The following is a 144179-nucleotide window of genomic DNA, read 5'->3' on the forward strand; positions in this document are numbered from 1 at the left end:
AGGCGAAACCCAATCCTGGGCTGGACCAGAGAGGAGAGAGACAATGTTGGATGACAGTTGGGAAGTTGGATGATTGGAGAGTCAAAAACTCGTGACATCCCTTAGGAGACCCATCATATTTGCTGGGAGTTGGCAGATGCAAATGAGGAGGAATAATAGACCCGGCTGGCAGCGTGGCAGGGGAACCTCCTGAAGGTGCTTGTGATGTTGCTGCAGCAGCTGCTGGTGGAGGTGTCAGCATTTGTAGGAATTGCGCCACTTGCCGCTGTGAGGATTCCAACTGTTCCAGACGAGCCATGATGCCTTGCAATACACCTGCCAAGGATCCCTGATTTTCACCCGACTCCATCGGGTCAGTGCAAACTGTCATGGTTAAAGGTTCTGATGGGGTCGTGTGGTGTTCAGGGACTCGAGAAGAGGCAGCAGCAGTAGGGTTAAAACGAGCGGATTTAATAAATGATGTCATACAGGGACTCAAATACTTCTTTGAGAAAAAGACAGGCAAAATATTAAGAAATAGCAAGGATGAATGTCCAGATAACAATGATGAGGAATATCCAGATAACAATGAGGAGGAATGTCCAGATTACAATGATGAGGAATGTCCTGAAAAAGAAGTGGAACGATGGTAACAATAGTGGATCCGGTGACTGAAAGAATTATGTGGAATGGCTGAGACCTGAGGATGCTGGAGACGGATTCTTGGAAGTTCCAGGAGTGGGATCAGAGTTTAGGAATCCAGGAGGTAGCACCCAAGAGTACCAGAGAGAAGCTGGCGACCAGCATGACTGGAAGGAAGTGATGGGGTCTATGGCCAATAGCAAGCTGACGGACACAGCGGGAAATAGCAAGGGCACAATGAGTCACGAGCCTTCCAGGAAGTGCACGGCACAGAATACTTTTTGCACTGACACTGAGCTACCTAGACAGATCCCCTATATGCATAAAGGGCGGCTGCCATTGGCTGTCACAGTGAAACAGGTGAGAATACCTGACCTGGCCCAATCCCGTTTGCCCTCAAGCAAGATGGCGGCGCTGGTCTCCCGGCATCTATAGCCTTAGAGCGGGACCACGCTGCAGATTCCCATGCTGCCCTCCAACACTGCCGGACCTCTGACTGCCGCCTCACCTGACATGGAAGCCGACACATGCCAGCAGGCGGCGGACACGGACGGGTGAGTACAGTACCCGCCGTGTACCACCGCGGCGACGTGTGACAGAGTATGGTCCGTGACCAACAAAAATCAGGAGCTTGCAAGACAGGCTCTTTACATAAAGCTAGTCTTATATCTTGCCAAGCGGTTTTCACTGGTCCAGACCATGTTGTTTTGTCTGGAGACAGTTTAAAACATTCTGTTTTGCTCTAGTGGCAAAATCACAGATGAATTTGCGGTAATATCCCACCAGACTGAGAAAAGTCCTAAGTTGCAACCTTCATTTGGGTTTAGACTAAGGGCCTTATTCTAGTTTACTCTTTCTGACAAAATCCTTCTTAGATGGACAAAACCATGTGCACTGCAGGTGGGGCAGATGTTACTTGTGCAGAGAGAATTAGATTTGGGTGGGGTTTTACTTCAAAGTGAGATCTATATTGCAGTGTAAAAATAAATCAGTCAGTATTTACCCTGCACAGAAACAAAATAACTCACCCAAATCTAATTCTCTCTGCACAAGTTACATCTGCTCCACCTGCAGTGCACATGGTTTTGTCCATCTAAGAAGGATTTTGTCAGAAAGAGTGAACTAAAATAAGGCCCTAAGTGAGAACCGCTTACCTTACTTGGCTTCCACCATACCAATGGCACATTTCTCAGGGTTGGCGCCGCGGTAAACCCATGTGCCCATAGAAACTTTACTATGGCCTCTACCTTTGTGTGACTCCCAGTCAGAGCTGAAAATAATAATAATGTCTAATAATGCAGCTGCATATTTCCTGTAGTGCCGCAGCAACTTATTCATAGCTATCTGGAAGGTTGCCTGGGCACCATGTCAACCAAATGGCAACACTTTGTACTGGAATCAGTCCTCTGGGGTAGAGAATGCCGTTTTTGCCTTTACAGCTTCTGTTAAAGAAATCTAATTAATCAAATTAAGAGTGGTAAGATACTGACCCTTGGCTACATTTTCTACCAACTCATCAACCCGGGGCATAGGGTACAAATCAAAGCGAGAGACTTGATTTAACAGAAGAATCTTAAACATGATGTTATAGTGCTCTAGAACATCAGCGCAATATAAAGAATGGGCTAGTCCTTGCTCCGTAGGGAAACTTATTGGATTCTTAAATTAAACACTCTAACACCTCATGGTCTAAATGAAGGTTATGAAATAACCCCATTTATTACTCAATAATGTGTCCCTGTGTATAAACTGTATCCAAAAATAGTATTCACAATGTACTGTATGAATACTCATGTGCAATATTTTCTCTTTATTCATTTTTGTCTTTCTCTGTTTTTACAGTTTTTTCATGTTTTTATACATGGTTTTATGCAATATTTGTCATAAATTGTATATCCTCTCTTAATACATGCATGTGTATGTTTGAAATGTAATATTATGTAAGTCCGGCATGTTTATATATAAGTGAGATTTTTTTATGTATAAGATGTTTAATGTCTTTTTAACTGATGTAATATAACTTGTAGATTGTATATACAGTACATCAATATTTTTGTGACCAATAATGAAGGTTGATTTGGGTTTTTCTACCATATATATAGTTTATTACTGTTTAGAAATGTTTGAAAATACAGCACATTTTTGGTAGTGAATTGCTATGTAACCATTGTTAATACAGTTTTTAACCATTGCTTTAAATAAGGTGATGTCCTACACCCAATGGATCTTTCTATTGGTTGTTCTTCCTTTATATTCAAATGGGTATTCACAAAGCCACGCCCTCTGATGAAGTCTCTGATGAAACGCATTATGGTATGGCCTGTGATACCCGTTCTGCTTGTGTCCCGGCGTCTCTCCTGCTTGGCGCCCCCCATCTGCCGGTGCGGTGTTCCCTGTGGCGCAATCCAGAGACTACGATGATTCCTGATCCTGAGACGATCGTGGCCTGAGAGGAGCTGCTTGCCGTGGGTATTGTGTTACACCATGTGGTAATCAGTCCACAGTGCTTTTACATATGGTACGAGCAATTGTCTTTTTATGCCTGGAGTTTCTTTCATTGTTCACATTAAGGAGGTTATTCTGATCGGTGCGGCCAAACGTGCGTACGTTCCCTATTAACGTACACTTTCCGTACGCGGCCGTTGGGGTTAAGTCCACCCACAACTCAGCCGCATACGTACGGCCAGAAACAACGTCAAAGGGGAGTGGCGTACAATTGAGCGTACGCCAACGTACACGGACGGGCCAGCCCTTACACTCCGACAACTGGCGTACAACAGAGCGTACGCCGCCGTTTACGGACGTCTCTCGCCCGTCTTTCCACCGACTTCTTGCAGAGATCTGAGAGTACGCCAGCTTGCACGGACGGGTCCCTATTGTTTTCAATGGAAAACTCAGCTTATGTCACCGTTCGTGAGAGTGAGCGTACGTCCGTGTACGCTGGCATACCCTTCACATATATGGACCTGCAAATCTTGCCTTTCAACTAGAATTCTGACAATTAATTAATTATTCTATTTGTTATTCAATTATTGTTTTCTATTAACTCAATTGTCTACCTTAATAAAGACCCTAATAAAACAACATTTTAACCCTCATTACATGTATATTTGTTATGTTCTAATGTGGCATTTTAATCACTATCTATGTGTCCCCATATTGCTGTTACTTTTAAATCAAGTTATGTTGGTGTTTCTGTATATGTACTAAATTATGTCCATAATTAGTTTGTCCAAAATGTGTAACATGTATACCTACCCTGATGTTATGTGTGATGTTTTAATCTAACAACATTAAACATTCATGCATTTTCACTATGTGTTATTTTACTCAAAAACACACACATTCACACATCAATCATTACCCCTCACCTCAAATTACAAATATAACTTACATTACACATCTGTATGTACCTACCCTTACAAGCCCTCTAACATATTTATTATTAAAAACACAGGCAATTTCTAACAGAATATAAACTTTTATTTATAATAAACATAATAAGGGGGGGGGGGATAAAAATAAATTAAATGCGGGCCTCCAGTAGGCCAAAAAGAATTTGAAAATATAGGAGGGTCAGGAAGATCTCCCGAATAAGGGCTGCCACCTCCTCCTGCTGCTGTTCAGTGTCTGTAGTGAAGGGATAAAAAAAAAAATTAATATATAACATACACAAATGTTTGTTGTATTTGTACATAATAAAAAGTTGTGAGTTATGTGTGAAGGCCACATACATTTTTAAACTACATTGAAGATGGGTCTGCTGTAAACACAGTACTAAAAAATAATATGTTAACACACACATACTGTACATAGTAAATAACATTAATTCAATTACTCCTTCTTGGATGAATGTATGCTGTATCCCAATTGGTAGTTTGGTTTTGGGGGACTCTCCTCTAACCTCACAATTAGGCTGTGCTATTTAAGGGTTATGACATTGTTGCGGCTTAAGCACTCCTTACTATTTTAAATTTAGGACATTGCTGTACAAATTATAGGCCTACAGCTATGTTTGTAAAGCATGCATCCGCATGGCCTCACACACTATTACCAAAACAATCTCTACATTTATGTTGCACATCATGCTGGGAACTGGAGTTACCCAACACCTGGACCCACATAACTACAACACCACTAATGTCGGATATCTCATTGGATGTACTGTTATGTCAATTATTCAAGGGGTGAGGCATGGCCACACTCCAAAAAACCACCAAGGGGACCCTTGTTCCTGGAGAAGGACAGGCCACACCTCATGGTCGGCCTGCAGTGATATGTTGCAACTAATGTTGATGTTGGATACACATATGTGCTTGTTGTGATTGTTTATGTGTAGAAATGTGTAGGTAAACATTAGACACATTATTTACTTACGGCTACTTGAGCCATCCTGGTCGCCGCTGGTTGGGTGTGCGGTGGTTGGGGGGGTCAGGAGCAAGGGGGATGGGATTGGACTTTGGATGCTGGTAGTGGGTGTGAGTGGGGATTGGAGAGGTTTGGGGGTGGGTGGTGGAGAGGTGTAGGGGGGTTGGAAATGGGGTGGGGAGGGGGTGGGGGTTGAGGAGGGGGTGGGGGTTGAGGAGGGGGTGGGGGTTGGGGAGGGGGTGGGGGTTGGGGAGGGGGTGGGGGTTGGGGAAGGGGATGGGGAAATTTGGTGGGCCCCAGCTTGACCCATTGTCTCCTCTTCCTCCTCCTCCTCTTCCTCCTCCTCTTCCTCCTCCTCTTCCTCCTCCTCCTCTTCCTCCTCCTCTTCCTCCTCCTCCTCTTCCTCCTTCTCTTCCTCCTCCTCTTCCGGTTGCTCCTGTGCTGCCTGGTCCCGGGCTGCCTGCTCCCGGGCTTCTATGCGGGCTCTTGCCCGTGCTGAAATGTTCATGTTGATGGCATAGAAATCGAAGATTGGGTTTCATAAAAAAGGGGGAAAGAAAAATTCACATTAGTCATGCTCATAACCTTTCAAATTATCATTGCTGTTATATTTCAGACATTTATCATGCAAACTAATTGATATGCTACACCCAAAAACTGAGCAACTACTTAAACCCCCCCTATACACCCCCTATACACCCCCTATACACCCCCTATACACCCCCTATACACCCCATATACACCCCATATACACCCCCTATACACCCATATACACCCCCTATACACCCCATATACACCCCATATACACCCCCTATACACCCCCATACACCCCCTATACACCCCATATACACCCCCTATACACCCCCATACTCAGGAACATATTTTTAAAAAGTACAGAAAACATTGCAAAAAAACGCAGTCATACTAGTAAATAAAAACTTACATCGGGCAATATGGCGGCGAAGTGATGATAGCAACACTGGCTGCCGCCGGCGCAGGTCAGACCAGCGCCGCTCAACTTGGCCCAGGCTCCTGTGAACGCCGGTCCGGGCGAAGATTAGCCGGCAGGCAGCATTATATGCCCGCCGCTTGTCATTATTCGAGACATAAGGGCCCCTGGGCCCCAGGCGCCGGTCCATGACCTCAACCAAGGCCAATAGCTCCTGGGTAGAAAACGCCCTAGCCCTGGTTGAAGTCATAGTGGCAATGACGCAGTTATTAATTGCAGGTACATATATCACTTTTGGTGCTTGCTGATTGGTGTAAAAAATTGTTTGTTTAGTATTAACTTTATTAATCCTTCTTACATGAACAAACTGGATGCGAATAGAAACTTACGCGGACCGTTCCGATATACACACACCATAACCAACAGCATGCATTCAATGTATAGAGAGGAACTGTATATACAGTGTGCGTAAAAGAATACACGCAAGCGTCTACTAATAAATACGCTGCTAAAAGGGGCACAATACACCCATTTCCATGGAGAGACGTACTGTATATACAGTGTGCGTAAAAGAATACACGCAAGCGTCTACTAATAAATACGCTGCTAAAAGGGGCCCAATGCAACATGTTGGTGTATGACAATTTCAGACTCATTACACGTTATAATGAAAGCATTATAACGTGATGTTTTGAAATGTGACTCACAAAGCATACACGAACTCCAACAGATACCAGCTGACAACACTCATCATTGGAATGACAGGTGCACACATTTCACGATGCAGAACACAATGCTCCACAACCTGTGTATGTGCATATACAGGTGATTGATCAGGTGCGTGGAGACCTGCGTAATTTAAGCGGCAATTATCGGCGGGAAATATCGGCGTAAATTAGCAAGTACATTGCGGGGGAAAATATACGCCCCCTTGTTCATGGCGGGAGATTAACATATAAATATTCAGTCAGATGCAGGCCAGAATTGCTGCAAACATGTCTAACTCAGACGATTCCGCAGCTGAGGACGCTCTGCAGAGAGCACAAGCAGAATCCCTGCTTGAAGCATTACAGAAGAGGGAACAGGAGCGGAGAAGGAGGGCTCAAGAGAGAGGTAGCCTGCAAGACCAAGCGGGCCCCTCACTAACAGGCCCTGTTCAACCTCCACCAGCTCCACAAGGGCCAAGCAACCAGCCAGAACAAGAGGTTGCATCTCTCCAAACAGGTGTGACCCAGCAGGTGCATGTTGAGAGAACTGGGGCCACCAGAAAACGAGCTGCAACATCTAGGGTGAGGACTGAGCAGGATACCACCTCCAAAAAGAGAAACCCTGCATTTGTAGAGGCAGAATTAAGAATTTTAGTGCCCAGAGCACGTGAATGGATAGAATTGCCAATCAGGAAGCCGGGTGCCAGTGCAAGGAGAAACCTTTGGGACAAGATAACAGAGGAAGTGAACCAGGTGTCACCAGTGGTCAGAGATTGGCTATCGGTGAAGAAAAGGCAAGTGTGTTTGTCCCCCTGATAATGTCATATGTGTGTACATATGTTACATGTATGTTTTGAGAATAATAGAAAGGTGTGTTTGTAGATAGTGCTACACTTCAATGTCACATGTGAACACAACCATGTCTAATAACCCACATTGATATATGAAACATGCACCATTGGTGTGATGTGAGGTTATGGGCACAGTTCTGCTCATGTGAAGTATGTGAAGTATGTGATGGGACAAGAGAAATTGTGTTTTGGAAAGAGTTGTTGTAAAGGTGCCCATACACGTTACAATTATTGTATACAATATTGTATACAATATCGCATCTCATAGCATATCGGTTTAGCGATGAGTACAAAAAGTATGTGCAGCACATACTTTTTGTACTAGATCTCATCTAATCTGATCTCATCGCAAAACCGATATGCTATGAGATGCAATATTGTATACAATAATTGTAACGTGTATGGCCACCTTTACATGTTCCATATGATGCAACTGAAACAAGAATGAGCAAACTGTGCACATGTAGCTGGTGAGAAAATACACATCCCAGTATGCCATCCCATAGTTAAATGACTCCATAATAACCACACTGTCAAGCTATGGTGGAATGTGTAGTTTGACAACAGGTGGAGGTGCCTAATTTGGCCATGGATGATGTCATTTCTGCATAGTGATCTATGTATGTGCATTTAGTGGCCTAATGAATGAGATGAGACACTGAAATGCCTCCTAATGGAGACATTAATGTGTGTGTGGGACACATATGGCTTTAAAACATAAGATCACCCACACTAGGAAATGTCACGTAGTCATGATGTTCACTAGCACAGTGGTGCACATATCTCATGGTGATATTTGTATTTTTAAACTTGTAGGTGGACCGACTTCAAAAGTACACTGAAGAGGAAGATGACTGACCGGTACAACCACAGCATGTCCACCGGGAGAGGTCCTATGCCCGATACTTTGGAGTATACCCCCCTGGAGCAGGACGCCTTGGACGTCATTTATGTGGCCGAGGTCAGGGGGATCTCCAATATGGACAGTGAGCTCCCAGCGGAGGTCTTTGATGCTGCTTTTGATGGTAAGTCACAGTAATGCATTGTATTTTGAAAGAGATTTTTTAGTGCGTATGTGATGGTGACATTGTTTTCAATTATTATCCTAGCAGAAGCAGAAACCCAGGATGTACCGGCAGCATCTTCCTCTGCAGAGCCACAGGTGGAGCAAGTGGTCCAGCCTCCACCAAGAAGACACCCCCAGCCCCAGCCACAGGAGACATGGGATCAGAGCATGATGGTGATGCTGGAGAGGATCGAGCAGCAAGGGGTGGATGCTGCGCTCCGTCAGCAGCAGATTGGGGAATTTTTGGAGGATTGGAAGGCCACAAACAGGCAGCAGTGTGAGGCCTTCAACCGCATGAATGACACTCTGGCGGCTGGCATGCAAAGCATTGGCCAACACCTCAGCCGCCTGAATGACATTCTTGCGGAGCTGCTGCCCACCGCCAGGTCCCTAAGGGACAATCCCCCATCTGCTGGCCCACCCCAAGCTGCTCCCCAACCTTCCACCTCTGCTGACCCTCCTGTGTCCACTAGGGGAAGACGCCGCAAGCCATCTGACCCAAAGGCCCCTGTCCCCAAGGCCCCATCTAAAAGGGGGAGAAAAGGGCCCAAATAATGAGACCTGGTTCACTTCATCTGTGGTTGGACCCCAAATGTTTAAATTGCACTGGACATCCACTTCCTGAGTTGGCCATCTATCCATTTTCGTGCCATGGGCATTAAAGTTCTTATTTTGACCTCTACAAATGCAGGATAAATTTTTGGTGGTGTGTATCTTGCTTAGTATTCACCCTGGTTGTTGCAGTACGTATTCTGGTGTCCCCTTTTCTTTCACCATTGCATTTGCAGGGTAACACATGTTTGGAGATATGCAACCTCTTGTTCTGGCTGTTTTTTTTATTTTTGTGTCTATTTTATTTGTTTATTTGATTTATGACATGAAAGTGTCGACTAAGCTGTGATGCTGAACAGCAAATAAATTTATTTTACCAATTAAAACAAAAAATTGTTGTATGTGTAATTTCTTGTGTGAAACAAATACTAGATTTATGTGTACTTACTGACCAGGGTATTTTTGAACATTTGTTGAAGTGTGGTCGAAGTTTCCCATGTGTAACCCTCTCCATGGTCATTCCCATGTTCCTATCCAACTTTTCCCTGCTAATTAGTTTGTGTCAGCACATGTGCAGAGCAACTTAATAGGTGAGAAAGCAGTTTGTGTGCAGGTGAGGTAGCTCCTACAGTAGTAGGTAAAAGCAGGTCCAGAACAATGCTTTCCTCATGGAGTGGGTGAGGCAGACAAACAAGGGTCAAAAGGTACATTTGTGTAGGAATGCATATGTGTCCTCCCTAAAAAAAGATGTGTGAATCGGCCAAACATGAGAAAATTGCTTGTGAAGAAACATGTATAAGTTTTTAAATATATATGATTTTACAGTGTCATAAGCAGATGTAGGAATCCTTTGTTAGAGAGATGTGAGTGCAATAATGTGATTGGTGGCATCTTACATCCAGAGTGTAGTCAAATCCAATTCATAGCAGATCAGATAGTGGTACAGTTCTGTATTTTGGGTACTATACAAAGATTGTGTGCAAAATAGTGGGCATGGGCTTCAAACATTGCTGAAACATCCTTTGTAGGTGTTAGATGTGGTTTATGTTATTGTATCATAAATACAAAACCTAGGTTTGTATTAGAGTGAACACGTTGACACATGTCGACATGTGTAGATTGAGTGTGCTACTGTGTAAAGTCTATGAAAGCACGTAGTGAATGTGTCTAACTGTTTAGCAAATAGCTACCTTAGCATATATAAGCAGGTCTTAAAAAGATTCTTACCTTAAATTAAACAAACCTTTAAATGTCGAGAAGTATAGAAAGATAAGCTTCCAATGTGTTTGAGTGCTGTGTGTGGCTTGCAGGTAGTGAAATCATGGTTTGGACTTAATAGACTGCAGCATTGCTTATTACATTCAGGTGTATGTGTTTGAGTAGTAATCAGCGTAAATTAGCAAACCCAGGCGCACGCTGGCATGCGGTATCTGTAGGGGTGGTTTGAGATGGCGGTTGGCGGCCGCCTGTTTGGTGTCCGAAATGAACGGTGCCTTAGTCGATCGTGCGGTAGTAGCACCGCTCATTTTTGGTGCACACCCCCGTGTACGCCCATATTTACGCCCATTTTCCCTCATTATTTCGGCCGCTCCCCTCTTCACGCCCCTATGCCGCCCCCAATGCCCGTACACTCGCGTATAGGTTTTTTCGCACGTAGAGACCCGTCCGTAAGCGTTGTGGAGTGTTCGCGCCTGCGCATTAGCGAATGTACGCATGCGCAGATCATAAAAAATCCCGGGACGTACGCGTACGGCCCGGCCGCTCCAACCAGAATAAGGCCCTAAAACTCTTTTATCTGCACTATAAGGCGCACCGCTCTCTTGTTGATTTTAGATATTTGTTTCATCCTGACCATGGATGCCCACTTTCATGAGAGGTTGCTGCAGTTCATTATAGTGGACTTGGTGCTCACATCAGTGTTACCCTTCTTTTGTTAAAGTCGGGTTTGGACTTTCCAATTTTGGACTCACTAATCAGCGCTGCCCACAGCTGTATCATATATATATATATATATATATATATATATATATATATATATATATATATACACAGTATTCCGGTGCTCAGGGTACTTAAGTGGCTCAGTGTGTGAATAAGATATGCCTGCTCTCATGGTGTTTCCTTCACTGTGTGTGGTCTTGACAAAGGGCTGACATCAGCTCAAAACGTCGACATGCGAATTAGTTGACATGGTGATGTATTAAAGTTTTTTCACTGATTGGCTATAATATGAAGACTGGTGAGTGCTCTTTTCATGAAAACATTATATAGTGGCTATACCCCTGTAGGTCACCAACGCGTTTCGCTGTGAAGCTTTTTCAAGGTGACCTTGAAAAACTTCACAGCGAAACGCGTTGGTGACCTACAGAATACCCATTTCACCCACTGCCACCCTGTCCACCAAGGATAATCTGTGACCGGACCAGCTCCCGCACCATTCCAACGGCCAACTTTATTGGGACTAACTACAGCCAGCACAAATACGGCAGGAAAGCGCAGCCTCCCTACAAACAGAGCCCCAGGCTTGGAGAAAACATCTTTTGCCTCAAATCACTGAGATACAATAAGGAAGCGTAATAGGAACGGACACACGACAGGACATCTGCACTGAACAGTGGGTGACTATACAAAATTTTATAAAAACATGGTTTCAACATAATAACAGCAGTACCCTTTTATACTGACTTTTATTTTTATATATTGCCTTTTAATACCAAGTATTTTTACCAAATAAATTTGATACTTTCATAAACCATATTTTGGTTTCATCTGCTCGGTGTCTGAGTGATTGAGGAACTCGTACCCTCACATTTGGTGGCAGCAGTGGGATCATTCAGACACCAACCTTCGAGCACAGAAAGCACAGAGAACAGAGGATCAGACCATATGTAAGGAAACGGAAAATGCAATAAGGTGATGTTCAGCAAGTGAGCAGGTGTCATTCCTGTGGAAAGGGAAAATGTTTCCAAGGAAAGAAAATCGATGCCTCAAGACCCCTGTAGCAGAGGAGCTCAGGGATGGAGGTTCTTCAGTGTATCGGCAGGCTGGGAAGCCGGATCTGTTATTTATTGTCAGGAAAATGCATTATATCTGGAAGTACTGGGAAGACGCTCAGCAGATGGTCAGCGGGTGGAGAGTATCCAGCATACAGGACAAGTTGTGTTACCTGGGGGATGCATTCCTGCACTGTAAAGGTGAGGCCACCTCTTGGAATCTGTTGGGAGAGCCAGAGTTTGTAGAATTTACAGAGGAAGTGATTGCTACAGTTACCCAGATGCTACAAAGAGGACAATATTCTGAGGCTGAAGGACAAGTCCAGAATACATTGATGCCCCAGATAGAACCAGAGGAAAGGTCTAGAAGGGGGCTACTGCAATCTGGGCAGACAACCGAGGGGTCTGCCACAGAATTAATTGTTACTGCAAGAGAAGGGTCGTTGTCAGGGGGGCCCCTAACTGCCCTTGAAGAAATGAGTATGGAGGAGCTGATAGCAGAAGGTCAGCTGCGAGGTATACCCATCCGATCCTGCACTCGCGGGGAACTCCTTCAGCAGATCCTTCACGATCAGGGAGATCCTACAAATGCATTTGCTGATTATCGAGCTTGGATCCTCCATTTCGGTGCACAGTTGAGTGTGTGGGAACAATTGCAGTGTCTGGAGGAGTGCTTCGTGGTGGCAGAGGAAGAGGCGATTGATCGGGGGCTCCTGGATACCCCAGCATGGCAAGATCAGTGTCGCAGGGGGCGTGATGAAAGGCACCGTTTGCAATTGCTTCTCCCCCATCCTAGGGAGGAAGCTGCTCAGGGTTCTCTGCAGGGGGAGGTTATCCCCAACGTGAAGGAAGTGAGGCCTCTGAGCAAGGCACCCCGGGAGGAGCTGCACTACTGCTTCCCTTTTGCTGAGGTGGGAGATGCAGAGCTATTATCCTGCTGCCAGGGGATCTATGAGGACTGCGTCCAAGAAGAGATCGCCGTGGTTAGAGGAGTATCCGACAACATCCAGGCCACCAGCCCACCAGTCACAGATGACGTCGTGTTTCGGGCTGCCCAGCATACTCAGCTGGGGAAGGAGGCTATCGCGGAGAAGGAGCTGTGCGCAGAAGTAGCTGCAGGTGAGCATCTGGCTTTTAAGGGGACAGAGCTGACACAGCCTGTCCTGCAGCCACCAGCGGAATTGTTTGTGATGGAGGGTCCCTCCTCAGCCCTGGACATTGAGACCAAATGCTGGACTGAAATTTGCCATGCCCCTAGTTTGGGTTTGGGGGAGGAAGGACATGACGGGGTGGTGGAAGTGCCAGGGCCAGAGCCCCTATATTGGCCTGCTGTTTGGCCCCTGGTCCTTGGGCAAGAGGGGGAGGTGGAAAGTGGTCCCTGCCCCATTGTGCCCGAGGCAAAAGTATTAGTAGGTTACAATGTTGCAGAGGGGGGGTACCCAGAATCCGAAGAAGAGGAATCGCTACATCCCTTGTTAGTTCCAATGTATGACTTAGACTGTAATCATGCCCTTGCTGGTTCTGCAAACCAGCCGCCTTTTACAAGATGGGTTTGGTATGATGTCACCCTGTGGGACTCAGGTGGTATATCCAAACCCCAGATTCTCGGCTCTGCATCCCGCTATTCCAGGTTGTTATTGGTTCCTGAACAGCTGGGTACCGGGACTACAATAGTAGGGGAAGGAATGTGAGGTTATCAGATTCACTGTAAATCTGTAATTACTATATTTTATTAGGTGTAGTAATTAATGTACTATTTTAGTCCGTCGGTACCCTCTTGTTCTCCATATATGTCTATATACCCCCTATATGTGTGTGTAGTTCCAGATCATATATTATTAGGCTGTATAATCCCACCTCAAATGTAATGTCTGTATTTCCCAGGACTTTATTCATGTAAGCATTGTACCATTGGCAATCTCCACAGGGGGGTTTACAATTCTTTGTAAACCTCTGGGCTCTAGCAGACTTTGTGGAACCGGCCACCACAGGGGGTGATCAGCCCATAATGTAATCAGCCGATTATTGTTCCTGCTGTTTACATGAGGGGGATAGCTGAAGGACAATCACCACAGGGGGTGATCAAATTCCCCTACTATCAACAGGAAGGTTGTCCACAGGGGGTGACCACCACATAATGTAATCAGACTGTGTTTTGTATATTGTGTTGACTCTGCTATGCATATCTTGGCCACTTCCAGACTTTCTGGAACCGACCCCAGCAGGGGGCAGAAGCAGATGGGCAGCAGCAGTACCTGGGAGGGGGGATAAACCTGACTTGAATCCACCAATAGGGATTGAGTGCAAGCCCACTGATGGTATGGAGAAGCGTGGGAAATAGGAAGTTTTTAAAATGACTGGCACACAAGCCAGGAGAGGAAATTGATGGACTGTCCTGGATCGCTACATCCCTTGTTAGTTCCAATGTATGACTTAGACTGTAATCATGCCCTTGCTGGTTCTGCAAACCAGCCGCCTTTTACAAGATGGGTTTGGTATGATGTCACCCTGTGGGACTCAGGTGGTATATCCAAACCCCAGATTCTCGGCTCTGCATCCCGCTATTCCAGGTTGTTATTGGTTCCTGAACAGCTGGGTACCGGGACTACAATAGTAGGGGAAGGAATGTGAGGTTATCAGATTCACTGTAAATCTGTAATTACTATATTTTATTAGGTGTAGTAATTAATGTACTATTTTAGTCCGTCGGTACCCTCTTGTTCTCCATATATGTCTATATACCCCCTATATGTGTGTGTAGTTCCAGATCATATATTATTAGGCTGTATAATCCCACCTCAAATGTAATGTCTGTATTTCCCAGGACTTTATTCATGTAAGCATTGTACCATTGGCAATCTCCACAGGGGGGTTTACAATTCTTTGTAAACCTCTGGGCTCTAGCAGACTTTGTGCAACCGGCCACCACAGGGGGTGATCAGCCCATAATGTAATCAGCCGATTATTGTTCCTGCTGTTTACATGAGGGGGATAGCTGAAAGACAATCACCACAGGGGGTGATCAAATTCCCCTACTATCAACAGGAAGGTTGTCCACAGGGGGTGACCACCACATAATGTAATCAGACTGTGTTTTGTATATTGTGTTGACTCTGCTATGCATATCTTGGCCACTTCCAGACTTTCTGGAACCGACCCCAGCAGGGGGCAGAAGCAGATGGGCAGCAGCAGTACCTGGGAGGGGGGATAAACCTGACTTGAATCCACCAATAGGGATTGAGTGCAAGCCCACTGATGGTATGGAGAAGCGTGGGAAATAGGAAGTTTTTAAAATGACTGGCACACAAGCCAGGAGGGAGAATTTGATGGACTGTCCTGGACTAAGAGGTTATGCTCTGTCTAGGTATCGTGTGGACTTATATGCTATCACTGCGGTGTGGGATAAGTGATAGTTTGCCCTGTGGAACTGATCTGGGACTGTGACTATACAAGGACTGTCTGTTTGGGCCTGCTACCTGAATATCTTTCTACTCTGCAATTTACCTTTGCCACTGTTTATTGTCTATTTGTGCGTGCTGTGGAAAATAAACCATTCTTCTGGTTTCATCTGCTCGGTGTCTGAGTGATTGAGGAACTCGTACCCTCACACACCTGTTGCATGTTTGTCAGCTTAGCGCAGTTTGAACCCCCTTTTTTTCTTTACACGGATGCAATAGTCACCAAAACTCAGTGTATTAGGGCATAGCACAATACAGCATGCATCTAGCGCTTTCGGGGAAAACTCCCCATCTTCAGGATAACAGCCCTTGCAGGTAAGATGTGAACAGCATAGTGCTATGCCCTAATACACTGAGTTTTGGTGACTATTGCATCTGTGTAGTAGTAGTAGTACGTTTATTTATAAGGCGCCACAAAGTGTCTGCAGCGCCACACATATGGGGTGGGGCTTAATGACGTCACAGTCAAGCCCCCCCAGAGGAGCATTTGAAAGTCGGCAACCCTGGATTATGATTGGCAGCCACAAGCACTGGTTTTGCCTGGTACATTGACCATAAATAATATGAATTGATCTTGGTCCACAAAACCAAGGCACCCCTGCAAGTGTCCTGAGGCACCCCAGGGTGCCTAGGCACACAGTTTGGGAACCACTTTAATAGTGTATGTACTCTGGATTTAATGACCTGCACAATCATGATGCCTACCTACCAAATGATATGCATATAGAGAACATGGCACTAGCCAGTTTTAAAGTGAAATTTACTGAACTTTGGTGAGCAGGCAGCTCACAGGCTTCTGCTGCATAAACACACTTTGATTTATTTTCGTTTTGTTGTGCATAGCAAAGCTTATGGCAGTGCACACATGAATGCACAGAGAATGTGAAGGCGGGATGTGACCTGCCTCCCGTCCCTCCCTGTAACTGAGAGGCGCTCCCGCTAGTAGGGCGACATGGGCAGCCTTACCTGCGTGACGTCACAGGGGCGATCCGCCAGGAAGTGCTGCACGAATGGAGCCCATATCCTCTTGGAGTTCGGACACCGTAAGGACATATTTGAAAGGTGAGGATATTAGGGTGACGGTAAACTTTCTCCATGAACACCTTGAGTTGAACTATTATGTTAAAGTTAGTTAAAACAGAGAGTAATGTCGCCGTGTGTGTGGCTGAAACATCATGAGTTTGGGGAGTTACGGCAAAATGATAAAAGTTACGTGTTAACTTTATTGTAAATTATGTCACAGTGAGTGAGCAAGAAGTCAGAAACGTCAGATGTTAAGGTGATCCTAACGCAATAATGGAATTGTGCACTTTTGATTTCCTTTTCAGTAATGTTGTACTGTTGCTTTATATATATATATAGTGACACAGTTCTCTCCCCTAGGGTTGGACCCTTCAGTTCAGCACTATCCATTCCAAGAATGGGAGATCACAGGGCAGGATCTGCTGGACCTGTCCTCCCAGCATCTTAATGCCCTAGGAGTGAGAAGTATAGGACACCAGGAGATTATTTTGGAGGCAGTGGAACAGCTGTGTGCCCTGGTAAAATAAATCTTTAGGAATGACGCTAATTTACATAGAAAATATCCGGTGAGAAAAAAAGAGGTCACTGTGAGCCATAAGAACAGTGAGGCCAGTAATATTTATTATGCTGACAGACACCACAATAGTGGCTTCATGATTCACCATTCTGCCAATGCCAATTTGCTGGTTGTCAGTCTTAAATTCAGATTGATCATCATCAATGAATGACTATCCAGCAGAGAAACTGCAAAATACAGCATTTTAAACTTCCCTGACTGATCAACTTTGATTGTTTTTTGGGTTTGAAATGGCAAACAATGGATTCCCACATATTACATATCCTCAATCCCCCAACCCAGGCATTGGCAGGGCAATCGCCCTAATAGCTGCCTGATGCATACACCCCATCTGAAGTTCTGCATTGGCAGAAGGAGGAATTATGGCTTGAATAATATGGCTGGCCATAGACCAGAAGATTTATTGTCCAATTTTGCTGGTAGAACGAAAAATAAAATAATCTCATAATGTATGGGAGCAAATGGTATCCGGCTGGCCGACAGACAATGTTGAAAGTCAATAGGTCAACACCATATAGTCAACTTACACATGGTTGCAAGGTCAACACATGAAAAGGTCGACACCCAAAACAAAAACGTACATTGACCTTTTCATGTGTCACCAGTTTTCATGTCAACCTTTTACTTACTTTTTTAAAGTGTTCACCTTTTGGGCCAACCTATTGCCCTGTCAACCTAGACATGGGCTGTGAGCTATTCAACACCTGGTGCAAAGGACAACTTGACCATTTTCCACTAAACACTGAAAAACAGACAAAATGGTCAATAAGACAAATTTGTTAAATTAATTTGATTCAACCAATTTGTCTAATTGTCATTTGCTCCCATACATGTTACATTGCCACATTGTTGTTCCAATCAACCTGATTATTGCTGTCATGGCCAATAAAACAGTAAGCATGGTAGTGGAGAAACATAGGATAGTAAAGACAATAAACATATTGGTCAGGATCAGGGCCACCAATAGGCGGGTGCTGTGGGTACAGCTGTCCCGGGCCCCGGCAGCTAATTTTGCCCACCGCAACCCTCACGACTACCTCTGCTGAACAAAGCTGGTCCTGGAGCGCAGGCTTATTCAACCCAGGACACTGACGGCCAATTAAAATGCTGCATCGGCTTTTGAACTAATCAGAGCTCGCGTATCGCAGCCCAATCAGAGCGGCTGCAGGTACGCGAGCTCTGATTGGCTCACCAGCTGGTACTGCATTTTAATTGGGCGACGGCATCCTGAGTTAAAGAAGCCTGTTATCTGGGACCTCTGGCTGCAGCTCAGTGGAAGAGAAGATGGGGAGCAGGAGCCGGGTTACGGTAAGTCAAGTGAGGAGGGGGGAGGGGAATGAGTCCTGGGCCCCAAAATTCCTGATGGCGGGCCTGGCCAGGGTGATAATGCACCAGCCAATCAGCTCCAAATATGAATTAACAGTTAGGAGCTGATTGGCTGGAGCATTATTACCTTGCACATAATGTTCTTTCTGGGAATAAATACCAATCCCAAGCTTCATACATTTACCCCTCAGTTAGCTTTTTTCAGCTTTTCCAGATAGGATGTGCAAGCTCTCACAAGCAGGGCCCTCTCTCCTCATGTGCTTTTCTTAGACTATATCTGCCACCATGACATTGTGTCATGTTCCCTGCTGCAACTGTCTTTATTTACCATGTACTTGTACTAATTAAGAAAGAGTTTTTTTTACCAAAGGTAAATCAGGCTCCCACAGGGGTATTTTGTCAAGCTACTCACACAAGGGAAGGTCAGTTCCCAAAAAGGTTAGAACAAAAAATATAACGCTTTACTTATATTATCTTTATTCGGTACTTGTTTCCTATCTGGGCGCCCAGGTTTTCTACGTACGGCACCGCATCGGATTCGGTACTCAATGATGTACGATGGCATACGATGCTATCCGATCCGATCCGATTTCATTTTAAATCGCATCGCATGCGGTGACGCGATCAACCTGATTTTTACATTGCAATCAATGTTAAATGGTCCCTGAGACACAATTTTACATTGATTTCAATGTAATAACCCCGCAAACCCACGATTTGTATAGGAAACCCCCCCTGATGGTTTAAAATGCGCCTCCATTGTTAACGCCACCCCAGTATTGACGTCAACCCGAAGCGTGGCGAGCGGCGGCGGTACGCGTCCTCCGACTTTTTCATACCCCCACTATCCACGTCGGCGTGGAGTTGAGAATAGAATAGTGTGGCGAGCGCACGCGGATACCTGTGAAGCCCGCGAGGGGACACGGATACCTGTGAAGTATCCGCGTCCCCTCGCGGGGCTCGCTGCGCTCGCCACGCTTCGGGCTCGGTGGCTCGCTGCGCTCGCCACACTATTCTATTCTCAACTCCACGCCAACGTGGATAGTGGGGGTATGAAAAAGTCGGAGGACGCGTACCGCCGCCCCTCGCGGGGCTCGCTGCGCTCGCCACGCTTCGGGTTGACGTCAATACTGTGTTTCTGTGCAGATGTGACAAGGGGAGGGCTTTGAAGGGTTAATAAATACAGTAGTGTTACAGATGGCCCATCCTATGGGCCAACCATAAAAGCGGGAATGAAATCGGATCGCATCGCATCGTTCAATATCGTGTATGTGCATTTGTGGTATCCGATGCGATCCGATTTTGATACGGAGAATAGCATGGTGCGCAATTAACTTAGCGGGCGCCCAGATAGGAAACAAGTACCCTTTATTCTTATATTGCTTGTCCTAATTTGCCTTATACTATAAGTCGTTATTTTCTTGTTGTGGCGCCATACAAATAACAATAATAATATACTTTTTTATCTTCACTTTTACCTCACTTTTTTGTCTCGTGATGTGTTTATCTTTATGTAGCACTATGAAATACACAGTGAAAGTCTGTGCACCCTCACAGATAAGCTCTATGGAGTCGCTCAGTTGTTAAGCTCGCACATCCTTGCCGTTAAGAGAGTCTCTTCAGTCTCCCAAACCTCTGCTCTGTCTCCTACTCCTAAGCAATTAGCCTGCATCATAGACATTGTATCTGCAGCACGGGGCCTCTTCTCCTGGCTTAACAGGTAATTATCAGTGTGCTTGTTAATAATATTACCCCCCTCCAAACCTTTTCTTTACATAAAGTAAATTAAAGGTTACAAAATGACTATGGATGATGAAATGTATTTGTTATTTACACAATACTGCAAGAAATCCTTTATGTGACTAAACAAACATTTAATAAACGATACAGGGGCAAATTCAGACGTGATCGCAAGGCACATTTTTTTTTCTTAAAGGAAGGAAACCATGTTGCACTGCAGGTGTGGCACATAAGTGTTACATTTGGGGGCGTTACATTTACACTGCAATTTAGATTTCAGTTTGAATACACCCCACATCTAACTCTCTATGCAGATAATACATTTGCCCCACCTGCAGTGCACATAGTGTTGTCCATTTGTGAAAAAATGTGCTCTGATCAAGTCTGAATTAGGCCCACAATCAGTATAGTGACCAACCAGCATGGTTTGTGCAAATTTACAGTGTATGAATATTTGTATACACAGATATCTATTCACACGACTGAATGATTACTCTGCCTGTCGTGGTGTCATCGCTTTATGTGTAGAGTTGGCGGATACTTTGCATAAGGTGTGTATAATATATGATTTGTTTAATCATCCAATTACATTTTTGCGCTTCTTTCATAAGCATTCGGCCACAATCTGACACCCCCTTGTTATACCATCCCCTGGTTCAGTCAACAGCGCACATTTCTTAAAAAAAAAACATGCTGACGGCCAGTTGACTGTATCCCTTTGAGAGCAGTGCCCTTCAATATACTGTACTTTGTCACAGAGCACACCATGTACACTGTAAGTGCACAGTTTCTGAGTACTGTACCTTCTCCCTCCCCACAGCCCTACTCCACTTGGTTGGTGTTGATTGACTTGATATACATTTAAAATTACAAGAGCCTTCCACCTTCCATTAACAACTATATTGCATACTGTAGTTACTACATACTTAGCAAAGTATTGCTGTTGTTTTCTAAGTAACAACATTTTAATTGAATTGTCATATTACATAAACTAGTAAGCCCGCTCGAAGCAAATGCTTCGAAAGCTAGTAAGGCAGCTATTTGTACATGATTGTCTCTGTGAGAGAGAGAAAGAAATGTAGTTTAACTTGCTGCAGTGTTTCGGTGACACACAGACACTAGACATACACACACATATATATATATATATAGTGAAAAATAACAGTTGTCACTCTGGGTCTTGGTGGGAAACAACAAACTTTAGTTTTTAGACGGTCAACGTCGTTTCGGGAGTTACTCCATCGTCAGGACCAACACAAACGGTTTGTGTTGGTAACACGTGTATTTCTGGATCCAGATACACCTATTTTTTTACAAATTTCCTTTAGTAAATTTCCCCCTTTGCTTTTAAAGGTGAGCAGTTACCAACACACCTGTCACTAATCATCTAGGGAAATGGTTAACATAGGCTATGAAGTATAGGTTAAAACAGGGTGCATAAGAGAATGTGACCACAATAAGACTTATTAAAAAAATGAATCTAATAAACAATATACTCTAAACATCGGCACTCACCTTTCCTAGTTTATATATATATAGTGGGTGAGGTCCCGGCACTCACTGACAACACACAGTTACGTTCCCGGTGCCTTCCACAATATACCGCAGGTCACAGCATATCCAATGTAGAGAACAGTCAGGCGGCACTCGGTCGCAAAAAGAAACACTTAGGACGCCAACGTTTCAATGTTTATACATTTTCGTCAGGGCAGCCCTGCCCTGACGAAAATGTATAAACATTGAAACGTTGGCGTCCTAAATGGCGTTCTGAGTGTTTCTTTTTGCGACCGAGTGCTGCCTGACTGTTCTCTCTCTCTCTATATATATATATATAGTACACTTACCCCCCCACTGCGGAAGGAGTCCAAACCGGCACACGAGTTGTGAAGAAAAAAGATGTGGTTTATTCCATAAGTACAAGAGTTATAACAGCGGTCCCGACAGCTGTTTCAACTGGGTCCTACCAGTCTTCATCAGGGGTTCCCTTTATCAAGACTTGTCTTGATAAAGGGTTACCAGCCCGAAACGTTGACCCACACAGCCTTGTGTTTGTTGATTGATTTACTTTGAAGTCTGCCGCCGTGCAGCATCACAAATCTTGCGAGTGACCTCGGACGTTTCACGTATAATTATCCTCCAAGGATTGAGGGACACCCAAGTTTCTGTTGTACTCTGCCTGAGTGCCTGGACTACCTATCTCTATCTATCTATCTATCTATCTATCTATCTATCTATCTATCTATCTATCTATCTATCTATCTATATATATATATATATATATATATATATATATATATATATATATATATATATATATATATATATATATATATATTAGTCAAATGTAAGGAAAATAGAGCGCCTGGCACTCTCTTGCAATGTAATAAAGAAACCTGAAGCTGGTCTTAATGGGCAACGTTTCGGGAACTTTATTCTATTCCCTTCGTCAGGACAACCTATATATCATTATATATATGATATAGATCAATAATAATGTTCATTCTAGCACCCTGCATCTTTAAATACCCATAAAGTTTCTCTTCCCTGCCTGGATTGTCGCTGTCTCTTGTGGTTCTTCTGGCACTGGTCTGGATATCAGTGCAGAAATACAGACCACACTGTACTAGAATCACCCCAGACAGGTAAAAAGAACTGCACCAGTTTGGAAGATGCAGGATTCTAGAATAAGCAATACATACATTATTGTGGCCTATATTGTAATGCTGCATTGCATCTATGACTTTCTCTATTCTTCTTAATGAATCCTGCAATTGAGGAGCAGCAATCCATTGGTAGATCAGGGAAAGGCAGCAGTTTAAAATGTCTTGATTGGCTGATCCTGATCAATCATTAAGTTGTGAATGCCCAAAATGTTGGACTTCTTTAATCCCCTGACCCTGGCATTAGCAGAACAGGGTTTCTGCCTGATGTACGTGCCCCCATTAGCATAATATAGATGGAAGGCCAAAAATTATGTAACATGTTAATAGTCATACAAATATTTTGGATCTAGCTAAAAAACGACAGAATAGTACTGCTTTGCTTCTTATGTCTGTCTTGGAAGTGTGTATGGCATTGTGCATGTCTGTTTTGTTTGCGTGTTCTTCTGGTAATGTTATGAGAGAGCAGTTTATTTTTATCACTCTGGGTCCAATTTCTCAAAACATCATCAGCAAAAATAAACCTCAGGGCTAAATCAACACTGTTGCAACTAAAAGCAAAGGCCCTTTCCCCTGTGCTGTTCCTTCAGAAGACAACAAGTATTACAGTGGAATAAGTGCTAGATCTTCTCACAAGTATTGCAAGTTGTTCTTCCAGGTACGGTGAAATGCTGCAGTCCCCTGTCAAGGGAAACACTGCTAGATCTTCTTCCAGGTACGGTGAGAGGCAGCAGTCACTTGTCAAGGGAAGAAAGAAAGAAAGAAAGAGGATATAGAGAACTATATCAATTAAGGTGCTTTGTATGAGTGTGCTTGGCTAGGAGCAGTAATCTAAAAAAAAGGGGGAGTCACCCCCAATACAATATACAGGAAAAAGAAAAGTGGTCGATTTGCGCTAGCACTAAATAACATTCAAATTAAATTATAAATTGATCAAAAATGGTCAGGTGTGTATACAAACAACACTTTAATTATGAAATATAAAAAATTATTATTAAAAGATTATTATTAAAAGTTAGGACAAGAGATCGATAGTCACCCGTTGTAGTTGAAATAACGTGCTAGTCCTTGGGGAATTGCCCAAATAGGTTTTGTAGGGATCCGTGGATATAAACAATATTTGTAATCCAATCTTTCTTGTGTTGGAAAGGGAGGTAAACACTCCGGTGCTGGTACCACTTTTTCCACAGAGAATTCCGGGCCTTTTAGGAGGTGGCGTGCCTCCAAGATGGTCTTGTGCCACAGATTGTTGTAAATGGACCAGTCCACTTTGTCCTAAGAGACAGATGTCCCAATTGGAAGATTGGATGTAACTTTGGAGATCCACAATGTTGGAAAGGTTGAATTCATCTGGCAGGGGTTAAAGCGATCTGAGGTCCCTTTTGAAAAGCACCTACGCATTTCGCTGGCTACAGCAGCTTTTTCAAGCGAGAAGGAGTACTAGGTCTTTTTCCTGGTATGGTGCTAGTAAGAAGAGAGCATGCTACTGTAGGTGCTTTCCCAGGTACTGTGAGAGGAGAAACTACCTGTCAGTTGGACCAACAAATAATAGAAAAGCTAATTATTTCAAACTTCTATATAGAATTCAAAATTCCCTATCGTTCAGGCGATTTTAAAAACAAGGCTCCATACAATTGTGCTTACAAAACAAAGTAATGATTTACCAATGTTTAATAATGTGGCTGACCATTTCTTTCTTTCAGGACTGGGCAGATCCACAGATTGAGAATAGGATTCTAACGATTGTGAGTGCCCAGAATGCCTTGCTGCTCTGCTAATAAAAAACTTTGCCATTTTCTATTAATGACATCCAAATGTAAATATAGAAGAAAGTTAGACAAAGATGATAATATATGATACTACTTATGGTACTTGTGTATGGTACTTGTGTATTAGCCGGGCGCCCAATTAGCATATGTACGCAGGCGTAGGGTAAGCTAAGCTGTCTGCGTAGTCCAACGGCTGCCTAGCGTAGTTAGCGTAGTGACTCTGCGGCAGCCCGGTTCTGTCCCCGGCTTCCATGGTTTTGTCCCTGGAGTCCATTCCAAGCCTAGTGAGCTCCTCTCACACAGCGCCGGTAACCACCAGATCCCCTGAGCTGGCGGACGCCGGCGGAGAGGGGATTATGCGGGTGCCGGAGGAGAGGCGCTCCAGCTGTTTGAGACGCAGGTGCGTGTCAGACGCTCCTTTGTCTCAGTAATTATTAGCACGTGCGCCTCATGCATAAAGGGGGTATGCTGGCGCAAGTGCATCCTATGCACAATAAAGGAGGAATTTTCAAACCCCCGCTATGCCCGTAGCGTGGCGGCGTGGAGTTGATTTCATAAAGTGTGGCGAGCACAGCAAGCCACCGAGCCCGAAGCGTGGCGAGCGGACGCGGAACACATGTGAAGTAAGCCGTGTCCCCTCTTGGGGCTTGGTGGCTTGCTGCGCTCGCCACACTTTATAAAATCAACTCCATGCTGACGGGGATAGTGGGGGTATGAACAGGTCGGGAGGATGTGTAACGCGTCCCCTCGCTGGGGTCGCCACACTTCGGAATGGCTTGGATAGTGGGGGTGTTTCAGGAACTTCTCCTCCTCTGTCTTTGGCAAGCTGAACATTGTCACAGGTTCTGCAGCCATTACTCTGTCACTTCACCTTCAGCTATGACAGGGACACTGACTGCCTGACTACGCTCATTCTGACAGGGATGCTCGCGGGAACACTTCGCTACTTCTGACTGAGTACGCTGGCTGCGGGAACACTATGCTGATTCTGACAGCGCCACTAAGCTAACTATGTACCGGACGCCCGGCTAATACACAAGTACCCTACTTAGTGCTATATATTTTGTAATTTCATAATGTACTGTAATGAAGGTATGTTCTCAGACATTTGACATCTGATTGCATGACCTTTATCTCCATTTTCTTATACCATTTTTTTAAAGCTATATTTATAATTAGTCACGTCCATCAGTACATCCTAGTAATTCAGCCTTCATCTTCACCCTTTTCACTGAATTTTCATCCTGCTTCATTTGCTGCTTACTATACTTTATTTACCATGTATTATCTTTTCACTTACATCTTGGGGGATACGGTCAAATGGTCGATGGTCGACAGTCATTAGGTCGACTCCGTTGGGTCAACATACAGGAAGGTCGACATGGGTCAAGGTTGACAGGGGTGTAAGTGGACAAGGGACTAGGTTAGGTCGACAGTCAAAAGGTCGACATGGGTTTTTGCAGCACCATGCAAGGTATTTCATACCAATAAGACTGCCTATAAACATGCTGCACTTCTAAGGAACCTGGACTTACTGGGCATTCTTCCAGGTCAGTATAATACATATACAGCTGGCAACACAAGGAGACTCATTTATTTGAAACACGCCTCCTGCTGGTAAATATACACGTTGATGCACTGAACTGCCTTCTCCAAAATCTATGGAGCTTATTTATTTGTTCTATTGATATTTCTTAATGGTACCACATACAACAATGTTTTTTTTTTTTAATGTTTAATGTATAATTATTATTAAGTATAATTATTATGAGAATTCTCAGTAATCATGTCAATATATATGTTTAATAAATAGTTAAATTTTTTATTACTGGCAGTGTATCTCTTTCAGTCAGACTTCAGCGCTGTATATATTTATTTTTCGACATGGGTTTTTTGAGCCGACATGTGCCAACAAGCAGTATTTAATGCCCTACCATCCACTAGGGAGCAGTGGGAGAATAAAATAGTGTGCCGAGCGATGCTTAAAATTGTGTCCATGTCGACATTCGGGTAAAAAAAAGTTAAAAAAACACATGTCGACCTGACACTTGTCGACCTAGACCCCTATCAACCTTGACCCATGTCGACCTAGACCCCTATCGACCTTCCTGTATGTTGACCCAATGGTGTCGACCTAATGACTGTCGACCATCTTATGGTAGACCAAACAATCCCAACCCCATCTTGCTAACCCCTTCTATTTTCTTTATGCCCACGTCTCACTCCTACTGACTTCCTTATTCCTCCCTTATTGCACAAACTTCAAATGCTAACATTCCTTTTTTACAGTGTGAACATATTTGTGAGATATGTAGGAGTATTCTGAACTGCAGCCCGGAGAGTCTCCTTGCTCAGACAGCAACACTCGAGCCAGTGCAGATATACTCAGAACCTTCACAGAGTCTGGTGAGAGAAAGGGGTTTTGGATTTACAATGTGTAACCTGATTATTTTACTACTAGTAGTTTGGATCCAACATATGTCTCTCATATCTGTTCCCCTCAACACACTGTCTGTCTATTCTCTCTATCCTCCTACCTACCACTTTTTCTCCTCATTGTTGCCTTCTGACAGCATCTGTATTTTATGTCTGTCCTGCTCCCCCCTCCACTTTGCATTGCCTGTTTATCTTTTCCCTTCCTATGTCTCATCTCTGTCCTCTTCGCCAACGCTGTCCCCCTGTCTTTCATCTCTTTCCACCTCAATTGCATCCTTGCCTCTCATGTCCTGCTCTCTCATATGTCCCAAATGTCAGATCTCCCATCGCTGTCCCAAACCCGTTCTTCTGTTGAATGATTGTTGCCACAGAATGGGCACTTCAGTTAGGACAGGACTATAATCTCCTGTCAGCACCTGCAGTTAAAAAGGGGGGTGGAGGGAGGTGGGGGTGAGGTGCTGGCTACAGGTGGTGAGAGGTTGGAACAGTCCTGTCCTGACAGCCCTGGGGGGAGTAGTTTGACACATACTGTACAAGTTTGAATTATTTTTGTATTCTATATAAACATTTTTTTTGTTGATTACCTACTCCATAGTTCTCTTAAACCCCAAACACATTAGACAAGATAGTTAAAGTTCAGGGGTGACATTTAATAGAATGCGATTTTATCGCATTTTTACAAATCGCACCATATCACCAACAAATAGCATTTTTAGAACTCGCGTTTTTCCCTTGTAATCTGCATATTTAATGAAATGCGAATTTGCAGGGAAAAATTGCGATATGGTGCAATTCGTGGCGATTTTAAGTCATGGAAATGTGAGCATTTTCAGTCATGAAAATGTGCACATTTCAAAAGATGCGATTTTTGGTAAAAAAAAAATTGAGCAAAAAACGGCGTGGGCTTCCCCCTCCTGAGCATAACCAGCCCGGGCTCAAAGAGCCGGTCCTGGTTTCATAAAATCACGGGGCAAACCAAATAGTGGTCCCCTGGATTTTATAAGACCAACACCAGGCCGGTCCTGGTTCCCAAAATACAGGGGACAAAATGACTAGGGGTCCCTCGTATTTCAAGAACCAGCACTGGGCTCAACCAGCCAGCAGGGTAATGCCACAGCCGGGGGGAGACTTTTTATACAAGTCCCCCGGCCAAAGCATTCATCCCCCTGACCGGTCAGCATGGGCAGGGGTCCTGGGGGAGTGGGGACCCCCCCAAAGAAGGCCCCCCCCCCTCCAGAACTTACTTGCCCATGCTGAAGCCCAGGGCTGTCCTCCATTTTGTAGGTTTTCCGAGGCTAGGGTCTGCGTTTTCTGATGCAGATTTTCGGGCTCTGCTGCATGATTAGACTGGCCATACTGAGTAACCCTCGGCCAATATCACACAGACGAACCATGCTGAGTCTTTGGCTGCAGCTAGCTGGTAGGCGGCGTCTTTTTGCACATGACGTCTCTTGTTGTATTTAGAATGTTTTCACACGAGATGGACACAGGATTTTGCACTATGCATTGGAGATAGGGACCCACATGATTAGCTCTTAAGGGAAATGGTGCACATATTAAACTCTGCATTTCAATTGAATTATGCTGTATATGAACAAGTTTGTCATTTAGTAGGTCAAGCTGGGGATATTTTGTTTTCATTAGAACATACGCTTTGGATGGAAAACTTTCAAACAAAAAATACATCTAAAGGAGCCCATACACGCTCCGTTTTCGCCGGATCCGTTCTGTACTATGCGATGCGCGCTCCCGCGCATCACATAGTATGGTACAAAAAGTATCTGCTGCACATACTTTTTGTACTAGGTACACATCGTATCGGATCGCAGTGCATGCACACTGCATGCACTATGGATGCGATCCGATACGATGTGTTCTTTAAAAGTACAGAACGGAGCTTTAAAACGGAGCGTGTATGGGCTCCTTAAAGCTTAACTTTGTCATGTGTTAAGTTCCCAAAAGGGAAACTGCAGCTCTTCATATAACTTTGGTGTGGAGTGTACCATAATTTATCAACAGACCCAGACATGTCTTTATAGAATTACAACTAGCCTTCTTCAGATAGACAGTTCTAATATCTATGGGCCTTATTCTGATTTATGCACTATTGCACAGCCACTGGGAAGCAGCTATGCAATACTGTACAATACTGTACAAATAAAATAGAAATGCAGCAGGAGGTGTCATGGAATATAAATCCTCCCTGCAAGTATCTGCAATCTAAATGCTACGCCCAAAAGCACAGCTTTGGATCACCAATGCAACCATTGCATGGACTGGTCATGATGGTTGCTGCCTTTGGCCAGTCTGCATAAGCTGTTACATAACAGATCGTCAGAACCGGTCAGCTGGCTCCAGGAAGTCTGACCCTTGGCTGGACATGTTCCACATTGCCACCCCCGATTATGTTGCAGCTAAGGTGGAGGGGAGTTGCAGGCTATCACATAGGACTCATTCTGCCCATGTGCAGACTCCTAAACATAGGATTAGTATGTGAATCACTGGCTTAACATACTAACCTGAATCAGGCCTTATAGATTTTTGTCCTGTGAACTCTATTTTGCAGGCAGTGTAAGGGCTATTGAGACACCCAATTTAAGAAGCTTTCTATATTGTTGTTTTCAAGCATATCTTTTTTTTTTTTATCTCTTAGGGAATTGAAATTAAGTCCACATCTTCTGGACAGCATTTTGTCTGCCTGACTACAGCTGAGGTTAGTTTTTAACAACATTATGCAAACTACAAATTGCTAATTAAATTGGCTTACTCTCTCTCAAATATGGGTCTTCGTACAAACTGAAATGTCTTGTATTCAATTGTACAGTTAATGTCCCTTTTTAAAGGGTCCTTATAACTGATTTGTGTCACCCCCCCATCACACATATTCTGACCACACAATGAAGACTCCTCTGGCTATGTGGAGAACAATATGAATATATTAATGGGTATGGATCGCTTGGTAAACAAGTTTTAGGTCGACAGTCATTAGGTTGGCAACAATTTTTTTTGGTGTCTATGTCGACGTAGGTTGACATGGACACCGTATATATCGTGTACTGCATCCCCTCGCATTGCTCACTGCACTCTCCATGCTTTGGGCATGCTATTATATTCCCCCTCCTCGTCCACTGGAATGGTAAAGTATGAAAATTGCCTTTTTTTTTTTTTAAGTGAAAAGCTCATGCTGACCTTTTTCATGTCAACCTTTTGCTTGTGTCAGTCTTTTCACCATGTTGACCTAATGCATATTGACCTTTTTCATGTGTCAACCTACTACATTTCGACCAATAGTGGTCCTCCTAATGACGGTTGACCTAACGACTGCATAGTGTATTAATTGGAAGGTATGCACAGTGGCTCCCATAGGGCCAGATGTACTAAGCTTCAAAAGTTATCGGTCGGTTGTTTATCACTCTCCATTTTATCACTTTTGAAGCTTAGTACATCTGGCCCAGAAGATTATATTTTTGTATAATAGGGCATATGTCTTTCTCTTTGCTTATTCTATATAGTTTTCTGTTTTCTATCATTCTCTATTTTACTACCCATATTTTTATTCTGATGCCCATTCTTCTGTTATGTTCTCCAGTCTCCAGCAAGACTTTCTGGACAGATACTAGCAGGAGATGAGATAATTAAAGTGAATGATCAGGTAGTGGTAAGTACACTTACTAAGAAAGATATCACACTAAAAAATAATAGAGAAATAGTATTTACAATGTACCTTTGCTGTACATATAGAAAATTTTCAACATACTTAAAGTCATTTCACATGCTTAAAGCCAATTTTTGATTGCATATATCTGTAGTTTTACTACTACTGCATATAAATATGTAAGTAAACAGAGTTTTCATAATTGAGCTAGGTAACAGGATTTGTCACTAGCTGGTGCTGCAACATTTGAATGGAATGTTAGATGTCCATCTTGAGGTGTAACATTCTACAGCAACTTCACTGAACTGGTGCAACTTCACTGAACTGGTGGTCTGAAAACCAGCCCTTGATATAGGGCCCAAATCAGGTCTATTTGCTGTGCTGTGAAATCACAGCACAAGTGATTATCGGATGACTGCGCATAGTATGCGCAGGGCGGGGGAGCTCTGCAGGGCAGCATTCCCCTGCTCGCTGGGCTCCGAACACTGTTTCTACCAGACTTTTTCAAAATGTCTTTATTTATTAACAGTTATTTATACAGCGCACACATATTTCGCAGAGATATTTGAACATTCAAATCAATCTCTGCCCAAGTGGAGCTTACAATCTATATTCCCTACCACATATATACACACATACACGCATTAATTCTAGGGTTAATTTTTGTTGGGAGTCAATTAACCTGCCAGTATATTTTTGGATTGTGGGGGTAAACCAGAGTACCTGGAGAAAACCCACAAAAGCATGGGGGGAATATAAAAACGACCCCCATGGCCATGGGGGTATCCGAACCTATGACGTCAGTGCTATGAGGCAGTAAAGCTAACCAAAAGCAAAATTCTTCTTCAATGAACCTCAGTAATGTAGCTACATGCCGAACAAGAACATACAACATATCATTGCTTTATTTAACCCAAGCTTTGGGGTAATTCAGATCTGCTAATTTTCATGCAATCAGATAGCTACCCCATGAAATTCACTCTCTATTGAATGATTTTCCCAGTGTGTGCAGTCTGTGCGTAACCCAGGAACTACTCAGCCAGTGTGATAGAAACATGCTGTTCAAGGCTGGAGCTGACGTCAAACGCCCACCCTAAAAACACCTGAGCACACATGTGTTTTTTTTTGCCACGCTCAGTAAATGGGCGAGATATATCAAACTGAAAATGCGGTAAAACCCCGGTTTTACAGCATTTTCCTATGTATCAAAACCCGGCCGCACCGATACCGCATTGTAGGTTATCGCCCCTATGGGCTTCTTTTTGCCGCCTCCGACGCAAACCCGCCGCCTCGCCGACCCCCCCCCTCCGGCTTACCTTCCTGAAATGTCCTCCTGGACCCCAGAAGATAAACCCCTTCTCCCCCTAGTGAAGCAGCCGGACGTCCTTCCGGCTGCAGTGGGGAGGAGGAGGCGCCAGGGACAGCCTGCTTAGCTGTCCCCAGCGTGAGGGGAGCAGGAGGTGGCAGGAATGTGACGGAGACCCACCGCACACCACGGTACAGGTATCGCGGAGGGCCTCCGTCACCGCACCGCAATACCAGCCTCATATGTTAGTACATATGTGGTAGCATCGCGGCGGGTGGGCGGCGATGTATTTTAATACATCCCGCCCAATGTCCGGTTACCACCACCAAACGCCTGCTTCCTGTCAATCAACTTCTGAACTGCTTGCGATTAAAAAAGATGCTGAATTTTATCGCTGGATGGCCTCTGGCATGCACACCACGATCCATAAACATGTGCAGTAATTTGGCAAGCCTGCTAATTCGCAGCCCAGCAGTCAGGCCTGAATCATCCCTTTGTTAGGGAAGACAAAGTGGACTGCACCATGAGAAAAAAACAGATGAGGTATCTTCTCACTGCGTCTCTTATGTCTAGAGAAATCCAATAGACTAATTGTAGGTTTATAGTTGGATGAAAGATATTAATTAACTTCATAAATAGAACCCTTAACTTTCTATGTTATGGATATAACATTGTTCCATGTAAGATATTTAAAGTGATTATCAACACTTGGACAACTTTATTTAATTTGCTCAGTTTCATCAGATGGCTGAAATTCCACATCTTGTGATCTGAAGTTGAAAGCAAGCAGTGCTGCTACCGGTAGTTAGCAGTGCAGGAGGAGGAAGTCTTGACTAGTTATTTCCCTTACAGCTGAATAGACAGCTGCTGTCTTCAGATGATATACCCTTTTCCACTGCCAATAGAGGAAATTACCACGTCTACCAACCCGGAACGTTCCTGGGTCTGAACTCCAATCCCAGGCATGAGCACGGTCGTGGACCCATTTGCTTTTCCAATGACCTAAATCCTAGGTTGATGCGGGTTCACTTGTAAGAATCTATGATTTTAGAGGCAGTGGAAAAGGTTTTCTCCAAAAAGGGGATTTCTGTAACAAGGCAGAAAAATGAATTGTTATGTTTGTAAAAAAAAAGCCTTTTCTTTTGTACTTCAGTTGTATTTGTTTTTTTTTTTAGGCTGGCTGGCCACAGAAACATCTTGTGTTGAAACTACAGGAAAGATCAAATTTTGTGACTCTTGTATTAAAGAAAGTCTCAATATTCCCATGCAAAACCAATGTTACACCAGACAAAAAGAGTGTGCATGGAATAGTCACTTCAGTATCAGCACACAGTGCTCCAATCTCACCAACTGAGAATGTAATTGCTACACCTTCTGAACATAAAGCTGTCTCCTTACTGAAAGCATACAGTGCTCCCGATTTGTTGATAAAGCACGAAAAACTTCTGCTAACACAACGTGCACCCACCATTGTAACAGACAATTACTCGATTGCTTTAATGTCCGAGAGTGAAGTTTCCGTTTCACTAGAACATTCTGGAACAGCCTCTTCCTCCAGTAAAAACCTTTCTGAAGAAAATCAGTATCAGCCTAGCGACTGTTCCCCACCGCATAATACCTGGCCGTTTCCTGGTACTCTGTCACATTGCAAACCTCACACATACTCAGTTTTTCCTTCATGTTCTTCTGACCAACCAAGTCTCAACAATATGTCATCTTCAACTATATATGCCAAAACCCTTACCCCGGTTGCACCGATTTCTCCGGTGGATCTTCCACAAGATGTAAAGGTTGGTGTTATATATATATATATTTTTAAACAGCATATTTTATTTATTTTTCCTAGATGTGTGGTTGTCCAACATGTTGGGCAGCTTCTGAGACCTACTCCTCTTTTTAACCATAAGCTAAGCGTTCTATTTTTATACATATTTATTCTGCGTTTTTTTTATATATACAATTTTATATATCCTGCATATGAAATTTGATATTTTATTCTTTCCGTGCTTTTAGAGGCATATCAATATATATTTATTGTTCATTTAGTGTTTTTTTTTTTAACTGTCCTCTTAGTCATTTTTTACTCTGATCATTTATTGTGCACCTGTATCCCTCTCATTGAATAAACTGTTTGTATTTTCTGTATACAGACACCTATAGTCTTAATTCATATAACAGTAGTCGCCAAGGTCCAGAAGTATTTTTCAACTATCTATCTATCTATCTATCTATCTATCTATCTATCTATCTATCTATCTATCTATCTATCTATCTATCTATCTATCGATCTATCTATCTATCTATCTATCGATCTATCTATCTATCTATCTATACAATACTATCTATACAATACTATGTTTTAAAGAACAGTTATGTCAACACATGAGCGGTATTTTAAACACCCATTACTTTATTACTTTTCTTATATGGGTGTACAGGATTTTCTGGCAGACTGGTATTCTACCATCCCTAGTATCCAGTATTAGCAGCTTGGTGATACAGGGGTAGATTTATTAAGCTCCATTAAGTGTCTGGTTTTAATCACCGCCCAATCAGCTTCTACCTGTCCTTTTTCAAACCAAGCCTGTAACTTCACAGGTAGGAGCTGTTTGGCCGGTGATAAAAACCAGACACTTCATCACTTCATCGAGCTTAATAAATCTGCCCCACAGTATCTAATTGTTATTCGGTAGCTGTTAGTATGGACAATTTAGCAATTCTCCTTTTGGTTTTAAGAAACATACAGTCACTGAACCACAGAGGGCATGTGTATAGGTTTGTTATAGTTACCACAATGTTGGTACTGGGACCCGGGTTTGAATGTGATGTTCCTGTCTGTGCGGCAGCACACTGCAATCAACCGCCGTGTGGGGGAAAGCCGGCTCTGGATGGCATGAGCCTATGATAATGGGCGCTGCTCCCAGTGGGATCCGTGTATGTCCACAGCTTGTGGCACGGTCAGTGCCATCTCTTACCACGGTGGCGACTGTCCGTCACTCAATTTACACCCACTGCAAGAAGTCGCGGTCGGCGTTAACATTTCTGCGGTAGCTGTCTGTCGGTGCCTGGCACCCAGTCTCCGCTTACAGGCTGCTAACTCCGTCCACTCAGTCAGATGTGCCTGTAGCTCTCACAGGTTGGGGATTGAGCTGGTTTCTCCAGGACAGGACGCCACAATGTGCACCTTAATGCTCAGGTGTTGAAGTGGGTGTGGTATGTATGCTATGTAGTCAATCATTCTCGGCCTGCCACCGTGTTGTACAGGAGTTATGTTACATAGAAGCTCATTCAGCACCAGGGACTCAGTGGGGAAATGTATGCTGAGCTTAGCTCACTCTTACAGAATCCACCGAGTCCCTAGGGCTGAATGAGCGACTATGTAGCATACTGTATTTATAAAATGGTGGTGGGCTGAGACTATCGGCCATGAAGGAGCCCACCCTTATGGAGCTAAGCTCGGGATACTGTACACAGGTAAAGTGGAAGCAAAGCCAGTCAGTAAATGGCAATGGCGCATAACATATTCATCTGCGGCACTATACTGTAGTTTTCATTATTGGAGCAGTCGCCACCCAGCTGTGAAGCAGTGTAATTACATGCTCTTCACATAGAACGCCTCGGTGTGCCATAATGGGACATTTCTCATGGCCCAAAAATGAAGTCAAATTGGCAGTCCAAAAGGATAGATGAGCGTGCCTACATTTGTATGTGTCTTAGTGTTCATTCTAGCACCCGGTATCTTTGAAAACCCATGCAGTTACTCTTCCCTGCCTGGGGTGTCGCTGTCTGCTGTGGTGTTTCTAGCACAGGTATGGTTTGCATATCAGTGCTGATGTGTTAATATTTTGCTTAACGCCTACATTATTAACCTAGCACCTAGATGACAAAATATTCGTTGAGCCCTATCTTAACTAAATGTGTACTGTTCCCATTACCACAATGATGTTCTATTTCGTTGTCATGATTACTAGTGAGCTGTGGATGTAGAGACCCACTATTAAATTAACATTTAGTATGATATGTAGCATCAATATGGTAATACATACATACTATTTTCACATATCTATGGGCATGTAAGTTAACAGAATACTGACTGTCTTGTTGGCTGGGTTGGAAACTGAAACGCTGTGGATGCACACTAGCCACCTGATTGAGGCTTGTCTAGGTCGCGATTCCAATGGTGCGAGGTGGGGGCGTTTGTGCAAGTGCGATTATACGCAGAGCGCCTGTGCAAACGCTGAACACTCGCCGAGGTGTTCGCATGGCATGGGGAGGGGGTAGTCAGAAGCCAGCATCAGGGGAACACCCAGGCATTCCCCTGGGAACGCAGGTGGGTCGATGCATGCTGGGGACGGGCTGCTGATGTCACATGATGTCATCGCCCACCCCCTTTTCAGCGATCTGCAAAGGCGATAAGTCAGTTTAGACTGCCTTTTATTTCCAAAGGGGAGAAAAATCATTTGATGGTCGGTGACCATCAAATGAAATCGATCTCCTTCAGCAACATGCGAGAGGATGTGATCTCGTACACATCCCCTCGCATGCTAGCGAAGGGGATGCGGGTGGCGGGAGGTGAGGGAGATCTTTTTGTGCGGCGGCCTGTGCTGACCTGCGTCCTAGGCTGCGAGTGTACGCAGCCTAGAGAACAGGTCTGAATTAGGCCTTAGGTTCCAGCTCATTATCACAGTGTTTACTAAAGGTCATTTTGACCTTCTAAGCTGAACCTGCCATTGTTCTCTGTTGATTTCCAAAAGCAGCTCTAAAACAGTATTTTGTTAGTGCTGCACAAATATTTTGGTTTAATTTGTGTGTATTTAAAAGTAGAATTTTTTTTTATAAATGCATTTATCTAATTGTACCTTCAAATATTAAACTAGCACCAGATCTTCAGCCTAACTGGTAGCGTAAAATATAGGGGAACAGAGTGCATGGTGTCTCCTTGAAATATCAAATATCAGTATTACTATCCAGGGCTTATACCACAATAACAGGAGTTCTGTTGAAGATAATGGGTGAGATTTAATAGGATGAGAGATTCAGAAAGTGAGAGATTTGGTGAGATGCCGCTTTAAAAAACCTGGAGATTTCTTACCAAATCTCTCACTTTCTGAATCTCTCATCCTATTAAATCTCACCCGAGATGTTGCCCATAGCAACCAATCAGAATCTACTTATGTATTTAGCACCTTCTAAAAGATAATATAATCTGGTAAAGAAACCCCATTGTGTGATATCCCCTGTTTGAAGTGCATACTAGTTTTAGGCCTGTCAGTATGAGTATTGTCTAAGGGTATTAGTCCCATAAACAAAATTGGATAGGTTGGATAGGTCGACAGTCAATAGGTAGACCACTGTTGGTCAACAGGCAATAGATAAACATATGAAAAAAGGTTGATATGCAATCTGTTGACACAAGCAAAAGATCAACATGCTAATGGTCAGCACATGAAAAGTTCTTTATGATTTTTTTTTTAAGCTGTTGTTCTTACTTCACATTCCAAGTGGGCACAGAGGGAGAACAGAATAGTGGCCCTTATTCTGGTTGGTGCGGCCGGAGCCGCACACGGTGCTCCGGCCGCACAAACCAATCCCCGCCCACGAGACGGATCGCCACGGCCGTCCGTACACGGACGGCTGGCGATCCGCATAAAAATGGTGGGGCGTACGCCTCCACCATGGTGGGAGCTGCCCCCTGCATTCGATGGTCGGCGACCATCGAAGGCAGGGCCGCACGCCACAGCAGCTCCCGCAAGCTGAGACCACACGGACAATCGTCCGTGTGATAGCTTGTATGGGGGCTGAGAGCTGACATCCGGCGACGTCAGCTTTCCGCCCCCATCAGTGGCGTCATACCCTGATTAGCATGCATACGCCCCGCGTTTGCATGGGAACGCCCATGAAACGCGGGGCGTATACATAGGGAAATGAGGGTATGAAGCCCCTCACGCCCCTATACGCCCCCTTTGCGGCGGACGAAATACGTCTGCGGCGAATGGGGCTGCACATGCGCAGATTGACCTCTGCGCATGTGCAGACTAAAAACATCGGCGGTACGGCCGCACGCGGGCCGTACCGTCCGATTCAGAATAAGGGCCAGTGTGCTGAGTGCAGCGGTACACTAATATGATGTCCATGTTGACAAATGTCGATATAGACACAAAAACCTTTTGAAAAACTCACGTCGACCTGTTCCTGTGTCAGCCATTTATGTCAACCTTTTGCATGGTTCGACATTTTGTCAGTGTTGATTGGGGCTGGCTGGCAACTTTTAGCCTGGCGGCTAGTCCAGAGCACTGGCCCATAAGTAACAACGCGTCCTTAAATGGAGTTTTTTTTTATCTAGCATGGGATGGGAATTTGCAGGGCTCTGCAAATTAGAAGCCCAGCGATCAGGTCTGAATAACCCCGTGTAAGGCTATGTACACAGCTATTTTTTCCTTACGATTTTGACTAAATAGTAAAAATTGTATGGACAGTTAGCCAAAATTGCACAGTGTACTAACCTTGCACCTGCTCCCCATGCACACACTATACTACCACTAACCCTGCACCCGCTCCCCATGCACACACTATACTACCACTAACCCTGCACCTGCCCCCACACACACTACCGCTATCCCTGCACCCGGTCCCCACACACTCTTCGTGGCTAGAAAGATTGGCTACAGCTTTCACTTTAATACACAGTCCCCAGTGGCATAACTATAAATTTAGCTCCCCACTGCAAAAAAAGCTCTGCGGCTCCCTCCCCAGACACATAGCTGTAATACCTCTTACACATTGTGCCACACACCATAATGCCACTTACACTATGCGCCACACACTGTAATACACCTTACATTGTACGCCACACACGGTAATGCACCTTACACCAAACTCCATGCACCGTAATGCACCTTACACTATACGCCACGCACCGTAATGCAACTTACACTACTGTATACACCACACATCATAATACCCAGAGAGATAGACAGAGAGAGAGAGACCAGGGTCCAAGTGAGAGAGAGTTGCTGTGGCATATTCATTTTTACTTTAGTTTATTAACGGGCGGGTCCATGCAGTATATAAAATCTAGGCAGGCACTGCAGACACGTTTTTTTTTTTAATGCCCCTGATCCATTGGGCCCTTCTGAACCTTGTGACCTGGTAAGGGTGTCCACTTTGACCATTCACCCCCCACCTGACGCCGGGCCTGCTGGCAGCCTTATACTGATAGCTGGAAGGCAGGGAGAGATCCTTCCTTGCCATCATTTGTCCCTCCAGCAGTGCTCCCTGCAGGCTCCACCAGCGCTGGCTCTCCCAAGCCACTGAGGGGTCTGCGGCATCATTGTTATGTCACTGACAGTCCCTGTACTCAAAGATGAATAAGAAGCAAACCGTTATACAATTGTCAAGCAGAAGGATAGTTGCTGTGCCTGATACACAGTCTTAACAACCAGCAGGGATAAGTAAATGACAAGCAGGCGCACACGTGTAGGTAGGTAGTGTGGTTGCAGACCTTGTTACACAGCCTCTTTACAACCAGCAGGGGTAAGCAAATGGCAAGCAGGTGTGCATGTGGCAGCTAGGTAGAGTAGTTGCAGGCTTTGCTTCACAGTCTTTTAACAACCAGCAGGCTTAAGCAATGACAAGCAGGTGCACACGTGAATGCTAGAAAATGGGGTTGCAGGCCTTGTTACACAGTCTCTTTGCAACCAGCAGGGGTAAGCAAGTAACAAGCAGGTGTGCATGTGGATGGTAGGTAGCATACTGTAGTTGCAATCTCTGCTACCCAATATCTTAATGACCAGCAGGGATAAGCAAGTGACAAGCAGATGCATATGTGACAGGTAGGAAATGTGGTTGCAGGCCTTGTTACACAGGCCCTTATTCAGATCTGATCGCAGTACAAATTTGTTCTCAAAACGGGCAAAACCATAGAGCCAATAAATGATTACATAACATGCAGTATGATTCACATCACTTTCTGCATAGCATCAACTTGAATAGAGCCAACATAACATTGCGTAGGCATACAATATTATAATAAAACGTGGGTAGCTAACTTTAAAGGTTATCTCAATGTGGGAAACCCAACCCCTACAACAAGGAGCCCATCTGCAAAATATTGGCAGCAAAAGGATTAACCGGGAGCAAGGCATAACTACCAAGAGACCCATCCCACTCTTTTACCCTAAGGGTGCCAACCCCAATATGTCCCTGTGTGGCCCAGGGCAGAGTTTGGCAGCCTAGGGGTTACAGGGCAGAGTTTGGCAGTGGAGAGGTTCCAGGGCAGCGGAAGGGTTACAGATCTCTCACCCTTGATGTGGCGCATCTGCCACCTCTGAACGCCACTGGTCCTCTGCATCACCGGCCAGCAAACCACCATACCGGGGATGCGCCTGCCGTTGTAGTGGGCTGTCCGGTCCAGACTTCATCCTCCGCTCTGCTTCGAAGACCTCATCCAGGGATCCAGCAGCGATGACACAGCCACAACAAGGGGCCCTCTCTTGGGTCCTTTCGCTGGGGCTTTCCACGCTTCCTCCCGTTCCTCCGCCCTGTCCTCTTCCGTTCCACCACCAAGGTGCACTCCTTCAGGCACTTCCTGGGGCAACTTCTTCCAGGATCCCAGTTCTTCGGTCCGCAGACCTTATTCCAGAGAAACAAACCTTGTTAAGCTGTGAGTCGTCTTCCAGCCCTCCAGGGCTTATACTCGCGGCTGATTTTCCCCGCTTTCCAGCGGTTGCTTGCCAGACATGTTCTTTACAAAGATAGCTGACAGGGTCAACCAAAATTTATCCCATGTGTCTCTATACATTACAGCTATAAGGACTGAAAGGGTGTTACTCTAACCCCTTACCTTAAATGTATGGTGGGTATTACACTACCAAAGGTGGTCCAATGAAGGACAATTACTTAATTGGTGACAAGGCTTAATGATACATGTGAGGAGCCAAGACTAGCCTCTCTGGTTCTGGAAATACATTGTTTCCCTAAGTAACCATATTTAAATACTACATGATAATAGAATTCAGAGATCTTGGTTACATATATTTGTGCAAATATATTAATAAGCCCCCAAGCCATCATCAAGGCTACTGTGTGTATTGGGGGTCCCGTTTGCTATATCTTGGTATGGGGTGTCGCACCCCAAAAAATCTGCATAAGCCAGAAAACCCAGAGTAGCACACCAGTTTTTAAGGTTTTAAGCTAGTGGCTGATTGGTGTATATATTGGGCCATCTGCAACGTTACAAATACGCTCCTGCTAGTTTAGCACACCAAATTCTCACCCGGGATATGGAATTGCCATGCTACAATATCTTAGTGCCAGATGTATTAAGCTTAAAAAAAGATAAAGTTGTGAGTGATAAACAACAAGCCAATTAGCTCCTTCATGTCATTTTTTTCAAACCCAGCCTGCAACATGGCAGTTTTGAGCTGATTGGCTGGCTGTTTATCACTGTCCACTTTATCACTTTTTAAAGCTTGATTCATCTGGCCCATAATGCGTATCTATGAGCCACAGGAGTGAGTTAGAAACACATGTATGACAACGGGATTGCCCCAATCGCCATGGGAGTCACGTGTGGCATTTGGCAACAATGGCTACATCTTTATATACTGTAAGTAACTAGACCATAAAAGTGTAGACCAGAATCTCAGTCTTATATATGTAGAGTTTAATAAAGGACTGAGAAAATACAATAAGAGATGGAGAATATAGACATTTGGTGACGAGTGAATGTTGAGGGGGAGAATTCATGGGAGGATAAATAGATTTAGGTATCTACAGAATAAAGGAGGAAATGGAGACCGAAGAGCTAATGAGATCAACAAGGGTGCGGAAGAAGCTAGAGAACAGAAAAGGGACTAATAAAGAGATTTAGGGTATACCAACTGGAAGAGTAAGGGAGGGACAAGCAGAGCTATTATTATTATTATTATTATTATTATCTTTTTTATGTATATGCTTTCCAATGGGTCCAATGCGGATGGGGAAAAAAATAAAATAAAATTGCAGAACATGGACAAAGTTTTTTAAACATTGCTCCATTAGCAGTCATACTACTAAATTAAGCATTGGTGTGTTCAAACTTCAACAATGGTTTTAAATGATGAAGGAATAGAACATGAATGATGAGGACCCTGCTCGGGAGAGCTCACATACTAAATAGGAGTGACAGACAGACAGCAGTAATACAAAGAGGGAGAGACACGTTGTAGTACCTACAGTATGTGTCTTCTACCAGACTGCAGGCGTAATGCAGGTGACACACGGGTAGATTTATTAATAGACGATCAGGGGAATCTGCGCTCAGTGGTGCAAGTAGAATTTTTTTCTTGGTGGTACTAATAGCCTCCACCAAAAATGGGCGTGGCCATGTGTCATGAGGGGGCGTGGTCACACAAAGCTAGAGGAGTGACTAAATGACAATAGTGGCTTGGCATCAGGAGACAAGGAATGAGAAACAGGGAATGTCAGGGGTTGGGTTGGCTATTGCTTGGGGGAGAGCCAGGCAGCTTGTGCTTACAATTGTGGAGCCTGCTCTTCATGCTGTCGGCGCTGCTGATGTCTGTTGGTGTGACAGGCTAAATCAACAGTAGCCGATAGCTGCATATAGCACCACTCATAACGCTTGGTGGGCGGGCTGCGGATGCATTATATTTAAACTTAAAATAAAAATAGAAATGACAGTGGGTCAGGGGGTAAGTGGTACTGCGTACCTGCAACATATTTCTTACAGGTACTCCGTACCACCCCGTACCACCTTACTTGCAACACTGTCTGCGCTATCCCCGTGCGTTATAGCAGGGGATAGCGCTTCCCCTGATCTATCACACCCGCCGAGCATTTACTCTAACGCCGGCGGTGTGGGGCAGGAGGCATAGCGCAGGGGCGATGTTTTGCACTGCGCCCCTGCCTCCAGCCAGATTTATGAACGGTCAGCATCGCTGACCGTTCCGCCGCCTACAGCTGTCGACTTCGCCAGCTGCAGGCGGCGATGCCCTATACCTAACAGCAGGGACAGCGCTGTCCCTGCTGATGGAGCTGAGCTGCGCTGGGATCTCGCGAGACTAGCGAGATCCCGCGCATGCGCAGTCAGCCGGCCGGGGGGGGGAAGGAGACGGCGCATCAGTATTAACTGATGCGCTGTCTCCAGGAGGGACATCGCCGGAGGGGGGAGTTAGCGCTCCCCCACTCCGGCGGCAAGATCTTAATAGATCTTGTCGGTGTCCCCTCCTGCTTCGCCTCGCTAATGAGGCGAAGCAGGAACTGTTATAGCGGCGCGATAGGCGCCGCTATAATAAATCTACCCCTGAGTGTGAGTGCATGCTCGCACCAAACTGCACTGGGAGGAAGTGATTATTTCTGAGGAGACTCTGGGGCAGATTTATTAAGCTTGGAGAAGAGATAAACTGGAGATAAAGCAGAGAAAAGGTAAAAGGAGATAAATCACCAGCCAATCAACTCCCAGCTGTCTTTTTCAAACACAGCTGATTGGCTGGTGCTTTATGTCCTTTTACCTTTTCTCCGCTTTATCTCCAGTTTATCTCTTCTTCAAGCTTAATAAATCTGCCCCTAGGAGTGAAGGAATTATTCTGGAGTGAAGTGGGAGGGTGAGAATGTTAAGAGAGATTAGTTTAAACTAAAGCTGGCCATACATCAGAAAGATCGATCTTAAGATCGATTGTGCTCATGATTGTGTACAATTTCCCTTGAAATCCCCGGCAGTCCTTGGTGGTTTTTGGACACACAATGTACACACAATCCATCTAAAGCTGGCCATACATCAGAAAGATATTGTACCCAATCATACAATCTCAATTGATTGTAAGATGGATTGTATGCAGATTGTATGCAGATTGTGTGCACATCTTGTGTACACAATCATACAATCAATCATAAGATGCTGTATGATTGTGTACACAAGATGTGCACACAATCTGCATACAATCCATCATACAATCAGTCATACAATCCATCTGATGATGATTGTATGATTTGTGTACACAAGATGTGCGCACAATCTGCATACAATCCATTTTACAATCAATTGAGATTGTATGATTGGGTACAATATCTTTCTGATGTATGGCCACCTTAAGATATAGGAGAAGATTGGATGATAACTTTGTAAATGTGTGTGAGGAGTTTAATTGAGTGCTGAAGGGAAAAGGAAAATTGTGTATTGCTTGTATGATGCGTGGCGGTTATGGTATCACTACGGTTCGACAATCACTATGTTGACCACCAGACATGGTCGACCTAGGGTCCGGATACCGGGGTGGCAGATGTTGTACATTTTGAAAGAGGATAAGCTGGACAGCAGCATTGAAGATAGTTTTGGCCTGTTCCAAAACCTGCTACATTTGTGGAATTGTATATTATATTCTTCTTTCATATATTTCAGTACAATACTCGTCCAAGAAGTGACTCAGATTCTTCCTCCACACCCACAGTCGGGTAAGAAATGCAGACAAAAGCCACAGTTGCACCATTTACTGCCTGTCCCTCACTAGCTTTACACTCTTATTTATTTCTTATTTATAGTTTGCTCTCTGTCCCATTGTCTCCTGTGGTCTTGAGGCCTTCAATGTCGGACAGTAATCTGGTTACTTCAACAAATCTTGCAGTAATTCCAAAATATCAGTTTCAAGAGGGACAAGAAGGTAAGAAGTGATATTTAATATGCATATAATCAGATGCTTAACTAGTTTGTGATCTATTTGTTGCTCATCTTCTCAGTGTGCGTTCCCAATGATGGTGGTATTAGGTCACACTGGAACATTAGAATATCAACACCAAAAGAACTTAAATATATTAATACCAAGATTTAAGAATAAGTAACAGAGGTTTAATGCAAAATGCGCCCAGGTTGGAATCCATAGGAAAGTGGGGTTCTCTTTAAATTGACCAGCAGTGGCCAAAGCCCAGGGCTTTTCTTTCTACCCTGTTGCTTTGGGTAAGGAGGTAATTGTTAATTATTATGTTATTTTTAGCACAAAAGAGGGGAGTGGGCATCGCTGATCTGCTGCAGACATCTGAGATCAGCCAGTGCAGGTAGATTACCAGACACACAGTACTCATTCTGTGGTAATATATAGGGCTAGGTGTATGAAGCAGTAAATAAAGTGAAGAAGTTACCCATGACAACCAATCAGCTTTGAAGTAACATTTATAAAGTGTATTCTATATAATTATGCATAGCAGGTGATTGGTTGTTATGCGCAACTTCTCTACTATGCGGCTGCAGAGAGCTCAGTTCCTCTAACTGTGGGTAATTCTGTTTTTTTGCTGGCCACAGACTGAATTGGGAGCGATGCATGTGGTTAAGGCTGCCCTGATCCCTGTTGGGTCTGGCTGCAGGAAGGGTCTTCTTGCAGCATAGCTGCACTTCACTGTACACGGGGACGGAAGGGAAAAATGGAGGGGATCAGCAAGGACTTATACCTGGGTGCAGGAGGGGTCTGCCACTGACTGCACTGCCTGGTCTCTTGTGCACATGTACATACATACATACATACAGATGTGGCCTCATACAATTAGTATCAATATGTCATGTGACACCTGGCGTGCAGTGTGAGTGACCTACCATGTCCCGAACTTTGCTAGCCTCAGGCGACTTTTTTAGTGTATTTTTCATCTTATTCGCAGTGTGATGCAACCAGGACACACCAGGAGACTGTGATGATAAATTTGATATGTGACACTTCTATATCTCTCTATTGTCTGTAGCCGGAACTTGTAAAAAAAAGCAGTGGTCGCTGCATTGTGGCATTTTATATTTATACTGCTTTCACGTTGCCTAAACGTTTATTTAAAACGGGTCTGAGCCACTAAACCCCTTTCACATTGCAGGTGAAAGCCGATATATTACTGTTTTAAACTCCTTTCACACCGCACATAAATACTGGGTCTCTAACAGGTTTGCAGTGTGAAAGAAAGCAGGACAGACAGTAGCTTTAAGACAGCGCAGTGCATATTTAATGAGCTGATCATTACATATGTGCATATTTAATTAGCAGGTCACGCCCATTATAGACATGCATATGTAATGAGCTGCTCCCGCTCATTAAATATTCACTGCAGTGATAGCCAGCTCAATGCTCACTACTGCCTGAGTCACATATACCAGTTCAGAGCCATTCACACTGGAGAAAAAACAGCTCTGAACCGTGTAGGACTCTGCTTTTTACCCGATTGCAAGTACGGTTATTTGTAACCAGTAAATGCAGACTGGTGATTTCACACTGCTGCTATAACCATTTTAAAAGGCTAGAAAATCGGCATTATACCGGTTAAGAGCTGCAGTGTGAAAGGGGTAAATGATTCAGTGTGATTTGTACACAGAAATATGAGTGTTGCATATCAAATTAAATTATCAAATGAATCAGCCCAGTCTCCTGGTGCATCCCAGTCACAAAATATACAAGGTCTGGGTGCCGAAGAGTAGCAGGCACCACATTCATTGCCGGCCGGTCCGCCCTCTGGATGCTGCCTGCCCATTCGCTGCGGAAGCACAGAGTCTCTGACAGCATTACACCTTTATTTCACCCTGGGCAATTCACATTTAACTCCCCCTGGGCAACGAGCATGTAAAACCCCATGGCAACAACCATATAAACCCTATGGCAACGAGCATGTAATCCCCTATGGCAACGAGCATGTAATGCCCCTTGGGAACAAGCATGAGTTTGGAACCCAGCATGTGTAGGTAAGCAGCATTTCAGGAGGCATTATGTGTTTAAGCTGCACTAGTGGGGGCATTATATGTGTAAGCGGCAATTCTGGGACCATTATGTGTGTAATGGGGCACTGCTGGGGGGGCATTATATGTGTAAGCAACACTACAGGGGGCATTATGCAAGTAAGTAGTGCTACAGGGTGCATTATGTGCAACGGGGGGGTGTTGCAAAATTTATAATTAAGCCACTGCGTGTAAAGCGTTATCCTGAAGCATTTACGGTGTGTGGCATAAAAGTGAATTAAGCATTATAGTGTGTGGCATGTGCAATGGGCTTTGCGATGTGTGGCATAAAGTTACTTAAGCATTACAGTTTGTGGCATAATGTCTACTAGGCATTACAGTGTGGGTCATAATTTGTAATGGGCATTACGGTGTGTGGCATATTCTGTAATGGCTATTACAGTTTGTGTGGCATAATGTGTATGGAGCATTACTATAAAAAGGAAAAATTACTAGGGAGAGGCGAAAAATACTGTTACTCCGAGCACCATGTCACCTAGCTACTCCTCTGTGTATGGGGCTTAACACGTTTCCACTCTGTATTTATAGGGCAGTGCTGTGCATCTCTTGGCCTGCATCTACAGTCCATGTTGGAATATTAATGTTAGCTTGATGTGAAGCCCATATCAGCGCTAACTACTTTGTTAGTTAAAACTGATTTCCAGAACCTTTTACTTTTTGTTTTACCTTCTAGTTATTCACAAGAGTTTAGAAGAGGCGATTGTGTGCTCCAAAGATCTACATACTGATAAGACACCAGATTCACAGATTGACAACCGACCAAAGAGTGATAAAGAGGTACATCTGTCAATGTTCTAGTTTATGATAAACTATTTGTCATAGTTATTATTACCTTTTTTTTTTAATCCTATGGTACCAGGTAACTGCTATTGTGTTTTCTTTACAAAACAACAAAAGTTTTGATGTATTACTATGTTTATTTCTGCAGTTTATGTTTATGTTTTCATTTTTATATATTAGGATGATGATATGTGTAGTAATGTTTCAGACTCAATGTTATTGTGTTGATCTATATTTCCCTCCTGTTTTATTGCAGACATCATTTGGATCTCGCCAACATCAGAAACGTAATTATATTGGTTAACATTTGTCACATTTTTTGTCGATGTGAAGCATTTGCATACTTTTCATAAACTCTTATAATAATGTCCTCAGTAACCTTACTTTTTAGGGGAACCAGGCATGTGCGTAGCTAAAGTGGGCACATGGGGTGCAATTGCTTTGGGGCCCAGAGGCTTAGGGGGCCTATCTGAGTCCACTACACCCAGGTTATAATGTTGTCTGGTAGTTTCATGGATTTGCCCGCTAACCATTGTGTGCATAATGTGAACTGAGGGCAGGGACTAGGGGCATCAGGATGGGGTGTTTCCACCATGTCTGCCTGTCACAAAAATAAGGATGTCTAAGGTAGATTTCCTTGTTGGACTTAATGCAGGTCCAACAAGGATTCAGATATCGACTGGAGGGACTGGAAAGTGGGTATTTTTGCAATGTGTGTGTGTGTGTGTGGAGGGGGGGGGGGGCTCAGTGGGTTAAAATCTTCATAGGATGCTAAGTAACCTTACACAGCATGGCTTGTGTACTGAAAGCAGTACAATGTGGCATATTGTTGATTTGGGGCAGTACAATGTTACATAATGTGAACTAGGGCACTACTGTGTAATAAGATTAACTAGGGCCCCTTCAAGCTGTTGCTACGGGTCCCACAAAGTTCTGGCTATGAAGCTTCCAGTTTTCTTTTGTTATCAATACTTGTCCTATAAGTGCCATCTTTGCATTTGGGAATTTTTCCCCAGCACATTCCCCCCTATAGCCTAATTCATTTATTTGTCCATATAAACATATCCTTCAATTTATGGCGTTATCTTGTAAATCATGGAATAATGTAGGGTAGATGTAGATATTCATGTATTTTAGAACTGTTATCTAATTTATTATTATTATTATTATTATTATTATTATTATTATTATTATTGGTATATTACTGTGTTCAATCAAATTCAAAGTACAACTACAGACTATTATCTAACTAATCTCTAAAGGTGTGTTCACACAGCAGGATATGCCGTGAGATGCGAGTCCCGACGCGATCAGATCACATCGGGACTCGCATCTCACGGCATGCTAGAGGGGCACAATTTACACTATATAGTGCAGATCTGCACTATATAGTGTTGCCTGCTGTTCTCTATCTGGCTGCCGATTTGCGCTCACACGGGAGCACGCATCGGCAGCGCATCGATTTGCATGCGATTCGGCTTCTGATGCTCCCTATATGGGGAACATCAGAAGCCAAATCTTACCGTGTGTACACACAATTACACAGACATGAAAGAAACTGTTCGATACATAAATATGTAAAGATATTTCTCTGACCACAACTTTATAATTTAATTCTAATTCCAGTGAACAAATCACATAAAAATGAGATATGGGGTGAAATGTAATAGGATGTTTGCGATTTTTTTAGAACAAGCCAGAATCATAAGCCAGATTTCTGGTGATTTATTTTTGAAAGCAACGGGAATGTGCAGTTTTTTTTTTTTAATGATTTTTATCAAAGTTTCAAAAAGAAAGGGTTTTGCCCCCACACCATTTTTTTTCCCGGTCATTGCAAAATTTGCGATTTTTACCACAAATTGCACCCTATTATATGTGCGCTTTGTAGAAAATGTGCAATTTTGCTGCACATTTCTAAAAATTGTATTCTGTTACATCTAGCCCAATGCTTTATTTTAATATTTAATAGATGTGTTTATGTTGTATTTAAAATATCTGAATCTTAGCAGCCCAGAATGCATTGCAGGATGTGATTTGGTGAGATATATCTCTAAACATTCACAATCGCTTTGAAAGGAACCCACCCTGCAATGGGTTATTGGGTATGGATCACTGGTAGACAGCAACTAGGTCGACAAGCATAGGTCAACACCACTAGGTCGACACGCAAGAATGTCGGCATGGGTTAGGTCGACTGGGTCATTCGGTCGACATGCATTGGGTCGACTGTCAAAAGGTCGACATGTGGTTTTCACTTTTTTTGTCCCAAATGTCAACACAGTGAACATGGACACTGAAAAGTAGCCCCGCTACGCTCGACGCACTATTTTATTCTTCCACCATGCCCTAGTGAATTACCGCCTGTTGGCACATTTCGGCTCCAAAAAAAAAATACCATGATGACCTTTTGACTGTCGACCTAATGACCCTGTGGACATTCCTGCATGTTGACCTTCCTGCATGTCGACCTTCAGTCATGTCGCCCTTCAGTCATGTCGACCTTCCTGCATGTCGACTTTCAGTCATGTTGACCTCCATGCATGTCAACCTAGTTGTGTCGACCTAATGCTTGTAGACCTAGTGACCGTATCCTGTGTTATTAGTGCTGCCCAGGGTACTGCTCATGTCCAGTCCCGCTGACCACACATGCTTGGCATCCGTTGCTGGTGAGGGTTTTGGGGGAACCCTTCGCAGGTTACATCTGTGGGGGCCTATCTTCAGAATGCAAATAAGTTGGTACATATTTAAGCACTACATTCCCCATAGACATCTGTAGGGGTTGTAGCTGCCTGTGATCCCTCTGTCATACATTTGGGGGCAAGAAAATAATGGGTGGTTTCATTGAATAAGCTTATATTTTATTTATTGAAAAAAGGGCCCCTTAGAAGTAGGTCACAGATAAATTAGTTTTTATGACAAATCAATCATTCTAGAGGGCACAAGACACATTGGAGGCACATGGAGAATGCAAAATGTTTTAATGTAAGCAGGAGCATAGATAAAAAGAGGAAAATGTACCAGGCAGAGAAAGATGTGAGTGGAAAAGATGACCAGGTAAGCTTATAGACGTTGAAAAAAACAATCACAATATAAATCTCCACTCTCAGTGCTTCTTGATTACTGCAGAATTTTTTTTATACAAAAAGAGGTGGTGGCTATGCGCTAAATGAACCACAGCATGCAGAGCCCAATACAGGTAGTTAATTCTAGAATATGCTTTTTTATATTCAAGCTGCAGTGGGATGTGGGTACTTAGACCACATGAAAGGTAAACATAGAATCAACAACAGACACTGCGCTAAAACAGCAAAATAATTTTAATTCACAAATAAAGTATAACAATAAAAAACAAAGCTCATTCATAAGCAGGCATTATAAGCACTTTAGTATTGTTAGTAAGCCAGTCCAGAGCAATTCTTAATAGGATAAGAGTTCCTGTGATGGTCGCTTAACCCCTTGAGTCATGGGTTTTTCTGGGGCAGGACAAACCGGCAAGGGCAGGTTTGTTCTTCCCCAGAAATACCCACCAGAGCACTTAGGCCCCCCCCCCCACAGCCCTGTCACTGCACCCACCGCCATTCACAGACAGCACAGCAGTGACCCGGTGTCCTGAACTTTGCTGAGCGGGGCGACATAAAGTAGCACTGTGCCCATATGATTGCCGGGGTGGGGGAGTCGGCACTGGCTGGAGGTGACAACTGGGGGGGGGGTGCACAGTTGTCACCTCCAGCCCTAGTGGTGGTGCACAGCTGAAGGGACCACTGGCGCACTTCAATCAGTGGTATGCCCAGAAAATTCTCGGGTGAGCCTGCCAGATAGCGCAGCTTAGCCGGAGAGATTTAAGGCATACCACCGAAGTGATTAATAGATTAGTTAGTGCTTGTTCATGTAAGTCCCATTAGAACAGCATAGGTTAGTAGTTGGTTATTCATTAATGCATAGGGAAGAGTTAATACAGCGTTTTCGCAATGAAAGGAAAATTAGTGTGAGCAATGTGATATAATTGACACTCCTTTGTAGTAGCAGTTACGATTGCTGGCTTCAGCCAGGCGCAGTTGGAAGTACACAGGTGGCCACCCAATGTTGAAAGCTGGATGTGGCTCGCGGCTTAGTCTGGTTAGCAACTTTTTTGGATCTGCCCACAAGATGGTCACCGGCAAATGTACAGAAGACTGGTACCAGAAGAGGAAAGAGATCTCAGCTTACGCATTTCTCCACCATGCAATGCTCGGCGGCTTCTTCAGAGACTGTCAGAGTGAATACAATAGAATTTCACCTTGAATAGGCTGGGTTATTCCTAAAATGCAAAGTGAATGAACAAAATAGAAATCTAAATCAAATCAATATCTTGCGTGACCACCCTTTGTCTTCAAAACAACGTCAATTCTTCTAGGTACACTTGCACACAGTTTTTGAAGGAATTTAGCAGGGAGGTTGCTTCAAACATCTTGAAGAACTAACTACAGGTCTGTGGATGTAGGCTTGCTCATTCTTTTTTACACTTTTTAACCTGCCCAGGGGTGGCAGAGCCAGCACCGGGCTTCAGCCCGGGTCAGGGTTCCCCAGGGAGGGGGGGGCTTTATTGGCCAGGGTGATCATGCTTTGGCCATGGGCCTGGTGCTGGTTATAGAAATACAGGGGGGCCCCTGTTTTTCCCCCCCAGTGTTTCTGTAACCAGGACTGGCTCAGTGAGCCATGGGCTGGATATTACCAGACAAAGTGGGTGGGCACTATAACTGTACCTTTTTATTCCAGTATTTTTTGTTTTAAATCTTCAATTTATTTCCATTTTCTATCTGTTTGGCACCCAGGGGTAAACAAGCTGAGTCGTAGGCGGATATCCTGCCGTGACTTGGCTAGTCCAGATTGTGATGGCTGGCTGTGGAAGAAAAAAGAAAATGTTGGCTTCATGTCCCAGAAGTGGAAACGCTGCTGGTGTGTCTTGAAGAAAGATAGATTTTTCTGGTACAATGCACCACAAGTATGTTATATATTTATAAAATGTTTACATTTTATATAATCTGCAGGATTTATAATTGTTAACCCAGTGTGGGTATGGTAGAAAATTGTTGCATCGGCAATCAGGTCGGTCAAAATTACCCTGAAATGATCTTATTCACAATATCAGGGGAGGGAGACAACATGTTGTCTTCCTATCCACAGATGTGGAGAAGGCATTTAATTGGGTTAATTGGTTGTTCATGGGAGGTCTTCTCTGCAGTATGGGTCTGGGATCACATTGTCTCCACCGCATACTTGCCTTATATTGTTTCCCCTCTACATAGTAACATAGTATGAAAAAATACATTAGTCCATTGAGTTCAACCTATTTGACTTGCAACTACTGACTTGAGTAAATCCTATTCATTAATGAATATATTAAACATGGTGGGTTCCATTATTGAACTTTGCGGGACTCCACTTTGGATACATTCCACTTACCCCAGCTGGAATGTATTCCATGTCCCCGATTGTGCAACCAGTTTTTAATCCAATTACAAATTTTATCTTCTAACCCTAAATTGCCTAGTGTTATTAATAACCTTTTATGATGCACCGTGTCAAAAGCTTGAGCGAAATTAGGAAGTATTACTGTACATCAACAGATTTCCCTAAATCCAGCTCACTACTGACTTCATCATATAAGCTAATTAGTCTGACGATCTATTTTTGACGAACCTATGCTGAGCCTTACTTATCACCTTCTCTAAGAAATTTTGGATACTATCTCTTATTATTCCTTCTAATAATTTCCCTACAATGGATGTAAGGCTGACCGGTCTATAATTTTCAGGGTTAGTTTTGCTACCATATTGGTACTACGTTAGCTATGCGCCAGTCCCTTGGTACCATCCCCGAGTTTATTGATTCCTCGAATATCAGATATAATATAAGTGCTATGACAGAACGTATCCTAGGGTGTATTTAGTGCGGGCCAGGAGATTTGTCACTATTTAAGTTCTATAATCTATTTTTGACTATTTCCTCACTGAAAGATTCTGAAGATTCTTCCCTTCTAAATACCGAAGCAAAAAATTCATTGAATAATTCCGCTTTCTCTTGTCCTTCTATAACCAGGGTACCATGCTTATTTTTTTTATTGGGCCATTATTTTCTTTACTTAACCATTTCCCATTTATATAAATGTAGAATGTTTTGGAATTAGATTTGCTATCTGCGGCTATTTTATGTTGTCTCTAATTTAGCCATCTTGATTGTATTTTTATATTTCTTATTACATTCTTTATATGGGACAAATGATTTTGGTGTCCCCTCTTGTTTAAACTCTTTGATTGCCCTCCTTTTTTAATCTTTTTCTAATTTGACTTTGCTGTTAAGCCACATCAGTTTCCTTTTGATATTTGTTCTATTTACCCTATGAATAATTTTATCAGTGCCCTCCTGCAGTATTTTTTTTAAAGTTTACCACCTTTTAGTAGTATCCCTAACGCTAAATAATTCCTTCCAGTTTATATCCTTTAGGGCAGGGGTGTCCAAACTTTTTGCAAAGAGGGACAGATTTTTTGAAGTGTAAATGTGTGGGGGCCGACCATTCAGCCTATCCCCCAACCTGCCCCCCTTCTCTTAATGTCCATCAGTGCCTCCATTCATTGGATGTCCCCAAGCCTGACCCTCCTTCACTGTATGACTCCCATTCACTGTATGACCCCCATTCACTATGTATCCCAGCCTGCCCCTGCTCCCCCTTCTCTGAATGGCCATCACTGCCTCCATTCACTGTATGTCCCCCAGCCTGACCCCACTCCCTTCTTTGTATGTTTCCCAGCCCCTTGTGTGAGGTAGAAGGAGAGGCAAAGCAGGAACTGCAAGGACAGGAGATGCTTGGGCTCCCGCTGCCATCCTCCTCTGCTCTGCTTGTTACGGGAGCAAGCTTCCCCCTTGCTGCCCCCCTCCCCAAACACTGCTGTCACTGTGATTGTGGAGGAGGGTGATATACGATTGCAGCAGCAGGGGTAGGACGCATACTCACCCAAAAGACGCGAAACACATCTCACTGTGGCGGCCGGCACCTCCTCACTGCTGCAGAAAGCAAGGTAAAGGCACGCACGCTGGGGCCCCACCTTTAGTGTCCTGTACTGTGCTTCCCACATCTGATGCTCTGCCCTCTTCCAGCTGGAGGCTGCGGGCCGCTTGAAATCACAGCACGGGCCGCAATTGGCCACCGGGCCTGACTTTGGGCATGCCTGCTTTAAGGAGTCCTCAAACTTATCAAAGTAAGCTGCTCTCTAAGTACATGAATGCCAAAACACTGTGCTTAGCGTCTCCATACAGATTTTCCATTTTTGAGTACTACAGTAAGTAGCACTTTGCGTACCAAGTAACACAAACAGCTTTTATTATACTGTGCTGTAATGTCTACTGCAAAATATGATATTACTAGAAGTATAATGGGGATAGATAAAAGCTCCTCCCTAAGTCCCTGTATGCCAAAACATGGGGCTCAGCATCTCCATAAAGTTTTTCCATGGTGGGTCTGAATTAACCCATTATAGTTTATGGGGAAAATGTGTTTCCCTTTGCACCCTGATATCTCTGGTTCTAGGTGTCCTAGAGACTCGAGTCCGGTACCATATAAAAGAACTTGGCTTTTGGGACAGATGACTATTCGTTTATGTGATACCGTCAAGGGAAGTAACAAGCAGCCGCAGGTGGGGTCCCTTCCAATTGTCTGCCCATCTTGCAGGGGTTTCTAACTAGGGGACTTAAACGCAATTTACAGTATTCACACTGACTTCCTTGACTGAAATTGCAGTCTCCCAGGAGATGGAGAGGGATGAGGTGGGGGCGACTAGCCAGCATAAACTAGCATCTCATTACGCTAGCTAGAACACGGACAATGGGGAGTGTCTACGTTCCATAGCCAATACAACCAATGAGCTGCTGGTTGGAATGATAATCTGTCCTCTAATTAGATAGTGCAAAATGTGTTACAGTGTCAGCAGCGCTGGTGAAAAATTTTGTTTTTATAGAATTTATATAGCTTAACCCTACGGATAAATTAAAAGGAGCTTAACGCTAAATTTCTCTGGGTTTGGTGGTCCAATCAGCTCAGAACCAGGTTCTTATTGAAGGGAAGTGTCACGATCTGGATAAAACAGACATTATTTTACCTTCTAGTGCCTCTCCACAGTCTCTTCAGTAACTCCTTAATGCTGCAGCTGTGAAGCAAAGCCTGCAGTCTGACCTGATGCATCAGCTCACTACAGCTGCACTCATTAATGCTCCCAGTATCCAGCATGGTGTGCACAAACACACTTTCCCGCCATAGCAGACATGGGGGCTGCCATGTTCTTTCCAGTCACATGTCTGTGCTGTCCAATCCTGTTGGTTCTGATCTCCCTGTCATACTTCCTCGGCCAATCCTGGCCACCCAGTGGGGATAAGTATGCTGGGAGCTCTCAGAACCATTGCTAGTGCTTCAGTTGTCTCCAGTGTATGGTCAGCTGTCCTTGTCTCTGTGCAAGTGTATTTTCTGCTGGTGTTGTCTCCTATGCTGCAGTGTATTCCAGGTTACTCCATCTCCTGTGAAGTCCAGGTTATTCCATCGCCTGTGATCCTGCTTCTTCAACCCAGAGACCAAGCCTAGCTCCAGGACTCTGGTCCTTCCGATGTTCCGCCATCGTCTACCATCGATGTTCCGTCATCACTAAGTCCGATATTCCGGATTCATCACTTCCAGTTTCCGTCCGTCATTCCGGACCCACAGTCTACTACTCCATATCCGATATTCCGGATCCGATGTTTCACCATCGATACCATTCATCATCTCTGTAAAGTATTGCAATCTGCATGAACTGTGTCATTTATCCTGCATACTTTACTGTCTGTTATCCTACAACCATCTGCCAAATAAACTCGGTTGTATTTTACCATTGACTGTTTACTGGCTCTGGGTGCACTGTCTCGCATCACATGCGAAAGGGTCCTCTGCAACCTCCCCGGTTCAGATACCGATCCAGGTCCCCACCAGAGGTCTCAGTCTCCGCAACTCAGACCCCTGGTGTGACAGTAAGCACTAGCCAGATGGATCCAGCCTCAGGCCAAGCACCACCACCCAGCGCCATGCAACTGGCTGCCCGCTTGGACCAGCAAGAAGCGGCCCAGGGTCAGGTGATCCACTACCTGCAAGACCTGTCCTCTCGGCTGGATAAATTACAGACCACCATCAGTGGCCCAGAGACTCTCAGTGCCCGCTTGGATCAGCAAGAAGCTGCGCAAGGTCAGATGATTCAACATTTTCAAGGTCTGTCCGCCAGGCTGGATAAAAATCAGACCACTCTCAGTGCCCGCTTGGATCAGCAAGAAGCGGCGCAAGGTCAGGTGATTCAGCATTTTCAAGGTCTGTCCGCCAGGCTGGATAAAATTCAGGCCACGTTAAGTGGTCCAGAGACTATCCGTGTTTCCAAAGTAGAAGTTCCTCCTCCAGTGAACCCTGCTGCTCCTTATCTTCACCTGTCTACTCCTACCAAGTTTAATGGGAAACCAAAAGCTTGCAGAGGTTTCCTGAACCAGTGCGAAATCCAGTTCGAGTTACAGCCCAGCAACTTTCCCACAGAGAGAACCAAAGTCGCTTACATTATCTCTCTCCTGTCTGACTCCGCCCTAGATTGGGCATCACCACTATGGGAAAGGTCTTATGCGCTTCTGTCTTCATACAAAGACTTTGTCCATACATTTCGGCGCATCTTCGATGAACCTGGGCGTGTAACCTCTGCTTCCACGGAGATTCTTCGCCTCCGGCAAGGGTCCCGTTCTGTTGGACAGTACCTAGTTCAGTTCCAGATATTAGCTTCTGAACTTTCCTGGAGTGACGAGGCCCTGTATGCAGCTTTCTGGCACGGTCTGTCCGATCGAATTAAAGATGAACTTGCTACCCGTGATCTACCATCTAAGTTTGACGACCTCATCTCTTTATGTATCAAGGTGGACCTACGTTTCAGAGAGAGGGCAGTTGAACGAGGTAAAAATTATCATGTCAAGACGCCATCTTCTACATTCCTTATACCTCCTTCTCCGATGCCCCAGACAGAGGAAGAACCTATGGAGGTTAATCGCTTTCGCCTGACTCCAGAAGAGCGTTGACTTCGCCGCGAGGCACAGTTATGCTTTTACTGCGGGGCTCCTTCACACATGATATCTGTCTGCCCTAAGCGTAAGGAGACACTCCCAGTTCGTACAACTGCCATGGAAGCAGTAGATTCTCTGTTCCCTCAGTGTAAAGGGTATGCAGATGTCTTACCTCCTGTTTTGAATGAGGGATATTGACCCAAGTTGCGCTGCAGGCTCTCCAAAGAAGAACGGGAGCTTCGCAGAAAGCATCATCTCTGTCTCTATTGCGGAAGTCCAGAGCATCTTATTGAAGGTTGCCCTATTCGCAGACCCCGAAAAGGGTCTATTCCACAAAGACATTCCTTGTTCCCTAGGTCTCGCCTTCAGGGAAAGAAGAGTTCTAAGGTTCAGATGCGAGAAGTGATTTTAGAGTCATCTGGTTTGTTAACCTCAAATAGGTTACTGGAATTACAAGCTTCTAAGGGTATCTTTGCCAATAGCCCTACAAGAGGGGTATGGGACTCACAAACCCCTAAAAGGACTTCTAGCAAGTGCCCCTCAAAAGGAGTATCCAGGATAAAATTCCCAAATGGGAGATCCAGTGTCACAAACAAAGATATGAACTCTTGCTTTTCAACGACTCCAAGTGCATTTAGCACAGTCCAACTTCCAGTTGGATTATCTGAACACCCATCAGTCTATGGATCTGGACTCAATCCGGGTATCTCCGTTTTTCCATCCCAGTCTGTTAGTTGCCGTTCTGCTTCCGTCGCTGGGGAAAATCTGGGTACCAGTGATGCAGAGTGGTCTACTCAGTCTGATGGTCAAAGTTTGGCTTCTGACGACGAAGAATTCTAGGAGAGGAAGCTCCTACCATGAAGTTTTGTGTTATTCCGCATTGTTTGCATACCAAGTTCCACGCAAGCCAAAGAGGTGTCCTGGGGCCACCCCTGAAGGAGGGGGTACTGTCACGATCTGGATAAAACAGACATTATTTTACCTTCTAGTGCCTCTCCACAGTCTCTTCAGTAACTCCTTAATGCTGCAGCTGTGAAGCAAAGCCTGCAGTCTGACCTGATGCATCAGCTCACTACAGCTGCACTCGTTAATGCTCCCAGTATCCAGCATGGTGTGCACAAACACACTTTCCCGCCATAGCAGACATGGGGGCTGCCATGTTCTTTCCAGTCACATGTCTGTGCTGTCCAATCCTGTTGGTTCTGATCTCCCTGTCATACTTCCTCGGCCAATCCTGGCCACCCAGTGGGGATAAGTATGCTGGGAGCTCTCAGAACCATTGCTAGTGCTTCAGTTATCTCCAGTGTATGGTCAGCTGTCCTTGTCTCTGTGCAAGTGTATTTTCTGCTGGTGTTGTCTCCTATGCTGCAGTGTATTCCAGGTTACTCCATCTCCTGTGAAGTCCAGGTTATTCCATCGCCTGTGATCCTGCTTCTTCAACCCAGCGACCAAGCCTAGCTCCAGGACTCTGGTCCTTCCGATGTTCCGCCATCGTCTACCATCGATGTTCCGTCATCACTAAGTCCGATATTCCGGATTCATCACTTCCAGTTTCCGTCCGTCATTCCGGACCCACAGTCTACTACTCCATATCCGATATTCCGGATCCGATGTTCCACCATCGATACCATTCATCATCTCTGTAAAGTATTGCAATCTGCATGAACTGTGTCATTTATCCTGCATACTTTACTGTCTGTTATCCTACAACCATCTGCCAAATAAACTCGGTTGTATTTTACCATTGACTGTTTACTGGCTCTGGGTGCACTGTCTCGCATCACATGCGAAAGGGTCCTCTGCAACCTCCCCGGTTCAGATACCGATCCAGGTCCCCACCAGAGGTCTCAGTCTCCGCAACTCAGACCCCTGGTGTGACAGGAAGACCTTTAGTTACCAGAAGATATGAACCCTAGATTTCTGAGACTCCCGCAAGTCTAATGGCAAGCATCAGAACCCATGATGCATCTTAATTAATGGGCCCATTACAGTCTACTATCCACTTTGCACCCTGATGTCTCCGTTCCTAGGTGATAGAGACTCAACACTGGTATCAAATGAAAGAGGAGACTTGGCTTTCGGAGCAGACTGTTTGTTTATGTTTATGTGACACAGGCAAGGGAAACGGCAAGCAACCGCGGGTGGGGTCCCCTCCAATTGTCCACCCAGCTTGCAGGGTTTCTGGCTTCCACTGCAGCCAGGGCATCATTGTCGGACTGCAGGGAGGTGACAGTGAGTAATCCTGGCTCAGGTTAGTCTGCTCCTGCCAGTTGCTCCGCTCCCTGTTGCACAGCAGGTGCCACCAAGTATTGCAGCCTGTGTGCCATTGTTATCTAGCATAATGAGATGCACATTCAGCATTCCCCTTAGACATGTAAAACCTATGCTGTTGCTTGCTCAATAGATGTGGTTCACACATGATAGCCATTGTGTTAACCTTGGTGCATGAGTCTGGCCTGCTCGTACTGTATGTAATTTTTACTGTAGCTCAATTCGGCGTCTAACCAGTGTAGCATAAGGAGACACACGTACAGCATTGCCCTTACACAAATGTAAACTATGCCGTCGATCGCTCCATAGATGTGGACTCCCATGGAGCCCTGGCTGAATCCCAGTTGCCTGCTCGTATTGTATGTCATTCCTACTGTAGCTTAATTCTGTGTTTAACCAGTGAAGCGTAATGAGATGCACGGACAGCAGTACCCTTACATAAGTAGAACACATAGTATTGATCCACAGGTTGTCTTTGCTGTCGAGACGGGTCGCTGCGGCACGCCGTTTGCCGAGGATGGGACGCACTTATCCCCATAGCCTGTTATATATAGCATAATGAGACGCACGTCTATGTAATAGTATTTTTGGAAAAGTGTCTATTTACCATACTGAACAGTACAATATTGTACAGTAAAATAGTTCTTGTGCTACAATGCATTTCAATGGACACTGTACGCACATGCATTCCGGATTCTTTTGCTATAGCTGTGCATTAGACATATGCGGCATGCACAGTGGTTATTTTAAAAAGCGACATCTGGTGGATGATCGCTGGTATTGCACTCATCCAGTAACACCATACGCCAAGCCAAGGTGTGCTACTTTTTGTGCTGTGGTGAATTGGCGATCCAAACGCCATAGGTAGGCTAGGTGAGTGTGGCTCCATCTGTAAATGAATATTTGTATCATGTATTTACAAAGACATATTTTTAAAATTACTAGAAGATCACAAGACTTGCAGACACTTACTGAACACTTATTTTTATCTAAAGCAGCCATACATGATGCATATTTAGAATATTTTTGGAAAAAGCAACAGTATATATGCTCATTACAAATATGAAATGTTCATGTATTTTTCTCTTCATCTACTTTATTTGTATGATTAGTTTGTGTGTACATCTGGGTGATTCCAAACTTTTCATACATGTATGTGTACAGATGCATCCACATGCCTGTATATCCATCTTCTGTGTGTTAAGTGGTGTTGCACATAACGCTTGAGTTCTATGAGACTCTCTAACACTCAGCATCTTTTTGTGCAAAATGTATCTGTAACATATATGCCTGTATATATGTTAGAGAATAAGGAGGTACATCATAAGCTGTTTTGCTGTAAAAACTTATGATGTGTGATGAACTTTTCCACAAATGTGGTAACATTCACTGAGCAACCGAAGTGTACAAGTTGCCAGGAGACTCTGAAAAACTAGGTAGCATGGACATACATGTACTTAATAACTATGGCAGCTACAGACTTTGACATATTTATGTGTTACTGCTGATTTATTTAGGAAAAGACATTGGTGGCAGTGAAATGGACTGTAAATCATTTGGACTTTGGTTAGACAAGCGCTGTGTGTATAGTTGCCCCCTGGGTGAACCCTCAGTTGCCTGTCAGTCAAAGGGAGCCCCAGAGTGGCCTCGAGGACATAAAAAATGCGGGAAACCAGCTGTCTCGAGGACCAAGCGGGAAAACAGCTGTTCTCGCGCTGAACAGCTGACCTCCCAGCTGAGATATAAAAGAGCTGACAGCGCAGTGAAGCTCAGCTCAGCTGTTCCCTCCTTCAAGTGCTCACCTATCCGCTGGCGGCTCTAGGCTGTAAACGGAGCTGTAGACATTAGCAGCAGCGAGAGAGGTTATGAGCCATAGAAGGAGCTGTCTAGCCAGCCGGCCAGAGAGATAGAAGGCACATATCACCGTATTCATGCAGGCTGACAGAAGCAGGCACAGCGCCCAATAAAACTGCTATACAGAGGCTAAAAGAGAAGGAGCCAGCTTCTAGCCCCAAGTATGCCCCTCCACACCCAGAGCCTGTCAGAAGCTATGACAGTGCCCTGCGGGAGACGGGAGGCGGTAGGGGAAGGAGAGTGCCGAAGACGCTGCAGCTGAGAAAAGCCAAGTACCTTGCTGCCGGCGGGGAGAAAGTCACGCCGCATCTGCTTGGGAAGAAGCCGTCCAGACACACCTCCGCTGTCTCCTGAGTCCCGCCTGAGAAGCCGCGCTGCACCAAGCCAGGTGACGGAGCCGCCCCCCTGTTTCCGCCCACCACCATCAAGCGAGAGAGACGCTTGGCCGGAAGGAGGAGCCGCCTGCTGATTGCCGCCCACAAGCGCACTTACACGCCGAGAAGGAGAGACCAGCCCCGCTCACGCCCCTCTACACCCAGGTGCTGCCTGCTATATCAGCAGCGCTGCCCTGCGGGAGACGGGAGGAGGCGTGGACGGCGAAGAGAGGGAGAGAAAGAGGGCTGCCCATCCGCCGCTAGGAGGAGAATACGTAAGTGCTGTCCAGTCTGAACTGGCTGCCCTCTCCTAGCCACCTCTAGCCCGCCCTGAAGCCAAGCCGCCTCCCAACTACCACCCACTGCAGGAGAAGATCAAGAGCCCTAAAAGTCGCCGCCCAGCCCAGCATAGAGCCGCCCCTGTCGCGCCCCTCTACACCCTGGTGCCGTTCATATCACTGACGGCCACCAGCGGGAGACGGGAGGGGGCGCCGTCAAGAGAGGGGAGGGCTCCGCTTTCACCCACACAGTGGACATTGTCAGTAGCCACCAAACCGAAGGTAGCGCTCCTGACTCACATACAGGAGCACTCTGTCACCCCCCTCCGCACCCAGGGTCTGTCTGTATTAACAGCAGTGCCCTGCGGGAGAAGGGAGGTGGGGAACAAGGAGACAAGTGGCCACGTCAGGCTGGGGATAAAAGACAGACAGACCCAAGATAATAAAGCAAAAGAAAGGAAGGAGGAAGATAGTAAGAGGGACAGTTTACCAAGCAAGGAGATAAAGCAGGAAAGGGAGGACAGAAAGAGAGAGACAGTTGCCCAGTATAGACAAAGCTGCGAGAACTGGTGAGCTAACCTCCTTATGCACTATAACACCACAGGAACCCCAGACATTTATGTTAGCTCCATTTAACACAGCAGCTGTAATAGGAATAGCTCAAGCTTCCTGCTGCATTGAATAGGAGACTTTGTAGCTAATGCCCCCTAAGCTCACAGCCAAGCGATTATAGGAGAAAGATAGAAAGTTTCAATTCTCTAAGGGAAAGCCAGACTATTGTATCTAATTCCGTGACTCATATACTTTGGGTGATTTATATCACATATCAAAGGGACTGGGATATAGACTTCTACAGTGCTAGGTTTGCCTAGTGAAGATCAGTGGAAAGACTCATATTTAGACAGGTTGCTTATTAACCCATTCACACCTTCAGCAAGGGCCCCAACGCGCGCCAACAAATATATATATACAGTATGCAGTGTTTTTTATGCTGGCCAGCGCATGGTGACTTTTTGTGTAAATGCATGCATTACTATATGTATAGGAAATGTAGAGAGTGTAGTTGTTCATTGAATTTATATATGTCATGCAAGGTTACTGAGTAAAGTTATGTTCTGCTTGTTCTATGAAGTTATTGATGTGTCATGTTAAAGTCATTAGTTGAAGCCGTATGTTATGTAAAAGTTATTTATTGAATTCAAATGTTTGCATTGTAATGTTATATTCATCACATTTAAGAAAGTAAACTTACTTTTTTTATATAAACACGCTGTACCTCTGTTCATTTGAGAGCCCTAAAAGGAAATAAGTATAATATCAGTATAGTCTACGTGGTAGCCACATACCTGCAATTAAAAGGTGGTTACATATCTTATTAGTAAACACAAACAGCTTAAGCTATTATAATAACATTTGGCATGCCTATATTCTGTGCATGACCACGGTTGTATCTGCATATGAAATGCTATGTTACAGTGTCTACCTGGAAAATACTGTCATTTAGCATTTCATATGCTCATGCAGCCACACACACACATGCACAATATATGGATACCTAACATTTTTATCAGCATAAGCTGCTTGTGTGTCTTATTCACATCATTGCATGAAGGTTGCATGGTGTTACTGAGTCCTGTAACACATGGCATGACTAGAAGGACTCTTTTTTTTTTTTTTTTACTGAAAATAATTTCTCTTTCAATGGTCCTGGTGACACAGCTCAACACTGGGATGTAGGAGGGTCCGAAGGAGCCAGGCACCTATCCTAAAGCTTTTAGAGGGTAGGCTCCTCCCCTACTGCATCCCGGACTCTTCAGTTCGTGTTAGGTGCCCACTGGAGTGGGTGCTATTCTAAAGGGCTGCAGGAGCAGCCGAAAAATTAGAGTAGTTAGGGAATTTTTATTATTTTATTAACTTTCACCCTAACTAGGTAGGCACAGAGTGAGGATTCTCATTAGTGAATCCTCACACTGCTAGCGCAGCAGGAGCTGGCAGAAGCGCGTCCTGTCAGCTCACTGTGCACAAGGGAGACGCTGTCTGGCCTCCCTGTGCAGCGCTTACAGCTTCTTTTAAGAAGCTGCCTGGGCTCCGGAGCGTCCTGAAACCGGCTTCACGCTAGGTGGGGATCATGGGGGACAGGCGCTCCGTGATGGCGGCGGCCATTTTCTGCGGAGCTTACTCACTGAGCTCCTGTTATGAGAGGACAGCAGTGTTGTTACAGGCATGTTCCAAGTAATCCCCAGCTGAGGGGGAGATACTGGAACTAGGAGATCCTACTAAGGGAGCGGCTGTCTGGGGGTGGTTGGCGCCAAAAGTCACGGACCCCGCAGCAGCAGGGACTTGGTCTCTTCCCTCACTCTGTGTTTGGCGCCATTCGGAACGCTTGCAGCGGAGCTGAGCTGGCTTACAGATCCTGACAGAGTGTTTGGATTTCCTGGGCATCATTTCCCCGCATCTGAAACCAACAGACAGATAAGTGGCTGTGTGCATTGACTCTGTATAGACGCTGTTGTACATTGTATGCACTGTGGGTTACTTTACATCATGTCTGAGCAGCAAGCTGTGGTTTTGGGGGAGGGAGCCCTTACTACACTGAGCGCTTGTAATGTGTGTACACAAAATTTTTTACCGGAGCAGATGGCCAAGGGGGGTTTGTGTATTGCTTGCGCTGCTGTGAGACCCATGTGGAGTGAACCCCAGAGGGCAGAGCAGATTAAACCCGCGTGGGCTAGTGCCCTGGGCAGGTCAGTTAACGCTTTAGTGCAATTGCTGGACAGACAGGGGGATGCCTTGGTAGAATCTCAGAGACCTATGTCATCATCCCAGCAGTCCTCTGGCTCCTTGCCTCTTACCCAGGCAGATCCTGCATTCATACAGGTGATGCAGGATACTGCAAAAGGGATCAACAGGTTTAGTGACTTGCTAGACAAAATTGATATTGATGCTGTAGGGACCCCTAAAAGGTCTTACTCGGTGCCTTTAATAATAGATGAGGAGGAGGGAGCATATGCAGACATTCCCTGGGAGCAGGGTGATGATTCTGAAGATTCCTCAGCCGCAGGGGTGGAGGATTTGATTACAGCTGTTAAATAGGCTTTAAAACTTTCAGTGGAGGACAAAACTCCTGCTAAAGGTGTATTTAAACGGCAGCGTAAGGAAGCTGTTACATTTCCTTCGGATGAAGGTTTACAAGAATTGTTGGAGGGAGCTTGGAAAACTCCTGATAAAAGGCTACAGATGCCAAAGAGGTTCTTAAGTCTGTACCCCATGCTGGAGTCTCATGCGGAGCTCTGGGAAAAAGTGCCTGTAGTGGATGCTTCTGTGCCACGTCTGTCAAAAGCTACTGTATTACCAGTGCAAGGGGGTGCAGCTTTTAAGGACCCTGTGGACAAAAAGCTGGAGGGAAATCTCAAAGCTATATTTGAAGGGGTGGGATTCACCCTACGTCCCCTCATTGCTTCAGCCTGGGTCTCTAAGGCCATGATTGAGTGGGCCAATGATTTATGCACCATTTTACATGCTGATCCTGGTGTATTGTTGCTAGCGGAGAAGCTTAAGGCTGCTGCAGAGTATGTGTTGGAAGCCGAAGAGGAAGCTCTCAAAAGGGCGACCAGAGTTTCCACAGTGTCTATTAATGCCAGGAGAGTACTCTGGCTTAAGGCCTGGGAAGCAGATAATGAGTCTAAGAAGGCCTTAGAAACCTTAGCTTTCAAAGGAAAGTTATTATTTGGATCCGAATTAGAAGAGATTATTAAGCAGGCCACGGGTGGCAAGAGTACCTTTCTGCCTTCCCCCGCAGCCAAGCAGACATCAAGATTTTCTGCTTTTAGACCGTCCTTTCGGCCCTCCCCTAGAGGTGTTGCGTCCTTTTGAGGACAGTCATTTAGGGGAAAGTTTCAGTCCTCCAGGGGTAAGACCCCAAAGTCAAAATTTGGTTCTTTCCATAAGAAACCTGTCACCAAAGGAGAGGACAAACCCTCCGCATGACTCAGGGGATTTGTCCGGCAGTGGTAAAGGTGGGGGGTCGTCTATCACAGTTCAGGGACGCATGGGCTTCACTAGACCAGGATTCCTGGGTGTTAGACATTATAGCCCATGGATACAAAATTCCTTTCAAAGGTCTTCCTCCGAGAAGATTCATTCCCACAGCTTTACCAAAGGAAGCCCGGCTTCGTACAGCTCTCTTAAGAGCAGCTCACTCTCTGTTAGAGAAGGGAGTGGTAATTCCGGTTCCAAGGGCAGAGTGGAAGAAAGGCTTTTATTTGACTCTGTTTCTGGTACCCAAACCAGACGGGTCTTTCAGACCAATACTAAATTTAAAGTCTCTGAATGTCCATTTGTGGGTAGACCATTTCAAAATGGAATCTCTACGGTCAGTGCTGCTAAGCCTGGACCAGGGAGAATTTTTGGCGTCCATGGATGTCCAGGACGCGTATCTTCATGTCCCCATACACCCAGAACATCAGGCCCTGTTGAGGTTTGCGATAGGAGACCTGTACCTACAGTTCCAGGCGTTGCCCTTTGGTCTGGCCACAGCACCAAGGGTTTTCACCAAAATAATGTCTGTAATGGCGGCTGTGCTCAGGCTGAGGGGAATCACAGTGATACCTTATTTGGACGACCTGCTGTTCAAAGCAGAGTTAGCAGACAGGTTGCAGAGTCACTTGGCAGAGGCCATCAGGTTTTTGCAGGCTCACGGCTGGCTTTTAAACTTACAAAAGTCTCAGTTGGTGCCGTCACAGAGACTCCAATTCTTGGGAGTCATTCTGGGTACCCATCTACACCGGGTATTTTTACCGGAGGTAAAGGCCAGGGATCTGGTTGCCTTAGTGCAGGAAATTCTCAGCTCTCGGAGCACATCAGTGTGGAGGTGCCCCTGCTGGGGAAGATGGTGGCGTCTTTCGAGACGCTGCAGTTTGCCAGGTTCCACTCTCGGGTGTTCCAGTGGAACATTTTGACGGCTTGGTCAGGAAACACACAGACCATGAAGTCAGAACAGATAGTGCTGTCTTTGGAAACTCGAGCCTCCCTGAAATGGTGGACAGACGTGGATTCCTTTCAGTGGGGTCGGTCACTGCAGTCCTGGAGCTGGCTGGTAGTCACTACCGACGCCAGTCTCAAGGGCTGGGGGGCAGTAGTCTTGGACCTGCGTCTGCAGGACTTGTGGACTCCAGAGGAGTCGGCTCTACCGATCAACATCTTGGAACTGAGAGCAGTCTGGAAGGTGATTTCTCTGGCGGGAGACAGGTTACAGAGACTCCCTTTAAGGATTCAGACTGACAACGCCACAGCTGTGGCGTATCTGAATCACCAGGGAGGCACACGCAGCAAACTAGCCATGTGGGAGGTGTCCAGAATCTTCCTATGGGCGGAGCAGAATGTACCAGCATTATCCGCTATATTCATACCAGGAGTGGAGAATATAGAGGCCGACTTCCTGAGCAGGGAGGAGCTGAAGGAAGGGGAATGGAGCCTAAATCCTCAGATATTTCATCAGATTACTTTAAAGTGGGGAACTCCGGATGTGGACCTGATGGCATCCAGGTTCAACCACCAGGTGCCCAGGTTTTATGCCAGAACAAGGGATCCACTGGCAGAAGCAGTGGATGCCATGACTATCCCCTGGGAGGGGAATCTCCTTTATGTTTTTCCGCCAGTTCCAATGCTGGCGAGAGTGTTGAAAAGGATACAGGCCCAGGCAATCCCAGTGATCTTAGTGGCTCCAGATTGGCCAAGGAGGTCCTGGTACTTGAGGCTTCAGAGATTGTCTGTGGACTTGTGGCGTCTACCTCTGAGGTCAGACTTTCTAAGACAAGGACCATTCAATCACCTGGATTCAGCTCGATTTATTTTGACGGCCTGGCTGTTGAGACCGCCATTCTAAGGAATAAAGGATTCTCAGAGGCAGTAGTTCATACCATGATAAAAGCCAGAAAGTCAGTGTCTTCGGAAAATTATTATAGAGTCTGGAAGACTTATATTCGATGGTGTGAGCGACGGAAGTCACATTACTGTACATCACGTTTTAAGTTGACAAAATTGATGGAATTTTTACAGGATGGGTTTTCCTCTGGGTTAAGCCTTCAATCTCTAAAAGTGCAGATCTCGGCCTTGTCCATTTACTTCCAGAAAAGGATTGCATTATTGCCGGAAGTACAGACCTTCCTACAGGGGGTGTCTCGGTTGAAACCTCCCTACAAACAACCAGTGGCACCTTGGGACTTGTCGCTGGTTTTGGAATGCCTTCAGAAGGCACCTTTTGAACCATTAAGGTCGGCTGACCTTAAGTTCCTTACTTGGAAATAGGTATTTTTGTTGGCAGTGGCATCAGCAAAGAGGGTGTCAGAATTGGGAGCATTGTCATGCAAGTCTCCCTTCCTAATATTTCATGATGATAGGGCGGTTCTTCGGACGGTACCCCAGTTTTTACCAAAAGTAGTCTCTGCTTTCCATTTAAATCAGGAGATAGTTCTGCCTGTGTTTCAACCCCCAGAGGGTTCGAGAAAAAGGGACAAATTGAGGAATTTGGATGTTGTGCGTGCATTACGCATCTATGTGGACAGAGTAAAGAGTGTCAGAAAGACTGACACCTTGTTAGTGTTGTATGACATACACAAAATTGGTTGGCCTGCATCGAAGCAGACCATTGCTAGGTGGCTGCGCTCTGTTATAGCGTTTGCATACACTAAAGTTGGTAGGCCTGTTCCGGCCAGGATTAATGCGCATACCACCAGGTCGGTTGCCACCTCTTGGGCGGTTCGACATGGGGCAAAAGCTGAGCAGGTTTGCAGGGCTGCCACTTGGTCATCTGTTCATACATTTACCAAATTCTATAGGTTCCATGAGTTGGCGTCGGAGGACGCATCATTCGGGCGAGCAGTGATGAGAGCTGCAGACCTGAGCGTAACCACCCAAAGGACCGGCTCTGGAACGTCCCAGTGTTGAGCTGTGTCACCAGGACCATTGAAAGAGAAAAAGGAATTTTTGTAAGAACTTACCATTCGAATCCCTTTCTCTGATATGGTCCTGGTGACACAGCGATCCCTCCCTTACGCTCAGTAAGTATGCCAGGTTCATGATGTTCATGTTATTTGGTTAAAAGTTATTGTTGAATAATGTGCATATAATATGTGCAGGCGTTTGTACTGAGTTAATGTATTCCAGTGGCTTTGAAAGATTGAACTGAAGAGTCCGGGATGCAGTAGGGGAGGAGCCTACCCTCTAAAAGCTTTAGGATAGGTGCCTGGCTCCTTCGGACCCTCCTACATCCCAGTGTTGAGCTGTGTCACCAGGACCATATCAGAGAAAGGGATTCGAACGGTAAGTTCTTACAAAAATCCCTTTTTATTACAAAATAAATAAAAAAACATTTTTTTTTAATCACATTTTATTGAAAGTTTTGCAAAAAATTACACATAATAAGAAACAAATAAAGAGAATTACACTAAACAAGGCTTGTTTGGTTATTTGCTGTAAACATATTTCTATGGTTCGGTCACAGAGATATGTCCATAACAGTTTGGCTATCATGCTAGGTCAGGCCAAAGCGAGACCCTTCCTGTTAGTTTCCTCTACAATCAGTCAATAAAGTCTATACCTGAGAGAACTTGTCATAACATATCGTTCTCCAACATCAATAATGTATAGTGAAGTAGTGCATAAGTAAATGGAGAGTTGGGTTTAGAGCCAATATTAAGACAAGGTAAGTATCAGAGCATCAGTAATTCCGTGGCAGAATATAGCACAAATAACCTTTTGGTCCTATTCATTCACAACAACATAACATAACATAACATAACATTCTTATCATTATATGTGGGGGGAGGGAGAATATGGGAGGGAAAGATTGACAAAACAGGAGAGACAAGACAACAGCTGCCTAACTAGCATTGCTTATCAAGCAAGATCCTAAGTAATCTGACGCAGCAGGAACCATGTCGTATTCTCAAAGAATGGATGTCTGTAGATCACCATTCAGAGTTAGGATATAGATTTCCCATTTTGCATAAAAGCGTGTCACACCTTTTTCAATATCACATAATGCTGCCCGACGTTCAAAGAACAAGATCTTAAGGAGAGAGCTCTTTAACTCTGTCCTTACTATCCAATGCGTCAAGATACATTTTTTTGGCTATGACAAGTATCAGTGTTATGAGCGAAATAATCTTCTTTTTATTGGGCCCTAGTTTCCAGTTATTAAAATATAGGAAGAGCAAGGGCAGGGGATCGTAAGTCAGCTGCAGGGTGAATAAGGTGTTTAAGAAACCCACCAGTTTTCTCTAGAAATTTTTTATACGTCTACATTCCCAGAAATTGTGGAAATAAGTAGCACCTCTCACATTTCATTTCGGGCATAGACCCAAATCTCCTGGGATAAAGTGGCTCCTCTGCTGCTGGGACACATAGGCCCTATTGAGAAATTTGAGGTGTGTCTCTTGGAGTGATGCTGATTGGAGATACTTGAGAGCGTTTGGAAGTTTTCTTATTAATGTCAGAATCGGTGGGATGATAGGGATATCGGCTTTCCATCTAAGTTCTAGGTTTTGGAGCAATTTGTCTTTTGGGATAATTATCAGGGACTGATAAAGATTTATGATCCAATATCCTAAAATATTTTGTTGAGCTATTAATGATAAAATTGGGTCTGGGTTGACTGGAGCAGCATATGCTTTGGGGATAGATTGGGCATAGTGACGCGCTTGCAAATACATGTAAAATTGGGTTCTAGGAAGATGGTGTTTTATAGCGAAGTCTGTAAATGGTATGATTGTGCCTCCCGGTTCAAAGACATTGCATATGGCTGCTATTCCTTTCTGACGCCACTCTAGATACAATGGATTATCCAGACCCAGAGTGAAACAGGGGTTACCCCAAAATGGAATGTGCTGTGTGCTAGCTGGATTTCTGCCAAAAATTTTGTGTATAACATTCCACATTTTGTATGTTTCTCTAAACAATAGATTATCTTTGATGTTAATCGGGATTGCGCCTCGCGCGGTATGTAAGAGTGCTGCTGGTGAATATGGGTAAAAGAGAGCTCGTTCCAAGTTGTCATTTGTGTAGGTTGATCTATTTAGGAGCCAGTCAGTGACCTATCGAAATTGGGCTGCATGGGAAAAAGCTTGGGCATGGGGGAGAGCAAAGCCTCCATCCTGTTTTGGGAGGAAGAGTCTAGACATAGGCATCCTTGGTTTTTTTGTTGACTATATAAATTTTGCTATCATTCTGTTATATCGAGAGAGGTCAGATTTAGAAAGGGTGAGGGGTAACATCTGCAATATGTAAGAAATCTTTGGAAATATGACACTCTTGACAACCGTTATCCTTCCATATAATGAAAGTGGGAGAGCCAGCCATCTGTCCAAAAGTCTCTCTACTGTCTGTAATACTGGTTTGAAGTTGACCACGTATAGCGAGTCTAAATGTAAAGGGATCATGATTTCCCAGGTATTTCATGGAGGCGGTGCATATCGTAAACTGTTGCATAGTGCGGTGTGTCTCCGCATAAAGTGGGGGCCATGCCAATGGTAAGAGGTGTGATTTGTCTTGATTCACCTTAAATCCTGAAAATTTGCCAAAGTGCTCTATTATTGACATAGCTGCCGGGATGGATTGGGGGGGATTTGAAATAAAGAGAAGCATGTCTTAGAAGGACTGTTTAATGCACAAGGAAGCTAGATATACGTGGACACATATGTGTATATAGAAAATATATTGCTATTTTAAAGCAACTATAAATATGTTTCACTTCTTCTTATATGTATTACTATCCTGTAGGATGAAAAGGCATTAGGACTTCTAAATATCTCTTTGTATAAACTGGAGAGTCCATTGGAAGCAAAGCCCAAAAAGAAATAGTGAGTATGTGAAAGAGCTGTGCAAGGATAAATAGACAGAGAAAGTATAAGTGATCAAATTGTATTCTTCTGCCTTACAGTGAATTTCAGCTGACCCATCCCACATACAAACCATTTGTCTTTGCTGCGGATAATTTGACTGACATGAAAAAGTGAGTGGACTATATAAGCAATTTCTTTTATAATTTTTGGTACTTGTGTATTATCACAGCTCCCCCGATTTCCATCGCAGGGCATTGTACAACCACCAAATCGTGTCACATCGCATCGCATGAGACGCGATTATACCCGATTTTACATTGTACACCCACCCTGAGGGGTAATGATAATGTTAAATGCCCCCCCATTGTTAACGCCACCCCACTATCAACGCCAACCCAAAGCGCGGTGAGCGCAGCGAGCCCGCGTGGGGCTGTGGTACGCGTCCTCTGACCTTTTCATACCCCCACTATCCACGTCGGCATGGAGTTGATTTTATATAGTGTGGCTTTGGGCTCGCCACACTATGTAAAATCAACTCCACACCGACGTGGATATTGGGGGTATGAAAAGGTCGGAGGACGCGTACCGCCGCCCCTCGCGGGCGCGCTGCGCTCTTCATGCTTCGGGTTAGCGTTGATAGTGGGGTTGCGTTAACAGGGGGGGGGGCATTTAACATTGTCATAGTGGGGATACAATTAAAAATCGGGTCTGGGTGGGCATTTAACATTGAAATCGCGTCGCATCATATGCCATTATAATGGCATGCGACGCGATATTAAAATTGTACACTCATCCCGGTAAAGCCTCAAATCTTGCAATGAATGTCGGAATAGATGTGTATGGATAATGAAGATTTTGCAGTCGAGCGAATATGTCCAAAACCATTTGTTAAAAGGTTCAACATAGATTACACACCTTCCCTTCATTGCTGAAAGGCATTGCTCATGCACATTGCAGCACATAAGCATATGCAGTCTATCAATAGTCAGCCACTACACGAATTCGCACAACAACAATTAGGTCTGAATTAGTCCCTTAAGCAAAGGGTCCGCAAAGGGCCAATAAAGACCATATTTTAAATACAGTAGCAAGTACAAAGAAAACAAAAAAAGTCTGGAAAACAAAAAAAGTCTGGTGGATAATAAGATGTAGAGGAAATGCGGAGGACAGGGCAAGAAAAGGGGGCAAGGGGGCCTCAAACAGTATTGGAAGGGAAGATAAACAATAAGAATCCAATAATAAAAGAAAACTAGAGTAAGGCTGTGATTCAAAAAAGAGAAACCATCAACAATTACTCATCGGTCCACATATGAGTGTCTATGCTCAGCAAGCAACCAGGGAACCCAAAATTGGGTGAAGCATGTCCCTTATAATGGTAATAAGTTGCTTTCTCCATTGGCAAATCTGGATATTGAGTGCAATGAGAAAAGGGGGAGTAGTCCTTTTCCAATTTAGAACAATGAGGGTTTTTGCTGCCACAAAAAAATGTGCAATGACATTAAAACATTTTTTTTTGCAGAGGGTAGTAGGATGGGGGAATAGCACAATAAATTTTTTTAACCTAACCTTTTTTTTTTTAATTTAGTTTTTATTTACTTTTGCAAAAATTCACAAGAACAACATTTAAAATACAATACATTACATACAATACAATAAACACCTACAACCCCGTGGCCGGTCACGCCCCCAGCTAAACATCAGAGATCTACACCTATATGCTAAAAGAATTAAGGCAACGGGTGACACACGTAATGTTTTCCTCCTCTGCTCCCAAATTATCATCGTACGCATATGCATAAAAAATATAGTTCCTAATCCCACCTATTAACCTATTGCTCAATATATCTATTGAATATTTTCTTGTGAACTACCCGCTTAATTTAACTTTTATCATTAAAGTGTCCTAAACTTGTTGCGGATACCTCCGCTTCCCAATTCTTGTCGTGAATAAAGTGCAAGTGTAATCAGGGGCTACACAAGTTAGCCAACACTCATACAAAGGAATATCATATAAAACTAAAAATAAGTAAATAACACAAGTGAAACAAAGTGTATTTATACTGAAATATAAAATTTAGAGGTCGTCCACCGACCCCATATCCTATAGAATTTAGCAAAACACCCTCGTGTGGCGTATACGTATTTTTCATGAGAGCAGGTAGCATTAACTAAGTTAATCCACTCCACCGCCGAGGGCCCTTCCTTGGCCATCCACTTCCTTGCAATAATTACCTTAGCACAAGATGTTAAAATCCTAATCAATTGGGTCCATTGCCCGCTTAGTCGGGTATCCACCACCCCCATTACCAGACATATCGGACTAAAAAGGGAACTAGAAACATCCAGCTCCGACATAACGTCACAAATGGCCAACCAGAATGCCTGGACATCCGCACACTCCCACATTAAATGCCAGTATGTACCAGGCTCAGCTCCACATCTCGGGCACCCGGCATTGGCGAAGTTCCCCATATGCCTCAGGCGCTCTGGGGTAAAATAAATTCGATGGAGAACGTTGAATTGGACCTGCTGGACCGAGAGGGCCATTGATGATTTACTTGGAGCTGATATAACCTCCCTCCAGTCTATTAACAAGATCTGGGGGATATCCCTGGCCCACTGGGTCCTCAGCTTGTCCAATCCACTTTCTTGTTTAAAGGAATGAAGGTATTTGTAAAGTTTTGAGAGGTGCTTCCTGGGGCCCAATTTTTTAACAAATATCTTGCAGGGTGCTTCACTTATATTCAAGGACCCATTCCTTAACATGCATCCTAAAGCGCTCCTAACCTGCAGGTAGTTAAAACGGAATTTACTGTGGAGGTCATGCCCCCTTTGTAGATCCTCAAAAGATCGAATGTTCCCCGCCTGTACCCATGATCCTACTGCCAACAAGCCTCGATCCTCCCACACACCCCCGATTTGATCTTTCATTTTTTTTACCTCTGGGAAAGGATCGAGGTTTGAGGGTCTGTATCCACAAAATTCGTCCACCTCTGTACTTGTCGCCATATACGTATGGCTTGATCCATTAAGGGGGATACATTACCCCTTATTTTCCCTGCCAGGAGTATTTGCAACGGGGACAACCCACCTTGCCCACCCGCCGCCAAGATTTTAAATTCCTCTACACCCTCCCCTCCCTGCAACCATGGACAAAGGTGGCACAGCTGGGACGAGTAATAATAAAGTCTAAAATCAGGGAGGGCAAGACCGCCTTCACTTTTATCACGACTTAAGGTAGATAATCTAATCCTTGGGCTTTTGTTTTTCCAAATGAACGACGAGAGCACACTGTTTAACTCACGGAAGAATTTTATACTTATATAGCACGGGGATTGGAGAAGCAGATACAGCAATTTCGGTTGAATACACATTTTCACCAAGTTCACCCTCCCGAGTTGCGACAGAGGTAGTCCCACCCATCTACGACACTTAGCTTTAATTTCCCTTACTAACGGCCTCAGATTATCCACAATGTAATCCCGTGGGTTATCAGAAATCATAACACCCAGGTATTTGAATCCACTGGAGGACTTTATCGGACAAGCAGGCTGGATGGCGGGAGTCGCAGGGCCCAAGTACATTACATGGGACTTGTCCCAGTTCATTTTAATGCCTGAAATACCCCCAAACTCCTCCAGTAGATCAATGATTACTGGTAAGTCAACATCCGGATCGTCCGAACCAATAAGGAGATCGTCGGCATACAGAGATACCAGTTTACACCCAACTTTATTATGGCAACCCAGCTCCTTCCTTAGTATGTGAGCCAGGGGCTCCACTGCCACCGCAAACAACAGCGGGGACAGTGGACACCCCTGCCTAGTGCCCCTAGCCAGTGAGAACGAGGGGGAAGTAAACCCATTGATCGAAATTCGGGCTAATGGCTGCCGGTATAACAATTTAATCCAACCAATAAACCCCTCCCCTATGCCATAAGCTCTTAAAACCGGCCATAGGTACTCCCATTCAATTACATCGAACGCCCTGCTAGCATCAAATGACGCCACTGCCGCTGATTTTTTTTTCAATTTAATGATTTGAATATATGATAGAACCCTCCTGAGGTTAATCGCAGTCGATTTTCCGGGTCGGAACCCAGTTTGATCTGGATGTACAATTTCATCCAACACCCTCCCCAGGCGATTGGCTAATATTTTTGCAAAAATTTTTGCGTCCGTGGACATGATAGATATCGGTCGGTAGGATTCGATCCGAGAGGGATCTTTCCCGGCCTTTGGAATCATAGTTATATACGCTTCTTCCATAGAGGGCGGAAGCCTACCTTGAGCCTGAACATCGCCCAGCAAATGCCACAATGGTGTTGCTAGCACCTTAGAGTATTTTATATAGAATTCCCCTGGTAACCCGTCTAAACCCGGGGCCTTGTTACGGGGGAGAGCCTGGATTACCGAAGTTACCTCCTCTAATGTAATAGGAGAATCCAATATTTCCTTGGAGGCCCCGACCATTTTCGGGAGTTCCAATGACCCCAAATAGGCATCCACAGTTTCGCTACTGTTCACAGACAGGGACGTATACAGTTTTTTATAATATGACACAAAGCTAGATACAATAGTGGGAGTATCCGTCATAATATTACCGTTATCCTCCTTAATCTCAGAAATGAGATTGGAGGGACGTTCGTTCTTGGCCATCAATGCTAGCCATTTCCCACCCCGATCCGACTCTACGTAGCGCCTATGATCCCCGATTTTGACTCTCCGACATGCGGCGTCTTGGACATAATCACGCCATTCATTAAGAGCCTCCAGCCATACTGTCCTATCCGCCTCCTGCCCACTGGACACGTAGTTATTTTCAAGTTCCCCTGCCCTGCCCTCCAATCTGTCGGACTCCCCCCGATATTTCTTTTTTGCGTAGGCAATCTTTTTAATAAACACCCCCCTCACATAGGCTTTAAAGGAGTCCCATACGATGGAACCACAGGCCGTACCCGAATTCAGCTGAAAAAACTCTCCCATTAACTGCTCCACTTCCTCACCCTCGCCCATTTGTGTAAGCCAAAAAGGCTGCATTTTCCAGCTCCTGTATCCAGCCTGCTTAGCCAGCTCCAGGACCAACGTAATCGGGGAATGGTCCGAAATACCACGTGACTTGTATTCGACCATCTGAACCTTGTTCAAAAGGTCTTTAGACAAAAATACTAAATCCAACCGCGAGAATACCCCATGTGAGTCAGAATAGCATGAGAATTGTTTACGATCGGGATATTTCATCCTCCACGGGTCCCACCATCCCACCTCCTGGATGAAATCCCTAAACTTGCTGCCCTCATGCGTCGGCTGCACACCAGGCCTCCATCTATCTAATCTAGAATCTAGGACTTTATTGAAGTCGCCAAGGCATACAACCGAGGCATGAGGGAAGCAAGCCGCAAATTCCACTGCCTTCTTGATAACGTCATAGGAAAAAGGGGGAGGAATGTATACCGCCAATATACACAGCTGGATTTGATCAATACGGCCCTCCATAAAGATATACCGCCCCCCCGAATCGATTTGATGGCTACCGAGAGAGAATGCCAAGGACTTCTTAATTAATATAGCAACCCCCCTAGACATATTAGTAAATGGGGCATGAATGACTGAACCAATCCAGGGCCGTTTCAGGGCAGAAGACTTTCCAGCACACAAGTGGGTCTCTTGGAGGCATATTATCTCTGCCTCATACTTCCTACATTGACCCAAAACAGTCGCCCTCTTGACCCTGTCATTCAGGCCCCTGACATTCCACGACAAAAACCGCACTCCCATAAGGATTCAAGAAATCATTTCCCACCCCAGCCAGTAACAATAGTAATGATCCCAACATCAAATCTAAACATTCTTGGAGGTGACCGGACCACGTAGGTTTCCCAACACACTTAAGACATACACATACACAACCCCCTCCCTCCTCCCCCCTCCCTGTAAGCCCATCCAAGGGCATACCTACCCCAATTCGACACGTATCCCCCCCCCCCTTTTTTGAGGCTTAGTTTACCAACCACAAAAAGACCCCTCCCAGCTCCCCCCTTCCCCCGGCCTGATTTACTTTCAAACCACCAGCGAAGCCGATATCAAAACGTAGCCCCCCAAGTCTCCACATAGGGGACCCACCACCAATTTAGCTAACCAGGACTTGACGCTTTCCAGGATATAAGCGGTCTAACCATTCCGCCACATCGCCTGGGGAGAAAAAAATGTTAGACACACCATCAACCACCACTCTCAATTTGGAGGGGTATAACATATTAAACTGAATGTTCAAATCTCGTAGGCGGGCCTTAACCAGCTTGAACCTCATTCTATCCCTCTGGACCTCCAAGGGAAAATCGGGAAACGTGGAAATCTTCTTCCCGTTATGTCCCAAGTCCCCCTTGTCCCTAGCCAGCCGCAAAAGAGTATCTCTGTCCTTAAAGTGCAAGAACTTGGCGATGATTATTCGTGGTAATGCCCCTGGCACAGGGGGTCTCCCTGGAATACGGTGGGCCCGCTCAATCGCAAACTGGGGGGAAAAAACCTGTCTTCCAAACGTTTGGACCAGCCAGTCCTCTAGAAACTTTTCCGGCTCTTTACCCTCCACTCTTTCGTCAAAACCTAGGAATCGGACATTGCTCCTTCGCAACCGCCCTTCCATGTCCGTAAGTTTTAACTTCAACTCCCCCACTTGTGAGGAGATGCTTTTTATTTGTGAGTTTAGAGGGGTGGTCATATCCTCTAGGGATGAAATACGGGCCTCGACCTCTGTCATACGTTCTCTCATTTTTTCAGCGTCTTGTCGAATTAACATAATGTCCGACTGTACCTTACCCAGCTGTTCCGCAAGGCGGGTCTCACATTTATTTATAGCTTCAATAACCTGCTGCAAGGTAATGTCCGGCGTAGCCTGAGCCCCATCTCCCTTACTGGGGGAGGATGTGGGGGTTGATGTACGGGAACTACCTCCCGGCTGGGTTTGAACCTGGGTTCTGGCATACCTCTCCAGCCTGGCAGCGGCCGCAGTTTGACCTGTCTTTCCCATACTCATTAATCAGAATGGAGCCACCTGATTCCTTGATAATATACGTGATAGTCACTTAACACCAGCCTTAAACCGCACACACCGTTAGCCCCAAAAAAAAAAAAAAAAAAAAACAATAGGCAGAGGGCCAGTATCACAGTCCAGGGTTATTAAGCTCTAGCCAACTTTATCACGCACTGCTTCCCCGGAGATGCCAGTTATATTTATGGACACCGATTCATAAGGGCATAGTGGGTCCGATCTGTGCACCTTACATCCACTTATCACACACTGAATCAGGGCACTCACGGTTACAGCAGGTAACGAATGGCGGCCACAATCTTCCGGCACGTCAGCCACAAACTTTGAGCAGGCCAAACATCAAGCCAGGCTGCGGATCGCACAGTTATTCTCCCACTGGGGGGCAGATCACGGGCTATTCGGGCAGACGGGATCCAGGCTAAGGTGTCCTCAGATACGCCAACAGCACTGGAGAGATGCCGCTCACGTGGACGCCAAATGTCCCGTGCTTTCAGCAGGCGCGTGCTGATGATGTGTCCACGTGCGGCTCACTCCTTAATCGGGATCCTCAATACGGAGCGTTTTCTCTCCCCCAGGGCTCGGACAGCAAATCGGGTCAGCTGGAGGCATACGGGAAAGACATAGCCCGCAGCAGGTAACGGCAGCCTAGCTCCATTATCGGGCTTCCATACACGCCGGAGGGGGAGGGAGATGGGAGCGCGTCATCTCGCGCTACGCAACGTGCGCCGTGGTCCGCCTCTTCCCCCCGGTGCTGCTTGCTCCTTGCTGAGATGACTCTTTTTAACCTAACCTTAGTACAGATACGGAATCTTGTGGTAGACTATCCTGGAAGAAACAGGGGATTTTGCCACATCGGGGTCAAGGGAGATGCCTGTGAGCTTTGATACATCTTATGAGAAATGTATTCGTATAAAGCAGTCCACAGTGCACTCCAGGACACAAGCTGTGTGTAGTGTAGGGGTCTGCCGAACAAATGGTCCCTCAAAGCACTGCAGGGAACATTGCCAAATATTTCCCCACACTGCCGCACATGTAATATATACTGCCGTTTCTGTTTTTTCCTCTTTGACATTCACTTTCTTACTTTAGAGCTCGTATACAATTTTTAGCTGATACTCTATAAAATCTGTAGTATTAAACAATTTCTTCCTTGTTTTATATTATACACTGTACACCGATCCTTATTAGCCAGTAATGTATTACCCATTGTATCCTTGTGCAGGTGGGTGACCTGTCTGATAAAAGCACTGCAGAAATTTAAAGCTCCACCAAACTCCAATCATTCGAAAGAGGAAGGTATTTATGTTCCTAATGTCAAGTGTCCTATTGTTGATAAATTAGGTATCAAATAATTGCTCTGTACAAGATGTTGGCCATGATTTCATTCTAATATCTATTCATTTCAGAGTATTTAAATTATTTTGGTGCTTTAGGTGCTCCAAAAATACTTTTACTTACACTTCATTAGTTATTGGAAAAATAAATTCTGAAATGCTTATCAGCCTTTTTCCCTAAAAGATGAAAAATATAGGTAAGGAACGCGACCACTGACTTATTTCCATGTTCCCTCCATTTAAAAAATATGTTAGCAAAAAAATATATGCTAGTGTCTATATGCCCCCCCATCTCCACCCACAGTTATAATTCTATTTTGCAATAGAACACATGCAAGTTTTGTGTGAACTGTATAGAGGGGATGTAATTGAGCACAATTAACCTGTTCCTCTCCCACCTGCTGCCTCTTTTCTACGCCCCCACACAGATATGTCTGGAATGGCCATGTCGCACTTCTGGCATCACACCTTAAAAAGGACATAAATGAATTGGAACAGGTACAGAGAAGTGCGACTAGGTACTATTTTAACAAAGATAATTATATTGGAGTAACTAGGTCCTTACATTTCTGAAAAGCAAACTTTTGTAAGTTTGAGGAGTCCTTAAAGTATATAAACTGGAAGGAATTATTTAGAGGTATGGATACTACTAAAAGGTGGTAAACGTAAAAAAAAAATACTGCTGGAGGGCACTGATAAGTTTATTCCTAGGGGAAATAAAATAACAGATATTAAGAGGAAACCTATGTGGCTTAACAGCAAAGTCAAATTAGAAATAGCTAAAAAAAATAAGGGCATTCAAAGCTTTTAAACAAGATGGGACACCCAAGTCCTTTGCTTCATATAAATAATGTAATAAGAAATGCAAAAATACTAAATCAAAATGGTTAAATTAAAGACTGAACGTAAACGAGCCGCAGATAGCAAATCTAATCCCCCAAAAAACTACAATTATATAAACGGGAAACGGTTAAGGAAGGAACATATTGGCCCACTACAAAATAAGCAGGGTACCCTGGTAATAGAAGGAAAAGAGAATGCGGAATTATTCAATACATTTTTTGCTTCGGTATTTACAAAGGAAGAATCTTCAGAAGATCTCCCACAAATTAAATGCTCAGCTCTTGATTGCTCACAAACTGTATGTGTCATTGAGGAAATAGTCAAAAATAGATTACAGAACCTAAATAGTAACAAATGTCCTGGCCCAGATGAAATACACCCTAGGATACTAAAAGAATTGAGTTCTGTCATAGCACTATCATTATATCTGATATTCGAGGAATCAATAAACTCTGGTAAGGTGCCAAGGGGCTGGCGCATAGCTAACGTAGTACCAATATGGAAGAAAGGTAGCAAAACTAACTCTGAAAATTATAGACCGGTCAGCCTTACATCCATTGTGGGGAAATATTAGAAGGAATAATAAGAGATCGTATCCAAAATTTCTTAGAACAGGAGAAGGTGATAAGTAAGGCTCAGCATGGGTTCGTCAAAAATAGATCATGTCAGACTAATTAGCTTATATGAGGAAGTCAGTAGTGGTCAGGACTTAGGGAAATCTGTTAAATAATTTAGGGTTAGGAGATAAAATTTGTTAATGGGTTAAAAACTGGTTGCACAATTGGAGACAGAGAGTAGTGGTAAATGGCATACTTTCCAGCTGGGGTAAGGTCCAAAGTGGTGTCCCGCAAGGTTCCCGCAAGGTTCAATATTGGGACCCACCTTAATATATTCATTAATGATATTGGACGTGACATAGTAAGTAAATTGCAATATTTGCAGAAGACACAAAATTGAGTAAGGAAATTAACTCAGGAGAGGATGTGGAAACACTACAAAGTGACTTAAATAAACTGGAAAGGTGGGCGGAAATGTGGAAAATGCAGTTTAACATTGAAAAATGTAAAGTAATTCATTATGGGAACAAAAAGAAACAAGCTACTTATAGGCTAAATGGAGTTATTATAGGGAATTCTGCTGTAGAGAAGGACTTGGGGGTCATCATAGATGAAAAATTGGGTAATAGTGCACACTGCTCAAGTGCAGCAGCAAAAGCAAACCGGACACTGGCATGCATTAAAAGGGGTATGGATTCAAGGGATTCCAATGTGATAGTGCCTCTTTACAAGGCATTGGTGAGACCATACTTGGAATATTGTGTTCAGTTCTGAGCATCACACCTTAAAAAGGACATAAATGAATTGGAACAGGTACAGAGAAGTGCGACTAGGTACTATTAGCAGGACGTCCATTATGTAGTTTGCGTAGTGGTGTATTGAGAATACCAATAAACTACTATGCTGGCTACGTAAACTATGTAATTTATGTAAACTATGTAATTTATGTAAACTATGTAATTTATGTAAACTATGTAATTTATGTAAACTATGTAATTTATGTAAACTATGTAATTTATGTAAACTATGCAATTTATGTAAACTATGCAATTTATGTAAACTATGTCATTTACGTAAACTACGTCCTTTACGTAAACTACGTCATTTTTCGCCACACTTTATAAAATTAACTCCACACGGCCCGGTGGAGGGGGGTAGATCCCGGCAGCACCCGTAATTCAGTGTACTGCTGCTGGGGTAGCATCACATGGTTTCCCTGCTCCCCCAGCGAATTGCGTACATTGCTGCCGGCGGGGACTGCCATGGCGGACACGAGTGCAGGGAGCACTCCCCACGGGGAGTGGGGATATGATAGTGTTAGTGGGTGTCCTTTGTGTGTGTGTAGTGCATTATAATTTCCCTCAACGATGTCACCTGCACCAGCGTTCCCCTCCTCTGGCACTCGGCTCCCCGCACTCGTGTCCGCCATGGCAGTCCCCGCCGGCAGCAATGTACGCAATTCGCTGGGGAGCAGGGAAACCATGTGATGCTACCCCAGCAGCAGTACACTGAATTACGGGTGCTGCCGGGATCTCCCCCCTCCACCGGGCCGCCACTGAATCACCGCCGCCCGCCTTCAGCCCACTGGGATCTCCCCCATCCAGCCTCCCGGGATCTCCCCCCTCTGGCCGCCCGCCGCTGAAACCCCACCACCCGCCCTTCAGCCCGCTGAGGCCGCTGCTCAAGCCGCCCGCACTAAGTAAGTAACATATTAGCAGGGCACCCGGCAATGGCTAATACATAAGTACCTGCGACTAAGCTAGTAAATAGGTCTCAAATCACTAGAATACTAGAATAATAGGTTAAACAGGCTGAATATGTTTTCACTGGAGAAAAGGAGGTTGAGAGGTGATTTGATTAGTATGTTCAAATACAGGATTGGGAACCATATGGATCTAGGACATGATTTAATCACTAACAGGCCTATACTTAGGACATGAGGACATGTACTGAGGCTCGAGGAAAATAAATTCTGTACTGAATTAAGAAGAGGATTCTTCACCATTAGAGCAGTACAATTCTGGAACTCGTTGCCGATGGGGGTGATCACAGCAACTACTGTTAATTAATTTAAATCAAAACTGGATACATTTTTGGCCACTAAGGGAATCCTATAGATATGACTTGACTAAGTCAGTAGGTACAAGTTAGATACAGTAGGTTGAACTTGATGGACTAACGTCTTTTTTCAGCGTTCATTACTATGTTATTATGTAAAGGGGACGGCCTATCAGTTCTGCCTCCGGGTCAGGGGCATAACTAGAAATTGTGGGCCCCCACATCTCTCATACATTCATTTTTAATTATCACATGCTCATTAACAGTGGTTACTTGTTCCCTTCACTTCCATGATAGATGCTAGAGGTCCATCAGGGAGTTCTATTGAAGATGGCAACCAGATTCGATCTATTATCTTCTAGAAGGTGCTAAATAAATAAGAAGTAGAATCTGAGTGGTTGCTATGGACAACATACCATCTTCAAGAGAACTTCCATCTTATTAAAACTGCTACTTTTATGTGCATTAAACTGGTTCCAGTTGATAGCTCTGCAGTATCTATATAAACAGTGAATAGGTCTATCAAAAAAGATTGACATGCAATAGGTCGACGGGGTCAAAATTACGGTGGCCAATCCCTGGATCAGCGGGTTCCCGGGATTTGGCCCCAAAAACACCGGGATTTCAATCCCTAGATTGGAGTTTCCACTCCCAGAATTCTGGGATTAGACTGTGTGGCCGTAATTTTGAATCACCATTCGAATGATTGGGGATTCCTAGTCGTATTCTTTTGATGGCTTATACATTTGTATTCCTAAATACAAAAACAAATGTACAGATGGGGCAGGCCTCTTCCTTGCTGGCGAATCGCCAGAACGTCAGCGCTGGCGATCCACCAGCGGCCTGCCTAACCATCTGACTGAGACGCGCGTGCGTCTCACGCACACGCGCGTCACAATCTCCGTCGGCGGGGCGACGGGAACCCTGTCCGTCTCCGCCTCAGGGAGATGGACAGGGTTAGGGGGGGGGGGGGTGCGGGCAGGCGGCGGGGACCCCAGGTTACCGCTGACAAGCTGGCGGTGACCCGGGGGAGCGGCTGGAAGCGCCGTCGGAAGGGGACGCGCGCGCGTCCCCTTCTCGCTATGCAGATGGTGCTGGCGGGGGATGGAGGCTGGCGTCGCCATCGCCATCCCCTGCCAAGATGGGACCTGCCCCATCTGCACCATGAATACGATTAGAAATTTACGTATTTTCGGCATAGTAAATGCCGAAAATATGAATACACATAAAATACGAAGGTGCGTATTTCCGTTAGTAAATTTCCCCTTATGTCTGTTGGGGTAAGTTTCTAACCAGCTGTTTGCACACTGCTTGGGAGTAATGTTTGTCCAGGTTGGTTGGATGACGCTTGTGGACTGCACTGTTCATATAGTGCCACAGACTCTCATTTAGACAGAGATTTGGACTTTGATGTGTTCATTGTTTTGACAAGGCCATTCACCCTCTCTCATGTGTTATACGAGCAATATTCATGTGCAGTCAATCGATAATTGCTCCGTTTGTGAATCCTCTAATTAGCAGACAGGCCTTCATTCCTCAAGTCACCCTAGCAATCCAGGTTTTAAGTATATCCATACATAGCCACAAGTGACTTACTTAGTACTTCAGTGCTGACCCATTGATATCTTTGACTGGTATGGTGCCTTAACAGCAGAATTTGTGGATGACTGCATTAAAAAACTGTCCTAGAATAATACACATGCTCTGAGTAACATCTACATGACTATAATTGAATGATGTTTCTATGCTATTTATGTTGTTTTCATGCATTGTGATATGTCCTTGGAAAATGTACGACTTTCATTTTAGACAAGAAAAGGTAAGTATGGTATAGGTGCACTGAAAGTCTAGATATAACTCATAAAATGTAACTTAATATTTCACCAGTTTTATTGAATATCATTAAAAGTTAAATTTTATGAGTTATATCTAGACTTTCAGTGCACCTATACCATACTTACCTTTTCTTGTCTAAAATGTGTGCAGCTGAAAGCTCCTCCTGGCCACAGTTAAAAAGGGATGTGGTCAACGGGAGGTGTGTGACCATGCCCCGCGTATATACTGGATTTTGTTTGTATTTCATAGCAGTTTTTAAGTTGGAAATATATCTGGCAGGTATATCTGCTCAGCTAGGATGTCACAATCATAAAGTATATATACCTCCGGTTATTTATGGGTCTTTACCGGTTCTCGGCATCAGGGGTAGCCTCAGACGATGCTTTAGGGGAATTGTGCCTCTTACCTCTAGTGGAACTTGCGGTGGCTGTTAATTGGTTAATTGTTGATTTGGGAGTGCTTCCTCTGCTCCCAGCTGCCTGCCTTCTACGTGTAGCTTGGGGATCCAGCCATCATGGAGTTTTGCCCTGCTGGCAGCCTTTTAGGTCACTGTGCCGCTGCTAGCACTGTCACTTCTGCACATGGCTTGGAGATCTAGCCAGTGTGTTGCGTCTCCCCACTGGCAGCCTGCGTTGATGGTGGATGGTTGCAGCCGCTGACACTGCCATGTGCGGGGACACCACTTGTGGACTCCAATGCCTCCCAGGTATCCTGTAGACCTGGCAGGAATGACAGAGCGGGAGTCCCGTTAAAACAGCTCCTCTAATAACGCATTTCGCCTGCGCTCGGGGCAGTTTTTTCAAATCTGGAGGCGACGGAGAGCATTGGCAACGGTGGAGGGGGGGGGGGGTTTAGCGAAAGGGTGGATGATGGTGCACCAGTGGTTCACAGCTGGAGGCACCACTGGCACACCCTTTCTTTACAGTGGTATGCAAAAAAAATTCTCTGGAGAGTCCGCTCCTGCAGCGTAGCTCAGCCCGAGAAATTTCCGGCCATACCACCGAAGGGGTTAAAGGCCTATAAAGGTCCATTAAATTAAAAACATTTTCATGTTACAAAACTTTTGAGAATTATATAAGCATAAACTTTAGCCCGTCAGTCGGATGAGGCTTAAGACTATACTTTACCGACCTGTATATTGTTCTCAGATTGTTACAGTGAGACCGAGGCAGAGGATGATGATCACTTCAAAGCACAAGATGTGGTAAGTCTCACTCTCACTTCTGTTTGTGTTCCCTCATTGGTAAAATACATTTGTGTCCTCCTACATCATTGCTACAGTGTCACTAACAGCTCCTCTTGACACATCAGATCGCATAAGAATATTTTTGCATCAGGCATATTTGTCTGCGTTTGTTTTGCTGAAAGTTTACTTTAGTAGCAACAAGACGTGACAAGTATTCACAAGGAGACTGTATGTTGTCTAATTAAATATGACACCTATATTTCTTTGTGCGACTGAGTTGTAGATTTATGAAGGGTCATTAAGAGAGAAAATGGAGAAAATAGTAGCCTACAGATGGAGCCATGGTCATCCATTGCACCAGTGTGCCTAGGCTTGGGTTTTGGCGCACCACTTTTGAAGCGCACTCAGACACAGGTGCATTGAGGCATGCCATACAATATGCATGCAATACACATCGCCACCACTGGGTGTATATTACTCCATTAATCCTGCGGCAGATTGATATGCAATACAGTACTGATGGAGCTGCGTGATTCGCCGAGTATCGGACAGGCTTATATATGACATGCTTGTGCATCTCTTTCTCGGCGAACTGTGCAGCAGTTCCAACTGTACAGTACAGTACAGTACAATAAAAGCTCAGGCAAATGGTCCGCATAATGTTTAGTGGTCAGGTGGAGCGTCTGAGGCAATGTCCCCGTGGCAACATACCGTCCTTCAGTTCCCGTAGAGCTGGGGTCAACTCCAGTCCTCAACAGCTATCAACAGTTAATGTGTTCCAGATCTCCTCACAGAATCACAAGTGAAGTAATTAGCTCCACCTGTGGATCTTTTTAAAATGTGTTAGTGAGTAATGAGTGCACCTGTGCAGCAGCTAGGTGTGAAACAACTATGTCAACTGTTGGTAGCTCTCAAGGACTGTAGTTGGCTACCACTGCGGTAGAGTAAGCCTAACTGATGGCATGAGATCACTTTTTACATACATGCTGAAGGTATATTTCATTACATTATTTAAACACACAGGGGCTGCTGACAAGGGCACAGCCACTGCAGTGATCAACCCACAGCTCTGGTCCCCTACCTGCACTACTGTCCAGGTTTGGGCGCACCTGCTGTGCAATAGGGAGATGAGCACCTGGCAGGAGCTGACCACCAGAACGCAGGATTGCTCACTGTCACCTCTCCACAGTCCGGCGATGGCGCCCTGGCTGCAGAGGAAGCCAGAAACCCCTGAAAGCTTGGTGTCACACACGTGGTTGCTTGCTGCTTCCCTTCCTGGTGTCACATAAACTAGTAGTCTCTAGGAGTTTCTTGAGTTTCTCGAGTCTAGGATATCTAAAACCGGACATATCTGGGTGCAAAGTGGACACATTTTCCCCATAGACAATAATGAGCCCAATAATCACACCCACCATGGATTCTGGTGCTTGACGTTAGACTTGTGGGGGGTCTTAAAAAAACAAAACCCGAGAAATTAAGCTTTTACCCCATTTTTAAGTTATCCATAGGGTTAAGCTATAGGAATTCTATAGCAGCGTACTTTTACACCAAAGCTGCTGACACTGTAATAAATGCTGAAGTATATAATTAGGGAATGTTAGATTATCATTCCAACCAGCAGATCATGGACCGTATTGGCTTTGGGACTTAGATGCTCACATAACTTCCCCATTGTCCGTGTTTTAGCTAGCATAATGACATTGCTTAATGCTGGCTCTCCATCCCCTGGAAAACTGCACTTTTCGCAATCAATTAGGCCAGTGTGAATACTCAAAATTGCGTCCAACTCCCCTAGCCAGAAATCCCTGCAAGCCAGGCAGACAATTGAAGAAGACCCCATCTGTGGCTGCTTGCCACTTCTATTGCCGGTATCACATAAACTTCACATTACCATATCAGGATGCAAAGTATACACATTTTCCCCATAGACTATAATGGGCCCATTAATTCAAAACCACCATGAACAATACTTTGCGCACCAAGTAGAACTTAGCTTTTATTGTACCTATAAGTGATGTCTCTAGAAGTATAATGGGGAGACATAAAAAGCTCCACACTTAGTAGGTAATTCTGGTTGACTCGCAAAGCTGAATGATTCCTGCACAAGTTACATCTGCCCCACCTGCAGTGCACATGGTTTTGTCCATTTGAGATGGAATTTGCCTTTGCGAGTGAACCAGAATAAGGGCCTTAGTGAGGAGTATGTCTTCCCATTATACTTCTAGAGACATCACTTATAGCTGTAGCTGTTACAGGGCAGTACCATAAAAGCTGTTTGTGACACTTAGCACGCAAAGTGCTACTTAGTATGCAAAGTATTAATTATGGTGGGTCTGAATTAATGGCCTATTATAGTCTATGGGGAAAATGTGTCCATTTTGCACCCTGATATCTCCGGTTCTAGGTGTCCTAGAGACTCGAGACTGGTACCATATGAAAGCGGCGACACTGGGATCATATGGAAGGGGAGACGTTTTGCTACCAGATTAAATACACCCTCATTTTCTGAGACCCCTAAAAGGCTAACGGCAAGTGTCAGAACCCATGGTGGGTCTGAATTAATGTGCTCATTATTGCCTATGTGGAAAATGTGTCCATTTTGCACCCTGATATCTCTGGTTCTAGGTGTTCTAGACTCAAGACTGGTACCATTTGAAAGAGGAGACTGTTGGTTTTTAGGGCCGACTGACCACAAGTTTATGTGATCTGGAGATGAAGCAGGACTTCACAAATAATGAGAACAACGTGTACTGTATATTAGCACCTCTAATTCTGAGTCTCTGAATCTGTACACAAAGTGCTACAATTTAGCAGCCAAAGTTTTTTTCATTCAATACAATTTCTGTTCTGCTCTGCATGCAGACTTGGTCACACAAAAAGTACAAGTGGCATATAACATATTAGTCAGCACAGTCTGCCTGTGTGTCCTTGTCACATCGCATTGTGATTAAGATTAATTTTAAGCAAAAAATATGCCCAACATTATCAGGGTTGCACGAGACCTGGCCAGTCCCTTTCATAGCATTTTGAGGCTACATGAATGAGGACACATCTGTACAGTATGAATTATTATACCTTCATGTCCTGTTTATTCTATTGAAATTGTGGCAAGTATTTAGTGTAACATACTCCCATAAATTCATATTTCAGATAAAGAAACAGTTGGTACAGTCACCTAATAAGAACATGCCTGGAGCAAGGTCACCATCTGCAATGGAAGAGGGGGCAGAAGGAGGACAGTTGCCAAAATCAATTAATGCCCAAAGTCAAGGTACAGTAAGATGCATAACATGCACACTCAAAATCTTTGCCACACAGGATTATTTTGCATATAATGCAATGCATATCCATATTTTGAATGGGCAATTATTACTGAAGTATGGCTCTAGAGTACATTAGCAGTGCTGAGTGGCGGATTCAGCTTGATTGCTGCGAAAATTGTCTCCGTCCACCCCTTCAATCAGCTAGGCTGCTCTTACCCTACATCTTCAGCTGATGCGGCTGCTAGGAACTCCCACTAATGTCTCTCCTCACATATGCCGTGACTTCCCTTCATCTTGGGGAACATTACAAAAACTATAGTTGCCCTTTATACGGGCTATTAACCATAAACAATTAATTGTTCAAAAATATTTATCATGTCATGTCGCAGCCAGACCAAAATCCCACAACCAGACCTCCATTCCTGCAGCCACATCTCACCCATATTCCTAACCTTCACCATAAACCTAAGCGGGTGTGGTATATTTGCCTGACAGTCGGGATTCCGACAGTCATTAGTCAGACGTCGGAATCCTGACTGCACAGCGGGGGGAGCGCAATGAAGCCCCTTGTGGGCTCGCTGCGCTCACCACGCTGCGGGCACGGTGGCGAGCTGCGCTCGCCACCTATTTTATTCTCCCTCTATGGGGGTCGTGGACCCCCATGAGGGAGCAGTCAAAATCCCGACTGTCGGGGCGCCATCCGGCACCCACCTAGGCACCCATCCCACAGCCAAACATCCTCCCTAACCTTCCTAAACCTAAGTTCCCATCCCACAACCAAACCACCCAAACCAAAGCCGAACACCCTTCCACAAACATACACACACCGTGTCATTTTTAAGGATCCACCACTTATAGCACTCATATTCTAGAGATCACTGATCTCTATTAACAGCTGGACAGGCTAAATTCAAGGTAGTATAAATTCATAGGGTACAACTGGGCTAACAGTCAGAGAAAATCTAAAATAGAAGTCTATTTCAGACCTGCATAAACACTGATTGGTCATTGCATCAGGCACACTGAATAATAGTGTAGATAGCAATGAGGAAACCACTACTCTCCAAGGATTACATTTCTACCCATGCACAGCTGTCTAAAGACCACCAGTAGACTACTGGAAGAATGCTACAGTATCTGATGAGTCTACAAAATGAAGTTAACTTTAATGAGAAAGGTTATGTTTGGAAATAACCATTGATTTCACATGAACATCGAAAAAGTCTATTGCCAGTATAATGGTTTGGGTTTGTACACAGTTATGACCCTTAAGCATTAATTAGAGCCACAAGGTTGACATTCATTTTCCATGTATTTTTTTTATTTTGCAGACCGACTTGGTCAATACTATCCCAAGTGGGCATAGAGTGACAATATAAGCATGGTGAGTGCGTCAAGCCATGCGAGGGGACATGGGACACTTATATGGTGTCCATGTCGACACATGACAACATAACTACCAAAAATCATGGACACCGCATGTTGACCTTGTGGATGTCGACCATGCCCATGACTCTGTCAATGTCGATTTATGGTATGTCGACTATTTCAAGTCACTGTCGACCATTAGTGGTCAAACTAGTGACTGTCCATCTAGAAATTTATTATACAGTGCTTTAATAACTACAAATTACAGTTCACCTAAAAAAGATGTTAAAAAAAAAGAACGGAGAACTTCACCCAAAAAAAAAGAAGCGAACACAGTTCTCCATTTTGGCATTGAATACACTTTTGGCGAACTGTGCTGATTTTCCCATTGAAAACCAAAAGCCAATAGCAGCAACTATGAAACAGCGAATTGGCCGGCATTCACTGTTCACTTTCTGTGAATAGTGAACATTGAATACGGCGAATATTATTTTAGGAGAAAAAATTCAGTTTCGCCGAGAGTGTAGGTGGCTTCTGGAGTCTTGCACGAAAATAGTTTCCTGCTGGCTCCCTTGACTTGGAACATATTGTTCAGACAGATTAGTTTATTACAGCAACAGCACCACCTAGTGGCATATTATATTAGCGTATTAAATTGGATTCACTGTCTGCTTTAGTACATTGCTATTTCTGGGACACTATGAATTTTGCTATTATTCTATATAATTTTTTTGTTCACTAACTTAAATACTTGTGTATACTGACACTTTCAGGTACTTGTGTACTAGCACGGCGCCCATCGCATTGCAGACCATAAGGCATACGATGGTATGCGATGCGATGCAATGTTACGCGATGGCAGGCGATGTTATACCATTTTAAATTGTATATCTTCGCATTGTATGCCATTGTATCGCATATACAATGGTATGCGATTTAAAATTGTATAAGCACCCTAATGGATTTTTCAATGTTAAAAATGCCCCCTATAAGATAATTAAACGTCATGGGTGCTTAGTATGTTAAAAGCACCCCCAACGGCGGCGAGTGCAGCAGTACGCGTCCTCCGATCTTTTCATACCCCCACTATCCACGTCGGCGTGGAGTTGATATTATATAGTGTGGCAAGCGCAGCGAGCCACCGAGCCCGAAGCGCGGCGAGCCACGAGAGGGGACGCGGAATACATGTAAAGTAATATGCGTACGCTCGCCACGCTTCGGGCACGGTGGCTCGCTGCGCTCGCCACACTATATAAAATCAACTCCACGCCGAGGTGGATAGTGGGGGTATGAAAAGGTCGGAGGAAGCGTAACGCCGCCCCTCACGGGCTCGCTGCGCTCGCCACGCTTCGGGTTGGCGGTCATAGTGGGGGTGGCGTGGGGGTGCATTTAACATTGTAAGCTCCCATTAGGGTGCTTATACAATTAAAAATCGTATAGGTGGCTTATACTATTTAAAATCGCATCGCTGTGCATCGGGTGTATGGCATGCGATGCGATTATAAGTCGTATGACTTAATATCGTGGGCGCCGTGATAATACACAAGTACTCACTTTCATAATGCCTGACATTACTGATTTTGCTACCCAATTGGCAAATGAGGTGTCACAACTGCTAAAACCCTACTTAGACAGTCATATATTATCTCTATTTGATCACACACAAGCTTCTTTAGATTACCGGTCTCAATATTTCAATGTGCCTCCCCTGTTACAGGAAGACTTTGAGGTTGCTGATCCTATTGACGTTTGCCCCATAGAGGAACCTAGTGACTTAAACCCCGTAGAGGAGCTTGTTTCTCCTAAATCCACACACTTTGAGGTGCACACTTCTGAATTTGCTTCAGCATCGTACCATGGGATTAACTTTTCCAGTTCATCTTTGGGCACTATAACACCAGTATTTTCCATGGTGCCAGTCATAAACCTCAACAAAGAGATGCTATCAATGACTGCTCCACACCAAGAGCCATTGAATGCTATAAGCATACTCCATTTGGTTTTCAAAAGGTTTCAGCCATCTTTGGAAGGTTTTGGAGTGTCGATTTCCAACTCATCCCTCCCCACACAGTATTTATTCTACCACCCTCTACAAGTCTCTTAGGGGCTGTAACTTGAGTAGATCGTATGTTACTCAAAAGTCAAAACCTAAATGTTTTTCTCATACTAGACATACCTTGATTACTTTTGCTTGTAGTGCTGCCAATATTCATTTATTTTTTCAGCCTACTTCTGTTTTTATATTTAAGATTGCAGGCTGATAATTTATACTGTTATTTGTTAACTCATTGTTTGCTACCAGGATGTGTGCTACGGCCGTAGCTTCCGCCTTCTTTTTTCTAGGATTTGGAAAACTTGAAAATTGGAAGATTGAAGCTATGTATCCTTAAATCAATGTGTATATATGAAATTATTCTTGTTACTAGGATGGAGTTAATAACCCCTCCCCAGAAAACAAAAATCCTGGCGCTCAATCAATAGTGATGGTTAGTTTAATAAAAAAAAAATTATATATAGTAATAAAAATTCCCAGTTAGCTGCTGCCAGTATCAAATGAGATCACCCGAGCTCATTACAAAAAACAGAAATTACAAAGAATGATACTCGGCGCTGCTAATTGGCATAAATAAATAATGTCTGCTGAGTGAATACGTTTGCGGACACACTGCTTGAGTTTGTAACAATTTTTATAAAGGTATAAAAATGGGAAAAAACAATTAGACAGTCACATACATATATAAGTAACAATTGGTATCAACACATTAAGATACAATTAAAAATATAGTTGCAATCCTAGATGAGAGGTCTCCAGTGATATGCAGAATATTATGGATTCTGCTGATGTATAAAATAGACAGTTCGTGTTAATACACGGTTTTTAAAGGTAGGTAAATAATAGCCACTATAAATGAGTACAAGCCAATCCTTTTAGCGTGTAATGGACACGCAAGTGGCTTATGTGGGCAATGAGGGACCAAGCACGCATAAGTTATCTGTTATCCAGAAGACGTTTTTTAGGGAGCAAAAAACAGCGCCGGTTAATAGGCTTATGCTCCGGTTTTGGAAATTAGCCCGTGATGATCCGTCTTGAAAAAGTTTCCAGCACACGAGTGGTTACGAAACGCGTTGACGTCAGCAAAAGCTCAGTGTGAGGTCTCCTGTTTGCCCAAGTTGGACCACGCTAGACGCTATCAACTGTCACCCGCCGTGGAAGTGCTGCCGGCTCATCAGGCCCCTCAGCACGGACACCACGTACCGTTTACCTACATTGCTTTCTGCACTGGAAGCGCCGTCGGCACACAAGGCCGTTCAGCGCGGACACCGTGCACAGCCCTTCTACACCCATCTCCTGCATTGGAAGTGCTGCCGGCTTACTACTCCTGCCAGCACGGACACCGTGCAATACTTGTGTTACCATCACGGCTAATTTCCAAAACCGGCGCAGCTATCATCAAGTACCGGCTTTTCAACGTCATAAGCCACTCTGGCTGCCTATTAACCGGCGCTCCGTGTGGATTGGACAATATACCTATTAGGTGAGCATATTACCAACATTCACAAACAGTTTTTTGCTCCCTAAAAAACGTCTTCTGGATAACAGATAACCTATGCGTGCTTGGTCCCTCATTGCCCACATAAGCCACTTGCGTGTCCATTACACGCTAAAAGGATTGGCTTGTACTCATTTATAGTGGCTACTATTTACCTACCTTTAAAAACCGTGTATTAACACAAACTGTCTATTTTATACATCAGCAGAATCCATACTATTCTGCATATCACTGGAGACCTCATTTAGGATTGTAACTATATTTTTAATTGTATCTTAATGTGTTGATACCAATTGTTACTTATATATGTATGTGACTGTCTAATTGTTTTTTCCCCTTTTTATACCTTTATAAAAATTGTTACAAACTCAAGCAGTGTGTCCGCAAACGTATTCACTCAGCAGACATTATTTTTTTATGCCAATTAGCAGCGCCGAGTATCATTCTTTGTAATCAATGTGTATATATGGCTAATTTCATTTCTTTCTGTTTAATACATTACTTCTCATTACATGCAGTATGTGATATTTTCAACATGTTGTACTATCCAAACATTTAGTCGCATTATGTATTTTAACTTTTTCTTCTATACGGTATGTTAATTCTTGATTGTCAGTGTTATTTACATTGATACAAAATGCTTGAATAATAAAAAAATTAAAAAGAAAAAAAATATATCCTCAAATCCGCTCTCATTCCGTATCCGCAGATGGCGCATTTGGGCCTTCTGTTCGATGCCCAGTGTCATCGGGTTTTCCTGTTGCAGGAAAAGATTCTTGAGATCCAGTCCAGAGTGAGGACTTTACTCGGGTAGTCATAGGTTTTGATCCTCAGGGGCATGCAACTGTTGGAAAAGATATGTCGTCTTTTGAGGCGGTCCCATTTGCCAGATGTCATGCTAACCTCTTCAGAACCATTTGTTACAGTGATAGGCAAAGATGTTCTTCACTTGAATAGGCAAATGTTCTGGTTGTCTGCACAGACTCTTCAATCTCTCCATCGGTGGCTCAGTCGTTTAGGAATGGGTTATCATCACTATGGAAGGATTGGGGGCAGTGATTCAATGCACACACTTCCAGGGTCTTTAGTCCACCAAGGAATCTTCTCTTCCCATCAATCTTCTGGAATTAAGGGCAATCCGATATGCCCTGCTGCAAGCTCAGGACATCCAGAATCAATCAGTGCAAATTCTTTCAGATAATGCCACAGCTGTAGCTTACTGTATGTCAACAAGTAGGGCAGCGCTAGTAGTTGGCGTGCAATGAAATAAGTGGCCCATATTCTCAGATGGGCAGAATGCTGGGTTCCTGTAATCTCAGCAGCCCATATTCCGGGATTGAAAATTTATTAAACCAATTTTCTCAGCCGCCAGATCCAGGTGAGTGGGAGAATCACTCAGGTATTTTCAGAGCTGGTATCCAGGTGGGGAACTCCTTGACATCAATCTCATAGTTTTGCAACCAAGCAGGAAACTCCTGCAATACGGAGCTCGATCAAGGGATCCTCCAGCAGTTCTGGTGGATGCCATGACAGAGCTTTGGAACTTGTCTTGGTTATCTATTCCTGTCTCTCTCAATGCTCCTGAGGGCCCTACAGCAGCAAGAGGCTCTGCCATTCATCCTAATCTCTCCGGATTGTCTTCATCATGGTACACTCTGCTATGGGATATGCTGGCCGAAGATCCCTTCTCTCTTCCTTTACTGCTCTTCTACTTCATCAAGGTCCATATCTTTACCTAGATTTGTTTCGGCTGGCTTTGATGGCTTATCTCATGAGACCAAGAGCAAAAGGGATTTCCACCATGATTTAAGCCTGACAACCAGTTACTTCCAGGATTTACCATCTGGTTTGGAAGATATTTATGTTTGTATCTCATGGCTTCGGCAGACATTTTCCAGGTGTTATGTCTTTTTTTATAATTTTTACAAGATGGCCTAGTTAAAGGTCTGCTGATTTCAGCTCTGTCAGTTCTTTTCCAGAGACGATTGGTGACTGTCCAGGAGGTAACATCAGCGGCCCTAACTCCCAATGGCCAGGGACTCAATGGTTGACACGTATAGGTAAAAAAGGCGATAGTTTGACACCTATGAAAGGTCGACATGGCTTAGGTTGACATGGACTATAGGTCAACAGGGACTTGACGTCAACATGACAAAGGTCGACATGGTTTTTAAAAGGATTTTTTGCAAAAAAAGGTTTTTCTTATCCTACCATCCAATAGGGCGTAGAGGGAGAATAAAATAGTGTGCCGAGCATAGTGAGTCAAAATGCCCAAATCATGGCATGCTAAGCGAGCCATACGAGGGGATGCAGTACACTTAGACAGTGTCCATGATGACCAGAGTCAACATAGACATAAAAATCACCATGTCAACCTTTTCTTGTCAACTTAAAGTCCCTGTCTAACTATAGTCCATGTCAACCTAAGACATGTCGATCTTTTATAGGTGTCGACCTAATGATGTTGACCTAATGTATGTCGACCTACATTGGGTCTACCCGATGACCCATACCCAAACACTTAGGGAGAAATTTACTAAGTTGGGAGTTCTATTCACATGGCATGTTACTAACCTATCAGACATCTACTCATTTATATAGCACCGTCTAGAAGATAATAGTATCTGATTGGTTGCCCATAGCAACATCCCATGTGAAATAGAAATCCCATCTTAGTAAATTTCCCCCTCTGAGTCCTTTTAGAGAAAAGTGCTATATAAATAACATTATTATGATTATAAATGGGAAATAAGTACAGAGCAGCTCTCTTTATATTAGCATTGCATTTATTTGCTAATTTTTCTTGGGACTACAAAATCGTGTTTTAGTTATTTATCTTTGTGGTTAATGATAGGTTTTAAAAGCAAGAAGGACCTTCGGTTGCTATTATTAACTGAAAATTTTCCACGTAAATAAGCATTTTTTCCAGTTCCCATTATAAAAGTTTGTAATAATATTTTATGTACTATCCATAATTTCTTCTGTAATATAATATATTGAAAAATTTTCAATTCTAAGCAGTTTCACTTTCTTCTTAATGTAGATGATGATCTTAGCATAATGATGTCTTGCCTAAAGCAAGGAGGTGTTTCACTTATTGGAAAAAAGACTGCAATGACCCGAGATGAATATCATAAATCCTTCATCCGTCGTAACAAAAATCCAGATATAAACCAAAAGGTGCACACTTTACGGGTTATGCACAGCACACTAAAGGTGAGCAGGATCATTTGAGAACAGGTGCGCTTTCTGTACCACTTTACAGGTAATATGATTAAAGTGGCTATTTCTCAGTCTACCCAGCCAATATCAGATGATTATGCTGATAATTGTACCATGGTTGCGACTGAGCAAAAATTATCTCTCTATTTGGCATGTGAATCTTTCAGTATGCCTAAAGGTGCCCATACACCGAGCCGATTCGGCCCGATTTTGGCCGATTGCAACGATTTGGGCCGTGAAATCGGCCCAAATCGGCTCGATATGATGACCCTCAGGTCCGATGCGCGGTCTGGCGCGCATTGTACCCCAGCAATTGACTGACTTGCTGCTGTCCGACCACCCCTCTTCCTATGCAGCGGCGGGCAGTCTGTGGGTTCTGGCCAGCTAGTGGTGGCGGGGGGTGGGCACAGGGTCCAGACAGCGGCAGCTGGGAAGCGGCGTCTGTGCAGCACGGGGCGGGCAGCTGGGTCCCTGCAGCGCTGGGCATTAAGTCAGCTGGTCAATCAGCCGGCCACATTTTTCAAATTCAGCAGCCCTTCCCGCACTATTTGCCTGGCACTTGAAAACACTGGGTGGATGCTGATTGACTAAATCTCAGCCAATCAGCGTTCGACTAGTGTTTTGAAATTCAGCAGCGCTTCCTGCGCCGCTGCCCGGTGAATTAGTCAGCGCACGGACCTGCTGACTTAATGCCCAGCGCTGCAGGGACCCCCCTGCCCGCCCCCACCACTGACCGCTCCCCAGGGATATTCATGCAATAAATTGCATGCAATTTATTGCATGTATAATTTTGCACATCAAGTGCCAAATCGTAAGCAGCCTCCCCGGGAGCTGCCGGGGGTCTTTCAAGGAAAATCTGGTCTGACTTGTCCTTAGGACAAGTCGGACTACCGTATGGGGGCCTTTAGGCTGGGTACACACCTGACAGATATGTGGACCTGCCATGGACCAGCTGAGCAGTGTACAAACTTACTGATCGGCCCCTCAAAATGTTGGTCCCTCTCATGCAACTGAGTTTGCTATTGAATTTGCCCACCCAGCTGTGACATCAGCCCTGGTAGCACAGTACATACAGCAGGATGTGTTGATATATAAGAATGGGCAATATATCGGCGAGTGTGTGCCAAGCATAACAGATGCAATTGTTGGTGCTTGGATCTGACAGTGGATATACTCACCATAAGACAGGGCCAGATGTACTAAGCTTCAAACTGATAAACTGGAGAATAATAAACTACCAGCCTATCAGATCATAACTGTCATCTTTCAAACCCAGCCTGTGCCAGTGAGCAGCTGAGTGGCTGGTGGTTTATCACTCTCCATCACTTTTAAAGCTTAGTACATCTGGCCAAGAAAAACCACTTACCTGACAGTGGGGCAGATGTATTAAGCCTGGTAAAGTGATAAATAGGTGATGAAGTGGAAGGTGATAAAGAACCAGCCAATCAGCTGTGTTTGAAAAATTACAGTTAGGAGTTGATTGGCTGGTGCGTAATGGCTTTCCACATTTTCACTGCTTTATCACCACTTAATACATCTGCGCAGTGTGTGGCAATGTTTAAGATGGGATCCTAGCTGTTCCTTTTAGTGTAACCTTTTCTTAATAACCTTTTATTAATAAGCTTTTGGTTTTCTGCAGGCAAAGCTGCTAGAACTGCAAGCACTGAACCAAATTCTGGAGAATCCAAACTTAAACTCTGCTACATTTCAGAAGTGGAAGTCTGAGCATGAGCAACTCTATGGTACTATAGGACATAGCCCTCATGCACCAAGAAAGAGTGGTGGTGGCTTGTATCAAGAAGGAATAATGGAAAGCCTCAAAAGCAAAAAGGAAAGCGAGGAAAGTGAAGCAAGTGATTGAAATGTGATCCATTGATACTGTTCAATGATTTATGATCACTTCTCGTGCTTAATTGAGATTGATGACCATATAGTAGTAGAACTTTTTTTGAAATAAAATATTGATATATTGCAAATTGTTTATTGTATATTGTACAATATTTGTTTTTATAAAATGTAATTTCACTATGGGACTTGCATATACTCCAGTTTTATCTAACTTCCATTTCTGTATATTGCTTGTCATTATTGCTTTGAATCCAGCTAAGAGGTTATGTAGTCTATTATGGACCATTAATGTTCTCAACACAACACAACACAACACTTCACTTTATATAACACATTTGATTGGATGCAAAAGATGATTGAAAAACAATGAAACTGATTTTTATACTCCGGATAAGATCATTACAGACCATCCAGGCATTTTTTTTTCAAAGTCGCATCCACTGCATTGAATTATTTTTATTCAGCATTTTAACAATTGACGTGCAGTAAGCTGTTTTGTGACATCACTTTTAGTGTTGCAGATGTGTTATTTTTTAAGAACTTCTTTCCGTGCAGTTGTTTTTTTATGGTTGGGAATGCACAAAAATCACAGGGTGCTAAGTCTGGGCTATATTGGTTTTGTTCCAGTGCTGCTGTTGCAGCAGTATGGTTAGGCATTGGCGTTAGAGCAAAAAAACACTGTTTCTTCAGCTAATGTGGTCTTTTCTTCCTCCTAGCTCCACACAATTGGGTATTCAGAATGTTTGCATAGTAATAACTATTAATTGTCCACGGGGAACATAGTGCTGCAGGACCATACTGTGTGCATGACACACAATAATTTAGGTGAATTTGAGAGTTTCTATACACTGGACTGTTGTTTGGATTCTGGATCATAATGACGGATCTATGATTCAACATAATCAATTTAAAAAATCATGTATCATCTCTGACATATGAATGGTTTGCTTGCATGCACGCACCCATCTGGCACACACACATTGCATTTTCAGTTCCTTTCTTTGTCACTTTGGGCCTAATTCTAGTTCACTCTTTCTGACAAAATCCTTCTTAGATGTGCACTGCAGGTGGGGCAGATGTTACTTGTGCAGAGAGAATTAGATTTGGGTGGGGTTTTACTTCAAAGTGAGATCTATATTGCGGTGTAAAAATAAAGCAGCCAGTATTTACTCTGCACAGAAACAAAATAACTCACCCAAATCTAATTCTCTCTGCACATTTGACATCTGCCCCCCTGCAGTGCACATGGTTTTGTCCATCTAAGAAGGATTTTGTCAGAAAGAGTGAACTAGAATAACGACCAATATGCTGAACTTGTTCAAATCAGTTGCCAAGTGAAGCCAAATGTTCACGTAAAGTTAACCTTCTGTCAATTTGCAATTTCTCCAAAGCTTTGGCAATCCTGATATCTCTAACCACACTGAATGGTCTCCCAGAATGCACTTTATCAGTGACTCGCATTTACCCTCTTCGAAGTGCATTCACCACCAAAATACTGCAGTACAGTTAATTGTTTCTCCACCCTCTGCCTGCTGTAACAATTCATGAGTTTAATTTGTGCTTTTTACAAGTTTAAAACAAAATTCAATCACATACAGTATCTCTGACATAATCTCATAGACATATTTTACTCATCCGCCAGTATGAAATGTATGAAGATCTTTCACGCGCTGTGACCAAGAAGTCTAATTGCAGGTTCAGACACGTGTATGAGCGTCACAATTGTGTTGCATTGCCACTTCTACCTATAGGACAGACCTTTTTTTCAATAAGCACTGGCATATTAGAAATCAATCTGTAATTTACAGTGTAAATCGGCCATAAATTTCCATCCAATTTAATTGAGTAAATCTTTGGGATGTCTGTGTGTGAGATGCGACATCGTCATGGGCTGTAGCATCTCTCTAAATTCATCACTTAGACAGAGTCTGTGTGCCGCCTCTCCTTTTTGCGCCTCCATTAGAGGCTCCACCCGACGGCCTTTTCACTTTCAATGTGACTCCATGGCGTCACTGGAGGAGGAATAACCCGGCGGCGATGTATAGGGACCTTGGCAGCTGCTGTGGAGTGACTGGCTCACTGTCCAGCATCCCCCTTATCAGCGCCCAGGTTGTGTGATCCCCTAGCTCCCCCCATAGTTACGGCCCTGGTATGGGTGAGGTGGGCTATCTTTTAGGGTATGTACTGAACATGGGCACCATCTTGAATCTAAATCAGTTTTTTCAAACGTAAAGGGGGTCGTGCAACGTGTCAAACATCATCAGAATTTGCTGAAAAGTTTATTTGAAATAGCAGTTATGATTGAAAAGTTAAACACTTGCTTTGTTGCAGGTAACTGAAGATGGCTTTGGCAGAACACATGTTTGTGTGTTTTGTAATGTTAAAAATGTATTTTATAGTATGACCACCATCAGTCCTTTTTAATTTGTAAAGGTCCAGATAACTAGTGGTGCAGATTTGAAAGTCTCTCAAATGTGTGGCAATGTTACTTCAATAACCATGTAGGCATTTTGGATAACTTTATCACCATCACTATGGCAGCTACACAGATTTGGGTACCATTGTTTTAAAGAGGGGAGGGGTTAAATAGGTGGCAAAGTTAAGGGCAGGAAAGCAAGGATGGGCAGAGGAGGGAGTTGAACTTGAAGAAGAGGGATGTGGTATGGTGGTCTGATAATCGGGATACCGACAGTCAGTATCCTGACATCAGCATCCCGACTGGCGGTGCTGCAACATGGGGATGAGTGCAAAGAAGCCCCTTGCTCTCGCCACACTGAGGGCTTGGTAGCTCACTTCGCTCGCCACAGGTTCTATTCTCCCTCTATGGGGATCATGGACCCCCACAAGGGAGAATAGTCCGTCAGTCAGGATCCCGACTGTTGGGCATTTAAACAGTCGGGATTCCGATGTCTGAGTACTGACCTTCAGACTCCTGTCTGACAGTAATCCAGCCCCCGAAGAAGAGATGCCTGGGGTTTGATAACTGGGAAGAAATGAGGTTCTTGAAATAAAACTGTTTAGGATGAGCACGTATATTTGAAATGGAGGATGTCTTCCTTAGATTTTCTCCACTGTCACTTGGCAGTACGTAAACATTTTTGCAGGTATCTGGTGACATTATGTATCCAAAATACAACCCTATCTTACGCAAGACATTACTAAATCTCTTATCCATGCACTCATCATATATATATATATATATATATATATATATATATATATATAAATATTAGTTATGTGGTGGGGAACAGAATTCAAGAACTGATTTTGCCTATTACTCTCACTGTCAAAATTTGAATTGGTCCTAAACACCTACCCCTTCCACCCCTCCAATTTGGGAACCTCTGGTATATTGCATAATTAAACATTACATCAACCTTCTCCACCATTAAGAGACTGAGCACTATTAGTTGAAGGTTGGTTATGATACACTTATTGACAACTTCTTATTCAGCTTCTTACTGCAAAAATTCTAAAATATAGAATAGCTGTTGGTGGATTTCATCATGAGCAATTGTTTAGATATGGAAAATCCTGATAGTGGTTCTGCATGTACCCTCTACCCTCTAATCGTTCCTTACAGCAGCCAGACCCTACTCCTTCCTGCTAGGTCCTAAACCTAATCCCGTACCATGCCATCTAACCCTGTCTTGAGATAGTTCCAACTTGGCAAATGCCAGTACACTTTAATATTAGTGAGAGAGGGGGAGCACAGAGAGATGGAGTGCAGAGAGAGAGAGGGGGAGCACAGCGCGAGAGTGCAGGATTGGAGAGAAAGCACATAGAGGAGGAGCTTAGAGAGGGAGTAGAGAAGCACAGAGAGATAGAGGAGTGTAGAGAGAGAAAGGGAGCAAGGGGGAGTCAGAGGGGGATATTCTGGTTCGGGCGGTTGGGCCATACGCGTACGTTCCGGGATTTTTTTTGATCTGTGCATGTGTACCTTTCGCAATGCGCAGGCGCGACAACTCCACAACGCTCACGGACGGGTCTTTCCGTGCGAAAAAACCTGTCCGCAAGAGTACGGTCATTGTGGGCGGCATAGAGGCGTGTGGAGGGGAGCGGCCGAAATAATGAGGGAAACTGGGCGTAAACATGGGCGTTCACGGGGGTGTGCACAAAAAATGTACGGTGCTACTACCGCTCGATGGGCGAAAGCACCGTGTATTTCGGACACAAAACAGGCGGCCGCCACCTCCAGACCACCCCTACAGATACCGCATGAGAGCGGACGCCTGGGTCTGCTAATTAACGCTGATTACTACTCAAACACATACACCTGAATGTAATAAGCAATGCTGCAGCCTATTAAGTCAAAACCATTATTTCACTACCTGCAAGCCTACACACAGCACTCAAACACCTTGGAAGCTTATCTTTCTACACTTCTCTACATGTAAAGGTTGGTTTAATTTAAGGTAAGAATCATTTTAAGACCTGCTTATATATGCCAAGGTAGGTATTTTGTAACCATTTATACACATTCATTAAGTGTTTTCATATACTTTAAACAGCAGCACACTCAATCTACACAAGTCGACATGTGTCAACGTTTTCACTCTAATACAAACATATTTTTTGTAATTATGATAAAAATACATAAACCACATCTAACAGCTACAAGGATGTTTCAGCAATGTTTTAAGGCCATGGCCACTATTTTGCACACAATCTTTGTATTGTACCCAAAATACATAACTTTACCACTTTCTGATCTGCTATGAATTGTATGTAGTACACTCTGGATGTAAGATGCCACCAATCACATTATTGCAATCACATCTCTCTAACAAAGGATTCCTACATCTGCTTATGACACTGAAAACTCATATATGTTACAATATTTTAACATGTTTGTTCACAAGCAATTTTATCATGTTTGGTCGACTCACACATCTTTAACATACCTGTACCAAGACCTGACTGTTTTTTTTAGGGAGGACACATATGCATTCCTACACAAATGTCCCTTTTGCCCCTTGTTTGCCTACCTCACCCACTCTGGACCTGTTCTGGACCTGCTTTTACCTACTAATGTAGGAGTTACCTCACCTGCACAGAAACTGCTTTCTCACCTATTAAGTTGCTCTGCACATGTGCTGCCACAAACAAATTAGCTGGGAAAAGTTGGATATGAACATGTGAATGGCCATGGAGAGGGTTATACATGGCAAACTTCTACAACACTTCAATAAATGCACAAAAATACCAAGGTCAGTAAGTACACATAAATGTATTATTTGTTTGACACAAGAAATTACACATACAACAATTGTTTTGTAATTGTGAAATAAAATGTATTTTCTGTTAGGCATCACAGCTTATTTGTAAATTTAATTTCATAAATAAAATTAAAATAAAAAATATTTACAAAAATAACAATCAGCCAGAACAAGAGGTTGCATATTTTCAAACATGTGTTACCCAGCAACTGCAATGGTGAAAGAAATATGGACACCAGAATACGACCTGCAACAACCAGGGAGAATACTAAGCACGATACACACCACCAAAAATAAAACCTGCATTTCAAGAGGTCAAAATAAGCAGTTTACTGCCCTTCGCACGAAAATGGATAGATGTAGAACTCAGGAAGTGGATCCCCAGTGCAAATTAAAAATTTGGGGTCCAAACACAGAGGAAGTGACTCAGGTGTCATTATTTTGGCCCTTTTTTGGACAGAGGAGGGTCAGCAGAGGTGGAAGGTTGTGGAGCAGCTTGGGGTGGGGCAGCAGATGGGGGGTTGTCCCTTTGGGACCTGGCGGTGGTGAGCAGCTCCGCCAGAATGTCATTGTGGCGGCTGAGTTGTTGGGCAATGCTTTGCATGCCAGCCGCCAGAATGTCATTCTGGCGGTTGAAGGCCTCAAACTGCTGCCTGTTTGTGTCCTTCCAAACCCCCATGAACTCCACAAACTGCTGCTGACAGCCTGCAGCCTCCACCCCTTGCTGCTCGATCCTGTCCAGCATCTCGATCCACCTCGCATCATCTGTGGCTGGGGGTGGCGTATTGGTGGAGGCTGGACCACTTGCTCCACTTGTGGCTCTGAAGAGGAAGATGCTGCCGGTTCATCAGGTGTTTCTGCTTCTTCTAGGATAAAAATTGAAAACAATGTCACCATCACATACACAAACAATCTCTCTTACCACAAACAATGCATTACTGTGACTTACCATCAAAAGCAGCAGCAAAGACCTCCGCCGGGAGCTCACTATCCATATTGGATACCCCCCTGACCTCGCCCACATCAATCACATCCAACGAGTCCTGCTCCAGGGGGGTATATTCCAAACTGGATGGCATAGGCCCCCTCCCGGTGGACATGCTGTGGTTGTACCGGTCAGTCATCTTTCTCTTCAGTCCAGTTTTAAAGTCTGACCACCTACAAATTTATTCCCAAAAATATCAACATGAGATATGTGCACCACTGTGTTAGTGAACATCATTACTACGTTACATTTCCTAGTGTGGGTGATATTATTTTTTTTTCTGCATATGTTTGCCACACACACATTAATGTCTCCATTATGAGGCATTACAGTGTCTCATCTCATTCATTAGGCCGCTAAATGCACATACATATCTCACTATGCACTATACCTCCACCTGTAGTGAAAATACACATCCCACCATAGCTTGACAGTGTTGATATTATGGATTAATTTAACTATGGGAAAGGCATGCTGAGATGTGTAGTTTCTCAACAGCTACCTGTGCACAGTTTGGACATCCTTGTTTCAGTAGCTTGATATGGAACATGTTACTACAACTCTTTTTCAACAACACACTTTCTGTTGTCCCATCACATACTTCACATGAGCAGAACTGTGGCCATAACCTTACATCACACCAATGGGGCATGTTTCATATATAAATGTGGGTTATTAGACATGGTTGTGTTCACATGTGTCATTGAAGTGTAGCACTATCTACAAACACACCTTTTTATTATTCTGAAAACATACATGTAACATATGTACACACATATGACATTATCAGGGGGAGAAACACACTTGCCTTTTCTTCACTGACGCCAAATCCCTTTCCACTGTTGACACCTGGGTCACTTCCTCTGTGATCTTCTCCCAAAGCTCTTGCATTGCACTGGCAACCGGCTTCCTGGTAGCCAATTCTATCCATTCTCGTGCTCTGGGCACTAAAATTCTCATCTCTGCCTCTTGAAATGCAGGTTTTCTCTTTTTGGTGGTGGTATCCTGCTCAGTACTCGGCCTAGATGGTGCAGGTCATTTTCTGGTGGCCCCAGTTCTCTAACCATGCAGCTGCTGGGTCACACATGTTTGGAGAGATGCAACCTCTTGTTCTGGCTGGTTGCTTATGCCCTTGTTGAGCTGGTGGAATTGTAGCAGTGCCTGTTAGTGAGGGGACCCCTTGCTCTTGGGCCCTCCTTCTCCGCTCCTGCTCCCTCTGCCTCAAAGTTTTAAGCAGGGATTCAGCTCTTGCTCTCTGTAGGGCGTCCTCAGCTGCAGAATCATCTGAGCTAGACATGTTTGCAGCAATTATGGCCTGTATTTGACTGGATATTTATAGGCTAAACTCCCGCCTTGAACAAGGGGCGTATTTTTTCTCTGCTATGTAGTAGCTAACTTCCGCCGTTAATTCCCGCCGATAATTCCCGCGTAAAATATGCAGGTCTCAACGCACCTGAGCATTCACCTGTACATGCACATACACAGGTTGTTGACCATTGTGTGCTACATGGTTAAATGTGTGCACATGTCATTCCAATGATGAGTGTTTTCAGGAGGTCTCTGTTGGAGTACGTGTATGCTTTCTGAAACAAATTTAAATACATACCAACGTTACAATGCTTTCCTTACATTTGTTATGAGTATTAATTTGTCATACACCAACATGTTGTATGTGCGTTGTTATCAGCGTATGTATTAGTACATGGTTGCGTGTATAATTTTCCGCACACTGTATATACAGTACGTGTCTCCCTACATTGAAAGCATAATGTATGTTATGGTGTGCATATCGGAACGGTCCGCGAAAGTTTTTATTCGCATACATATTGTTAATGTAAGATGGATTAATAAAGTTAACAATAAAAAAACTACCTTTTCGTCCAATCAGCAACCACCAAAACTTATATATGTACCTGTAATTAATAACTGCGCCATTGCCAATATGTCTATGACAAGGGCTGCACCCTTTTCCAATGATGAGCTGGTGGCCTTAGTCCAAGTAATGGACCAGCGCCTGGGGCCCAGGGGCCCATATGTGTCCAATGAGGAGAAGCGGCGAGCATATAACGCTGCCCGCCGCTTAATCTTTGCCTGGACTGGCGTCTGCAGGAGCCTGGGGCAGGTGGAGTGGCGCTGGTCGGACCTGCGCCGGCGGCAGCTAGTGCTGCTAGGCACAATTCACCACCATATTAGCCGATGTAAGTATATATTTACAAAGATGTCTGCGTTTGTTAGCAATGGTTTCTGTAGATTTTATAAATATGTGTATGTGGGTGTATGTGGGGGGTATATGGGGGTATATGTATACGGGCAGATTTTGTGTGTAGCATATCTATTGATTAGCATGATAAATGTATTAAATATTTCTTAAATGTTTATTTGTAATGTTATAAGCATGACTAATGTGAATTTTTCTTTTCCCCATTTTCATGAAACCCAACATTAAATTTCTATAACATCAACATGAACATTTCAGCACGCACCAGGGCACGCATGGCAGCCCGACAGGAGGCAGCCTGGCAGGAGGCAGCCCAGCAGGAGGCAGCCCGCCAGGAGGCATCACTGCACCAGGAAGAGGAGGAGGAGGAATCCACATTGGGGCTTGCTGGTGACCACCCCATCTCCACCTCACCTTCCACCAGCCAATCCCCTACCCCCACCCACTCCTATACCCCCACCCACTCCCCTACCCCCACCCCCTCACCTACCCCTACCCACTCCCCTACACCCACCCCCTCACCTACCCCCACCCACTCCCATAAACCCACCCCCTCCCCACCCCATTTCCAACCCCCCTACAACTCCCCACCACCCACCCCCAAGCCTTACCAATCCCCACTCCAACCCACTACCTTTATCCCAACTCCCATCCCATCCCCCTTGCTCCTGACCCCCCCATCCACAACCACAGGACATCCATCCATCGGTGACCAGGATGGAACAAGTCACCTTAAGTAAAGAATGAGCCTAATGTTTACATACACATTTCTACACATAAACAATCACAACACCCACATATGTGTAGCCAACATCATCATTAGTTGCAACATATGACTGCAGTGCGACCCTGAGGTGTGGCTTGTCCTCCTCCAGGAACAAGGGTCCCCTTGGTGTATTTTTGGAGTGTTGGCACGCCTCACCCCTTGAGTAATTGACATAACAGTACATCCAATGACATATCCTACAGTAGTGGTGTTGAAGTTATGTGGGCCCAGCTGTTGTGTAACTACACTTCCCAGCATGATGTGCAACATTAATTTATAGATTGGTTTGTTAATAGTGTGTGAGGCCATGCGGATGCATGCTTTTCAAAAATAGCTGTAGGCCTATAATTTGTACAGCAATGTCCTACATTTTAAATAGTAAGGAGTGCTTAAGCCACAACAATGTAATTACCCTTAAATAGCACAGGTTAATTGTGAGGTTTGAGGTGATTCCCCCAGCACAAACCTCCCAATTGTGATGCAGCATACATTCATCCAAGAAGGAGGAAATTATTTAATGTACTGTAATGTAATATGTACAGTATGTGTGTGTAAACATAATAGTATTTAGTACCGTGTTTACAGCAGACCCATCTTCAATGTAGTTGAAAAATGTATGTGGCCTTCACATTTAACTCACAACTTCTTATTATGTTCAAATACAACAAACATTTGTGTATATTATATATTAATTATAATGTTTTTTTTCCCTTCACTACAGACACTGAACAGCACCAGGAGGAGGTGGCCAACATTCTGCGGGAAATCTTCCTGACACTATTTTATTTGAGCATTCTTTTTGGCCGACTGGAGGCCCTCCTTTAATTTTTTTTTCCCCCTTACTCTGGTTAAAATAAACTTTTTGTTCAGTTACAAGTTGCCTGTGTTTTTAATCATCATATGTTAGAGGGTTCGTAAGGGCAGGTACATACAGATGTGTAATGTAACTTATATTTGTAATTTGAGGTGAGGTGTAACGATTGATGTGTGAATGTGTGCGTTTTTGGGTTAAATAACACATAGTGAAAAGGAATGAATGTTTAATGTTGTTAGATTAAAACAACACACATAACATCAAGGTAGGTATACATGTAAAAAATTCAGATCATACTAATTATGGACATAATTTAGTACATACACACAAACACCAACATAACTTCATTTAAAAGTAACAGCAATGTGGGGACACATAGATAGTGTTTAAAATGCAACATTAGAACATAATAAATATACATGTAAGGAGGTTAAAATGTATTTTTATTAGGGTGTTCATAAAGGTAGACAATTGAGGTAATAGAAAACAATAATTGAATAACAATTACAATATATCATTTAATTGTCTTAATCTTAGTTGAAAGGCTAGATTATGAGGGCCATATATGTGAAGGGTATGTCAGCGTGCACGGACGTACGCTCACTCTCACGATCGGTGACATATACGCTGAGTTTTCCATTGAAAACAGGCGAGACCCGTCCGTACAAGGTGGCGAACGCTCAGATAGCCGTAAGATGTCGGTGTGAAAACAGACGAGAGCCGTCTGTATACGGTGGTGTACGCTCTGTTGTACGCCAGTTGTCGGTGTCTAGGAGGAGATCCGTCCGTGTACGGTGGCATATGCTCAATTGTACGCCACTCCCCTTTGTCGGTGTTTGTGACCGTCCATATGCGGATGTTTTATGGGTGGACTTTCGCTCAACGTCCGCGTACGGTGATACGGAACGTACGCACGTTTGGCCGACTGAACCAGAATAAGGTCCAGAGAGAGAGAGAGAGAGGGAGTGCAGAGAAAGGACAGCAGAAAGAGAGGGAGCACAGAGAGATAGAGGAGTGCAGAGAGAAAGAGCGAACATGGAGAGAGCGAGAGAGTGCATTACCCCTTTCTGTGATTCGGAAAAACCCTGCAAACATCCTGTCACAAATTGCACCTCCCTCGCGACAACCACAATTCGTGACACCCCCGAAACCCACTCTACCTTGATTATTGATCCCCCTACCAACCCCCAGACCTATTTAAGTATTTTCATTACTAAGTTATAAATCCTAACTTGGCAATTGCTAGTATACTGTAATAATAAAATGAGCCTAGAAAGAGAGAAGTGCAGAGAGAGAGAGAGCTGAGAGAGGAGTGCAGAGAGAATAAGAGGGAGTCAGAGCATCCCAGCATCCGTCCGGTACCCCCTCTTACAAAATACGGCTCCCTGTGACTCCCCTTTTGCTATTCACGACCATCCGACCTGTTTAAAAATGTTTATTTTCAAGTTATAAGTCCTAACTTGGCAATTGCCAGCATACTGTAGTAGTAAAATGAGCCCAGGGGGAGAGCGAGATGGGAAGGGGGAGAGAGAGAAAGGTAGAGACAAAGGTAGAGAGAGAAAAGGGAGAGAAAAGGAGAGCAGAGAGAGGAAGAATAGAGAGAGGGAGCACAGAGAGAGAGAGGGAACACAGAGAGGGAGAGCACAAATAGAGAGGTAGCATAGAGAGAGTGAGATAGGGAGGGAGAGAAAATAAGAGAGAGAGGGGAATGCTGAGAGAGCAGTGCAGAGAGGGAGGAGTGCAGAAAAAAGCACAGACGGAGCTCAAAGAGAGCAGCATAGAGAGAGAGGGGGAGCGCAGAGAGATAAGGTGAGTGCAGAGATAGAAGTGGAACATAGAGAGAGAGGAGGGCTGATAAAGGGAGTGCAGAGAGAGATGGAGGAGGACAGAGAGAGAGAGCGCAGTGGAGAGAGAGAGAGAGTGGAGAGAAAATTAGAGCACTCCCACGATTTGCAGACTCCCATAAACCCCCTCCTCCAAAACATTGATCCCCTGTGACAAATGCGACTCACACACCTGCGACTCCCCCTCCTGTGATTCATAACCCCCCATGTCACAAATTTTGACCCTTTTGCGCCCACGCCTCTTACCTTTACGTTGGTCTGCGCTGCGTCACCGGCCCATTTCTTGTGTCACTTAAGGCTGCAGCTTATGGTGGCATGTCCCTTGCACCCCCTGGGCCTCTGCGCGGTGTCTCTTGCCGGTTCCACGCCAGGTCCATGCTGCATGGGTGCCGCCATGACACCTGTGGTCAGCTGACATTATGGGCCAATTGAGCTGTCTGCTGGCCTGAACCCTGACCCTGTTACCTGTGTCTGAATCCAGGTAATTGCAGGTACTTCCTGGTTCTGATTGCTGCTGCGACTTGTAGCCAATCTGAGACAGGCAGGGGGGATATAAGTCAGGGTTCTAGCCCTGCTTCTCTGCCTTCAACAACTTGTTCAATCTGTTTCCTGTGTGTTTGCCCCAGAGACAGAGATTTCCAGGCTATCCAGTGCTCCCAGCGATTCCACCTTCAGTGTCATGCTTAGGGGCGTAACTATAGCACCGCAGCCACCGCTGGGGGCGCTGTGCATGTGGGGGCGCTGGGGGCTGCGGTGCTATAGTTAAACCCCCCCTCAATCCCCCGCAGACTTACCTATCGCGCTGGTCCCGGCGGCTCCGTTCTTCTGCTGAGGACCACCACAAAATGGCCGCCCCCATATAGCACACAGTTCTCTGAAACTGTCTGCTGTATGGGGGCGGCCATTTTCTGGTGGTCCTCAGCAGAAGAACGGAGCCGCCGGGACCAGCGCGATAGGTAAGGCTGTGGGGGATTGAGGGGGGGTTTGCATGGGCGGCAGGGTAGGGGTGCTCGGCGGGGTAGGGGTGCTCGGCGGGGCGGCGACGGGGGGGGCGCCCCCCCTAACGGCGGGGGGGGGCGCCCAAAACGTTGCTACGCCACTGGTCATGCTGTCGCTATCTGGTTCATCTACCATATCAGTTCTCCTGCTTACTACATCTCTGCAGTTGAAAGTGTGCAGCTGTCCCCAGCAGCGGTCACTGCTGGCCCTGGCTAGCTGTCCCTTGCTAGCTCCCAGACCAACCTGTTACCTTGTATCAGAGACTATTGCCTTCATAAGTCCTGACCGTCGACAGTACCATCTACACCTGAGTTGACTACTTATTGCTCCCGCTTTCCGAGACTACTACCATCTCAAGTCCTGACTGTTGACAAGTACCGCCAACACCTGGGTCAACTATCTTATTCTGCAGTCTCCAGTGACAGTTACCATCTGTGTCCTGACTGTTGACATCCTGAGTCGATCACCAGCTGTTCCATAGACTTTACCATTCCTGTCCTGGCTGTAGAGAAAGGGAGAGAGAGAGAGGAAGGGGAGAGAGAGAAAAGGGGTACGGATAGAAAGACAGAGAGGGAGTGCAGAGAGAGAGAGAGAGAGCATAGAGATCAGGGAAGTGCAGAGAGAGTGGGAGCACAGAGAAAGAGAGCACAAAGAGAGAAATGGAGCGCACAAAGAGAGGGAGGGAGAGAAAAGAAGAGAGAGAGAGATGGAGATAGAGAAAAGCAGAGCAGAAAACGAGAGCGGAGCACAGAGAGAATACAGAGAAAGGGAGAGCGCAAAGAGAGAGGGAGCGCAGAGAGAGAGAGAGATAGAGTGGAAAAGAGAAAAAGGGAGGAAGAGAGAGGGGAGAGAAAGGGGAAGGAGATATAGAGAAAATGAGGGAGAGGAGAAAGAGAGCATAGAGAGAGATAGGGAGGAAAAGAGAGAAAGGAAGGGGGAGAGAGAAATGGATGGAGAGAAAAGCAGAACAGAAAAAAAAGAGGGGGAGTGTAGAGAGGGAGATGGAGTGCAGAGCGAGAAAGAGAGGAGCACATAGAGAGAGAAAGGGAGGGAGATAGTGAGAAAGAGAGGGAGGGGGAGAGAGAGGGAGCACTGAGAGATAGTTAGGGAGGGAGAAATATAAGGGGGAGGGAGAAAGAGAAAGAAACGAAGAGAAAAGTAGAGTGGAGTGAAAGAGGGAGCGAATAGAGAGAGAGGGAGCACTGAGAGAGAAAGGAAGCACAGAGCAGGAGTGCAGAGAGACAGAAATTAGAGGACCCCCCCCCCAAAACTCCCGCTTGTTGCTCCCCGGGACCCCCCTCCTATGATTTATGACACCCCCCCCCCTGCGAGCGCGACCCACCCTCCAGCAAATTGAGTCTCCCCACCCAGTGACCATGACTGATGGGAAATCCTGGCCCTGAATCATCTTTACACAGATCATGTCGGCCCTAACTAGGCAGTAAAGATGATTTATAGAAATTTGTTTCTTTTGGTCACTTTCCTGTCATTGGGGCTAATGCAACTAGTCCCGCAGATCTGCAAAAATCATACATCATGATTTTTGCAGATCTGTTCATGCAAACACGTGCCAGACCATTTTGCGAGATGCGGAGGCAGCGGCTGCCTAACGTCACATGCAGCCACTGCAATGAAAAAAAAATTGGCCTATCTGTGTCTGGCTCCGCAACTAGGCTGCACAGCCAAGGGGCTACCGGTAGTTTGTGAGCCCTTTATTGTATAGCAAAGTTTTTGCACAATAGCAATGCGCCCGTGCATCATGGAGAGGGACCCGGTGTGTGGGGTAACTTTACCCTGTGCAGAGCTGTCTCCCGCAGTCTAATGATTGATTCTGTTTAAAAATAATCAATATTATAATGCACTTTTTAAGCACAATTTTTGGGACTGTATCAAAATTAAGCGCTACTGGTATAAGGTAGTAAATTTCATTAGACACACATTTGAAATACACGCAAAACTAGACTATAAGGCTCTGTTATGGGCAGATTTTTGTGAGTGGAATATAAACCAAGATGATAGGAATTTGCGACCAATATTAACAATAATAGTCACAATAGCAAAGAAAATTATATTAAAGAATTGGACGATCAAAAAGCTCCCATGCTGGAATCTGTAACAAAAACTTTAATGAAAACACTGCATTGGGAGAAGTACAATGCATTAGCCGAAGTAGAAGAAGGTGGTAGGAGATTTTATAAGATCTGGGGGGTCTTTATTGAAACCGTAGATCAGCAAATTAAACATCAAATTTTACACCCCTTCAAGGAAACACAATGGTATGGTAGAATATTAACCCCCGAGACCCAATAAGATCAACATACTAGAATCTAGAAAAAAAAAGTTTTGTTTTCCTTCTCTTTTTTTTTTGTCTGGATGAGAAATGTAAAAACTTCCCTGTATATACAATGTACGTAGTATTTCTATCCCCACCTAATGTGTCTGTATTGTATTGTCTGTCTTAGGCTCTAGTCTAATTGCATGTTGTAGTATGGTTGTAGCATGGATATAGGAAATATGTCCATGAATATGTTTTGTTTGTTTGTAAATTAAGACATATAACTCTGCAGATTTGCTAAAAATGTATGAAGACTAGAGTGAGAGTATAAAGGGGAAATCACCATTTTCCAGACATACCGGCAGAAATGTCTTTTTTTTTTTTTTGTATGTTGTTTATACATGTGAAATACATAATAATAATAAACTCACCTTTAGCATAATATATAATATACAGTACAGCAGGGGTGGGGAACCTCAGGCCCCGAAGCCGGTCTGAGTCGCCCGCCAACCCGCCCGGTGGCTTTGCCGGGAGTCAAGTACAGGGGAAATCTCGTGAGAGGTCGGTAGTTCTCGTGAGATTCCTCCTAATCAACAGCAGCCAGAGACTGTCAGTCCTATTCAGCGGCAGCTGCCAGAGCGTGGGACGGCTGCAGCAAGACAATTTGTAAGATACATTTTTACATATGGCCCCCAAAGGATTTTTTCCCCATACAAACGGCCCTTGGCACAAAAAAGGTTCCCCATCCCTGCAGTACAGTATAATATACAGTATGCACTTTTCATTATAACCTTCTTGTTATATGTCTGGAATAATAGGGCCTATAATTATTGGTATCCGAGTAAGTATAAAGTCTAGGTTGACAATCAATAGTCTAACACCAGATGGCTGACATATATGGTCAAAGGTTGACACAAGCGAAAGGTGGACATGAGTTTTGGAATTTTTTGTTTTTGTTTTTTTTGAACTTTTTCATACTTTACCATCTATATGGACACCCACGGGAATGGTGACATGTAGTGTACTGAAGGCAGTGGGCTGAACCATGGCAAGTGGTTATAGACTAATTGGAGGTCCATGTGCTCAGGTGTTGTCATTGACACCATGACAACATAAAAATCTCACGTTGACATATTCAGGTGTCAATCTTTTCCATATTGACCTTTGGCATGTGTCGACTTATTTCCAATGTCAGCATGCACCAATGTCAACCTTTCGGTGTTGACCTAGACATTGTTGACCTAATATACCCATAACCAGGGGTGCCGATTTACTTTTTGTCCGGTGGGTGCTCCCACAGACCCATCCTCCCCCCCCCCACAGACTACACCAAACCCCCCCTCGGGACTCACCCGCTGCTCGCCGTCATGGCGCTACTAGTTCCCATCCACTACTAGTTCCCATCCACCACAGGTACCCCAGCTGCTGACAGCATATCCGCTGCTGGGACCCCGTTGCCGTGGCCCGTGGGTGCTCCTCACTTTCCGTGGGATGCTCGGGCGGTTTCGGCGGATATGCCCATAATTATCTATGGACCACACTATTAGCCCAGCACTGTCAGGCCCCAGGGATGTTGAATTTGATTTAGACTTATCTTGTCCAATTTTCAATCGAGTACTAGAACTGTAACTTGTATGTAGGCCTAATATTGGGTACACATCAGAAGGATATGTATCCCAGCTGACCCAGTGCATGAGGACATATCAGGCTCTGTACGCACTGCACAATTGTTGTATGACCTTCCATGTATATTTTCATTCTGCATTCAATTGCTGCAAAACTCAGTGGGGTCGGCGGTCATTTAACGTGCAGCACATCAGATGTGACAAACCCACTGGCAACCACATGAATGAGCAATTGAGGGTACACACTAGATCAGGCATGTCCAAACTATGGCCCTCCAGCTGTTGTAAAACTACAAGTTCCATCATGCATCGCCACAGTTTTGCTATTATGGAATACGTACACTATGGCTAATCGTGCTGGGATGTTTAGTTTCACAACAGCTGGAGGGCCACAGTTTGGACATGCCTGCACTAGATGATATATTATTCTGATCCCATCGGAATGTTATAATCAATAGATACTGTAAATCACCTAATGTGTGCTTCACTTAATTATAACGTACTACTGAGCTTCTTTGCTGAGATTTGTATTGATGCATTATGGCAATCGGTGGTTTTCTATTGATGAATTAAGCTGAAATACAAATTATGTAGTGTGTGCTACAATATCTAACTTCTATTTATGACAGATTTTGTGTCCCCACTATAATGCATGTAAGCATAAGTAGTTTTGCTATATATAGATTCAGAATAAAAACATTCTAAAATAAAAAAAGCATAAATGATTGTTTTTGTCATTTACTGAACAGTAGAGCTTTATTTCCCTCTGCTGTCTATTTCATGTATTACATTCAAAGTCCTAATTCATTTTAAGTAAGATTAGTTTATTCTTTTATTTTTCATACTGCATATAACGTTTGCCAGATGTGTTAACATACATCAAGTCACGCTTTGTGATTTTTCTAAAAATTTGCTTCTCTAATCTATTACTATACAAATGCTACTGCTGCAAAAATTTTTTAGAATCCATCTACTTGCTACATTTGGATAAACAGCTAAGCCGTGTTTTACATGTTGTGACAAATTGATTAAAAAAAGCCAAGATGTATGTGGACACATCTGTAGACATTTGCTAACACAGTGACATCTACTTAGAATATTAGTCATCCTGGGTACACATTAGTCAATTTGTGTACCTATTGCCAGGGGCGGATTGGGGACCAAAAGTGGCCCTGGAAAATTTCTGGAAGTGGCCTCATGTGGGCAGCACCAAATCAAAATGGGCAGGGCCAGCATAACAGTAGGCGGGGTTACTACATCAGTATTCCTGCGAACTTGAAGCTGAAAGATGCACGTGTTTCTACGTAGTCACGGGTGTTGCACAGAACCAAACAATTTGTCCGCGGACACTGCAGGAAACAGGGCTGATTACTGTGAATACATACACTTAAACATATGTATATGAAGTTTTCAGCCCATGTATAATTCTGAACAATGGGAGGAGGGAGAGCACCTCTCAGGGAGGGGGAACATGTTTATGAGCTCACCTCCTAAAGCCTTAAGGGGTGTACACATGGGGCGATTTCAGACCCTTTTCTAAGGTATCTGACTAGATCACCTTCGCTTGCCACAACTTTACTAAAGGTATTAGATGGTGGCGTGGACACAGGAGGGTAGAGGCGTGGACCCAGGGTGGTGGCGTGGTACACTGAGTGGCGCTGCTTTATATATATCAAATTCCTTTGCCCCTAAAGGTGGTGAAAAAACCCCACTATATATACAGTATATACTTATTTATTTTAAGTATAGTTGGAGCCATTTTCATTCAACCCAACTATGTGGCATGTCTGCCCGTCTTGCGGCATGTCTGCCCGTCTTGCGGCATGTCTGCCCGTCTTGACGCACCATTAGCTGAAATACGCATTCTCTACACTTACGCACCACATTTGCGGCAATGGGGCATGCAAGCATGTGAGATGCTAGCGTGTCCCCATCTTGGCGTGTTGCTGGGCTGAATGAAAACGGCACCATCTGTAGATACAAATGCTGCCTCATACAAATTATTCATCAAATTATTGGGACTCAGAGCCTGAAAAGCAGCAAAGCAGCAGCAGTATTTGTGGTTGCTCAGTGTTGTGACTAGACATAATTAGTCCCCTCCATTACCGCGATTCTTGGGCCTGTGGGGAGGAGGAGCCATATTAAATTCCAATTGCATTATGTCGGCTTTGCTATGACCTCACAAGCCATCGAATCGTGGTGAAATGCTGTGTGGAGAGGGGGCAGCACGGCGCTACGATTCTGGGATGGAATGCATTAGAAAAAAACATTTGTGGTCAGGGCCGATGCTAGGGTGTTCGGTGCCCTCCTGCAAACTTTACATTTGCACCCTCTCATACTTTACAAAGGGACCACGCCCACAAAAAAAGATGTGTGGTCTCACAAGGAAGGGACGTAGCCACACAATAGTACACTCATTTAAAATTACGCCACACAGTACACCATCTTAGGCACATTATATAGCACAAGTGCCATAATTAGACATTTTGTTGCCCTGTGACAGAAAGTGAATTTGTGATTGCCCCACTACCACAGCGAGAACTGGGAGAAGGGGCGTGGCAACGTGACAGTACCAATAACACTGTAATGCCCATTACACTTTATGGCACACATGGTACTGCCACACAGTACTGCCTATTTCACATTATGCCACACATTGTAATGCGCTTACACATTATGCCACACAAGGTAATTCCCCTTATACAATATGCTGCACACTTTAATGCCCATATGACATTATGCTATGTGTAATGCCCCAAGTACTCCTGCTTATACACATAATGCTACCAGTAGTGTCCCTTACACAATGGGCAGAGAAGTGCCCAATGCATTATGTCCTGTCCAGCCCTGAGCCCAGCAGAGCCTGCAGAGGCATTGAATTGGCTCAAAAGCTGGTACCATATTTGAAAATCAATCAGAGCTCTCAGTCCAACAGCCAATCAATAACTGCAGCTGCTGGACCACATGATGTACCCACAGTGCAAAAGGGGAAGGCACCACTGGCACACACCTAGTTATTGCCCTGCACAGCACCTAGTGCCCCTTATTCACATTACGCTTCACATTAGTGCCCATTACACAAAATGTCCACAGTAGTAGTGTTGCTTATACATAATGCCCACTGTTGTCCTCAGTAGTATCTCTGACTATACGTGACGCCCACACCAGTTGCTGAAAGTCTTAGCGCTGGTTATACGTAAAACCCACACCAGTTGCCGACAGTAGTAGCCCTGATTATGCTTAATGCCCACACCAGTTGACGACAGTAGTAGCGCTGATTTTAGCTAATGCCCACATCAGATGCAGACAGTAGTAGCGCTTGTTATACCTAATGCCCACACCAGATGCAGACAGTAGTAGCACTTCTTATAACAATACCCACACCAGATGCCGACAGTAGTAGCGCTTCTTATACCAATGCCCACACCAGATGCCGACAGTAGTAGTGCTTCTTATACCAATGCCCACACCAGATGCAGACAGTAGTAGCGCTTCTTATACCTAATGCCCACACCAGTTGCAGACAGTAGTAGCGCTTCTTATACCTAATGCCCACACCAGATGCAGACAGTAGTAGCGCTTCTTATACCTAATGCCCACACCAGATGCAGACAGTAGTAGCGCTTCTTATACCTAATGCCCACACCAGATGCAGACAGTAGTAGCGCTTCTTATACCTAATGCCCACACCAGATGCAGACAGTAGTAGCGCTTCTTATACCTAATGCCCACACCAGATGCAGACAGTAGTAGCGCTTCTTATACCTAATGCCCACACCAGATGCAGACAGCAGTAGCGCTTCTTATACCTAATGCCCATGCCAGTTGCCGACAGTAGTAACGCTTCTTATACCAATGCTCACACCAGATGCAGACAGTAGTAACGCTTCTTATACCAATGCCCACACCAGATGCAGACAGTAGTAGCGCTTCTTATACCAATGCCCACACCAGTTGCTGACAGTAGTAGCGCTTCTTATACCAATGCCCACACCAGATGCAGACAGTAGTAACGCTTCTTATACCAATGCCCACACCAGATGCAGACAGTAGTAGCGCTTCTTATACCTAATGCCCACACCAGATGCAGACAGTAGTAGCGCTTCTTATACCAATGCCCACACCAGATGCAGACAGTAGTAGCGCTTCTTATACCTAATGCCCACACCAGATGCAGACAGTAGTAGCGCTTCTTATACCTAATGCCCACAGCAGATGCAGACAGTAGTAGCGCTTCTTATACCAATACCCACACCAGATGCAGACAGTAGTAGCGCTTCTTATACCTAATGCCCACACCAGATGCAGACTGTAGTAGCGCTTCTTATACCAATGCTCACACCAGATGCAGACAGTAGTAGCGCTTCTTATACCAATGCCCACACCAGATGCAGACAGTAGTAGCGCTTCTTATACCAATGCCCACACCAGATGCAGACAGTAGTAGCGCTTCTTATACCAATGCCCACACCAGATGCAGACAGTAGTAGCGCTTCTTATACCTAATGCCAACACCAGATGCAGACAGTAGTAACGCTTCTTATACCCAATGCCCACAGCAGATGCAGACAGTAGTAGCGCTTCTTATACCAATGCCCACACCAGATGCAGACAGTAGTAGCGCTTCTTATACCTAATGCCAACACCAGATGCAGACAGTAGTAGCGCTTCTTATACCTAATGCCCACACCAGATGCAGACAGTAGTAACGCTTCTTATACCCAATGCCCACAGCAGATGCAGACAGTAGTAGTGCTTCTTATACCTAATGCCCACACCAGATGCCGACAGTAGTAGTGCTTCTTATACCTAATGCCCACACCAGATGCAGACAGTAGTAACGCTTCTTATACCCAATGCCCACAGCAGATGCAGACAGTAGTAGCGCTTCTTATACCAATGCCCACACCAGATGCAGACAGTAGTAGCGCTTCTTATACCTAATGCCAACACCAGATGCAGACAGTAGTAGCGCTTCTTATACCAATGCCCACACCAGATGCAGACAGTAGTAGCGCTTCTTATACCAATGCCCACACCAGATGCAGACAGTAGTAGCTCTTCTTATACCTAATGCCCACACCAGATGCAGACAGTAGTAACGCTTCTTATACCTAATGCCAACACCAAATGCAGACAGTAGTAGCGCTTCTTATACCAATGCCCACACCAGATGCAGACAGTAGTAGCGCTTCTTATACCAATGCCCACACCAGATGCAGACAGTAGTAGCTCTTCTTATACCTAATGCCCACACCAGATGCAGACAGTAGTAACGCTTCTTATACCCAATGCCCACAGCAGATGCAGACAGTAGTAGCGCTTCTTATACCTAATGCCCACACCAGATGCCGACAGTAGTAGCGCTTCTTATACCTAATGCCCACACCAGATGCAGACAGTAGTAACGCTTCTTATACCCAATGCCCACAGCAGATGCAGACAGTAGTAGCGCTTCTTATACCTAATGCCCACACCAGATGCCGACAGTAGTAGCGCTTCTTATACCTAATGCCCACACCAGATGCCGACAGTAGTAGCGCTTCTTATACCTAATGCCCACACCAGATGCTGACAGTAGTAGCGCTTCTTATACCTAATGCCCACACCAGATGCAGACAGTAGTAGCGCTTCTTATACCTAATGCCCACACCAGATGCAGACAGTAGTATCGCTGCCTATACGTAACACCCACACCAGCTGCCGACATTCCTACGCTGCTTTTACAGATGGAGCCAGCCTCATTGTTGCTGCTGGCGTGCCAGATTCTCCGATCTGGCGGGCGGCCCGCCAGCATACATGGACACACAACGTCTTGGACGCTCGCATGTCCATGGGCCGGGTATGGGGCGGGCAAGCATCAGAGACGCACACATGGCAGAATCCCCAGCGCACCGCGATGATTGGTGTAAGGGAGACAGGTACAATGAGGATGGCTCCATCTGGACATAGTTTGGTGACAGTATTACTCCCTCTCGCACACTTTTTTTTTTACCTTAAAATCTGTGGCAGCTCAGCCTCTCCTTTCATCAGCCCTGCTGTGCTCCGATGTAGCTCCGCCCCCTCGTCCCGTTTGGCTCCGCCCATCCGTCCGTGTAGCTCCGCCCCCTGTTCAGTGTCTGCTGCTGGCCTGACAGTGACACTGATGTAGTTAAAGGGGGGTTGGACATGGGAGCTTGGAAGGAGCTTCAGGAAGCTGGCGCTGCTGCCTGTAGTCAGTGTGACAGGCAGCAGCAGCCACTGAAGACAGCAGCAGCAGCAGCAACAGGGAAGGGGGGAGGGGGGGGGGGGGGGACTCCTCTCTGCTCCTGCGCTTCTGACTCCGAGTCCACTGGGCTATTTGATCCTCCTGCGGCACCCCCCCCCCCCTCCCCCCCTCAGGGAGGCGGGGCTAGCGCCGCTTTGAGAGAGCCAGGCTCAGGCTCTCAGAGAGAATAGTGGGTGGGAGGAGTCACCAGCAGTGCCAGACCAGTGACAGTCGGAGGGCCTGGCACATGGTGACTATACTACTGGGCTGAGCCGGCTGACACTAGTAGCTCAGCCTCAGCGGCAGAGCCTGAGGTGAGCTCAGCTGTATGCTGTGTGCTCACTGCTGCCCCTGCTGCCTGCAATGTTAAATTCGGCCTCAGTAGCATCGGCCTCCCGGGAAAGTTCCCGGTAATTATAATGGCCAATCCGCCCCTGCCTATTGCCACCTGCAGAATCCTGCGGGTGGGAAAGGAGGGGAGTTGAGCAGGGGCCATGCATATACAGACAACAGAGCAGAGGACATTGATAAAGACCCGTAGGAGCATGCATCATTACCATACACACTGTACACACAAAAAAATATATGTATACTGATCGTCGTTAGCGTGCATATCATCTTATGAGCTACTGTGTACCGCACCTTTAATTGTCTCTACTTTAGTAAATGCAATATTTTAACGGGATCTTGGATCTTTTTAGGGGTGATCATCTCAGTTGTTTGGAAGCAAGTTGGAGTTTGTTGCCCCCCCCCCCCCGCCCTTCATATATACACACAACTTATTATTACAGATAGCGCTCAGACAGAATCTGCATGCACCATCTTTTGCTGCCGCACATACTGACCAGGTGTTAGCTCCTAGGATAGAGCTATTTATCTCTACAGCAGTGGGTGCACCACAGAGCACTGTTGAAAGAGCAGCAGTCACACTTTGATCCTGCTGTAAACCACATAGTAGGTACTGCTGTACATGTAGGTGCCCCTTTAGGGCTTGGAGGCATCTTCAATGTCTCTGGGAGTTCCACCTCTGGATCTTACTGGTTTGCATTCACTTTGTTTCTTTGCGCATTTTCTTGCCCCTTGTTCTTGAGCAGGGTACAACAGACTTCCTTGCTGGATTGCCTCTACTCTGTGTAACAGGAAATTCTGGGAACTGCCACTTTAATTGCAGAGTCCAGATTAGTTCCTGGATCAGAGCCGGCCCTAGCCTAAATGACGCCCTAAGCAATATTTTGGCTGGGGCCCCCCACTGGGCCCTCCCATCAGACTTTGGCCTGGGTAATTTGTACCCCCTACCCCTTTCTCTCGGCACCCCTGATAATACCACACAGTAATGCACCTTACACATGACACACATTATTAATGTCCTTATAACCATAATACCCCTTACACATTATGCCAACCTTTATTAATGCGCTTCATACACATAATGACACACATAACGCCTTACACATATGTTGCACATTATTAATGCCCTTATACACATGACACACATAATGCCCATTACACATATGTTGCACATTATTAATGCCCTTATACACATGACACACGTAGGGTGACATTCTATGGGATGCGATTTCCGTTTTTTGGCGTTATTTAGACCACAAAATGGCGATATCGCATTTTTCATAGAAATCGCAAATTTAATATGATGCGCTAAGGGACTGAAATCGCATATTATGTGCGTAAAGGTATGCGGACCAAAAGTGCGAGATTAATTCGCACTTTTAGCGCATCCAGATGTTTTCCAATGCAAAATTATACAAACCGCTTATTTAATGCTATGCGCATTTGCAATTCGCACTTTTTAGGTGTCTATTTATCGCACTTATTTCAGACCTGGTTCTGTTTGGCGCATTTGCACAGAACTCATTTTGGTCAAGTGCACACATGGTTAATTTCAACACAGGTGCCTTCATTATCACTCACAAACCCCCCTACATTAACCCCAACATCAGTAAGGACACCTGTGAGGGTTTAAATCATGTAGATTTTTATGACTATTTTAAAGTTGCTTATCTGTGATGTGTCCCATTTGGAGGAGCAACGCAGGAGGGAGGAAGGTGGCCAAAAGATGCTGGTAGCCCCCCCACTACTGGGTACCCCACGTATGTATGGTGCTCACCTGTACCTGGACTTCCTGTCGGATCAACAGGTTGTGGGGATGGTTACGCTGAACCCCATTACCCTGTAGGAGTTATATGAGCAGGTGAGATATGATTTGTCCCATTTGGTGGGTGCCAACTATGTAGTGTCTGGCCAGCACTAATTAATGTGTGCCCTCTACTATTTGTCCACAGCCTCCACTCAGTCTGTGACCTCATGGGCCTTGGTGGTATCACAGGCCACTTTGTCCAAGCATTTGACTCAACTGTTACTTGCTATAAAGAAGTTGTTGCGGACATACATCAGCAGGCGTAACTTATCTGGTAAGCACATGTGGCCTGTACTCCAAAATGTACCAGTGTTGTAAGTGTCCTCATTAACAAATTATTGACCAATAACATCTGTTTCCACCCACATTTAACCCAACACCAGTCCACAACGGATGCACATGGTGGTGCTGACCTATCCCTTGCTGATATCTACCTTCTAAGTACTCTTGGTACATGTATGAATGAAGTTTGCAGTGAAACATGGCTCACTGGTGTTGTGGAACTACATGTGCCAGCATGCCCAGACACACTACAACCATTACAGTCCAAACCATGAGTGTCAGAGCCTGCTGGAAAATGTAGATCCACAACCTTTGGCAGGCAAGGAGTTATACCACACGACTTTACTGCAATCCCATAGTCATATACCATTACAATATGTTATAATTCACACATTAATTTATATTGAGAAAAAGACACAAAAACAATGGTATGCGGTTAGCAATTTTTACTTTTTTTAGTGTCAAGCATTCTGCATTTTTACATGTGCAAAATACCAACTGTGGGGCCATGTACAAAGATCTTTTGCATTTTAATAAGTATACTGATGTAGCAGCTACCTTCGCCCAGCATCAGGCAGCCCTACACCACTTCTAGAGCAGGCACTATGCCCACCACGGGTCCTCACACTACGACGGAGTGGGGAAGTGGGGGAGACACTTATTGGGGTGCTGGATACACTGCTGAGGGTTGAGGTAGTGCCACCTCCCACAATGCCTTCCTGCTGCTGCTGTATTTGGGCCTGCATAGCTAGTAGGGCATTGGTCTGCGCTGTGCATGTTTGGGTTAGTGCTGTGAGACTTTGGGCCAGGCTCCCAATATGGCTATTCTGCTCTCTTATTGCAGCAGTTAGTTCTGCAAAACGGGTGTCAATACTGTTGGCAATGCGCACTTGAGTGCCTACACCTACCCGTACACTACGTGCAATTTTGCGTAACTGAAGGAAGGTGTCACGCATGTACCCCTGTATATTACCAATTTGGAGGCTTTGGGAGGCCATGAATTCTAGCTGTTTGTCCTTGAAATTAACCAAGGAGTTAGCTACTTGGGAAGTTGTAGCTGGTGTATGGGGTTGCTGGGTGGTTGGGGGTGGGTTGGGAGACACCCCACTTGGGGGAAGATCACTCTGGGACGAGGTCTGCATTTCTTCCTCTGCCGCAAAGGTGTCGACCGGATCAAGAATGATGTCCATTTCGTCTAGCACCACTATTGAAGAATCTGTTGTGTTGCTCCCTAGTTGTATAGCACCTGTGGATACAGGTGAAGAGGTAAGTATTGATGCATATATAGGCCACACTGTCGTCTACACTTTTTTACATAGGGCTTTTGATGGCTGACGCCCATACCTAGGGGTGTTATGCACTTACACATGTACCCCGATACAGCATGCAACATTGACATTAATAATATGTCACATGCCTAGGTCAGATTAAACTCATTTCCGTTGCAATGTAGCAGCAGGAGCAGAATGTCGTGTGAGATATTGTTGATGTGACATGGGTGTGTGTACTGTATGTGTAATGGGGTGTTGTTTAGTCATTTACCTGCTTCCGCAGATTCCGCAGCAACGGGCCTTCTTCTCTTGGATGCCGCAGCACTTCGGGACGGACAATATGTACAAGGAAAGATGGGCAGGCATTATGGACCTTGCAATTGAAAAGCATTTTCAGAAAACATGCATTGAAATGACAATAATGGACAATACCCAATGGAAAAGGACTGCATTATATCTGGACCACCTTTTTTTGGTTTTAAGTCAAATATTTAATTTAAAACTTAGTAGTAAACTAGTGTACACATGACAACTATGGGATAATCGGTGGTATGTTGGCATGGCAGCTAAACCACCAGTACACCACAGGGTTTTTGTACACATACATGTTAGTCTGCTGCAAAGAATGGTACACTGTTAATCAATCAGATTAGTTGTGGAACTACAAGGCCCAGCATTATCAGCAATTTCAAAGTAGGAGCAGCCATTTTCTTGTACATGACCTTGCTGGGCTATGTAGTTCCACAGCAGCACTTTACAAAGCATAACAATACAAGTGCACATTACAGGTATAATACATTGGCATGTATGTTAAAGTTTGCATGGGGTCACACTTACCAGCTCGCGGTGGCGTTTGTGGCCTGTCGGAATCCGCCACATGCATGCCAGGCAGGACCTCAGGGGGGATGATGCGCTTCAGCTTCACCTCATAAGCATTGTAGATGACAGTGGTGGGGCTTCCTCCTCCAGTCCTGGTGGCCTCCTCCATCTCCAGGGCCATTTTATGCTTTAACTGGCGTTTTATATCATTAAAGCGCTTTTTCACATTGCGGACCAGCCGCTTGTGAATACTGACAGCGTTCACCGCCTGGGTGATGTCCTTCCATATAGCCCGCTTGCGCTGGGCAGTGGTCTTGTAATTACTTTTGCCAAGCAGACGCTCGAACACTGGCATGATAGCCCGGACAAGTGCCACATTTTCTTCATAGGAAAACCTGACCATGCGGCCACTTTTGGTGCGACCAGCTACCACCTCCTCCTCCTCATTTTCACCACCAGCCATGTCGCCCTCCTCCTCCTCCATGCCAGTGTCTTCCTCACCAGCATCTTCCTTCACCTCTGACATGTGGCCCTCCTGCAGCTGGTGTGGGGTATGGTCTAGGGCTTGGCTGTAGGATGGGGATGCCAGCGGATCCTCCACCTCCTCCTGCTGGGGCTGGACGGCCAGGGTCTGGGCTGAGGCTGGCCTTGCTGTGGCCATGCTGCCTGCCACACTGCTGCCTCTCACACTTGACTGGCTGCTGCCACTGCTCCCTCTGCCACTGCTTCCTCTGCCACTGCTCCCTCTGCCACTCATCACTCTGCCACTCCTCACTCTGCCACCAACACCTCTTCCTGAACTCACGCTTCCACTGCTCCTCTCCATGCTCCTTACTTCCTATCAAAGAGTGAAATGGCGCCAATGCCCCTTTATATAGGGGGTGTGATGCATAATGGAGGGGACATAGGTGGGCCAATAGGTTTGGGGGTTCTTAGTCATGCGGAGACAGTTTTGTAAATCGCACTCCGGTTGGTCCAAAACTCGCACATGACCGGCGGAAGAACTCGCATGTTTTTGTTACTTTAAATCGCACTTTTTTGTTACTAAAAATCGCACCTCTTCGCCCGCAATTCGCACCTCTTCGCACTTTTCAGCCTCAAATGCGCATCACATTAAATAATCGAATTGTGACTGAAAAGTGTGATTTAGAAAAATGCGATTTGCGGCGATGTGGTGCGCGAATAAAACATGCGCATTTAGCGCATCCCATAGAATGTCACCCGTAATGACTGTTACACATATGTTGCACATCATTAATGCATTTATACATGACACACATAATGCCCCTTACACATATGCCAAACACTATTGCACAACCAACCCACCCGCAGACAGCACTCGCACAGCCGCTAACACTATGACCTCTGTCTCTGCTTGGATACAGATGTTTCCTCATACATCTTGTCTCAATAGGCCATGCAGCTCCTGGCCAGTTCTGCTTACGTTGGGTACCCTTTTTGCTGAAAATTCCTCTTATTTTCATTGTTATATCCAGCACACACAAGGAGCTTCTGATGATTAAAATGATATGCAGCATGCCTATATTCTGTGTGCGACTGTGGCTGTACCTGCATACGGAATGCTATGTTACAGTGATTTCCTTGAATACACTATTTCATATCCAGATACAGCCTCACTCACACACAGAATATAGGCATGCTGCATATCATTTTAATCATCAGAAGCTGCCGATGCCCCTAGGCATTCCAAATGCCATAGGCAATTGCCTAGATTGTCTATGCCTAAGGCCGGCCCTGTCCTGGATTACCACATTTTGGGCTTGATTTAGACCTGTTTGCAAGGATGTGTATACTCGCAGTCTAGTGAACACCCTATGAAATTAAAGTATTCCAATTTGCTTCATCCTAAACTTTGGAATACAATTTGGCACCCCTTTTATGACTAATGGGCGTATTTATCAGATCTAAATAATGTATCACATCCATTGTGAAATAATAAACAAAAGTGGTCTGACTGTGGTTATATTGACTGCTGACAAAATGCAGATGTATTTTATTCTTCCACTTCCATACACCTTCATTCACCCTTGGAATCCCTATGATTTTTCTTCTTTGCAACTCTTTTTCTTTCTGGCATATGAGCCATCTTTCCTATTTCCCATTGTGTGGATTTGCTAATTTAATGGTTGTGAGATAATATTGAGAATGGATTTAATGTGCATCATTACTAGAGATGTGCGGCGGGCACTTTTTCGGGTTTTGGTTTTGATTTTGGATCTGGATCTCCCTTCGTGTTTTGGATCTGGATTGGTTTTGGCAAAACCACCCTTGCGGGTTTTGGTTTTGGTTTTGGTTTTGGATCTGGATTTATTTGGAAAAATGCTAAAAATTGCTAAAATAATAGTTTTCAGGCCTGTTTTTGCCCCTAAAGTGTTATTAAGCTCAATAACATTAGTTTCCACTCATTTCTAGTCAATTTTGATCACCTCACAGCTCACAAAATCGTTTTCATTTACTGTAGTAGGGCCAAAAGGTTATCCTGAGGTAGCTGGATGTCTAGGCTAGGCGACAGCAGTGGGCATCACATACAGGTGGACCTTACACTTCCAACCTGGCACATGTTAGAAGCAGAGCAGCACTGCAGGGGCAGATAGGGTGGCAGTTAAAATTGTCCTTGTAGCTGCGCTCCTCTGTTAGAAGAACCTCCACACAAGTACCAAGAGCCCAATGTGGATTGATTTTGCAGTTTGGCATGTGCAGCCAAGGAACAGTGGGCGTTTGGTGCAGCATTGACTGTGTCTGCAAGTTAGTATCTGTTTGTATCAGTTTAATATCTAATAAGACCACTATCTGGCGTGAGGTCAAGTGGTTTCTGGATGCTGGGAACAGTTGCCTGCTTATCAAGCTTGAACAGACTGGATAGGCGTGCATTCCACCACTTCACCACTTGACGTGTGTTCCTCCCGAAGCCACGCGCTTGGTCTAGTACGCTGACCATCAGCAGCTGTTGGGCCTTCTTCTTCCCAACCATCCATCAATCCATCCATCATATCCCAATGATATGACCAATTCATGTGTGTTCCTCCCAAAGCCAGGCACTCAGTCTAGGAATGGATAAGACCATGGATGTGCCTGAGGACATTTTTTCATCCATTATGGATGAGGTGGAGAGCGAATCACCCATCTCCCCACCATTCATCCATCAGATGCCCAAAAAGTCTTTCTTGCTCCGAAGAGCCAAAAAAGACGCAAAAAGACGAGGAAGGAAATGATTGGCTGTGGCCCCCCCACCCAATAAATATATATATAATAATTAGAGGAATGGCGAAGACCACGGATGTCTCTGAGGACATATTGTCATCCATAATGGATGATGATGGAGAATGAATCACCCATCTCCCCACCATTCATCCATCAGATGGCCAAATATTTACTCTTGCTCCGAAGAGCCAAAAGACACCAAAAGACGAGGTAGAAAAAGATTGGCTGGGGCCCTCCCACCCAGCCCGACATCCGGGACATCCCATCCAATAAATATATATGATAATTAGAGGAATGGCGAAGACCACGGATGTCTCTGCTCCAAAGAGCCAAAAGGCACCAAAAGACGAGGTAGGGCCCTACCACCCAGCCTGACATTTACATGTCCGATTGTACAAAACAGAAAGAAAAATGACCAAGCCATAGTACAGAAATGCAACAGAAAAATCTACCAAATGATCAGTCTCCCAGGAAAAGGATCTGCAATGGAACCTCTGCAGAGAGTACAACTTACTCCACGCCCAAAAAGCAAAAGGTGATGAAGTCTTCAGAAAAGTCTTCCGAAAAGAAAAGTGAGGAAACCAGGGTGAAACGTCGATTAAGTGCAAAATCACCAACTGCTTTCCAACGTATCGACCAAAGTCCTGTAAAAAAGAGTCCTGCAAAAAATTCTGTACAAGAGTCCTACGAAAGACTCAACACAAAAGGAAAGCAAAGCGCTTGTCAATTCAAGTCAAAAAAATAAAAGGCGAGAATATGTAAAAGATATATTTAGTATCTGTTTGTATCACTTTAAAATCTAATAAGACCCCTATCTGACCTGATTTTCTGATTAGTGATTAATTAATTATCAATTGCTATAATAAACTGATCGGTGAACTCTGGGAACATTTCCAGTCACCTCTTCATTTATCACCTAATTGGTGGAGGGGAGGGGGGTAGTTGGTGGCAGATGAACAAATTCCTCCACCTCTCTAGGACCCCAGGTTTGGAGATCTAGTCCACCCTAGACTGTGGTGTTTGTGAGGTCAATGAGTCTGCGACATCTGTCACCCAATTTACCGCTAAGGTTAATTTGTTTGGTATGGCTGGCTAGAGCCAAAAAAAGATGAAAAAAGAAGAAGAAAAGCATTTGCTGAGGCCCTCCGACCCAGCCATCCATCCGGAACATCCCATCCAAAAAGAAGTACGATAATAATAGTTAGGGTGAGTTCATGGATGTCCCCGATGACATCATTGAATCTATAATAGATGAGGTGGCGAGATAAATCACCCATCTCCCCACCATTCATCCATCAAAGATTTTAAAATTAATGACGCTCCAAAGAGCCCACAAAACGACGCAGAAAGAGGTGCAAGATCACATTGTCCTTGGGCCCTCCCACCCACCCTTATGTTGAATACAGGACATGCACAGTTTAACAAACCAATCATTTCAGCGACAGGGACTGCAGCGGGAGGGACTGTCAACTGTGGCTGAAATGATTGGTTTGTTTGGGCCCCCACGAAAAATAAAAGGCAATGGGCATTGCACAAACTGGCTTTACAAGAGGTCATCCTCAGCGTCAGATTCCTCAGCCTCATCCTCTTCTTGACACACAATTACCGTATATACTCGAGTATAAGTCGACCCGAATATAAGCCGAGGCACCTAATTTTACAACAAAAAACTGGGAAAACGCATTGACTCAAGTGGGACTCTCACTCGAGTATAAGCCGAGGGGGGCTTTTTCAGCATAAAAAATGGTCTGAAAAAGTAGGCTTATACTCGAGTATATATGGTAATTCGTCGTCGCTGGAATCAACCAATACAGGAGGACTGTGTGCAGTAGGAGGACGTAAGTGTTGGCGAAGGAGGTCCAGTTCGTGGAATTTGAAATTAATTTTTATGAAGAGCATCTTCTCCACGTTTTGTGGAAGTAACCTCCTACGCCGATCGCTAACAAGGTTCCCAGCTGCGCTGAAGACTCTCTCAGAATAGACACTGGAGGGTGGACAACTTAAATAAAGCAAAGCCAGTTTGTGCAAAGGATGCCACATTGCCTTTTTTTTCTGCCAGTAATGGAATGGACAGTCTGACATACCTATATTGATGCTATCAGCAAAGTAGTCATCCACCATTCTTTCAATGGTGATAGCATCATAGTCTGTGGCAGTCGACGTGTCCGGACCAGATGTCAAATAGATTTCCGGACTGAATAGCAGTCGGTCTTTTAGGGAAATTGAGCTTTTTCCTCGCAACCCCTGTGGTAGAAATTGAAGGAGAAGTTGTGCACCTGCCACGTTCCGCTTCAGCTGACAATTTTTGGACCAAGAGGTCTTTGCACCTCTGCAGATTTGTTCCCATTGGTAACAAAGACACGATGTAAGACTTAAACCTAGGATCCAGCATTGTCCCCAAAATGTAAAGATCTGATTGTAAGACATCCACGACCCTTGGATCGTTGCAAAGGGAACTAATGGCGTGATCCACTAGCCCAACATATCTAGCAGAATCAGTGTACTTCAACTCCTTCTTCAATTTCTCCAACTGCTTCTGCAAAAGACCTATCAAGGGAATGACCTGGCTCAAGCTGGCAGTGTCAGAACTAACTTCGCGTGTAGCAGCCTCAAAGGGCTGCAGGATCTTGCACACCACGGTAATTATTCTCCACTGAGCTTGGCTCAGGTGCATTCCCGTTCCTCTCCCTATGTCATAGGTCGAGGTGTAGCTTTGGATGGCCTTTTGCTGCTCCTCCATCCGCTGAAGCATATAGAGGGTGGAATTCCACCTCGTGACCACCTCTTGCTTCAGCTGATGGCAGGGCAAATTTAGCTTTTCTTGCAAGTCTTGCAATCTCCTGCACGCACTTGCAGAATGGCGAAAATGTCCACAAATTTTCCGAACAACGGACAACATCTCTTGAACACCCCTGTCCTTTTTCAAGAAATGGTGCACCACCAAATTTACTGTGTGAGCAAAACATGGGACATGTTGGAATTCGCCCACATGTAATGCACTCACAATATTGGTGGCATTGTCTGATACCACAAATCCCGAGGAGAGTCCAAGTGGGGTAAGCCATTGCACAATGACTTCCCGTAGTTTTTCTAGAAGGTTTTCCGCTGTGTGCCTTTTACTGAAACCGGTAATACACAGTGTAGCCTGCCTCTGAATAGCAATGGGAGATGATGTTGCTGCTGCTGCTGCTGTTGGTGCTGCTGCTGAAGGCAATACATCCACCCAGTGAGCAGTCACAGACATGTAGTCTTTTGTTTGCCCTGTTTCGCTTGTCCACATATCTGTGGTTAAGTGGACAGTGGGTACAGAGGCATTTTTAAGGACAGTAACAACGCTTTTTTTAATGTCCGTGTACAGCCTGGGTATTGCCTTCCTGGAGAAGTGGAACCTAGATGGAATTTGGTAACGGGGACACAGGATCTCTAGCAACTGGGTAAAACCCACAGAATTAATTGCGGATACTGGACGCACGTCTATTACCAACATAGTTGTTATGGCGTCAGTAATACGCTGTGCAACGGGGTGACTGCTGGCATACTTCATCCCCCTTTCAAAGGATTGACTTACAGTCAGTTGCTTGGCTAAGTGATCAGGACTAGCATTCCTGGTCCCTTTCCTTGAAGCAGCAGCACCAGCACCAGCAGCAGCAGCAGAAGCAGAAGCAACAGGTGTACCTGATAAGGATGCTTCTGAGGAATCCAGGATAGGAGAGTATTCAGTCAGGATCATGACATTGGGTGCCGGACTACTTCCCAATCCCATAATCTCTGAGGATGGGGATGATGCAGTTGTTTGAGGAGATTGCAGGACCTTGGATTTAACAGAGAAAGGGGAGCAGGACGGTGACGCTGGGCGGGCTGCTACATGTTTGTTCACAGTTTCTTTTGACAAAAACTTCTGATGGATGCGCTGCAAATGCCGTAACAGTGAGGAGGTCCCAAGGTGCTGCACGTCCTTACCTCTACTTACAATAGCTTTGCAAATGCTACACACGGCTTGACAGTTGTTGTCCGGATTTGGGTAGAAATAATTCCATACATACGAGGTGGATTTTTTGGTCTTTTGCCCTGGCATGACAATGGGCTTTTCCACACCCCGGACAACAACTGTCTCCGTCGGTGCCTTAAAACAAACAACATCATCCCCAACATCGTCATCATCCGCATCCCTCTGTGTGCCAGCTTCACCAACAGAATCCACATCCAATTCCTCAGAAGCATCCTCAATAACCAGGTCAAAATCTTAACTGGGGATGCTCTTGCACACACTTGCAGAGGGCATGCAAATGGTGGAATGAACCTCCTCTTCACAAACAGTATTTGAAAGGTCCGGCTCACATATGGCACCACGGACACACTTAGACTCTCCTCTGGGATTTGTGACATTTGTGAACTCGCCTTTGTCTTAAAAACTTTCATTCTTTTTTTTGTAGTAGCAGAAGGGCTACCATCATTCTTCTGAGACGCTGTACCATCAGTCAGAAACAAAGGCCAAGGCCGTAGCCTTTCCTTCCCACTGCGTGTGGTGAACGGCATATTGCCAATTTTATTTTTCTCCGCACGTGACTTAATTTTTTTTTTATGGACCATTGTAAAATTTGATTTCTGCTTTGCTTTTACATGGCCTCTAGGCCTTTGACCATCGGCCTTGCCATTATGAATCTGACTGGTGGTAGCAGCTTCAGAAGTTCTATCAGGTTGCTGATCTCCCACTATTTCCTCCTCCATCATCCTCCCCCCCAAAAAATTTTTTAATACTTTTATTTATTTTTCTGATTTTTTACACTGGACACAGCCTGTGACACTGGACACTGCCCCTGGTCACTGGACACTGCAGCACGACACAGCCCGTTACACTGGATATATGTCGTCACACTGGACAAAGGATATATGTCGTCACACTGGACACAGGAAATATGTTGTCACACTGGACACAGGATATATGTCGTCACACTGGACAATGGATATATGTCGTCACAGTGGACAATGGATATATGTCGTCACACTGGACAATGGATATATGTCACGCTGGACACAGGATATATGTCGTCACACTGGACACAGGATATATGTCGTCACACTGGACACAGGATATATGTCGTCACACTGGACACAGGATATATGTCGTCACACTGGACACAGGATATATGTCGTCACACTGGACACAGGATATATGTCGTCACACTGGACACATATGTATATATATGGCGGAAGAAAGGATGGCACTCCAGGGTCTTCAATTAACTTATTTACTTCTCTAATATATATATATATATATATATATATATATATATATATATATATATATATATGTAGGAGAAAAAACCAGAAAGCGCACGATGTGATTATAAATGTAAAGAACACTTTTACTGTAGTAATATAGTCACATACATGTAAGGTTTAAAACAGCAGGCATGCAGAGGTATATTAACCCGGAGAAGCAGTTCAGGCATCAACACGCTGACACGAATAGCGCGGCGGCAGCTGAGAACTCCAAGCCGGGACCAAGAACAGATCAGACAACGTCACAGCGTCAACACGTCATCCAGGACCGCCCCAACGCGTTTCGTCATGAGATGACTTCGTCAGGAGGCGTATCCCAACATAATCATGGACGCATTTAAATACCTTCAGCTAGCTAATTGACATGAGGTAAAATTTACATTTAAAGTGACCATGCATAAAAATAACAAATAATGTGCAACATACTGCGATACAATAATACTTGAATGGTATCAAACAATATACCAGAATAATTCGCAAAAACATTTAGATACAATATATCGGAATAATTCACAAAATATATAAATACAATATATCGGAATAATTCGCTAAGTATATAAATACAATATATCGGAATGGTTCGCAGAATACAAAAATACATAAATACATATAAAAAGTACAAAAATATACAAAAATACAAATATATAAAAATACAAAAATACAAAAATATCGAAATACACACAAAAAAATATATGCATAAAATCCAGCTAGGATAAAAACGAAGGATGCCGACACAGAAACCACACGCCAAAAGTCGCCATCTACAGACTATAGCAAAGATAAAGGGGTAACAACCCAACAACAGTATCCCGCCAATCTATAGAAGGCTTCAGATGGTTCAGTGTAGAAAAGGGACTATGTCGACACCCTCATTAAGACCGGCTGGGGACATGGTGTTCATAGTAAAAATCCAGTAAGTCTCCCTACGACTTAATTTATTTAAAACATCACCACCTCTTTCGTCGAGGGTGACATGTTCCAACGCTTTAAAAGAAAAGAAATCAAGATTAGAATTACAACAAGATGCAAAGTGTCTAGGAACACTATGTAACAAAGATTTGTTTCGAATACTCCTAGTATGTTCGAGTATTCTAAGCTTAAGAGGGCGCTTAGTCTTCCCAATATATCGCTTGCCACATCTACAGGACAACATGTAGACAACACAAGGTGTCAAACATGTCATTCTGCTTTTAATGACCCAATTCTTATTACCATCATTGCTAAAAAATTTGTAATGATCTTTATCAACATATTGGCACATCTTGCACTTATTGCAAGGAAAAAAACCATTACAATTTTTTAACCAACCATTATTAACATCAGTAATCTCTTTTATCCTACTGGGAGCCAACATAGATCTTAAAGAATTGGCTTTCAACTTGGGGTTTGGGGGGTAACAGATCTTTTAAAAGGGGATCTAGCAATAAAATATCCCAATGTTTAACAAGAATATCTTTAATGGCAGAACTTTTGGAATTAAATTTCGTTACAAATGGCACAAAATTATCAGTTCTTGTTTCACGATTCTTATACTGTAGGAGATCATTACGATCTCTGTCACGAGCTTTCTTTTGACAGTTTTCAACCAGTCTGGGAGGGTATTTTTTATCGATGAACCGCCTGCTATAAATAGCAGATTGTTCATCGAATTTTTCCAGACTGGCACAGTTCCTCCGAACTCTGACAAATTGGGAATATGGGATATTGTTAACCCATTTCCCGAAATGACAGCTATTAAAATGAACATAACTGTTACTGTCGACCTGTTTAATGAAAGTAGAGGTCTCTATTCTATTAGTAACAGGCCAATCAGAGGAATCTAAAAGCAAATCTAGAAATTCAATTTTATTTTCATGAATTTTAGAAGTGAAACGGAGGTTATAAGAATTAATGTTGATTTCAGACATAAATTGATTGAATGTATCCTCATCGCCATCCCAGACGATAAGAATATCGTCGATGTATCTATGGAATGATACGATGTTATCGCGATATTTATGATTGATCTCATTATTGAGTTCCTCCCATTTCCCAAGGTATAGATTCGCTAAGCTAGGTGCGTATGGGGTCCCCATTGCGACCCCACACTGTTGAATGAAAAATTCACCTTGAAAAGTAAACACATTGTTATACATCACCACCTTAATGCAATTAATAAAAAATTCCTTATAATCGGACTGGATGTTAACGTCTTTATCCAAAAAATATCTAATGGATTCGAGGCCCCCCTCATGGGGGATAGACGTATACAACGCCTCCACATCAATGGTACACCATTTGTATGTGGGGCGCCATTGAAAGTCCTTCAAAAAAAGCAAAATCTGCGTAGAATCTTTAGTGTATGATTTTAAATTAACGACAAATTTTTGTATGAATAAATCAATGTATTCTGAAAGTCGTGAGGTGGCAGAATTAATACCGGCAATGATTGGCCGACCTGGTGGTCGGTCCAATCGTTTATGTATCTTAGGAAGATAATGAAAAATTGCTAAAGGTGGAAACTCATTAACAATGTATTTACTCTCATTGATGGTGACAAAGTTTTTTAACACTCCCTCATTCATGAGGGTTTTAACCTTTTCAACAATTAGTAAGGTCGGGTCTACTTTGACCCGTGTGTACGTGACAGAATCATTCAACAAACGAAAAGCTTCATCAAAATAATCATCACGATTTAAAACAACAATCCCCCCCCCCTTATCAGCCATCCTTATTATTATTTGATGGTTATCTTCAAGATTTTTAAGAGCCTTTCTCTCGATGTTACTGAGGTTATCAACACTATGATTTTTTTCAGAACACATTTTGTCAAAATCGGTTCTAATAAGATTAAAAAAGGTATCTACATAATTTCCCCTAAATTCAATGGGGTAAAATATCGATTTCGGCTTGAGGTTGGTTTTATTAATTGGCTCATTTAGAGTGTTATGTTCAAATTTATTTTTATTTTTAGCAAAGTGGCGTTTTAATGTTAGTGATCTAACAAACTTATTACTATCGATAAATAAATCGAAAGCATTAGGGCCATTTTTAGGAGCGAAAGATAAACCTTTCCTTAACCCCTTCCTGACAGAGCTAGTTTTTGCGTTCCTGACAGAGCCATTTTTTTCAAATCTGACATGTCTCACTTAAGTGGGGATAACTTTTTTTTGCTTTTACTTATCCCAGTGATTTTGAGATTGTTTTCTCGTGACACATTGTACTTCAAGTTAGTGGTAAATTTTCGTCAATACAGTCTGTGTTTTTTTGTGAAAAATACCAAAATATCGTGAAAAAATGGAAAATTTAGCGATTTGCAAAATGTTAAATTTTCTGCTTGTGAGACAAATAATCTTACCACTCAAAATAGTGAATAACTAACATAGACCATATGTCTACTTTATGTTGACATCATTATTTCAACTTCCTTTTAATTTTTTGGGACACTAGGAGGCTTACAATATGAATAGCAAATTCTCAAATTTTCAAGAAAATTTCAAACACTGATTTTTTTAGGGACCAGTTCAGTTCTGATGTGACTTTGAGGGACTTGTATGTGAGACACCCCCATAAATGATGCCATTTCAAAAAACTGCACCCCTCACAGTATTCAAAACAGCATTTTGGAAGTTTGTTAACCCTTTAGGTGTTTCACAGGAATTAAAACAAAGTGTAGGTGAAATTTCAAAATTTCTTTTTTTTTGCAGATTTGCAATTTTAATACATTTTTCTAAGGAACACAGTACATTTTACTAGAGAAATGTGACTAAAAATTGATTCCCCCAATTCTTTTGTTTTCATAAATATCCTATATGTGGCCCTAGTGTGCACGGTGACCAAACCACAGGCTTCATAATAGAAGGAGCACCTACTTGATTTTGGAGCCTCCTTTTTATGAGATTATTTTTTAGGCACCATGTAGGTTTCTAGGCACCATAAGATGCTAAAAGTTAGGAACCCCCCCACAAGTGACCCCATTTTGCAAACTACACCCCTCAGGGAATTCATCTAGGGGTATAGTGTACATTTCAAACCCCCAGGGGTTTCACCAATTGTGGTACAACTGGGCAGTGAAAATGAAAAATTATTTTTTTTACACAAAAATGCAGTTCTGGCTCCAAATTTGTCATTTTCAGAAGGTATGAAGGAGACAAAGCACCCCAAAATCTGTGCCCCAATTTCTCCCGAGTACGGCAATGCCTCACATGTGACCAAAAAATACCAGTTGGGTGCATGGCAGGACTCAGAAGGGAAGGAGTGATTTTTGGATTTTGCAGCTCAGATTCTGGTGGAATTTTGGTGGGTGCTATGTCGCATTAGCAAGACCCCCCAAGCACCAATACAGTGGAACCCCCCCACAAGTCACCCCATTTTGAAAACTACACCCCTCAGGGAATTCATCTAGGGGTATAGTGTACATTTCAAACCCCCAGGGGTTTCACCAATTTTGATACAAGTGGGCAGTGAAAATGAAAAATTACATTTTTTTACACAAAAATGCAGTTCTGGCTCAAAATTTTTCATTTTCAGAAGGTATGAAGGAGAAAAAGCACCCCAAAATCTGTGCCCCAATTTCTCCCGAGTACGGCAATGCCTCACATGTGACCAAAAAATACCAGTTGGGTGCATGGCAGGACTCAGAAGGGAAGGAGTGATTTTTGGATTTTGCAGCACAGATTCTGGTGGAATGAATGGTGGGTGCTATGTTGCACCAATACAGTGGAACCCCCCCACAAGTCACCCCATTTTGCAAAGTACACCCCTCAGGGAATTCATCTAGGGGTATAGTGTACATTTCAAACCCCCAGGGGTTTCACCAATTTTGATACAAGTGGGCAGTGAAAATGAAAAATTACATTTTTTTACACAAAAATGCAGTTCTGGCTCCAAATTTGTCATTTTCAGAAGGTATGAAGGAGACAAAGCACCCCAAAATCTGTGCCCCAATTTCTCCCGAGTACGGCAATGCCTCACATGTGACCAAAAAATACCAGTTGGGTGCATGGCAGGACTCAGAAGGGAAGGAGTGATTTTTGGATTTTGCAGCTCAGATTCTGGTGGAATTTTGGTGGGTGCTATGTCGCATTAGCAAGACCCCCCAAGCACCAATACAGTGGAACCCCCCCACAAGTCACCCCATTTTGAAAACTACACCCCTCAGGGAATTCATCTAGGGGTATAGTGTACATTTCAAACCCCCAGGGGTTTCACCAATTTTGATACAAGTGGGCAGTGAAAATGAAAAATTACATTTTTTTACACAAAAATGCAGTTCTGGCTCAAAATTTTTCATTTTCAGAAGGTATGAAGGAGAAAAAGCACCCCAAAATCTGTGCCCCAATTTCTCCCGAGTACGGCAATGCCTCACATGTGACCAAAAAATACCAGTTGGGTGCATGGCAGGACTCAGAAGGGAAGGAGTGATTTTTGGATTTTGCAGCACAGATTCTGGTGGAATGAATGGTGGGTGCTATGTTGCACCAATACAGTGGAACCCCCCCACAAGTCACCCCATTTTGCAAAGTACACCCCTCAGGGAATTCATCTAGGGGTATAGTGTACATTTCAAACCCCCAGGGGTTTCACCAATTTTGATACAAGTGGGCAGTGAAAATGAAAAATTACATTTTTTTACACAAAAATGCAGTTCTGGCTCACAATTTTTCATTTTCAGAAGGTATGAAGGAGAAAAAGCACCCCAAAATCTGTGCCCCAATTTCTCCCGAGTACGGCAATGCCTCACATGTGACCAAAAAATACCAGTTGGGTGCATGGCAGGACTCAGAAGGGAAGGAGTGATTTTTGGATTTTGCAGCTCAGATTCTGGTGGAATTTTGGTGGGTGCTATGGCGCATTAGCAAGACCCCCCAAGCACCAATACAGTGGAACCCCCCCACAAGTCACCCCATTTTGAAAACTACACCCCTCAGGGAATTCATCTAGGGGTATAGTGTACATTTCAAACCCCCAGGGGTTTCACCAATTTTGATACAAGTGGGCAGTGAAAATGAAAAATTACATTTTTTACACAAAAATGCAGTTCTGGCTCCAAATTTGTCATTTTCAGAAGGTATGAAGGAGACAAAGCACCCCAAAATCTGTGCCCCAATTTCTCCCGAGTACGGCAATGCCTCACATGTGACCAAAAAATACCAGTTGGGTGCATGGCAGGACTCAGAAGGGAAGGAGTGATTTTTGGATTTTGCAGCTCAGATTCTGGTGGAATTTTGGTGGGTGCTATGTCGCATTAGCAAGACCCCCCAAGCACCAATACAGTGGAACCCCCCCACAAGTCACCCCATTTTGCAAACTACACCCCTCAGGGAATTCATCTAGGGGTATAGTGTACATTTCAAACCCCCAGGGGTTTCACCAATTTTGATACAAGTGGGCAGTGAACATGAAAAATTACATTTTTTACACAAAAATGCAGTTCTGGCTCCAAATTTGTCATTTTCAGAAGGTATGAAGGAGACAAAGCACCCCAAAATCTGTGCCCCAATTTCTCCCGAGTACGGCAATGCCTCACATGTGACCAAAAAATACCAGTTGGGTGCATGGCAGGACTCAGAAGGGAAGGAGTGATTTTTGGATTTTGCAGCTCAGATTCTGGTGGAATTTTGGTGGGTGCTATGTCGCATTAGCAAGACCCCCCAAGCACCAATACAGTGGAACCCCCCCACAAGTCACCCCATTTTGCAAACTACACCCCTCAGGGAATTCATCTAGGGGTATAGTGTACATTTCAAACCGCCAGGGGTTTCACCAATTTTGATACAAGTGGGCAGTGAAAATGAAAAATTACATTTTTTACACAAAAATGCAGTTCTGGCTCAAAATTTTTCATTTTCAGAAGGTATGAAGGAGAAAAAGCACCCCAAAATCTGTGCCCCAATTTCTCCCGAGTACGGCAATGCCTCACATGTGACCAAAAAATACCAGTTGGGTGCATGGCAGGACTCAGAAGGGAAGGAGTGATTTTTGGATTTTGCAGCACAGATTCTGGTGGAATGAATGGTGGGTGCTATGTTGCACCAATACAGTGGAACCCCCCCACAAGTCACCTCATTTTGCAAACTACACCCCTCAGGGAATTCATCTAGGGGTATAGTGTACATTTCAAACCCCCAGGGGTTTCACCAATTTTGATACAAGTGGGCAGTGAAAATGAAAAATTACATTTTTTTACACAAAAATGCAGTTCTGGCTCAAAATTTTTCATTTTCACAAGGAATGAAGGAGACAAAGCACCCCAAAATCTGTGCCCCAATTTCTCCCGAGTACGGCAATGCCTCATGTGTGACCAAAAAGTGGCAGGACTCAGAAGGGAAGGAGTGATATTTGGATTTTGCAGCACAAATTCTGGTGGAATGATGGTGGGTGCTATGTCGCATTAGCAAGACCCCCCAAGCACCAATACAGTGGAACCCCCCACAAGTGACCCCATTTTGCAAACTACACCCCTCAGGGAATTCATCTAGGGGTATAATGTACATTTCAAACCCCCAGGGGTTTCACCAATTTTGATACAACTGGGCAAAATTACATTTTTTTACACAAAAATGCAGTTCTGGCTCAAAATTTTTCATTTTCACAAGGTTTGAAGGAGAAAAAGCACCCCAAAATATATGCCCCAATTTCTCCCGAGTATGGCAATGCCTCATATGTGACCAAAAAATACCAGTTGGGTGCATGGCAGGACTCAGAAGGGAAGGAGTGATTTTTGGATTTTGCGGCTCAGATTCAGGTGGAATGAATGGTGGGTG

At 44.3% G+C, this 144179-nt stretch overlaps 1 protein-coding gene across 1 annotated transcript; it reads left to right on the forward strand.

The window, feature by feature from the left end:
• The first annotated feature begins 16345 nt into the window (after nucleotides 1-16345).
• On the forward strand, nucleotides 16346-100700 carry CNKSR1 (connector enhancer of kinase suppressor of Ras 1). The gene is made up of 21 exons (XM_083173276.1): nucleotides 16346-16627; nucleotides 16949-17106; nucleotides 20009-20211; nucleotides 20698-20782; nucleotides 24595-24636; nucleotides 26950-27066; nucleotides 29750-29809; nucleotides 30686-30754; nucleotides 33233-33847; nucleotides 44455-44507; nucleotides 44595-44713; nucleotides 47486-47589; nucleotides 47849-47879; nucleotides 52404-52573; nucleotides 72236-72315; nucleotides 72396-72467; nucleotides 80567-80640; nucleotides 87121-87176; nucleotides 90309-90429; nucleotides 98384-98556; nucleotides 100202-100700. Exons 1-21 carry the CDS (start codon nucleotides 16576-16578, stop codon nucleotides 100421-100423), a joined length of 2676 nt encoding a protein of 891 aa, XP_083029402.1. The 5' UTR covers nucleotides 16346-16575; the 3' UTR covers nucleotides 100424-100700.
• The last annotated feature ends 43479 nt before the right edge of the window (nucleotides 100701-144179 follow it).

This window comes from Crinia signifera, chromosome 2 (genome assembly GCF_055691185.1).
Source record: "Crinia signifera chromosome 2, ASM5569118v1, whole genome shotgun sequence".
NCBI lineage: Eukaryota > Metazoa > Chordata > Amphibia > Anura > Myobatrachidae > Crinia > Crinia signifera.

Excerpts from the sequence above, each read along its gene's own strand:
- CNKSR1 (XM_083173276.1), top strand. The coding sequence starts at position 16,576 with ATGGAGCCCATATCCTCTTGGAGTTCGGACACCGTAAGGACATATTTG. Across the intron at positions 16,628-16,948 it reads CGTAAGGACATATTTGAAAG|GGTTGGACCCTTCAGTTCAG; the intron begins GTGAGGATATTA and ends TCTCTCCCCTAG. Across the intron at positions 47,880-52,403 it reads ATCTCGCCAACATCAGAAAC|GGGTAAACAAGCTGAGTCGT; the intron begins GTAATTATATTG and ends TTTGGCACCCAG.